At 39.7% G+C, this 121,896-nt stretch overlaps 13 protein-coding genes and 1 long non-coding RNA gene across 27 annotated transcripts; 7 read left to right on the top strand and 7 right to left on the bottom strand.

The window, feature by feature from the left end:
* Positions 1-2,967: 2,967 nt before the first annotated feature.
* Positions 2,968-13,353, top strand: ine (solute carrier family 6 member inebriated). Of its 2 annotated transcripts, XM_002052101.4 has the most exons (9): positions 2,968-3,742; positions 3,802-4,090; positions 7,098-7,276; positions 7,867-8,001; positions 10,394-10,523; positions 10,580-10,672; positions 10,732-11,683; positions 11,745-11,921; positions 11,987-13,353. In XM_002052101.4, the coding sequence occupies exons 1-9, from the start codon at positions 2,968-2,970 to the stop codon at positions 12,266-12,268; spliced, it is 3,012 nt and encodes a 1,003-aa protein (XP_002052137.2). In that variant the 3' UTR covers positions 12,269-13,353. The 2 variants fall into 2 exon arrangements, with proteins under 2 accessions (XP_002052137.2, XP_015028361.1); XM_015172875.3 differs by lacking the exons at positions 2,968-3,742; positions 3,802-4,090 and adding an exon at positions 4,906-5,046.
* Positions 12,746-16,151, bottom strand: FIG4 (polyphosphoinositide phosphatase FIG4). The gene is made up of 4 exons (XM_002052102.4): positions 15,986-16,151; positions 15,163-15,930; positions 14,247-15,105; positions 12,746-14,191 (listed from the first exon to the last, which is right to left on the bottom strand). Exons 1-4 carry the CDS (start codon positions 16,064-16,066, stop codon positions 13,239-13,241), a joined length of 2,661 nt encoding a protein of 886 aa, XP_002052138.1. The 5' UTR covers positions 16,067-16,151; the 3' UTR covers positions 12,746-13,238.
* Positions 16,152-16,406: 255 nt separating this feature from the next.
* LOC6627309 (uncharacterized) lies at positions 16,407-18,485 on the top strand. The gene is made up of 3 exons (XM_002052103.4): positions 16,407-16,638; positions 16,710-17,081; positions 17,134-18,485. The coding sequence occupies exons 1-3, from the start codon at positions 16,483-16,485 to the stop codon at positions 18,190-18,192; spliced, it is 1,587 nt and encodes a 528-aa protein (XP_002052139.1). The 5' UTR covers positions 16,407-16,482; the 3' UTR covers positions 18,193-18,485.
* Positions 18,236-22,599, bottom strand: LOC6627310 (uncharacterized). Of its 2 annotated transcripts, none has more exons than XM_002052104.4 (4): positions 22,380-22,599; positions 19,605-20,059; positions 18,784-19,548; positions 18,236-18,728 (listed from the first exon to the last, which is right to left on the bottom strand). In XM_002052104.4, the coding sequence occupies exons 2-3, from the start codon at positions 19,945-19,947 to the stop codon at positions 18,788-18,790; spliced, it is 1,104 nt and encodes a 367-aa protein (XP_002052140.1). In that variant the 5' UTR covers positions 19,948-20,059; positions 22,380-22,599; the 3' UTR covers positions 18,236-18,728; positions 18,784-18,787. The 2 variants fall into 2 exon arrangements, with proteins under 2 accessions (XP_002052140.1, XP_070065189.1); XM_070209088.1 differs by having other exon boundaries at positions 18,236-18,692.
* Positions 20,115-20,788, top strand: mRpL27 (mitochondrial ribosomal protein L27). Its single transcript, XM_002052105.4, has 3 exons — positions 20,115-20,263; positions 20,324-20,487; positions 20,542-20,788. The coding sequence occupies exons 1-3, from the start codon at positions 20,200-20,202 to the stop codon at positions 20,743-20,745; spliced, it is 432 nt and encodes a 143-aa protein (XP_002052141.1). The 5' UTR covers positions 20,115-20,199; the 3' UTR covers positions 20,746-20,788.
* Positions 22,600-22,817: 218 nt separating the features above from the next.
* Positions 22,818-24,462, top strand: La (La autoantigen-like). The gene is made up of 2 exons (XM_002052107.4): positions 22,818-23,907; positions 23,986-24,462. The coding sequence occupies exons 1-2, from the start codon at positions 22,927-22,929 to the stop codon at positions 24,181-24,183; spliced, it is 1,179 nt and encodes a 392-aa protein (XP_002052143.1). The 5' UTR covers positions 22,818-22,926; the 3' UTR covers positions 24,184-24,462.
* A 1,235-nt stretch (positions 24,463-25,697) lies between these two features.
* On the bottom strand, positions 25,698-88,302 carry spir (spire type actin nucleation factor). 4 transcript variants are annotated; one of them, XM_070209084.1, is made up of 16 exons: positions 86,735-88,302; positions 72,913-72,962; positions 48,611-48,728; positions 47,861-47,970; positions 45,821-45,938; positions 45,663-45,742; positions 41,544-41,674; positions 40,998-41,109; positions 34,189-34,321; positions 30,300-30,376; positions 30,031-30,223; positions 28,287-28,358; positions 27,159-27,313; positions 26,472-27,080; positions 26,091-26,404; positions 25,698-26,016 (listed from the first exon to the last, which is right to left on the bottom strand). In XM_070209084.1, exons 1-16 carry the CDS (start codon positions 87,447-87,449, stop codon positions 25,794-25,796), a joined length of 3,210 nt encoding a protein of 1,069 aa, XP_070065185.1. In that variant the 5' UTR covers positions 87,450-88,302; the 3' UTR covers positions 25,698-25,793. The 4 variants fall into 4 exon arrangements, with proteins under 4 accessions (XP_070065185.1, XP_002052144.2, XP_070065186.1 ...); XM_002052108.4 differs by lacking the exon at positions 28,287-28,358 and having other exon boundaries at positions 86,735-88,301; XM_015173269.3 differs by lacking the exons at positions 25,698-26,016; positions 26,091-26,404; positions 26,472-27,080; positions 27,159-27,313; positions 28,287-28,358 and adding an exon at positions 28,556-28,997 and having other exon boundaries at positions 86,735-88,301.
* On the top strand, positions 30,372-34,079 carry LOC116651591 (uncharacterized). 2 transcript variants are annotated; one of them, XR_004304604.2, is made up of 3 exons: positions 30,372-30,562; positions 31,444-31,555; positions 33,687-34,079. It is a non-coding gene; the product is annotated as an uncharacterized lncRNA (long non-coding RNA). The 2 variants fall into 2 exon arrangements; XR_004304603.2 differs by having other exon boundaries at positions 33,684-34,079.
* On the top strand, positions 61,438-62,960 carry LOC116651590 (odorant receptor 42b-like). Its single transcript, XM_032438297.2, has 3 exons — positions 61,438-62,272; positions 62,326-62,683; positions 62,744-62,960. Exons 1-3 carry the CDS (start codon positions 61,503-61,505, stop codon positions 62,816-62,818), a joined length of 1,203 nt encoding a protein of 400 aa, XP_032294188.1. The 5' UTR covers positions 61,438-61,502; the 3' UTR covers positions 62,819-62,960.
* A 7,236-nt stretch (positions 88,303-95,538) lies between the features above and the next one.
* On the bottom strand, positions 95,539-96,220 carry LOC6627394 (uncharacterized). Its single transcript, XM_002052110.4, has 2 exons — positions 96,089-96,220; positions 95,539-96,023 (listed from the first exon to the last, which is right to left on the bottom strand). The coding sequence occupies exon 2, from the start codon at positions 96,013-96,015 to the stop codon at positions 95,686-95,688; it is 330 nt and encodes a 109-aa protein (XP_002052146.1). The 5' UTR covers positions 96,016-96,023; positions 96,089-96,220; the 3' UTR covers positions 95,539-95,685.
* A 780-nt stretch (positions 96,221-97,000) lies between these two features.
* Positions 97,001-99,306, top strand: Uxt (Uxt prefoldin-like subunit). Its single transcript, XM_002052111.4, has 2 exons — positions 97,001-97,498; positions 97,690-99,306. The coding sequence occupies exon 1, from the start codon at positions 97,034-97,036 to the stop codon at positions 97,481-97,483; it is 450 nt and encodes a 149-aa protein (XP_002052147.1). The 5' UTR covers positions 97,001-97,033; the 3' UTR covers positions 97,484-97,498; positions 97,690-99,306.
* Positions 97,617-106,173, bottom strand: yuri (yuri gagarin). 5 transcript variants are annotated; one of them, XM_002052112.4, is made up of 12 exons: positions 105,297-106,172; positions 104,893-105,228; positions 104,448-104,606; positions 103,699-103,965; positions 103,400-103,631; positions 103,238-103,338; positions 103,020-103,157; positions 99,015-99,171; positions 98,754-98,959; positions 98,426-98,694; positions 98,043-98,346; positions 97,617-97,987 (listed from the first exon to the last, which is right to left on the bottom strand). In XM_002052112.4, exons 1-12 carry the CDS (start codon positions 105,792-105,794, stop codon positions 97,793-97,795), a joined length of 2,862 nt encoding a protein of 953 aa, XP_002052148.2. In that variant the 5' UTR covers positions 105,795-106,172; the 3' UTR covers positions 97,617-97,792. The 5 variants fall into 5 exon arrangements, with proteins under 5 accessions (XP_002052148.2, XP_032294187.1, XP_015028752.1 ...); XM_015173266.3 differs by lacking the exon at positions 97,617-97,987 and having other exon boundaries at positions 98,209-98,346; positions 98,415-98,694; positions 105,297-106,171; XM_032438295.2 differs by lacking the exon at positions 97,617-97,987 and having other exon boundaries at positions 98,231-98,371; positions 105,297-106,173.
* Positions 106,174-108,092: 1,919 nt separating this feature from the next.
* Positions 108,093-114,749, bottom strand: Cul3 (cullin 3). 4 transcript variants are annotated; one of them, XM_032438298.2, is made up of 11 exons: positions 114,565-114,749; positions 113,539-113,862; positions 111,895-112,278; positions 110,910-111,671; positions 110,647-110,817; positions 110,404-110,574; positions 110,223-110,337; positions 110,012-110,154; positions 109,715-109,938; positions 109,505-109,643; positions 108,093-109,434 (listed from the first exon to the last, which is right to left on the bottom strand). In XM_032438298.2, the coding sequence occupies exons 2-11, from the start codon at positions 113,596-113,598 to the stop codon at positions 109,282-109,284; spliced, it is 2,322 nt and encodes a 773-aa protein (XP_032294189.1). In that variant the 5' UTR covers positions 113,599-113,862; positions 114,565-114,749; the 3' UTR covers positions 108,093-109,281. The 4 variants fall into 4 exon arrangements, with proteins under 4 accessions (XP_032294189.1, XP_070065187.1, XP_002052149.2 ...); XM_070209086.1 differs by lacking the exon at positions 114,565-114,749 and adding an exon at positions 114,231-114,398; XM_002052113.4 differs by lacking the exons at positions 113,539-113,862; positions 114,565-114,749 and adding an exon at positions 112,371-113,269.
* Positions 114,750-116,838: 2,089 nt separating this feature from the next.
* On the bottom strand, positions 116,839-117,646 carry UK114 (reactive intermediate imine deaminase A homolog UK114). The gene is made up of 3 exons (XM_002052114.4): positions 117,494-117,646; positions 117,169-117,398; positions 116,839-117,051 (listed from the first exon to the last, which is right to left on the bottom strand). Exons 1-3 carry the CDS (start codon positions 117,556-117,558, stop codon positions 116,930-116,932), a joined length of 417 nt encoding a protein of 138 aa, XP_002052150.1. The 5' UTR covers positions 117,559-117,646; the 3' UTR covers positions 116,839-116,929.
* Positions 117,647-121,896: the final 4,250 nt, after the last annotated feature.

The raw sequence follows: 121,896 nt of genomic DNA, 5'->3' as shown, positions 1-121,896 counted from the left end.
TTTTTTGTTTGTGAAGATATCTTGGTCAAAATGTTCTTGAATGAAAAACGGCCTGGTCAAAATATATTAATATACGATCCGTACACACATGAGCTATATCTTATCAACTTCTATTTACTATATCATATATCATATATGTGTTCACGACATATTCACAAGACTGAGCAATTTTTTCTGAAAAGCAGCCAAAGGGTAGAAAGCAGTCTATCAGCATGTAAAATACGCGGCTGCGGTTATAATGATTGCCGCAAACTGCTATCAGATGCCGCGCCGGAAAGCCCAAGCGAGCGCACAAAATAACTAAAACCCGCAAATGCTCACTCGAAACGAACGACTAAACGCGGGATTGAGCAAACGAGAGACAGAGAGATAGAGAGCCAGCGGACCAGCGGACGAGCAAGCCGTGAGTCGCAGGCGTCCAAGCTCTAAAGCCCCATACCGACGTCAAGTGTAAACGATATTCGCAAACGTGGATCAGTTGACATTTGACAGCGCGCGTGCTTGCACGTTCCTCAGGGGCTAAACGGCCTACAGCTCTGGCGGCATTAAAGTTCGACAGCTTTACGTTTGGAGAAACGTGGAGAAACGCTGGCAAACATAAATCGTGGTTTTGGTGCGCTCATTAAAAACATGTTTGACATAGAAATGCGTGTTTTTGAAAAACTGCAAAAAATTTAAATAATTCAATTTGGCGAAAGGCCCCTTTGGCCCACGCATTGCGTATACGTAGCATTATCTGATCATCCGGGTAATTGATATAGCATTTGCGTGCCAAGTGTTGATTATGTTATTATGATTATTAATTATGATTAAAATTGAAATAGAGCTTGGGCCATTGTTAGGAATATTCAGTGCAATGAGCTAAACTGAATTAAGCCAATTGCAAATAAAGTTCAATTTAAAGTGTCACAAAATCAATGCAAATTGTTGATTATATTAATAAAATATTACAAAGCGAACAAAATGATTTAAATAACCACTGTCATTATTACACTGACAATTATTGGTTGTTTTTGTGTACGTGAAACTTTTTTCGGCTGTTCGCGCGGATAATCAATGTCAGAAAGTGCAACAAAAAGTTCAACAAATTTAATTTTTTATTTCATTGTTATTGTTTGTGTTTGCTGCTGATAAACAACAACTGAGAAAACACACAAAACGCGTACATGAAAACACGTTACGTTGTATAATGGCAAATTTTATATTTTTTTGTTTTTTCGCTTCCCTTGAATATTTGCTAAGTCCATACTGGTTTCATTAACGCGAAAGTCGTTTGCTTAAAATGAACCATTAAATATTTCATTTAATTATAATCCTTTTATGTAGAATTAAATTACCGCAAAAAGTGTTCAGTAGATGAATTTTGTATGTCTTAAAAAAAATAATTTGTGAGCTTTCAATTCAATACGTTATATGAAATGTATTTGCCAGCTTATAAAGTGTCTAATCTAATCAGAACTTTATGGTAATATGGAGCTGAAGACATGGGAATGCATTTCATACCCACGCAATTTTTATTGTTTTTCTCCAGCATTGTTGTCTCTTTAAGATGATCGTTAAAAATGAAATTTAAAATCGGTATACAATTTTCTCTGTAAGTCGCGCTCATTAAAAGCGTATAAAAATTTACATATCACATGGTCGGGAAATGGGGCTGTTCTATTACAATGAAGCCCCATAAAATGACATGTGCAATGCATACAAGTTACTTGTTGTCTGTAGTCGATAGTAGTATGTCGTTATAAGATGCGTAATTAATCATTTTGAACCCATTTCAATGACCTTTGCGCCCGCTGAAAGAGTCACTAGAGCATAGCGCCATCGGCATTGATCATCGCCAAGATTATGACGTACTGCCGGAATTTATATATACTTTCTGAGCGGTGCGAGGGGACTTTTAGCCGAAAATAAGCAAGACACTCACAGCCATAAAAAATGAAAGCTAACAATGAAATGTGGAGGGGGCTAACCTTTAAAGTGTAGCACAACCCGATAAGATACAGTTTTGTAAGTGAATTGCGAGTGACTTTGATGGGGTCTGAAGTGTGACTCGGTCAGATATGAGTGTTTATCTCTCTGTCACAATGATAAAATAAAAAGAAAACGAAGCACGGTACATGGAACATGTGCTCGTTTGTTTATATTAAAAATTCAAAAGTAAATAGCATGAGAAAAGTTGATTAATTGTTGAGATGAGATACAAAGCAAAGCGTAAAATTAATTATGAGCGATAATTTGTGCAGGTGTTTATCAAAAATTAGAGACCCAAAAAAAGACGATATTTTATATTCAAATACATTTTAAAAACATACTTAAGAATAATAATGCACAGATGGCAATATAGCCGAATTTCTCAGCTCTTCAGGAATCTAAAAACAGCTCATTCTAGAATTATCGAGATAGAAACTGAAGTCTCTAAGTTTTATAGTCTTCAGAATCATCGCGTCTATGCAGGTGAGATCGAAAGTTCTTCCAACATTTTTGATTGTGATCGTCCCGATCAAAAAATTTTTGGGGAACGGAGACAACTCCCTTTGCCAGTTAGATAAAATTGCACAACATCCAAAAGTGTGATAAAATTTAAAATTAGATAGAGCATATAAAATACAGTGATAATAAACAAAAAGAAATATTATCTCTTGGTTTTCTCTTAATTTCATTTTATTATGATTTAAAAGCTTCAACGCGCACACAGCCACAACAACAACCATAATAATAATAATAATGACATTGTGATGTTCAAGGCTTTAATGTGATTTAAAAATATGACAACCGCAGCATCAGCAGTAGCGGCAGCAACAACAACAACAACGTTCTGTATCAACAACAAGTTTCGCGGCACCGGCTACAAATTATGAGCATTAAAATGATAAATACGCATATGAAAGCAGCATCAACCACAACAACAACAATAGCAGCCATAACAAACAAGTGCACACAACAACCACATAAGGCAAACATGATTTTATGATTGAGCCAACAATAGCAACAACAAAAATAAGACGAATTTCAGCTGCAGAGCAAGCAACACAGCAAAAGGAGCAACAGTCTAAAGCCAAAATGGCAGATAAAATTGCCCAAGATGCATGCGTCAAAGCCCCAAAAGGCCAAGACCAACCATTGGCCAAAAGAGCCTCCTCGCCCACTGCCCTTCATCTGGTACCGAAGCGCACCACGGCAACAACTTTATCGCCGCTGCGGCTTAGTCAGTTGTCAGACAGCGGCGCCGAGAGCTGCGGCGATGGGGACGAGCAGACGCGACTTATTCGCGGCCCTTCCGTGCGGCCACACAAATACATCATTATACCAGCCACGCCCGGCGCGCCGGTGACCTCGACGGCTGGAGCCCCACAGCTGCCATTTCGCCAGACAAGCTCCAGCACATCGCTGGTGGCAATGGCAGCGGCAATGCACAAGCAGCCGCCACGCCAGCCCTCGTTCAAGTCGCGTCCCAACTCGGATGTTATACAGCCGGCACAGTTACAGCAGCAATTGCAACTGCAGCCACTCCAACAGCCAACGGCGTCCACATCAACGGTCACCTTTACCATTGACGATTACGATACAGCGGGTGGGAGTGCAGCTGCGCCTGCTCCAGCAATCCACCACACACCCGCAACGCTGACCAGCACCACTACCACCACAATGGCTGGTCTTGATGCATTGGCCGCCTCCCCACTCAGCTATGATCTGCGCTCGCGCTTGGGCAGCCATCACAGCAGCATGCGCTCGGTGGTGTCAGGTGAGTTGAATTGTTGCTCCTATTATTAGGTGGCTTTATTCTGTATGCCACGCCTACAGCATACCTGCCCGGCCTGAGCGATAGCAGTTACAATCTCGCCGGCAACACGGCCACAACTACTGGACTGCAGCCACCCAATCCGCTCTACATGCAGCCGCAGGCCTCGCTCAGCGGCAGTTCCTCTCACTTTCACGACCTGGCCAGCAATCAGATCTACTCGGATGTGACATCGGTGCGTTCGCTGGCTTCAATTGGCATTGGGTCCACCGACGGACGAAAGCTGGTCATACGACGCGTACCAACCACAGCTAATGAACTATTCGACATGGTCAATCCACAAACGCCACCGTAAGTTCAACAATATTGTCTATATAGATAACAGGTTGGTCGGATTAAAAACCCAAACCACCTTAAAAACATTTTCAAAAATTTCGAAACGATCAAATATTTAATTAATCCTATGGTTCAAGTTGAACGCTGGGTCTGTTTTTCCTGCATTCTGAAATTAATGAGTTTGGCTTTCTGTTCGGCTGTTTGTTAGACATCTGGCTTAAAAGATAAAAGACCTTCCAGTTTCTAGTCTGCTTAAACCATTTAAGCTTCGACATCGATCGGGGTATCTTTCACACAATTTATATTCCTCTCTCCATTAGCATTTCAAAAACGCGCCCCTTGACAAACCATTTGACACCCACATAAAACGCTTAAATATTCATCGCAAATTTTGGCACCATTTGACGCCGGAGCATAAAAGGCAAATGTTATCAGACCCAACCACACACACTCATACACACGCACACATATTTACGTGTTGGTAAACATACAATTTTAACACCATCTGTGCGTGGGGCACATGATGCCTTTGACATGAAACGTGAATAAGTTGAGACGGTTCGCTGCTATTTTTAAGCAATGTTCCTTAACGAGATCAATAGATCTACATAAGTAGCCAAGTATAACTATTGACTCTTACAATTTACGCCTATCGCAGTGCTCAAACAGTTCGATTCGCAAGATTAGTCCCAAGCTCCAAGCGACCGACAGTAGTCAGTTAAGCAGCGACCTACGATCGCTGCAGTTGTTCGATAGATCCGACTCAAAACGAATTATTACCAAAGTGCAAATTATCAATGGACGCATGGATAACGTGTAACAACGTTAAATTATTAGCTCGCATATAGTCGCCTATATCCTGAGAGTACAGTATTATAATTCAGCGAGATGCCCTATCGCAACGATCCGGATGCGCAGTCCTCCAAGCACTCGGAGCAGTCCTTTTTTCACTTCAAACGTGTAGCCAAAGTGTAAGCCCAGCGCCCTCGTCGTTATGTAACCAATAAATCGTGCCATTTCATTTTGACCAAGTGCCAACCTAATAGCTTTCAATTCAAATTTTGATAGCCCATTATGATTGTCGTGTTTGTTTAGGTCATTAGCGAAATGCCGCTGATTGAATATTAACGTTTATTTAATGGATAAGTGGCCTGTTCAAACTTTTGCTGACCATATAATTTATACAATTTATTTATGTTCACTGTATATCATGCAAATGCGGCACGTGTAAAAGACATTTTTTGCACCCTTAACCCATTGAAAATGAGCAAAAGGGCATTTTGGTTTTGTGCAAATCGATGTAACAATTATATATATTTTCGATAAGAACGCTAAGCTAATCGGATCTAGCTATATCCGTCTGTCTGTCCGTTCGTCCTGCGCAAAAAGAATCTGTTTTTCACGATATCGCTCAGAATCGATATTGACATCCGGTTTTCAACAACAAGAAACGTGTAATTTGATGTGTTGATCTTCGTATTATCTGCACAGGGTCCAAATATTTTAATTTTTGACGGCTATTTTTGAAATGTTGCCATATGCCATATATATGCATAGAAAAAACCAAATGGCAGTGTAGGCTAAGATAAAGAAGCACAGACGCAGCGAAAGCTGGAAGATTTGTAATGGGTTAAGGGAATCTACGGGTCGGACACTCCCGACTAGAGTAGAATCGTTTTAATGAGTTCAAGATTAAAGTGTAATATATTAAATAATTATTACAAAACTCATAAGAAAAGATTTTGCAATATGCGTAATTCCAACTTGATGCAAATATCATGAATAATAAAACTTCTGCCGTTTACCAAAAATGTGTGTGACAGAAAGTGTTCCGATCTGAAGAACTTCAACAAAAAATGTACTGCAAAAAGGCAATTCTATTTATATTTTCTTAAAGATAGCTTTAAAATGAAGAGATAAGTTTGCATAGAAACAGAAAAGCGGCCGAACAGATATGGCTATATGGGCACGGTTGTTTTGATGAATATATTTCTAGGATTACTTATACAATTTTATCTCTGTATATGTCTTCATTTTTATACCCAGGAAAAGACATACTATATATATATATGTTCAGTAACAACAGCTGAGTCGATAAAGCTATGCCCGTCTGTCACTTTTACCGAATCCCTTTCTATCTATCCCGAAATATCCCAAGTAAAAATCAGAGTCTACAATGTTATTATTTTATTGGGGATGCTAAAAATGGTCTTTCGTGTTTCATTTTCCTTTGAATTTTGGTCAAGCCAATTACTATTGTGAATAGTAACAAAATGTTTAAATTGATTGGTTATTTTACCATAAATACGTATACTTCGTAGAAAAACTTATTGAAATTATAATTTTATAAACGTGCGACAGTTTGAATCGCCCCAAAGCATCAACACAGAATAAACATTCACAGACGAATTAGCAACGAATTAGTTAGACTTCATAAACCTGTTATTTAGCACTACCATCTTGCTTACATGTTTACTTATTTTTACAGTTTGCATAATGCATTAAATTCAAGGAACTGTTATTATTTTCGTCTATGCTAAGCAATGTTACAATAAATGTTTAACTGCGGTCAACTAAGTATCTTTAGCACTTTTATTATTCTTTGCAGTTTACATAATTCATAAAACTCAATTTGCACAACCGTACACCTCATCAAACCAGTCGTCCCCCAACATAAGCAAACACCCCCATAATCTCTAATCATACCTCTCACAATGAACTGGCATTTGGCACCTCGGACAAAGCTATTGTTGCATTTGGCATGTGATTACTACAATTAAACTATTTGACGCACCAGAAATGTTGGATGGGGTCGTGTCGTGGCGTTGGTCATGTAATCTGTGCAACTATACTGTCTGGGGTTCCGTTTGGTGCCGGGCCAGACAATGCCATCTCGTGCATTGGGCGAGTGTTGACAGCAATTAGATGCGGCTCGCTGACTAAAATGCAAATGACTATGAAAAGCGAAAAGCACCTCTTGATATGCCTATGTATAAACTATGTGTATGCTTTGTATTTGCAGGCCGCTGGGCATCGATGACGATGACAGCTTCATGGACATGTCCGACGAGGCGGCCCATTTGAAGCCGCGCCAACAGCATTGGGCCAACAAAATGCAGTTTGTCTTGGCTTGCATTGGCTATTCGGTGGGCCTGGGCAATGTCTGGCGTTTTCCCTACATGTGCTACAAAAGCGGCGGCGGTAAGTGAAATTCCCCTGAAAGGCCCAATATAAATCTTAACGGAAGTCACAAGGGCGTGTGGAGCATTACGTCAAATACTTTAATTCCATGCGACAACTTTCAACGCGACGTTCGACGTGTGGCTTTGTTCTAGAAAGGAATTTTTATTTTTTTAAATTTTGTGCTTTATGCGACATTTCCGCTGTAAGCGCTACAAAGTCATAATTTAAAATTTGTTCAAGCTCAGCGCAAAAGTATGAAAACCCGACGTAAATAAAGCGGTCACTGTCATCTGTACAGTATCTCGACTGTCCCACAATCCCCCACAACCCCCCTGCAGTACAAAACACGCAAGGCACTTGGCGGCCTACGTCCATCTTCATTTACACGCTCTCACTCTCAGAAGCCAGAGGCCCCATTTACATTACACATAAGTATAATGAGCAACCCAACTGGCAACTGGAGAATATGTGACTGTTTGTCTTATACAATTTGCAATTGTTGATCTCAAATATTTATAATTAATTTAATTTGTTTATTTAGGTGTTCCATTTAGAGTCTCTTGAGTCTAATTTTTTCTTTTCCTTGATTATTATATCGACATTTGCAGGTGTCTTTTTAGTACCTTATTGCATAATACTCTTCATATGCAGCATACCCCTGCTGTTTATGGAGTTATCTGTGGGCCAATACACGGGCCGGGGTCCCATCGGAGCACTGGGCCAGCTATGCCCCTTATTTAAGGGTAAGTTCTAAACATAGTATAAGACAAAGCCAGAAGAACTTTGCAGTTTCCGTCTGATGTTGAAATTTCACCTCCGTTTTAAGCCTACGTTTAGATAGTAGCACCATAAACTATCCTGTCAAACTATAATAATATAGTCGACTGATGCTTATAAAATTTTGCACATAAATTTATATGTAAGGGTCATAATGAAACTAGTCATGATATCGTGAAAAATAAAGAATTTGTTTTGAACTTAATTCTTAATCGACCGATCGTTACTAAAGTAGCTATATGTATTGCCTACAACAGAACGACGTCAGCTTTAAAACAGAGAAACATAGAAAGAGATGGGAAAACTTGGTTGGATCGACTTGTCTGCTTCTATTGTTCAATAATATGTATGGAGTTGGATATATCTCCTTCAGTTATGGTTAGAGCTTAGTAAGAGCCTAGGTGATAATACATATTTATTAAAAAAGTATTTAAAGGAAATGTAGTCAGCCGAAAAAACGTTGTTTAAAATTAATGATACTGATTTTGTAGACACCAATATTTTCTTATAATTTTGAAGCCCTAAATGCAGCACAAAAGGCAACTGTCTTCAAGAGAATTTAATCTTCTCATCTTCTCAATTTGCCGAAAAGTGTATTAAAAACAAAATTATTAGATTAGGGGCCCGAAATGACAAAAACTTTGATTCTGCTGCGTAAAGCCTATTTGTTTTGATTGCAAAATCTTACGTATGAGAAATTTTTTGTCACAGACGTCGACTGACTGTTCCTTTTGTGGAGATATCTCAAAGTTTTGAGAAGACAAATACACACACACACACACACAAGCGACGAGTGTGTGCTCATTTAATAATTTACAAATCCATAATTTAGATCGTAGTCTTATTGCGTCATTTTGTTGAGATATTTACACGCTTTATAGTTAAGTGCGAATACGTCACAGTGACACGCTTAGAGTAACTAAATTTAGAAATGTTCTTTCCGCCCAGTGAATTAGAAATTAAACAAAAATAAATGTATATGATATATGAATATAATGAGAACAATACATAACTCCAAATGAAGGTTGGCTATGGATCCATGACAAGCAAACATGGGCGCTGCTTGCCAAAGTTCATTGCCAATGTCTGAATACACATAATTAGTATACCGGGTAAATAGTTTGTTAGCAGCGCGTTGTAGTTTCAGTTTACAAAAAGACACAAAGCAGCCGAAAACTAAACCAGTCAGTAGGTACTTGACTTGGCAGTGATCGGCCAAAAGATACCCTCTTTCCACGTTATTAGAGAACGTTTCACCCACCACTACTACTATTTTCTTATATAAAATTCACCTGTATTATCTTAACGAACCGGATATGAAAATCTTTTTCAAAGGTGTCAAACGAACTTATAAATAGTATCGGACTTTCTGGCCTACTTTTAGGCGGTATAATCAAAATAAATAGTTAATCAAGATCCACAAATAACCTCGCTATTTTATGATACCCTTTTGATAAATTTTAACGGATGCTGGGTATACGAAAACCTTGCACTTGTCTTAAAAAAAATTGGATCAAGTTACAGCGAAAAAGCTCAAATACACATTCATACGAACAGCGGCGGGACTTGCTAATTAGTTAGTATCATTTTTCTGGGGATGGCGTGAAAACGCAAAATGCAACTGAAAACTGAAACGGAAATGTTTTGAGCGATTTACGTACGCGTCTCACGAGTGATTGTGAGACCCAGAACGCGTTCTCTCTTGCCCACCCGCACCGCAGCCTACATAGTAAAGCAGTCAAAGGCCGCAGTCATAAATCTTAAAAAAATACAAAAACAACATTACTTTGACATATTTGCAAAGCGTTTAAGTGTTCACAATATTTTGCCAATAGAACAGCCTTGGCACGCCCACGCCCAAAACGTTAATGCTGCAACCAGAGGCGAACTAATAAATATTAATAGACAATTTTAAGCCAAGATCCAAGCAAATGCCTTTAATTGGCCTCAACGGCACGCGGCCAATTAAAATTATGCAGATGAGTACAAGTCTAGACAAGTGATTCAAACGAACCAGTCTAAATTACAACCGACCTGATAAACTCTACCCCCATTTATGCGACAGATCCTTAAATGGAATATAATTGCATACCCTATTATAATTGCACGCCTTACTAAAAATAAATGATACCGACATTAATCATTGTATTATTATAATGCGTAGCTAACTAATTAACTATAGAATAACCCAACATATGGCTATTAAAGAACAATATAATCTATAATCAATAAAGCTTTAAGTCAGTCATATAAGTGTGAGACAGATTGATTAGATTCGTTCTTAAAACCATCCTTAGGACATATTTAAGAACGCATACTAAATAAATAATTAAATTTTGTGGTTATTTCTCTTTGCAGGGGCTGGACTGGCGAGTGTAGTTGTCTCGTTTCTCATGTCCACCTACTATAGCGTCATAATAGGTTATTCAATTTACTACTTTTTCACATCGTTCAAAACAGAAATGCCGTGGATTGACTGCAGCAACAGGTGAATATGCCAAACAGCATTCGAGGTTATAAGATAAACGTATTATTTTATGATAGATGGAACACTCCCGACTGTTGGGTGCCACAGCGCAAGGAGGTTAACTATACGGCGCCCGATACATCTCGCACACCCTCCGAGGAGTTCTTTGAGTATGCTCTAAATGAATTCGACCAAGTGCTTAAATATCATATTTGTATCCTCGTTTTAGAAATAAAGTGCTGCAGATTAGCGCCGGCTTGGAGTATCCAGGTATGATGCGCTGGGAGCTCTTTGCCTGCCTCGTGTGTGCCTGGCTGATGGTGTACTTTGCCACCTGGAAGTCCATAAAGTCGTCGGCTAAGGTGCGCTACTTTACGGCCACGTTTCCCTTTGTCCTCATCATTATCCTCATGTTTCGGGCGGTCACGCTCGAGGGCGCTGACGAGGGTTTGCGCTTCTTCTTCCGCCCCAATTGGTCCGAGTTGAAGAATGCGAACGTTTGGATCAATGCTGCCTCACAGAACTTCAATTCACTGGGAATTACGTTTGGATCAATGATCTCGTTCGCCAGCTACAACAAGTACAACAATAACATACTGCGAGATACAATTTCAGTGAGTCTAGTGAATATGGTGACCAGTTTACTGGTGGGCATATTTGCCTTCTCCACGCTGGGCAACCTTGCACTGGAGCAGAATACCAACGTGCGCGATGTCATAGGCGATGGGCCGGGCATGATATTTGTGGTGTATCCGCAGGCTATGGCAAAAATGCCGTATGCCCAGCTGTGGGCAGTGATGTTCTTCTTCATGTTGCTGTGTCTGGGCCTCAATTCACAGTTTGCCATAGTCGAGGTGGTGGTCACATCCATTCAGGATGGCTTTCCTCGGTGGATCAAACGGCATCTGGGCTACCATGAGATTGTGGTACTCTTTGTCTGCGTTATTTCGTGCCTCTTTGGATTGCCAAACATCATACAGGGCGGCATCTACTATTTCCAGCTAATGGATCATTATGCTGCCTCTGTGACAATTATGTTTCTGGCTTTCTGCCAGATGATTGCCATAGCCTGGTTCTACGGCACCGGGCGACTCTCAAAGAATGTTAAACAAATGACTGGCAAGGCGCCGTCGTTCTACTTAAAGTCCTGCTGGCTAGTACTGGGACCCTGTTTGCTCTTTGTAAGTGTTAAATGAGGTATGTCGAAATATGAAGTAATGTGTATTGGTCTGTGTATTCCAGGCTATTTGGGTATTAAGTTTAATAAACTACAAGGAACCCACGTATCACAATGGGCGCTACACCTATCCGGACTGGGCTTACGGCATTGGTTGGATGTTTGCCTCATTGTCACTGATCTGCATACCAGGCTATGCACTCATCAACTTTATGCGTGCCAGCGGAGACAACTTTTGGGAGGTGAGCGCCTCCATATATTAAACCTTAATCCCTTATCGATTAAATAACTTTTTTCACGTTTACAGCGCATAAAAGTTACACTGCGTCCCAATATTTACGAGTGTAAGATTTGTGGCGAGCATCACTGCGAACACGACTATCCCGAGCAGGAGCAATATATGTTGGCTCAGGAATTGGGCAACATCTACAAACCAGCAACAAAGCCCGGCTTGCATCAAAGCCAGCCGGGTTATAATGCAATGCATGCATCCAATACAGCGCCCCATGGCGTTCACACTGAATACACGTACCAATCTAAGGAGGAGCAAGCAACGCTTCCAACGACAGACCAGCACAGTGTCAAGTAGTCGTGTCAAGCGTGGAGGTATTCTTTCCTGTTCAATTGTTAGCAATTTCTCTGAGTATTTTTAATACATAATTTGTTTTAATTTTCAATAAATGCTTTAACTTTATATTGAATACATAAGCGAGTGAAATAGGTTTGCTCATAATTTGTGTTTGTGTCTTCAGAGCTTATCGAATGTATCATCGTACTATACACGTTCTATACATTTATTTCTGCGCAGCTCGTATGTATTGTTTATCTCAATAAAGCTACTTAAAGCTTTAAGTGATAACTTAGACGAAACATTGAATACCTGTTTGAGTACTTTACACAATAATTTATTGAAATTTTGTTGTTTTACTAGATATTTCAATATGTAATGGTTTTTGCCTTAGGCCAGACAACAATATGGGGAAGAAATTTCACGACTACACAATACTCTGTTCAATGCAAGAACTAAAACGCAGACAAACAAACTGTTTTGAAATTGTTATCGACCGTTGAGGGAGTTTGATTATAGTCCTCTGTCTAAATATCCGTAAAACTGTGAAAGATACTGCCGTTTACCACGCCCCATATAATATAAATACTTTCAAGTCTAACTTCAAAAAGGGGATATTGCACAAAATCAATATACTAATTTTATGCACTATGTGAATATACTCTATAATACTAGAGTATAATATAAATAGCCAAAATGATATATTTTAAATTTAAAATCCTTTTTAAATTTCAGGCATTGCCCAAAATAAATATACCTCTGTTTGCACTCTGTGTACGAGTATAAAAACAGAAAGGCAAAATAATATTTAAGTTAGAAAATAATTTCCATTCACTCTGTGAAGGAGTATAAACACAGAAAGACATAGTAATATACTCTTGTTTCTTTGGTGACAGAGTATATGGTATATGGTAAACAGCCAATGATTTTTTTGTACTCACCCCAATTCCCATGATGAATTTGAACAGCTTTAACGGCACATAAAATATTTTTATACGACTGCTATTGCCCTGTCAACGATTTTAGACTTCATCAATATTGAAGCATCACCTGTTAAGTTGACCTGGGTACTTTCCAGCTTTTGAAAATAACCATATAATAAATCACTTTCTTCAAATTTAGGCACCGCATTAAAGTTTCGTGGCGTTTTGCAGTATTCCGCATAAACGAGAAGACTCTTTGCAGGTACTGTTGGCGGCCACACACTGAGATAAGAATCTGTGCCGTAGTCACCTAGTGGACGTAGTGTGATGCCACGCATCATCTGGGCCAGCTCTTGTTCGCGTTGAGCTACGGCCGTTTGGCCTGGCTGTGTGCCACCGCTAGATAGTTTGCCCATTTGAACATACTTTTTGTAAATAGCCATGCTCTGTTTGGATGGGGAACTGATGGTGCAGCCATATACCTCTTCCATGGGTGGTAGCATGGAAGCCAGCCTAAATGGGGTTGGTTCGGCTGTTTCCGTTTGTTTCGACTCTTTTTCTGCAAAGCTGGCACTAAGTTCTTCATCGCTGGAGCTGTCTTCGCCCTCGCTGGAACTAGAGGAGTTGCTGTTGGTGGAACCGGTAGAACTTTGGCCAGTCATCGATGGATTTTGTCGACCCTTTCGCGATGGCTGTATCTGACGCTGGAAGGGACTGTAGTTAGTGCGGAATGTGGGCATGTATCGCGTGGCGAGTTGGCTGATCTCAAATTCAATGTGCTCGCTCAAATCCGTCCACTTAAAGGACTGGTGGTAATTCGAGAAGGCATCAATCATCTCTAAGCCATTGCTATGCACACGAAACAACTCCTTGACCAGCTTGTTGGTGTCGGCGCAGGGAAAGGGTAAGCACTCGCGCACCTTATGCCGCACCCAATCCGTGATAGGAGCTATCGAAGTGCTCGGCACAAAGGCATTGTGCATATCGTAATCCGTTTGAAGCTCCCAAATTGGTTGGTTTACTGTAAAAATAAAGCTTGTAAGTAAAATATTAGACTCAGGCGGTCTATTTCTTACGCTTGTTAAAACTCGGCTTGTAGAGGCCCAGAAACAAATTAATGCTCTGCTGCTTCTCCGTGTCGCTAAATGTATTACTGTAGTAGCGGCTTAGAGTCTGCATAACGTCATTGCCCTGAGAGGCCCAGGCGGCCGTTTTACGATAGGTCTTAATGCGATGCACTAGCTGTGATCCGCCATACTGCAGAGCCAAAGTATCACCGTGCTCTTCGTACAGATGCTCCAGCATAGTCACACAATCCGAATCAAACTCCAGTTTGGCTGATTTAACAAAACCCAGCCGCTCTAACTGATGCCCCAGAGCGCATTTTCCAATAGCAAACTGCGCCGAGTTGGTGCGATCCAAGCAATCTACGCAATTTGTACGCACAATGCCCGTCTGGAAACTGAGCTCACTGCCCCGATGAGCCTTATAAAACATGCCTGTCATCTGTATCATACTCGCCGCGTGCACGGCCAGTTGTTCCATGACATTGCCCCCGCTGATCCGGCTCTGACGTGCCATATCAAAGTGAATGTGCTTCATGCGATGCTGCGGCGGCAAGAACTGATTAAGATACTTAATGCTGTTTTGCAGTTCCTTGGAAATTATGGACTCGTGTTTCCGTCGCTCACGCTTCTTTACCAAATTCAGCATAATCAGCGGAGCACCATAGTGAAACAGAAGGCGTTCGAAATGCCGTGACGGAGTTTGAGCATAGGGATCACATATGTCTAGCTGTATGGGCGGCTTTGGCACCATCTTGCTAATGTCCTGGGACCAGTGCGACGGTATCGAACCGCGCATTTGCGTGAAAGCGCATAGTCGCTGCCCGTCGCTTACAATCTGTTCCGTTTCGACTTCATTAGCTACGTCGCCCTACAAGATAGGAATAGTTAGTTATACAGTGTATCTATATTTAATCTGAAAACATACACGAAAATTAGCGCCTCGTTTGAGAAACCGCGTGCCAGCAAAGCGTGTGCTGCGACGCGCTATTAGACAAACATTCACATGTCTGCCAAAGATGCTGATGCACGACTGGCTTACATAGCCATGTGTGACCTCCAACAGCCAGTCCTTAAGCATAATGACCTCCATAGGCTTCAGTAGATAAGCGTTCCACACAAAACGCTTGCGTGAATCGCTGCGAAAGGCATAGTCGACACGCTCGTGCGCCTGCGCGACATTGTTGGTAAGCGTATTCCAATCGGGCAGCGGCTCATCCCGCTCTAGATTCACCTTGGCACCCACATATCGTGGCGCCGACTCGTTGTACTGCAGCGTGCGAGTCAAGTCGTACGAGTAGGAAAAGTAAAAGTTGCTGCGTAAATCAATATTTTGGAACATCCTCTTGTAGCGCTCCTCATGCGGATGTGGAGGTCGCTGTGAGGTCACCTCATTGACGCGCACCATCACGGTATCTTTGATGGTATACACCAGATGCATGCCAATATGGGCGCAGCATTTTCGCTTGGTAACCAGTATAAGGTAATACCCCTCCAGGAAACGCACGAAACCCAACACACCGTAGGCGGAGGTTATTTTTGGCGATCCCGTTAATGAGGACACAAACCTGCGAATCTCCAAACTGTTCAACTCGTTCGCATTCTCCTCGATGATCAAGCGATTCAGCGCCAGCCGATCGATGGTGAGCAAGCGAAATCTTGTCTCGCGATTGTTGCTGCCCACCAAGTACAGGCGCTAAAGGGACGAAAACAATAGAATTAATGTGCTTTGTTGAGTGCGAACAACTTACCGATCGTGTTTCATAAAGTACCACTTTTTGTATGGAACTAATTAGTGGATTAAATATTATATTTGGATTATCATTATTCATTTTAACGCAAAGTCATCGCAGCCTCTAATAAAATGATAAGTTATCGAAACATCAAGATATCGATAGCGAAAATAAATTATAGCACTACTAGCAAGCCACAGCAACTAATTTATGCACTAATTATATAAAATAATAATGAAAAAACGAATTTCTAGCTTTAATTTCCCGAATTTTTCACAATGGCGCCAAAAAATGGCAGTCAATCAATGTACCGATACCTTACATTGGTTGTGCGTGTCGGTATTTAAATACCGCCCATTGCACTCTGAAGCCAGAGTTGCCACACACTGTATAGTGCATCACACAGCTGACAAGAGTTTTTCCTTTTTTCCAATAGAGTAACACTTGCCCTTTTTGTATACTGTTGTTTTGTTTAGTCTAGTCGATATTTTCAATATTTATAAATATCAAAGACTATGACGACGTGGGGAAATATTTGCCGCATATGTAGCAGTCCCGCAGACTACAATATCTTTGCCAAAATACCCACATATTTGCACGGCTCGACTAACGAGTTTCTGAATTATCAGAAGCCAATTAACGTATTGCTTGAAGAGACATCCGGACTGAAAGTAAATATCTCTTGCTAATTTTTGTGTCAGCTTAGAAGTTTATTTGTTTTTTTTTTCATTTGACTCTATAGAACTCTCCAGATGATGGACTGCCATCGTTTATATGTGCACTCTGCATATCGTATTTAAAACACGCTGTAACATTCCGCGAACAGTGCATTAAAAACGCACTTAGCCTTAAGCTGATCGAGCTATATCAACAGAAGTCTGTCAAAAATAAGGGTGACAAGGAGAGTGCACTCTTTACTGCAGAGCAGCTGAGCTATGTGGAGCAACGACCGGTGCACAATCTCCTGCTTAACAACAACAGCGCCAAGCTGGAAAGAACGGACAAGGTGCACAAACAACTGCTTAATCAGACTGTGCCCCAACAATGCGGCAACAACGAACGACGCATACGCTACTTGAACGATTTATTCGACAAGCATCGAAATGCTACACAGGTAGGCAGGTCAACCTTATTGTTTAAGCAACAAAGTAACATGTCATCGACAGGCAACAGTGGAGCTGCCATCGACCAGCGCTGGCAGCGGCAGCGGAAATGGCGAGGAAGAAGACTATGCAGCCATCACCTCTAGCGATGACAATGAGGAGAATGCGCTGTCACGGAAGCACAAGAATTGCTATAATTACAGCGAAACGAATTTCGAGGAGGATGATCCCATGGAGCAGGCTCAGCTGAGGGACATCAAAGTCAATATACCCGAACCTATGTGGAAGGAGCGCAAGTGCCCGGCCTGCTCTAAGCGCTATATGCACGAAGACTCACACCAATTGCATCTTGACAATTGCGTGGAATTTCAGTTCATCAGCTTCGTTTCGGAGGTCAACAAACTGCTCGAGATAAAGCGTCAAAAGATGGTCTCACCACACGAGTTCATTAGACGCATGATATTTGCTCTACACAAAACCTGCACCTGGTTGCAGGAGCACTCGATCGACACCGATCTGGCCGATAAACTAAATCAGAGTAAAATAACTAATGGCAGCAGTGAGAAAATTGAGAAAAGTGAGCCAGCTCAAGAGGCCGCACCGAAGTGTTCGACCGGCTGGGATAGTTTTCCATCACCATCAAATGATGATGCACTCTTTAGCAACTCCTTGCTGAAATTTAAGAGCGGCACCAACACCCCAATAACGGCTGAGAACAATGTACTGTATGCTATTGAGCGCTCCGAGAGTCGCAACTCACAAAATACGCCCAATCTAGTGGTAAAGAAGCCCATACCTATTAGATGCAAAGGCCCGGCATCTGTTGCTGCAGCGACTGCACCCATGCATGAGGAGCGTGCACGTGCCACATTTCTAGAGAAACTGCAGCGAGCCACTGTCACGCCACAGCAGCAGTCGCCAGTGCCAGCAACGCCCACAAGTGCAACGTTGATGCCTTTCTCGGCAGCGCGCTGCAGCCAATGCAACTTGGTATTCGAATCCGTTAGCGAACTGGAGATTCATAATGTCATGCATCATAATGGACAGTGCAATGTTGGCAATGCTAAGGACGAAGACGCACAAAGGCGTCGCATAATTGCTCTATTCGAAGATGATATTTAATTTATTTTAGCTTAGTTTCATTTTATTCTGTAACATATTTAAGTCTGAATCATTTCCTTACAATTTATTGTATTCATCTTGTGCATTGTTTTCTTTTATACATTTTTAGTTTTTATTTTTATACTGTGGCAACTGACTGTCCCTTTGTATGTACATCAACATTGAATGTTTTCACCTGCATCCCTAAGGAAACTTAAAAGTATTTATAAAACATTTCTATATTTATAAAAACCATAAGATGCCGAATAAACAAGCCATTTCAGGGCTATATATCCTTCTAAAGACTAAACAAATTCACCCTCTGCTTATTTCTCAATATTTTTAAAACTTTGTTTTCTCGTAAATTAATCTAAGCACTTTGTGCAGCGCCTATAAAAAGTTTCAAGACGATAGCTTTATCGGGTCGGAGATGTCTCCATAGTTTACTCAAAGGGTATTAAAACAATCGGATATAACTTTTGACTCATTCCATCTTGCTTCTATAATAACATAGAGATAATCTTCAAAGGTGTTTATGGTTAATATGTAACAGGAAACTTCAAAAAATATGTTTTAATGCTTAACCGAAATGTGAAAATATTTGAACTATACCTGGCTAAGCATAGACTCGGAGGTGTTCCAACACGAGCTCGTTGTCCAGCAGCTGCGCATCCATTAGATTCTTCAACAGCTGCATCAAATCCATAGTTAGACTTGTATCACGTAGGGCAAATAGTTGATTTAAAACGTTCACAAGCTGCTCCAGCTGCAATTCCAATTGGCCAACGGATGGGCGAGCAGCAAACATGTTGGCTAGCACGCGCACTCCGTAGACGGTGCGTAGCTTGTCGGCGGAAGTGTTAAAACCAATATTCAGATTGGCCATAAAAAAGTCGTACAAATGCTGAAAATGTTGCGCACATAAATCCCGCTCTTTGCTAACAATTTCCAATTGAAATACAATGTACATGTAATATTCGGCAGCCGGTTCCGCTGGCTGCTTCTTGTGCAGATTCTCGGCAATGTGCCGGCGATCATCGACGCTTATGGAGGAAGCTGCATGAGTTGCTATCAAATACAAGCAAATGCCAGCATCTTCCTGGTAGCCCCGTAGATCGTCTGACGGTAACGTATAAATTTTCCACAATTTGGTCGCCAATTGCATCTGCAGCAACATGTTAGCGGACTTGCGGCATGTGGCCAAAATGTTGCCCAATGTCCAAAGGCAACTGCGCTTCAGTCGCGGCTCCTGACTATTCAAAAGCGTAACTAGGTAGCTGCCAGCCAGCGCTGTTATTTTCTCACAAACATGCGCTTCTCCCAGTGAAAAGTTGCACAAGCATTCGGCAGCCTCAATCTGACGCTGCATATGGGTACCTGTCCAGGACACAAAATTGAGAAATGTGCAAATTAATTGGGTTCCGTTTAGCTACCTGTCAGTTCCTTGACAATCACTTGAGTTGCGCCCTGAACTTCAGCAAAGGCGTTGATGTTTGCGTTGCCCTGCAAAAAGGCGTGGCTCAGGCGGTACATGTCCTCCTCGGTTGCGTGTTTGCGTCGCTTAATACGACTGGCCATGCCCTGCACATCTTTGATGCCCAGATTTTCCAATTCGCTTATTTTATCCTTGATTTGGCCCAAACCGAAGCGCAGTGCATCCGTTGTATCCATACGTAAGTCTTTGCGTTGTTGTCGAGCATACTCCCGTGTCCTAAGTCGCAGGGCAGTGTCATTCACCTGTCCAGGTGGCTCAGAAGTTGTTGCAGTTAGCTCCATTATTTAAAATAAACTAAGCCGGCAAATTCACATTTATTTATACCGCCAGCTGTTGCTGGACAATTATTCCATGCGCGTGAATAGAGAAACACTGGCAACTGTTTCTGTTGTTCTGTGGTATTTACATATGTTATTTACGATAACATTGTAAAAATGGTATTTTTCAATTAACAAATATTTTTGTGATTGTCGTATGCGGTCACACTGCTACTCAGTTGCATAAACAGTCGAACAAAACGCCAAACAAATAAAATGTCGTTCAATATAATGCAAAAGCTCTCCTTACAATGCCTTAAGGCTGATCAGCCGCTCATGAGTAAGTAGCTGTCAATCCCATGCAAAATAAATTCCTTAACACCTGTTCATACTCGTGCAGCAACAATACGAAACGCCAGCAAGAAAACCGGCGGCAGCACACGCAACAAGAAGGGCCATCCGCGCCCAAAACATCGTGGATGGCGAGTGCTTGATGGGCACTATGTTTCCCAAGGAACCATATTGGCAACACAGTTAACGACGCGCTTCCATCCCGGCCTGAATGTGAGTTAATGCCGAGTATGTTGAAAATGTTTTATGCCCGAAATCGTTCTATAGGTTGGCTTCGGTCGCAACGGCACATTGTTCGCCATGGAACACGGCAGGGTTATTGTTAGCTGCGAGCCCATCGAACCAAACTGGGACCACACCTGGGTCCAACGCAACTATGCCGGTCGACAAGATCAAACTATCTATAAGAAATTTTTCAATGTTATTCCCGAGAAGCAGCACCAGAGGTTTCGCCTCGTTGAGGAAATTTGAATTGTTTTAGATAAAAAAATAAAAACAAAAACAAAAGCTGTTATCGTATGCATATTTTACTAACAATAATACTAACTTATTAAAATCCCACAGGCTATCGAACTTTTTTGAATCACAATCCATCCATCCACATTGCGGTATTTGCGTCACGCAGTGCTGCAAAAGACGCAACCACTTTTCGATAGCAAATATTCATATCTATCGGTATTACAAATGTCCTCTATTTACCGAACGCTTTTTTCTGTGGTTCAACTCTAATGAATTTGCTAAACGCATTTTTGTCGCTTAAGTGATTATATTTTTGGCTTGCAAACTGCAAACGCTTTTACAATTTATTACAAAATCCATTAACAAATGCGACGGGCTTTGTTGTAAGCGCAGAGAAGCCCTAGACAACGCTGACCAAGAATTGACGCTGGCCAAAAAGACGCACCAGAGATTTCGAAATCGTTTATCGTATCATTGAAAGGACTTGAGGGGCAAGTATAAAATCAGTCGAGGCGCAATTGTGGGCGCTGCCTGAAAATGACGAAACGACTTTCAAGGGATGATGTGAAAAGAAATAAAAGATGGAGCGCTGAAGAGGTGGATAAGATTTTTCAATTCATTCGCAAGAATCCGTTCGAATTACCCACAGGCACAATGTATTATAAGAAGATGACACAAGATCTTAAACTCAATTCCAATCATACTGTGGTGCGCTGCAAAGTTAACAACCTGATCGCATCGTACAAGAGAGCGAAAGCTTTGATAGCCACCAATAAACAGTTTCCCATGGCGGAAGTCTTGAAAGCCTGCCCCTACTACAGGCAGCTGCATGAACTGTTCAAGAAATCCCTGCCGGGCCGGAGGAACACAATATGTGCAGGGGGCCGAATATCTGCACTACATCCAAAGCTGGATGGCGACGGAGCGGCAACGGACGTTGACGAAAGCATCGCGGACTGTTGGACAAGTTCCCCAAGATTTATGGTGCAACTGCCCGCCCCAGCAAATGCTGATGCTGCTCTCGGCAATCTGGTTGGACCGGCTTGTGTCAAAAAGGAACATGTCCCCAGCTCGCCGGCGCTTTCTAAGCCAACGGAAATTGCATTGAGCAGCAATCAAGCACAGAGCGAGCAAATTGCTCCACCACAGATAGACGAACCAATGCTAACTGAGTCCACGATCTTGCCACAAGAAGCAACAACAAGCGAGCATTCCGCCGAACAAGAGAACACACAAGCTCGACTCGATATAAGTAACACGTGTGCCGACTGCATCATTAGAGAGATTACAGAGATTGATGTTTCCTCAACTGCTGCCCTATCAACCGAGACTGAATCCCAGGATGAGCCCATGGTGCTCGCAAATCCCAGCATAACTGTTCAGCAAGGAACCGTTCCCACCGAGACTGACTTCAGACTGATGGAGCTTCGTTTGCGGGAAAAGGAGCTGGACATTAAAATGTTGGACATAAAGGCAAACGAGCGATTGGAGCGTCTTAAACTGGAATCGAAGGAACGCATTGTCATGCGAAAACTTGATCTAAAATATGCCAAGAAATAGAAAACTTATTCCAGCGATTCTTTTTGTTTTTTGTGTTTAATAACTTATACCTAATATTATTTAGTCCCGCGTTATAAGTTACTTACTATGATTAACAAATATTTTTGTTTACTCAATTTTAAATTTAAGTTATTCGAATAGTTCCAAAACGAAATCATTTCAACATGTTTTCCGATTTAATACTTTTTGACTGATTTGTAGAACAATTATGTTCAATCAAAATATAATTTTTTTTTTTATTTAGCATTACACACAATACAGCAATTTGTACAATAAACGAGCATTCGGGCACCAAAATTCTTGTAATTTTGTTTTTTTTTTTTTTGGCTACATTGTCGCACAAATATTTGTCATATCGCAAAAATAAATGGTTTGACAAAACATTTAATTAAACAGTTTAAAGATTACAGAAGAATAACAGTGTCGTTACAGTGTTGTTTAACATTATCTGAGTTATTTCAATCAGAATGTGTCGATAAGTTTTTACATTTTGGTCTAGCCCAATATATCGATAGTGCCATCGGCTTGACAGTTCTATTGCCGCCTGCCGCACACGTGTTTTGCATCGCAGCACATTGCTCGTTTTATTTTCTTTGAGAAAATATTTAAATAGTTCAACGAAAAGAAAATAGAATGGCCGCAGTTGCAGAAACACCAAACGCTGAGGTGAGCGCTGAAGTGAAGGAGGCTGAAAAGGTTGAAGATGTAGTTGAGTCGGAAGCCGACAAAAACGGAGATGTAAAGAAAGAGGAACCGGCGGCTGCCGCTGCTGAAGAATACAGTAAGCAAGAGCGCGCAATCATTCGGCAAGTTGAATACTACTTTGGCGATGCTAATCTGCATCGAGACAAATTCCTCAGCGAGCAGATATCGAAGAACGAGGGCGGCTGGGTGCCGCTTTCAGTGCTGGTCACATTCAAACGTTTGGCATCGCTTACCACAGACTTCGATGAGATTGTTAATGCGCTGAACAAATCTGACGAGGGCCTGGTGGAGATCAGCGAGGATAAACAGAGCTTGCGCCGTCATCCCGAGCGACCCGTGCCGGAACACAATGAAGAGCGGCGCAAGGAGATTCAGGAACGCACCGTTTACGCTAAGGGCTTCCCATTGGACTCCCAAATGACTGAAATACTTGATTTTGTCAGCGCCTACGAAAAGGTGGTAAATGTGACAATGCGCAAACATTACGACAAGCCCACAAAGTCGTACAAGTTCAAGGGCAGTATCTTTGTCACCTTCGAAAAGAAGGAGCAAGCCAAAGAGTTTTTCGATAAGGAGAAGATCGTTTACAAGGAGCGTGAGCTGCTGCGCAAGTGGCAGATTGAATATTTAAAGGAGAAGCAGGAGGAATATCAAAAAAAGAACGAGAAACGCAAGAACAAGAAGGAGGCCAAGCCTGAACCCGAAATTGAACTGCCCAAAAACGCGATCGTTGTCTTTGAGGGTGCCCCAGACACTGTCACACGCGAGGAGATACGCGAAGCCTTTGAGAAAGTCAAGGACTTTGATATTGCCTACATTGAGTTCAACAAGGGCGATACCAAGGGCTCCGTACGTCTCACAGAGGCGGATGCGGCCGAGAAATACATTGCCAAAGTGGACGATGCCAAGGTGACATCTCCATATGACACTAGTTCTCGTTTCTAAAACTAAAATATTGTTTTTTTTTTTGTTGTGTCCACCTTACAGCTCAAGTTTAACGATGAAGTCTCCCTCACACTGCGCAAGGCTACCGAGGATGAGGAAAAAGAGTTCTTGGACAAGGCTATCGAATTCATGAAGAAGCGTCGCGACTTCACACGTGGCAAGAACAACAAGCGCTTCGGCCGCAAGCGTCACGGCGGCAACGACAACAGGAACAACAACAAGAAGCAGCGCTCAGAGTAGCGACACACTCAAGTGCTGTGCTAGACTCCAGATGCAGATGAAAATGTTAGTTCTAGTTGTTAGCTTTAAGCAACCATTTTGTGACATCCAATTGCTACTATTACTAGTTTTCCAATAACATTAGGCATATGTAAGTCTGAGATCCGAATATCTGAGAAATATGTACAGTTTACATAATATGAGAGGAACTCTAATTTATTTTTATTACTGAACATGTTTTGTTTTTTTCTTTGCTCAAAAAAACATTAAAATAAATATCAGTTTGTAATCTATCTTGTATATACTTGTTGTTGTCTGTTGCTTGGCTTAAAACAAAATTAGCAGAGACTCAAGGAAGTGACTGCGGGGATAAATGCTGATCGAATCAGTTGATTGCTTTTACTTTGCTTTAAGCTTTTCAAATGACGTCGATTTAATTGAATGAAAGAGAATTCATTTATTTTTTAGTAGTTTTTATTTTTATTGCTGGTTTGTGTATTTTCGTTCTTTTCTTGTGTATGTGTATGTGTGTGTGTGTGTGTTTGTTAAATGATAGCAATATCAATATACATAAATATGATTCAACTTAAAAACAATAAAAAATTAATATAAACTTCATAAATTACAATTATTAAATGCATTTACAAATTACGATACGCAAAAAAAAAGAAACATAAAATTTTCAAAATTTGTTTTTCTTTCTCTTGTAGTTAAACTATTATCTAATTGCAATTAGGTGTAAAATTATATTTAGCTTTAAACAACTAGTCACAATTTAAATTTATTAATAGGTTTATATATAGAATATGAGAATAGCGAAAGTCAGCTTGAAAGGAGGTTGTGGGTACTTAAATGAAAAACAAAACGAATATTTTCTTCTTTTCCAACAGGGAAATCAAACAAAATGGATCTGTGCAAGCAGATAATTTACAACAATAGTTCCTTAACTTTGTCTATAATCAACTTAAGGATTCAATCGTTAAGGCTCATGCGCAATCGAAGGCATAAGCTATAGAGTGCTTTGGATTTGATAATAATGATAACCTATATATACTTGAATGTGGTTTAGTAAATTGTTATATATATATATATCGTATTGTTCGGCTGTTTTGTTAGGGTCTGTGCATTTGTCATATGTAGATACGAGTTATACGAGACTTAATCAACATTTATACATAAATTAAACAATTACAAACAACGTCATCGTATCGCATATCGCACGTTTTCCATTTTCTTTATCTATATGTGTATATATATATATATATGTATGTATGTATATGTTTATGTAGTATCTGTAGAGTATCTACGAGTATGTGTGTGTGTGTGTGTGTGTGTGTGTATGGTGGGGTGCGCGCTCAAGCTATTTCCTAGTCGGAAGAAGAAATATACAGCGTTGCCTTCCGTTTTTGCTAGGGATTCTTGTTTACTTATTACTAGGCTAACACGATCTAACGATTTACAACGATATCCAGGCGCTGGCTTCAACTCAAACTCTCTGCTTGTCTTCCTCTCCATCTTATGTATACAACAGTCCATCCAAAATATGCATGTGTATATTTATATAGCTATATATAATATGTGTTATGTAGTTAATAGTGCGCTGTAGGCTGCCTTAATCTGGTTAACGAGTTTTATTTCCAGACAGGCGTCAGATCCAGCGTGAGATTCTGTATCGTCCGATTGCGCGCCGAGCTGCGCTTTTGCTTAACGGAGCTGGTGATCTCATTGACCAGGCCCTGGCAATCGTTGCAAACGGTCACCTGCTCGCCGCGCAGATTCTCCTTCTGGTCCTGTTGCGTCTGCGCCAAATGGCTGCCCGAGGAGAAGAGCGCAAAGCCGCGCGAGAAGCGGGATCTGTTGGGAGAGCGAAAGAGAGAAAAGCATAAGCTACTGTCCTGGTTGTATTGGTACGCAGCAGCAATACTTACTTGCGCTCCAGTGTGCTGCTGTTGGACAGCGGCCGATGGGCCGGACTGTGCACGGGCAGACTGCGCGGTCCCTCCATGCTGCGGGACATGGCGTTGTTGTAGTGCTGCTGCTTTTGCTGGTACTGATGCACGCCCGACGGCCGCATGGCCCCGGAATAGGAGGCGGACATGGATGCCTGATCGTGCAACGCCTCTACGGCCTGGCCAGTGGCAGCGGCTGCGGCAGAGCCTGGGCCAACACTAATGCCCGGCGTGCTCATGTTTGATCTTTGGTGCTTGGGCGATGAGGGTGCACTTCCCACCGTGCTGCGAGTCTGCGAATGGTCAATGAAATAGCTAATTATGAATGTTCAGTTCCTTTTGAAGTGCTCCTGGACTCACCTTGCGATCTGACTCGGAACGCAGGAGGCGCTCGATCAGCGATTTGGGAAACTGATCGTCCATGATGTTGCCCGTCGATGAGGAGTGCGCGTGGTGGGCAGCGTGATGCGATGGCGATGGCGTGCTCGAGCTGGCCGGGCTGGACAGCAGCGAGGGTGAGATCAGCACCAGCGGCACATTACGAAAATGCTCCGAGGGTATGCGCATCTTGGTATAGCACTTGGCGCAGACGGTGCGCTGGCACAGCTTGCACTGGATGCCCCATGGCCCGAAGAAGGAGAAGCGCGTGCGCAGGCAGAGAAAGCAGACACGACGCTTTTCAACATCCTCCTTGACGCGCACATCCATGGGCAGGCCCTCCAGCTCAGCTTTGGTCATGACGGAACGTATGTGAACGATCTCAGCCAGCGTGACAGACAGCCGATCATCACCACGTTCCATCCAGGTCTGTTTGTCCATAAAGGACTTGTTCCATGGGCCAAGCGAGGATGTTGAACGCGACGCAGTCTCATCAGCTCCAGTTCCAGACGTTCCACGTGCCTGCTGCTGCTGCTGCTGTTGCTGCTGTTGCTCCAGCGACTGTGGCGCTTCAGGTGTCTTCTTCAAAGGCTGTGCAAGCAGAGAAGGTCAAATAAGTTTAATGGATGCGTCATAAGATTAATTACAACTAGGTCCTACTCAACTCACCTCTTTCGAGGAGCTGCTGACGTCATCCGACTGACGCGACTCGGGACGCGTGGGCGGCATCGAGTGCGTCTCGTCCAGGTTGCTTTGGCAGCCAACGATGGTGTGACGGCGGGCGGAGGCGCGTCGCGACTCGCTCTGCGTAGCCAGGTCATAGGCTGTGGAAAGCAGAGAGAAAGAGAAGAAGGCGGCGGTTGGCCATTAGTTGGGATGCGCCATTCCATGGAAGGTCGGTCAACATTGCGTATGCGTTATATAGTATGTGTGTCTCGATGTGTATAATAATAGTGGAGCAAACGATAGCGAAAACAAGAACAAGGCATTCATAAAGTCGTACAGCAAGCAGCGGGCAGTGTGGACAGGTGACAGGTGACAGGTGCGAAGGGGAGCGTCACATGTGTGTGAAGTGTATGTATATGTGTATGTATTTGATGTTTGTGTGGAGACAAAAGACAAAAGAAACTAATTGAAATTCAATTGAAAATCAACTCAAGCTACCTGAGAAATGGAAGAATGGAACCAATTAAAATCATCAACAACAACAAATAACCTTAGTTACACGTTCGCTTAATTGAATTTTAAATAGTTTCTTAAAAGTTGAAGTTCGAATAAAATGTTATTGTTGATTCAGAGGATACTAAATACTTCAGCAATCTATGAAAAATAGGTTGAATATCTTTCAACTGCAATATGGAGCTTCACAATGAAATTTAATTTATATTATAAAGTTATCGATATCGATAACAATTAAACTCTGCTTAACACCTAAATTCAGTCGCTTTGCTGCCCCCCCGGGCTGATGCATGAATGTTTCAACGAAGACGAGATGTCTACATCGATTTCGATTGCATTAATTTAATTAGTTATGCAGTTTGATGGTGTGGAATTTGATGTGTTATCGATTATGAAGCTGATGTTTGTTGTTATCGAGAGAAGAGAACTTAGCTTGATACAGTTAATAATGCAATTTCTGGATCTAACTATTTGTGTGATAAAATTAATGTTTTAACAATGAGCGATAAATGCAGTTTTGTTATCGTTTCAATTTTGAATGTATCGAATACGTGAGCGATTGCAAGCAGACAAGAAGCTAAGAACGAATCATATCTTCGAGTATTCTCGCATATTTACATTCCAAGGCATTGTTATTGTAGAATCTGCGATATTCGTCCTGCGGCTGCTGCTGTTGCGGCGCCTGATCCTCTGCCCAGCGCAAAAAAGTGTTGCATAGTTTAAGGCAGCGTGTGCAAAATTTTCATTTTGTTCGTAATTTTTTTTTTATATTTAAGCGTATTTTTTTTTTTAATTTTTCAAATTGAAAATTAAATATATATTAATGAAAAAATTTCATTTGAAAGCACATCAACCAAAATGTTAGTTTGCATATATAAAAATAATAAGTTTGTCATGCAACATTGTTTTTATAATATTTCCGTTTTTATTATGTTTTATACTTGTTTAAAGTTATCTTCTTTAAATTTGTTGTGTATTTGTTGTTATTACAAATATTTCGAGATTATTTCTTCCAGTTGTGTGTGTTCGTTTTTGTGTCTGTGTGTGTGTGTGTGTGCGTGTGTGTGTGCATATCCTTAACCGGCATCAATTGTCTTCAGCCTGCGCCCACACCAACTGCTCTCCAACCAACTATATATATTTCATCTTTATATATATATATATATATATATATATTATCAAGTCGGTTCCCATTTGTTCTTAGTGCGTTTGGCAAAATATAATACATTTGATTTTGTTAACAAAATCATAAAACATAATTCATAATTCATTAGCGGTAGTTGTTCGCATATCATAAAATAGGCCAGGTTTAAACAAACGATCAAATACCTTCGCAAAAGTAAAGTTTTTTTGTGTTTTGTTTCGTGGCAAGTGTGGAAAAAGTAAGAAATAAAATAAAAATAAAATTTTAAATAAAAACAAAACCGCGTCAATATATCAAAGCATAAATATCGTATGCAAGTAAACTGTCACACAAAGTACGAAGGAGCAGGATTAAATAAATTGAATTGGAATCAATTTATCGAAGAATAAACAAAAAATCTTGCTATCAAAAATAATATATCTCTATTTATTATTAATATAAAAAGAATTTTCATGCTAGTTCCAAATTTATTCAAATAAGAGATTCTCTATAAAAACGGACAAAGACAGAGTTCAACTATTTCCAATTCCAATAATTATTTGATTTTAAAGATACAATATATATATTTGTATATATATCATTGGTTTCATTTAATTAACTGTCGCCTTCAATCATCCATGGACAAATTGAAAAATGTCAGGTCTTAAAATGTTTAAAGCCCTTGTCAAGGCAATTCATTATGAACCATGAAAATGCGAATTACTTGCAATATTTATTTTAACATGCCTTCATCGTAATAATAATAAAATATGGTATTTAAAAATAGCTCATTGTGTAAAGTTTGCAGCCCGTTTTTGTGCTATTTATTCGCATGTCCAAATAGTGAGTTATTTATAAGAAGTATTTATTCCTATTTCAGTTAAGTCGCTTTCCTTCATTTTACCTATGACCAATTTTTGATCTGTAGTTAATCTGTTGTGGAAATAAGATTATCTGATGCTATAAACTTTCTATTTCTGAACTAGCTGAAACCTTTCATATAGCTTCTCATATAACAAAGCGGAGGGTTTTCTAGACTAAATCAAACTAGTTGATTTTTTAACTTGTTTCATCTGAAGCTGATTGTAACCCAAGTAAGCCAAGTATTTCCAGTTGAAATCCGATTGGGTTACAGAGAACTTGTTCCTTTATACTTTGTGCACATTTCGTAACAGCTGTTGTATATTCTATATAGATATATATATATATATATAGATATCGCTTGACATCGATACTCACTTGTGCGTCTCGGTCGCATCAGCAAGGCCGGCGACTCGTGCCTCATCTGACCGCCCAATATGTAGCCGCCAATGGGATATGGCGGCATTTTGGGCTGGGAATAACGATGCAGCTCGGCGAGATGTGCGGCGGCGGCTGCTGTGGAGGCATTGCCGCTGCTGATGCTGGAATCATCGAAGATTTGCTCGTCGTCCTGGCCAGATGAATATTTGTTGCATATTGAATAATCGAATGGTGTGGCATGTGGCACGGCCTGTCAACTAACTTACCTGCAACTTTGAGAAATCCACTTTGATGAGCCGCTGCCGGGAGCGTGACAGCGTCGCGTTTGTCGAATTTGGAAGCACTGCAAAAAAAAACAAAAGACGAAACGTAACTCTTAGATACAGAGCGAAAATGAAGTAGACTAAATTAATGCTATGGGAAAATGGATCTGTATGCTGCCTTCTCAATGTGTGTGTCTGTGTGTGTGTGTGTGTGTGTGTGTGTGACTGAGTGCACTCACAGCTGCTTTGATTAGATTACATGCTCGGTAAGTTGCACAAGCAGCGACTAACCTTCCCCCTCTTTGCCCCCAAAGGGGTCTAGAGCGTAACCAGCTCCATGGAATCGCCCCTCGCCCGGTAATTAGACAACGTCTTGAGCTTTGCTCTTTTACTTTGTCATCTTATTGTCGGTTTGTTTCTTTAGTTTTTTTTTTTTTTTTTCATTTATTTTTTAGTGTCTCGTCTGGGCATTCAACTAACCGTTAAGTCAACGCATTTAATGGTTCTACCCGTCAAGTTTTTTCTTCCGCTTGTGCAATGCTCGTAAAAGTGCTTGGGAAATTAACCCGAAGAGCATGTTTCAGCTTCATGTGTTATTTATTTAATTTACCACAAATTTCAAAGGCAAATATATTTCGTTTGTTTTTAGTTAAGTCCGTTTTTTAGCCATGCACAAATTTAGTTTCTAAACAGATTCCGCATAGTTTTCATTAGTTTCAGAAAAGTTGAAAGTGATTAAACATTTGCTATTAGACAATTAAAAATAAGTAAGAAGAAAATATGGTGCATTATTTTGAATCAAATTTAATGTATTATCAATGTTTATAGAAGTCAATTCTCAGTTTCAAAGTTCCTTTGATAAGGTTATAAAATGGACTTCGAAGCAATGCATGGGCCAAGGGTCATTCCTAGAAGAGTTTTAAAAGTAAATTAGCTTTGGCCTGCTTTCCATCTATTCCTTGATTAAATTTGCATTTTTGCTTAGTTTACCAAGCGCATTGAACGTAGCCTATTATTTTGGCCGCAACTGTATGTGCTTACAGAAATAGAGGGTAAATAGGGACTGTCATAATTTGAATACTGTAAAACAAATCTACCTTATTTTGAAGCTAACTAATTTGTATTTTCTTCTTCTCTTCCACTCTAGGCTCTTTCATTATACTCTGCTGTCCAGATTTCAGTTGGAATAAAGCCTGCGGCTTTGTTTTTGCGATATACTTGAGCAGAATGCTGCATGCAAAGTTCTTGCTCGAAGGACGGTACTGTTACTGCCCGCTACCCCCACCTCACACCCAACCCCACACCCAACCCAACCGAACCAACTGGCTCGAAATTGAAACCAGGTCAAAGCAAAAAAGTGGCATCGATAACGACTTGGCTGCTACCTTTTGATGTCCTGACAGCCTGACGGGGCTTTGGTGTTGGCGGATTGACAGCGGTTGCAGTGGCAACAGCACGCGGTGCAGCACGTGGCGTTGGCTGTGGTTGCGACTGCAACGGCGACTGCAACTGCAACGGCGACTGCAAGTGTGTGGCAGCAACTGTCTCGGTTTCCGTTTCGGGGCCGCAATAGAGCGACGCATCGCTGGCAACATCAACGACATCCGCGTTGCGTACGACGTGATGCGATCTGAACACTGCAGCGGCTGTTGAGCGCTTGGCACTGGGCGTCGTTTGTTGTTTGGCAGCCATTTGTGCGCAGCGAGCGATTTCGGTTGTTGGTTTTGGTTTTTGTTTTTGGCTAAGAAAGTTGGCTTAAACTTTGCATTGCATGTGAAGGAAATTGGCGCCCCGCCTGTCAGAGCTGTTGCTCTACTTTCAGGGCACTTCACTTCGCACAGCACGTTTGTTGTTTTCTCCTGATTTGTGTTTTCTTTATTTTTGTTTTTTTTTTTTTTTTTCACTCTTGCACGGTTGCATTCGGGCTATCGATCCGACAGGCAACCAACCAACCCCACTACCGTAGGGCTAACAGTTGTTGTCCCATTTTTTGGGGTGTGTGCGTGTGCGTGTTTTTGTGCTTGTGCTTGTCTAGTTAATTGACTGAGTGGCTGACTGTCTGACTGATAGTCGTTTGGCAGCGCGACGCGCGTAGTTAATACTTTTTGTTACAAGTAGTTTTCAATTAAACTGCTTAATCAGGTCGTTTTCATTTTCACCCGCGCCACGCGTCGCCTGCGGCCAGCCACAACAACACGTAGCGACACCGCCGAAGCTTAACACAAAACTGTCGACTCTGTCTCTCAGCAACGCATTTGCTTGAGCTCGAAAAGCTTTATACGTCAAGCGCATGCGTCGCGCAAAGAGAGTGGGCGACAGATTAAGAGACAGCGAGAGAGAGAGAGCGCGTACACTTTGTTTTGTTTTGACATTTAACATTTAACGCTGTTTGTCTTTGTTACGTCATTAATTTGGTGACGTCGCTTAAGGGAGCACGCAGAAAGAGAACACATTAAGGCTGAATGCGTAAAGCTGTGCGTTTGATTATTGCAAAAGTTTGAAGCTAACTAATGAAAGTGAATGGGCGGCGCTAGGGCACGTTACAGCTATTTTTAAACCGTTTTTAACGGTAATTGAAATTTGTATGAGCGATTTTAAGCTTTATTAACAGTGTTAGTAAGTGGCTCAAGTTTACTGTGGTTCAATGTTAATTGTTTTGTACACAGTCATAAAAAGGATACAGCTGTACAAAACAAGGTACTCAGCCACATAGTATGTCCTGATATGTAGGTGGATAAAGCACAGTGGTCATAATAATGAAGATCTAATATATTAGCCAGGCGGCAACAGAAAATAACCAAAAAAACGCTGCATGCTTTTAGGCTGATTCATAAACAGCGCCATTTTCTAGCCAGCTCAAAGGGGTATGCAACACTGGTTTTCAAAAATCTGACCAAACGCGCAACCGTCTTTCACTCGGCCTCTGTTGCACGATTGCAGCGATTGCAGCAGAGCCAAACAAACAAAAGTTCACTGCAGACAAACAAACATAGCGCCGGTGCCGCAGCCACAGGCGGAGTTGTTGTCATCATCATCTTCATCGTTGCCGTCGTTGTCGTCGTCTTTGAGGTTGTGTCGTGTTGCTGCTGCTGTTGTTGTTGCTGCAAGCGCTGCAACGTTGTCGCTATCTTTGTGTGTCACAATTTTGCACGCTTCCTTCAGCAGAGGCGATTGGAAAATGTTGCCGTTTTTGATCTATGCTGGCATGCGCATGCCAGCAACGGCAATTGGCCAAGCAAACACAAACATAGACAGACAGACAGACAGACAGACAGACAGACATAGTTACGAGTTAGACAGGGGCGGACAATGGGGCACCGACAAGTGCAGTGAAAACTTTTCGTGGCTAACAAGTTTTTCTCTTTTTTTTTCTTTTCTTTTGCCCAGAAGACAGGGACTGCAGCAGAGGAGCTGACAGGCGGCAGCATGTGTATGACAACAATTTATGAACGGTTTGGCGTTGAAAATTTTTGGAAAAGGTTGATGACAACACAAGTAGAAGGGGATTGACTCTGCCACACACCAAATATGCATAAGAGGCGGGTTTTTATCAAAAGACTCTTCTCTTTTTTGCTGTGCAAAGTTTGCTGGCACAAAAAAAAAGAAGTGTTTTGTGGCTAAGCAAATACTTGCTGACAGTCAAATATTTAATTTTCGATATCTTATCATTATCTTTGTAATTCAACAGTCCTCTTTTCTTCCGGATATTGAGTTATTTATATGTATACACTTTCATGCTGCATACCAATTGCAAATAAACGCCAACTGACTTAATTTTTGTCAAGAAAATTTAAGTTAATCAAATAATTGACTGTGAAGAGTATGTGCCACAGTGAACTCTGTTACAGGCTTTATTTATAATTGTTTTATTTCAATGGGAGTTTTCACTTACATTTTTCCTTAAGCGGTGGAGTCTCGGGCGGCGTTATTTGCTTAAGCTCCTTGCCCTGGCGTATGGACTCCATCAGCTGCTCCCGGGGCGAGGGCGTGCATTTCAATGGTGGGCCCAGTTGGCGTTCCGAGGCCTTTAAAGAAAACAATGAGGAGCATTTGTTGTAAACATTAATGAAAATCCATATGCCATTAATTGAATTGAGTAAACGAATGGGTTTATTTTAGCAAAATATATATATATATAGTGACATATCCATAGTCGCACCCACCCTTTAACATATCTTAGCACATAAGCATAAGCACAATTATAAACATTTCTAATATTGTAAACAAAGAGCCTGGTGATAACATCGACATTGGTCAAGATCAAACTGTCCCCCTTTGGTAGACATAAACAATTCACCCTAAATATCACGCCACTGTCAATGTTCCCATCAGAGTACTATCCCACGCATAATTGCTGACGCAGCTCAAACTTCACTCAATTTTGACTCAAACTCTCTCAAAGCGAAGTTTGCTAAGCGACCGCAACAGTTAGATAAATCAGTTCATATTCGGGAAGCAAATCTGAATGTACTCAACAAAAGTAGCCGTTAAGTGAAAATAATAAATTGAAATATATTTTTTTATAGTAACCTAACGTGTAAAACTTAATTGGCGCAGCCGGTAGGATACGTCGGGAAAAATTAAAGATCGCTAAAGGATAATTAATTCCCAGATCTAACGCACAATCGCGACCGAAAGTGTTGTCGGAGTGTAATAAAAATTTTCTCGAATACGTATCCGCACAAGAACCTTCGGGTCATTAGTAGCTTAATAATATTGACCCTTTGGGCAATAAAGCTACTACAGTTAATAACGACTGGCTTTGCATATCGTTTGATCCCTGCAATACGTTATTACTGAGTCTTTTTAAGACACACACACAAAAAAAAAAAAACATTTACACAATAATCCATCACAAACTTTAACTTAAAATAAAAGTGCAAAATCAAAGAACAATAAAGTTCAAACCTACAAACTCAAAACTATTCAAAAAAAAGTGTATTACACCAAGATGACAATGGAATTATCAGAACAACACCTCAACCAGGCCCTTTCACAACTTAGACAGGTGCCAAGCTTTGACGGATCAACGGATCAACTAAACGCCTTCATTAAAAGGATAGATTACATCCTACACCTGTATCCAACCCGAGATGTTAGACAACATAGCATCTTATACGGAGCCATCGAATTGCAAGTCACAGGAGATGCTCAGAGAATATCACAAAGGACAGCAGCCAACACTTGGCAGGAGCTGAGAAACGCATTGATTGAAGAATACAAAGTGCAGACACCATTTGAAGAACTCCTTCGACGCTTATACAACACGAATTACCAAGGAAACGTCCGTAAGTTCATCGAGGAGCTCGAGAATAAATCTTTTGTTATATTAAATAAGTTAGCACTAGAAAATATACCTAGCAATACAACCCTTTATACAAATGCTATGAATAACACAATCAAAGATGTTATTACAAAAAAATTACCAGATAGGCTTTTCATGATGTTAGCCAGACACGACATTACGTCGACACAAAAACTAAAGCAAGTAGCTCAAAGAGAGGGATTATATGAAAATAGTGTTACTGAAAAACCTAAAAATAATAATGTTCAGGGAAATCCAAATAACAATCGTAGGAACATGGGAAATTATCAGCAAAATGCTAACCCAACCACCATTTCAAGTGGCTATTCCAACACGAATCAGAGTTATCACGCACAAAATAAACAGCATAATAAGTCCGAAGACAATCAGAAAGCTCACCACGAGTTCCAACAGAAATTAAGTCAAGGTAGATACCAAAATCCCTTAAACTACCAAAATCAGTCCCATTCACGCTTGAATGCACCAAACCCTCCGACTAAACGTCAAAGAGATAGTAACAGTGGGCAGATGAAAATGGATACATCCGAAAATTTTCATCAGCAAGCCTCGGAACAAACAGAAGAAATCCATTCATAAAATTGATTATGAATGACGAAGTTCTAAAATGTGTCATCGACACAGGTTCAACCATAAATCTAATGAAAACAAACCGCTTAAATTTTCCAGTTTACAACGAAACATTAAAGGTTCACACCATAAATGGTGTTATTGAATTAAAACAAAGTATACGATTAGGAGCAAGCAAAATTTGTCCGAGCAAACAAAAATTCTATATTCACGACTTCTCAGAGCATTATGATGTTCTGATTGGGAGAGAATACCTTGAGGCATGTCAAGCAAAAATAGACTATGCACAAGGATCCGTAACCTTAGGAGAATTTAACTTTTGTTTTAGATATAACGACGAAGAGGTCGAAGAGGACATGACCGCACAAGAGTGCCTTGATCCACCCTCAACAGAGGACAGACCATTTAACTTCGCTATTAATAATGAATTAATAGAAAACAATGAGTTTAGGCTAGAGCACCTAAACTCAGAAGAAAAAGAAAAAATAAAAAAAGTTTTACATGAATTTCGTGATATCCAGTACCATGAAGGTGACAATTTGACTTTCACTAGTACAATTAAACACAAAATTCTAACAAAACATGAGGACCCAATTTACAAGCGTCCATACAAATATCCTCAAATATACGATGAGGAAGTAAATAAACAAATAAGCGATATGATAAAACAAAATATCATACGTAAATCCAAATCCCCTTACTGCTCACCAGTAATAATCGTTCCAAAGAAAAACGATGCATCTGGAAAGCAAAAGTTCCGGTTAGTCATAGATTACCGCAATCTCAATGAACTAACTATTAATGATAAATACCCTATCCCGATCATGGATGAAATATTAGACAAACTTGGAAAATGTCAATATTTCACAACCATTGATCTAGCCAAAGGCTTCCACCAAATCCAAATGGATCCTGGTTCAATACCCAAGACCGCATTTTCGACTAAACATGGCCATTACGAGTACACTCGCATGCCATTTGGTCTTAAGAATGCACCTGCAACGTTCCAACGTTGTATGAACAATCTCTTAGAAGATTTAATTTTTAAGGATTGTCTGGTCTACTTAGACGACATTATTATTTTTTCCACTTCATTGGAGGAACACATTTTGTCGCTACAAAAGGTATTTAAGAAGCTTAGAGAAGCTAACTTAAAACTACAGTTGGATAAATGCGAGTTTATGAGAAAAGAAACTGAATTTCTCGGTCACATAATCACAACTGAGGGTATAAAACCAAATCCCAACAAGATACAAGCAATTGTCAAATTCCCAATTCCAAAAACCCCAAAAGAAATTAAATCATTTCTAGGATTATGTGGTTTCTATAGGAAATTTATACCAAATTTCGCTAATATAGTAAAACCATTAACACTTAAATTAAAAAAGGGAGCAAAAATCAATATAAAAGACAGAGACTACGAGCTAGCGTTTGAAAAGCTAAAAGTACTCATAACATCCGACCCAATTTTAATATACCCTAACTTCGAAAAACCATTTTCATTAACTACAGACGCGAGTAATATGGCAATAGGGGCCGTCCTTTCGCAAGAGCATAAGCCTATATGCTATGCAAGTAGAACTCTCAACGAGCATGAGTTAAATTATTCAACGATTGAAAAAGAATTATTAGCAATCGTTTGGGCCACTAAATACTTTAGGTCCTATCTCTTTGGTCGACAATTTCAAATCCTTAGTGATCACAGACCACTCGTCTGGTTAAATAATATGAAAGAACCTAACATGAAATTACAAAGGTGGAAGATCAAGCTAAATGAGTTTGATTTCCAAATTAAATACGTCCCAGGAAAAGAAAATTATGTGGCAGATGCTCTGTCCAGAATTCAATTAAACGAAAACTTCTTAGGCGAAGATACAATTAGCACAAGAGCAACAATACATAGTGCTCAAGAAGACAACAGTAACCATTTACAAATCACAGAAAGACCACTTAATTATTATAATCGACAAATAGAATTTGAAAAAGGAACCGAGAACGAAACAAAAGTTACGAATTACTTTCACAAAACCAACATAAAAATTACGTACAAAGACATGACTAATACGCATGCCAAAGAATTAATAAAAGAATACTTATGCACAAAGAAAAGTGTGCTATACTTCCACAACGAAGCAGATTTTCCAATTTTTCAAGAAGCCTACTTAGAAATAATAAGTCCGAATAATTCAACAAAGGCAATGAAAACTAGTACAAAATTAATAGACCTTCAAACATACGCAGAATTCAAAGAATTAATATTAAAAAAGCACAAAGAATTATTACATCCAGGAATTGAAAAAACTATCAATTGGTTCAAAGAAACCCACTATTTCCCAGATTATCAAAATCTAATTCAAAATCTAATAAATGAATGTGAGATTTGCAACATCGCAAAAACAGAACACAGAGATACAAAATTAACTTTCGAAATAACTCCGGAAATCGCTAATATCCGAGAAAAATATGTAATGGATTTTTACATAGTAGGAGATAAACAATTTTTATCTTGCATTGATATCTATTCAAAATTTGCATCATTAATAGAAATAAAAAGTAGAGACTGGCTAGAAACCAAACGAGCTATATTACAAGTGTTCAACCAAATGGGTAAACCCATCGAAATAAAGGCAGACAAAGACTCAGCTTTTATGTGCACAGCTTTACAATTATGGCTAAAATCAGAAGCAGTAAATATTAATATAACCACTAGTAAAAACGGTATATCCGACGTAGAACGATTTCATAAGACAGTTAACGAAAAACTAAGAATCATTAACAGCGACTCAGACGTCGAAAATAAACTTACAAAATTTGAAACTATACTCTACACGTACAATCATAAAACAAAGCACAAAACGACTAACAGAACACCAGCGGACATATTCATATATGCAGGTACACCAGAGTATGACACTCAAGCTAATAAAGAAAAACTAATAAATAACCTCAACAAAAACCGAAGAAACTTTTAACAATTTAATTGAACAAAGTAAAGAATTCAATAACCTTATACAAATCGAATACCTAGTAGAAAAATTAAACAGAGAAATAAACGGCTTAAAAATAGCCAAACGTAGCAAAAGAGGTTTAGTTAACATAGTAGGAACAGCATATAAATACTTATTTGGAACATTAAATCAAGAAGACAAAGCAGAAATTGAACAAAAAATAAGCAACTTAGCAGAAAACAGCGTTCAGGTTAACGAATTAAATTACATAATAGAAGCTATAAACAAAGGAATAGAAATCATGAACGAACTAGATCAAGAGAAACAAAAAGGAAAGAAATTAGATATCCTTATATTTAACTTACAACACTTTACAGAATATATAGAAGACATTGAGATGGGAATGCAGCTCACAAGATTAGGAATTTTTAACCCAAAATTACTAAAACATGACTATTTGTTGCATGTTAATTCTGAGAAATTGTTGAATACAAAAACTTCCACTTGGTTTAAATCAGATACAAACGAAATACTGATAATATCCCATATTCCTCGAGAAATAATAAAAAGCCCGGTATTCGAAATAATTCCATACCCGGATGAAAATAATAATATTTTGACAGAAATAGCTCATGAAAAATATTTTACCCAAGATAAAAAAGTTTATAGCAGAGAAACAAAAAAATTAATTAATAATGAATGTTTAACAGGAATTTTAAACCAAATAACATCAGAATGTAGTTATACTAAAATTTTGCAAAATTTTCAAATCAACTACATAGAACCAAATATAATTTTAACTTGGAATTTACCAAAAACTATATTAAACCATAATTGTATAAATAACGAAATAACAATAGAAGGAAACAATATAATAAAAATCTTTAATTGTTCATTGCAAATTAATGAAATTTCAATTTCAAACAATATGTTAGATTATACTCAAAGCATTTACGTAAGCAATGATGTTATAAAATTAGAACCACTTTCGTTTGTACAAACGAAACAAATTATAAATGCACATACAAAATTTAACAATGTATTCCAGATAATTACAATAACCATATTTGTAATCATATTAATAAGTTTAACACTGTATTTGACATATAAGTTCAAAAGCATACCTAAGAAATTAATTATAAAATATAAAAAACCCAAAGTAGAAGAAACACCTACAATAATAGGAGATATACCAATTGTAAAAGAAGAAAATGTTACACTATATCCAAACTTAAACACCTGAGGACAGGCACTTTTCTAATGGTTGGGGGAGTGACATATCCATAGTCGCACCCACCCTTTAACATATCTTAGCACATAAGCATAAGCACAATTATAAACATTTCTAATATTGTAAACAAAGAGCCTGGTGATAACATCGACATTGGTCAAGATCAAACTGTCCCCCTTTGGTAGACATAAACAATTCACCCTAAATATCACGCCACTGTCAATGTTCCCATCAGAGTACTATCCCACGCATAATTGCTGACGCAGCTCAAACTTCACTCAATTTTGACTCAAACTCTCTCAAAGCGAAGTTTGCTAAGCGACCGCAACAGTTAGATAAATCAGTTCATATTCGGGAAGCAAATCTGAATGTACTCAACAAAAGTAGCCGTTAAGTGAAAATAATAAATTGAAATATATTTTTTTATAGTAACCTAACGTGTAAAACTTAATTATATGTATATATACATATAGTATATGCATAATAACACAAAAATTCACAAATTGAAAGCGAAAGAGCGCGATAGGAGACAGTGCATATATGTAACTAGTTGAACATTGGAACATTGGACAGTCATATTAAGCATTTGTTTGGCTATTCGAAATGGGCATAGGGAACGCAACACACACCTTCTTTAATGGCGGCCGTGACCTAATGAACTCCAAGATCATCGCGTGGGCATCCTTCTTCACGCGCGGCGGTATATCACCATTGACCATCACCTTGCGCAATTGATACTTTCTGTGGTAAGAAGAAAAAAGAGAAATTTCAAATTTATATTTGTGGCTTGATACTCTTTTTGTAGAGTATATAAACGAGTATATAAATGTGTTCTTTAAGTAGGGAAGCGTACCCAAATGTAGTACATATTTTCGTCTCCGACGATGTCTGAATTGGTAATGTTATGCATCTAATGTATTGAGAATTAAGAATAATTCTAGGAATTTGGAATATCTAGGAATTGGAATATTGAATAATATTGAAAAACATTGATTTTTCGTAATATCGAAAAATATCGCTTTTTCGTAATATCGAAAACTATCGATAATTATAAAAATTTCCTATTGACGGAAACTATGAGAGCAAGAGACCCTCAGTTTTGTTGTATGTTTTGTCAAACACACAAGTATATGCTAAATTTCAGATACAGGGTATCTACATAGGTGTTTACTTACTTGGCGCGTATATCGCCCATAAGTATCTCATAGGGCGTCAGCTCGTATTCGATGGGCGTGCGCTCATAGTTGCGCTTCTTCAGGCGAACGCCGCGTCGCAGCTCGTCGATAACCTGCACCCAGAAGCGTGCCTATGGCAAGAGAAAGAGATTAATAAGAGCATTAGTAGTCGGCTATAGTTGTTTGTATAAACAGTTATTTATATTTATTGACAGACATGCACTAAGCTTTGGACTCAGGCATATTGAAAGCAATTGCTGCTTGCTTATTGGACGTACTTGCAACGTTCTCCAGAGTTCCAGCTCGTGCTGCATAGGCAGCAGGTAAGACAGAGACAAGAAGTGGGGAGGGGGGGCTTAGGCTTAGAAATTGCAATCGCCACTCACTTTAATCAGTGGCGCACAGCGGGTTGCAGCTACTTAGCTTGGTTGGCTTTTCACTTTTTCCGCCGTTGTGAATATATTTTAATTAATTTAGCCATAATTTAGACCCGCTGTGATCAAGTCAAGCGCTTCAATACCAATCAGCGCACATTACACACAAACACACACACACACACACACACACAAATACACACTTGACACTTCAGATGTAAGTTGTGGCAGTTGCACCTGGCAGTTGGCGGGTTAACAGTGCGTATGAGTAATGTGTTCGATGTGTGCGCGATGGCAGGAAGCGTATTTAGCACACAATGGCAAATGAGGGAGGGGATGGGGGGGAGCAGAGTTTCGGGTGCAACTGATTAAACTAGATGTAACAGTGATTCGCATTTTCACTTTTCATGGTGGCGGCGTCGCTTTTCCTGTTCCTGTCAGCGGCTGCGTCAATTTGCGGCAATAAATTTTGTGGCAGCTCATTAAACATGCAAAATAGTCGCGGCGACAGGGGGGGTGGGTGGTATTGGGCTGCTAATTTACACCCACAAAGCTGAGAGGCTGCGGCACATGTTTTCTCGTCTTTTTTTTTTTTGGACACAATCGCATAATCGACACAAGGCAACAAAAAAGTCGACAAATGTTGCATTCAGCGCTAGGCTGTAGTTGTTGCGCTTCAATAAATGCAACAACAATAGCCATGGCATAAACAACAACAGCGCATCATGGGCAACGTGTGGCAGCTTCCGGAAGCGCTTGCAACAGTTTGTTGTTTGTTGTTAAGCTGCCATGTTGCATGAAATATTGCACATGTGCGTAGCGCTTGTAAAATTCATTTTTTTTTTTTTTTTTTGGTTTTCGGGTAGGTGGAGTTTTCAGCATCATCATCACGAATATTAGCATAAAAACAGCAGCACCACAATGCTCATCATCATCATCATCATTAGCATGCTAAGCAGCAAAGCGAAACACATGTAGGGCTGTGTCTAGGAAAATGCAGTTTATGTTGATATGCTCGATAGCATCGGCTAAAAGGTGAAAGAGATTCCCGCAATCTAACAAACTATACGCACCAGAAAGAGGGGCAAAAGTTGAATGTTGTATCAGCGAACTGTCCAATTGTTGCCAGTGATAGCTGAGAGGGGGTCTAGAAACATTTTTTTACCAAGAAGTTAAAGAAGAGTACCCCTATCCGGCATTAAGCTCCAATTCTATTCTACACTCAATCCAACAAAGAGTTGTCATATCGGGATCCTATCGGGAAACAATTTCCAAGAAGGACGGGCTCAAATACAATGTATTTGATTTGATTTTCAAGCCATGTTAATTGAAATTTAGTTAGCACATTGTACTACTGAGTTTCATGGGACTTTTAAGCCAAGCTAATACGATATTTCTGGAAAGAATTTAAGGTAAAAATCTTCCATTAGAGTTTACCGTCTGCTGCATTCCATCTAATTGCTTTCAAGTAATTACCTCACTCATATTCCAGTCCAATCCCAAATAGCTAGACAACAGGGAGTTACCCGCTCCAAAGCAACTGTTTCGGCTAAAAGTCCAACAAAGCATGAAGCACAAAGAAATATATAATAATGCAACAAACAAAAGAATTTCAGCAATTCCAGCGTAAAGCTCTATCCAAAAACGGGGCAACAATCAAAAAAGAGCCAAGCAGATCTGAAAACCGTTTCTTATAGTCTGCATATCGCGTGGGCTTGTCGTTCCGGTCTTAACTAAGAGACGGGCTGTAGGGAGTGGGGCGACAAGGGGCATCAGCTACTTATTGTGTGACATTCTGAAGGCTGTTTGGCTTCCGAGAAACTGATAAAGCGCTGACTATATAAAGTTTGTTGCGTTTGAATTCTACCAAAAATACAAAACAAAACAATAGTTATGTAGTTTGGAGAGTACGACTAGTAAATACTCTATATCCAGCATTCAGGGATCATCACACTTCGCACTTCCTTTATACATATTCACATTTACAGAAAGCAGAGATTCACTCGATACTTATCGATATCGTGGAGTAATCGAGAGGGGCCCGTTACATAAAACCGTAAAGCCAAAATACCCGTTTAACCATATGGTATGGCTACAGGGTATACGAGTAGAAGAAAACCCAAGTTAAAGAGTTGACATATAAACAATAGACAGGTGAGGAGACACACAGAGAGTCTAGAGAGGAGGTGAAATCTTATCAATTTCAATGGGTACAAACCGTCAGTCAGTCATTCGCTTTGCTTGATAAGAACAGGCACAGTTTCTAATCAAACTCTACAATTGTTAAGAATTACACAAATATCATCAGAGGCACTCGCTGTAAAATAAATACATATTTCGCCTGCAATTGGGAGCTTTACATTCTTTATGGGTGCCATGAATGGACTGTATACAGTCTTTGCGCAACAAGTCATGGGTATTAATTGCCCAATTGAACTGCGCCTCATTTTATTTTTATAATATTTCTTTTTCTGATTTTTAATCAACGCCTTTTAACGAAATGCAAATTTTTGTTGATTTAATTACGAATATGGCGCTGATACGGGCCTGAGAGTTAGGATGGGTTGGCTGTATTTATGATATATGATACCGACTCGTATGTAGTCTAGCGCACGCGAACCTATTTTTTGCGGTTTTTCTTTCCTGTTTTATCAGCATGCCAAATGATGTGTGGGGCGTGTGCCCAAGGTAATATTGTTGGCTCGGGCATAGCAGGATATTGGATACGCTTTAATGAAAAAACACAAATCATGATCGTTTACTGATGTAACTTAGCCTAGGTTGGTTTTAGAACTGACATTGTGGTAGTCAATGATCAGATAAAATAAGATAATTTTCCATTTACTTTGTGGCAGCGATTTTTCTTAGCGAGTTTCATGTCTAATGAGCCATTTTTTTAGTGGACGCTTTAACTATTTGCGAATTATAAGTAAAAATTTTCATAGATGCTTAAGATTATCGAAGGAAAATGTTGTCAAGAGTTCTGTTTTGCTTGAACATTGCCTTTCTTTAAAAATAGCACAATATGAAATGCAAGCAAACTGCCTCAAAAAACCCACAGACCTTGAATTGTAAACTGACAAAACACACAGAAGATTGTCCATGTTTTTCATCTTCTTTTTTGCCACAAACCTATTTGGCTTGCGTGCTTGGCCAATTTGCGTGTTGGTCTCAATGGATTTGGAGGTCCAATAGCAACCACAAGCGAATTCCTGAGCTGGCCTCGACATTTTTTTTTTATATTTAAAGGTCACACAAAAAACTCGATTACAAATATGTATATAGATATATTTGAATCCAAATATTTGGCGCTAATGTGTCGCACATTAAATGTATCTCGCATAGTCGAACTCATTAGGATAATGGGAGCTGTCAAACCGCTGCGAGTCGATTATTAAAATTAAAAGTGAATTTTGTGAAATGGTTCACTTTTTTCATTGTCTTTTTCACCTGGCCCCGTTGAGGTTAAAACGGAAGACGCTCCTCCCACCCCCTACCATCATCTAACTATAAAAGCTGAAACATTGCGCGTGATCTCTATGATAATGGTAATGATAATGATGATGGTTGCCTGCCGGTGGATTCGAAGAGGTGCGCCAAAATAGCAGCCAAAGAGTCGGTCGTGATTCGCTGTGTAGCCCACTTTAAAGACCATTAGTGGTTTTTCCTCAAATATTGCATAACATATCGAATCGAATGTAAGATATACACCGTGTGCTTAAGATGGGGAGGGAAGGGGACTTACCCAGTCGTTGAAGCCCAGCTTCGCCAGCTCATACTGCGTGCTTTGCGATGTTTCTGATGCCTTTATTAGTTTTTCGGTATCTACAGAAAAAGATATTGGCAAAAGTTTATGGATATGCATAAGTTGGGATAGATGAATGTATTTTTCTTGTAACTTACCATTGTTTAGGATTTGTTGCAAAAATATTCGCAGCTCAATTGTTTCCGTTACCAAGGCGCGACAAACGGCTTTGTAATGGTTCTCTGGTAATGCGGGCTTTATATGGTTTGTACAGGTCTGTAATCAAAATTAGTCAATGTTAAGTAATCAGGGAAACACCTTTTAAAAACAATGTAAATATAGTATGTATATGTAAGAGAGAGAGGGGCTAAGAACACTTTCTGATCTATGCCATACAATAAAAATTTAACTGTTTTTGAGAATTTTTAGCGAAGTTGTGCATGTTATCAAATATTTTTGCATCCGGGTCAGCGCACTTGGCAAGAGTTAGTTAGAATTCTGAAGCAAATTTGAGGTTTGATATTGAGCTTCAACCTTTTTAGGCAATATAAAGAGCTGATCCCATGAAAAAATAATACATCTATCTTATTATTTATCTATCGATATACCTTCCGTATTTTTTGCTTACTCATCTAATTAACAATAATCCATTGCAAACTTTCAACAGCTGCAGGTTCTTTTCTAATTAGCTTGCCAGCTGGGCTAACAACGCGCCTAACTGGGCCATAACCCATGCTAAGCCCTGCTGGCAGTCAAAAGAATCGCATAGGCCAGACTTATTGCAGATGGTTCAAACTTTACATTTGGCGCAAATGTGTCAGAAAAGTCAAGCAAGTGGAAAATATTGCATGCCACCGAGTGGCTGGCTCGGTGGAACGACTCGAGACCCATTGCTCAATGTTGCCTGACAGTAATGTGTCAATTCTATAAAGTGGCTCATTAGAGAGGGTAGAACGCGCCGACAGGTGGCGCTGCACTTGCTATTGCTGCTGCAATCGATGCATGTGATGAGCAAATGCGCATTGAGCTGGAACACAGTGGAGCGGCGGGTCGGGGGTCTCTGCGCTATTATGCTAGCCGGGGGGGGCTCAATCAGCAATGCAATGCTGTTTATCACACGCCTGAATGCCAAATTACCAAATGATCGTGATCTTTTGGTTATGGATTGGCATGGCATGGATGCGGATGCAGTGCAACGTGAATTCCTACAACGCATTTAGCTGTGAAATCAAGTGCAGAGCGATTTCCTATTACGAAATGGCCGCAACTTGATGGCTATTTGGTTATTTAATATCTGCCATACTGCCGCAATATGAAATTGCCTGGCAGAGATCTGGTCTGGTTTGGTCTGGTCTGGTCTGGACTGGGTAATCTAGAACCCGGGCAATTGAGCTGGCCAACTGAGCGCTTGTTGTTTTGCGGTTAGCCGCGATATAGATACAGCTACAGCTACAGATACAAACCCATAGATACAGGTAACAAGTATCTGAGAGTGTGCGCCTCACTTGGCTAACTGTAAGTGCAACTGCTGTTGCGTCTATGCAACGTGCGCCAAACTAGTTTTCCCACACTGCCACCAACTGGATATCCATATCTCTCAGATATGTATGTCTATGTATATAAGCCAAATGGAGCAGTCAAAGCCTGGTCAAAAGGTTACCCAAATGACGGCGCACCTCCAATGGCTGTAGAAACGTTCATGTGTGAACGACTGAAAAACACCCTGTACGAGATTGCGAACTTCATCCATTTTTCATCCTAAAGAAGAAGCTATACAACTGCAAAATATATGTACATTAACTTAATTATTAACGAGCCCGAGTTTTGACAATTATAACTGACTATGTTGAAATGTGTTCTCATTTTATTACGATATTAATTATTGGACAGATCAATGTGTAAGGATTGTATCTCTGATGAGGAGATAAATGAGGATTTCTTTAAAATGACATTAAATATTCTATAATTCTTCCTCCTGCCCACCTATAACTAAACACTTCAGAATTGAATAACACGATTTTACAGGGTATACACGTAATGGGAACTGACTCACGGCGCTAAAAGTTCAATTCAACTGGCAAAACTTTGATTTGATTCAATTTGCATTCGTGTATTTTTTTCGCTTTTTTTTTTTTTTTTGGCAATTTATCAACTGCTGCCTGCCAAAATGTCGAAATGTCAAGAGTTGTTTTTCTTACCTCGATTATATGCTCCAGATCTTTGGTATTGTTGCGCTCCTCCTCGGACTCGTCGTCCCAGCGCTTATCCCCCTCCTCAATGCCCTCATCAATGCAGTCATCGTCGTTTTCTGCAATAAGAAATCAAATTGGGATGAATGCAGGAATATCGTCTATCGAGTTATTCATGCTGTGACGAATTTGGTTATCTAAACCTTGGCCTTGACTTTTGCAATATTATTTTAATTTTCCCAAGTAAATAACATTGCAATATACAATATTCAAAGTACGACTCATGATATGGGGGTTCCTAAGTGATTCATTTGGCGATTGTCGCATTTCAAAGCACTTGGTTGAGAGAGGTTTTATTTATGGAAGCTGAGCGATTGACGACATTATTTGTACTTTTTTTATGTGAGTAAATGTTATTATTGTAGTAGCTCTACAAGTACAGATGATGAATCAAGCATTAAGGTCGGCTGAACTCAAAGTATTTGTGCATTCTTAAATGGGTCATAGACATGTGTTTCTTGATTACAAGCTGTTTATTTTTTGAATGATGAAACTAATTTATTTATATTTCCAATATACAAAGATGGTTGCAAAAGAGTTTACAAGGATTTCCCTATATCTATCTATGTATCTAACTTTCATCCCTCGAATCAATTGTCTTTAATCTTTGCTCTTTTATTTTTCCTATATTTTTTCCATAAGCTACATTAACAAATTGAACTGGAGGGCCTTTTATTTAAAATATATGACAAAACTTACCATCTGCTGTCATAAAGTGGAACAGATTTTCAAGTTCCTGCGACATTTGGCATTCTTCGTCCTCTGGAAAATTGTAGTCTAAAGCGGCATAAACAACTTCTGCCAATTCGCTGATAATCTGCAATGAAACAGAAAAAAAGCGAATATTAATATTTATATAGTTCATATAATTTATTACAGACTTTAATTAACACTTGGGTGTGAACTCAAAATAGTTTTTACCAAGTTCAAAGGTTAAGGACGCAGCACACTGCTCAAGAGATCATAAAACTGGATACGCTTTACGCGGTGCGAATGTTATCTACGCTCTGGACCTTTCTATTGCTAGGGTTACTCTGATCAGCAATTTGTCTCTGCCTGTGGGTCTGCCCCAAGGGGGGGTTTCGCTGTCAGTTCATTAAACTGACACTCTAATTGGAGCTGAAGTTGACACTTCGCAGAAACTGAAACAACAACGCGCAAATAAACACTAATTGTTTGTTGTTATTGTCGCTGCTTGGGCGCTACAGTTTTTGCCTGCTGAAGTTCGAGTTCAGGTGCAACAGCAGCAGCAGGCGGCAGCTTCAACTTCAGCTTCAACTTCAACTTCAACTTCAACTTGATGGCAACAAGACACAACAAAGATGACAACATCAAACGCCCAAGTGCAGTGGCAACACGTTGCTATTGTTGTTGCTTGTTTGTTTTAGTTGCTATTGTTCACTTTCACTTTGGTGTTGGGCACTTGCCAAAAGTGTTAAAACACTAAAACTGAAGAAGCCGTTAAATAATAATTTGCAGCTGCCGCCAGATTGCGTTCGTGAACCTCAAAGTTTTAAATTCCCCGCTCCCCACAAAAAAAAAAACAGAAAAATAAAAACTCGATCACCAAAGCTGATCGCCCACGCGAATTGTCTCTTCTCGTTGGCCAAACCTTTCTTTGGATGGAGGGGATTATAAAACACAATCTTGGGTCTCCGGCCTAGGTCTACGTCAGTTGGCATTGTTCCACTTGATTTCGTTATTATTATGAAAATTAAATGATAAAACATTGTGACAGCTGCGCATTCGATGCTACCACCATCAGCTGCCCACAGGGGGACTGACTGGCATTTTCAAAGCTTGACACATGTGGCATGTGGTAACTAATGGCAGCTAAACAGCGGGTAGGGGGCAGCTGGGCGCTTACATCATTCACAAGAAGTGCAGCAGCGACAGCGCATAATTAATGTGAAAAAAATAAACTGATATATTTACAAAGAGCTGCTAAAAGTGTGCATACCCTATTAAACAACGACTTGACATAGTTCGATTTGTTTGCGCGAAAATCAAAATCATTTTCCAAGAACTTTCTTTATGCTCTTGACAAGCGGTTATTTAGCCTAATGAGATTTCCTTTCTTTTGCTTACAGAAATATTTAGAGTGCAATAAAATTTGTAAGTATATTTATAAATAAACATTTTGTATAACACAAAGATACATTGAATTAAAAAATATGTTATTAATAGCAAAATTAATCTATGACGACTGTCGAAAAATACACCAGCTGGTTTATCTATAGTTCCATTGCAACTTTCAAATGATCTACATATAAGTAGATTATTAATATGCGCTGGAATGGATTAGTACATTCTGATCTTTACCCAGGGAAGAACTGGTATTAGGCTATAATGAGTTTGGGTCTTTGTGTCTTTCTCTGGATAATATCGATTAATTTGCACGCATTGAGATAGCCTAGCAAAAGCTTATGGAATGCTTAAGTTGCTCAGATTTGCAAGTGCAAGCTACCTGCTAGCGCCCATTTAAAGCTATTCAAACACAAGCTGCAAGTACCTGCCAGCGGGTTATTCAAACATTGTGACAAACCCGTAATGCCTTTTAGCAAGGCTATAATTATGTGAGGTGCGGACAAAGGAAAGGAAATAAAAAAAAATATATATAACGACCCCGAATCACTTCTAAGGAGGGGCCGTCCATCAGCTGGGCCTGTGAAGTTTCTCATGCAATTAGCAAAGAGGAGAACAACAAACTGGAAGACTGGGAACATGTGCATTGTGCCAGAGATCTTTTTCTAGCTAAAATACCAAAGGGGCTTTTTTTCGTACCTTTTTGCAGCTAGTTTGCATATCTATTAAATAAGTATGTGGAGCGGGTGTATGCTATAGACGCAAACACACCCTCAAGCGACGCGACCCAAAACTACAAATTCGCGTTCTCACCACACTTTAAGTAGTGCTCCGTTCCAATAATATCAAAGTTGAAATCCAAAGCGCAAACATGCAACGCGGCAATTATCAGACCAAGTTTCCAGTTGCCTCAGCACCAACATTTGTTTGGCCAACAACGCGGCCAAAAAGGTTCCCAACACGCCCCAAAATCCAAAATCCAGAGGAGGAGGTATGGGCAGTTACCTTAAAGTGCACAGCGCTGAGGGGTCTGCTCTTTTTGGAGGCCCTCCCGTTCATGTTGTCGTCACCGCCATTTGGCGTGCCGCATGTCAATCTTGTCAGTTTAACCTTTTGAGTGACCTCTATGTTCACTTTTTAGTTCGGCTTGTTGCTATTGTTTTTGTATTTTCTTGTTGCTATTTCGACGATTCTTTGGCTTTGACTGTGCTTTACTTTGTCTTATTTAAGTTTCTTTTATAAACCAACAAAAAAAAAATCAAACCAAGTAGCAAAACCATTTCTGCTGATTCAGTGCCCACAACTAAGGTGGCAAAGGTGACAGGAAGCAAGTGGGCGTGTCTACTATATAGATTACTTTCATGTTTTTACTTTACATTTAGAGTGGGGTAAATGTGTGTAATTAAGGGCTATTAGAAGGGCTTAGAAGGGGTCTGGTATATTAATTGGGGTAGGTTAGTTTCGCTAAAATGTAATAACTCAACAATAAAGCGAGAAACCATGTTCCCAACCATGAATAACGCTCGAAGCTATAAATATACGATATGAGATTAAAATTCCCAACCGGTTAAAGCATACGCGCTCTGATATGCCCTTCGGGTTCTTTATAAGAGCCAAAGAAATAAATGATTTACTTTCCAAAAAGTATTAATATATAAAATAAAACATATTTTTCTAGATTATCAAGATGAAAATCAGTAAAATAAAAGCAAAGCTTAAAATTTAAAATTCCCAAAGGGTTTTCGCGCGCTTATAAGATTCCCAGAATATTCCGATGACGAAAGTTCGACTTCTAGAAAGCTATCCACGCTGTCAACTACTTTTAGATTTATTAACATTATAAATCTGACTTATTTAGTTTTAAGTGTAAGCTCTCAGCGTGTTATCGCGCAGATTGTTATCGCTATTTGCACTGTTGCCAGGTTGGCAGATGTTTTGAGCAGAAGACGCTCTGAAGACGAACAAGTAAAATCTCTGCTTGCCTCAAATGGCTCCGCTCTCGGACTTATCTCAACAGTAGCTGCTCATAAGCTGTCTCAGTGTTTTCCCATTATCAGAGATTGGTGTCTATCTGAAAGCCAGCCGTGGCTCATTCAAAACTCAGTTCATTCATAAGGAAAAAATGTGAAATTATAATTGTTATACACATTTCGTGGTCGTTGTCGTTGTCTCTTTGGCAAGCGCGTCGCAAATCGTGCGAATCTTTTGTTTTATGTATGTACAAACAATAATTTTAGACTTGTAATACCTAAGTAGTTGTACATACCTGAGTACATATAGATATGTGTATATAGAAAATTAACCCAGTTCGCACGTCGATGCCAAAATAAACACACAAAAGCAAACGCAGAAGAAAACAAACTATAAAAAAGGCAAAACCCGCACAGTAAGGTGCATAGCATAGCCATAGATAAGTACCTATAGGCAGACAGACAGCGAGACAGAAAGGCCTAAAGTGCCTAGAGGCGGAGGCAGGGGGTTGGAGTGGAAGTGGGCGTGGGTGCGGTATTGTAAGAGGGCTAATTGCGGGCGTATGCGGCAGAATGTGCAAATAATATTATTTGAAATGCCGCAGTTACAGCTACAGATAGTCAGACAAAAAGGCCACGCACTCATTCACACTCAGATTCACATTCACAAGCACTCACTCACATTCACTTTCACCTGCGGCTGATAAGCTGAGAACCTGTGCATGTTATGGATACGACATGCGGTCCAAAACTCGTACTTCTAGCATGCATCTAAAATTCATAATTTTTGCAACTACATCTATTCCCATACTCGTCCCTCTTATCTGCCGCCCTCTCGCCCTGCGATCTAGCGTCGCGTATTTGGGTCAAACATGCAAACTCATTGAGTCTGAGACTCGCAGACTCGTCGCTGCCAAACTGGAAAAGCGCAAATCTAAAATTGTATAACCTGCTTCGGCAACTGGCGGCATCAACCGCTGCAGCCGTTAGAGATGGGCGCGTGATCGTTATGTGGCAAGTTAACACGTTAAAATATCGATTTCAATTGTGCTAAGAATCCCAATTACTCAATATCTTATTTACCAGTGCGATTTAAACCCCAATTATTTAATTTATTTATATTTTTTCAAACCAATTTCTATAAAAGAAAGTATTTAACTTAACATTAGAGATGAGCGCAGCATAGATATTTCGATAATAATCGGAAAGATATTATTGCAAATATACAAATTCAGATCGTTATAGTAATCGTATAACACAGCTTCTTTTTAAAGAATTCTTTGCTTTCTCATACTTTATTCTATACAAAAGTAATAGTGATCGATTTGAATCGATAATTATCGATTGGAGCACTGAAAATATAACTTACAATTTATCCTAAACGTCAATATGCAAAAAACTCTGACAAGCAGAATATTTAATACAACTTTCATAACAACAAACCAGTCTTAAGCATATGTAAATATTTAGAGAGGCCTCACATTATGCAATTGCTGTAAAGCTTTCAGTAATTTTAACAGTTCTTTCAATTTTAAAATCCAGGCTTAAAATAAAAGTTGAAACTATTTATAAATTACAAAATTTGCATAATTTATGTATGTGCATTAAGTATTCTTAAACAAACGCATCTCTACGAAAAAAGAAAAACCTTGGTTAGCCCCGCCTCGTCCCCCATCGAAGCCTAGTTCTGTTGCGTATCTTTGTATCTGCGGCCATAAATTGCGCCCACTTTGATCTTGCCACATTGAATGTAAAGTGCTTAATGGCCAAGTGGTAGGAACCTTTGTGTGGCATTAAATTGCATTGCAATTTACAAAAACAAAACCCAGACGATGGCAAATAATGAAAAAAAAAAACATATATATAATTAAGTTTTACACGTTAGGTTACTATAAAAAAATATATTTCAATTTATTATTTTCACTTAACGGCTACTTTTGTTGAGTACATTCAGATTTGCTTCCCGAATATGAACTGATTTATCTAACTGTTGCGGTCGCTTAGCAAACTTCGCTTTGAGAGAGTTTGAGTCAAAATTGAGTGAAGTTTGAGCTGCGTCAGCAATTATGCGTGGGATAGTACTCTGATGGGAACATTGACAGTGGCGTGATATTTAGGGTGAATTGTTTATGTCTACCAAAGGGGGACAGTTTGATCTTGACCAATGTCGATGTTATCACCAGGCTCTTTGTTTACAATATTAGAAATGTTTATAATTGTGCTTATGCTTATGTGCTAAGTTATGTTAAAGGGTGGGTGCGACTATGGATATGTCACTCCCCCAACCATTAGAAAAGTGCCTGTCCTCAGGTGTTTAAGTTTGGATATAGTGTAACATTTTCTTCTTTTAGAATTGGTATATCTCCTATTATTGTAGGTGTTTCTTCTACTTTGGGTTTTTTATATTTTATAATTAATTTCTTAGGTATGCTTTTGAACTTATATGTCAAATACAGTGTTAAACTTATTAATATGATTACAAATATGGTTATTGTAATTATCTGGAATACATTGTTAAATTTTGTATGTGCATTTATAATTTGTTTCGTTTGTACAAACGAAAGTGGTTCTAATTTTATAACATCATTGCTTACGTAAATGCTTTGAGTATAATCTAACATATTGTTTGAAATTGAAATTTCATTAATTTGCAATGAACAATTAAAGATTTTTATTATATTGTTTCCTTCTATTGTTATTTCGTTATTTATACAATTATGGTTTAATATAGTTTTTGGTAAATTCCAAGTTAAAATTATATTTGGTTCTATGTAGTTGATTTGAAAATTTTGCAAAATTTTAGTATAACTACATTCTGATGTTATTTGGTTTAAAATTCCTGTTAAACATTCATTATTAATTAATTTTTTTGTTTCTCTGCTATAAACTTTTTTATCTTGGGTAAAATATTTTTCATGAGCTATTTCTGTCAAAATATTATTATTTTCATCCGGGTATGGAATTATTTCGAATACCGGGCTTTTTATTATTTCTCGAGGAATATGGGATATTATCAGTATTTCGTTTGTATCTGATTTAAACCAAGTGGAAGTTTTTGTATTCAACAATTTCTCAGAATTAACATGCAACAAATAGTCATGTTTTAGTAATTTTGGGTTAAAAATTCCTAATCTTGTGAGCTGCATTCCCATCTCAATGTCTTCTATATATTCTGTAAAGTGTTGTAAGTTAAATATAAGGATATCTAATTTCTTTCCTTTTTGTTTCTCTTGATCTAGTTCGTTCATGATTTCTATTCCTTTGTTTATAGCTTCTATTATGTAATTTAATTCGTTAACCTGAACGCTGTTTTCTGCTAAGTTGCTTATTTTTTGTTCAATTTCTGCTTTGTCTTCTTGATTTAATGTTCCAAATAAGTATTTATATGCTGTTCCTACTATGTTAACTAAACCTCTTTTGCTACGTTTGGCTATTTTTAAGCCGTTTATTTCTCTGTTTAATTTTTCTACTAGGTATTCGATTTGTATAAGGTTATTGAATTCTTTACTTTGTTCAATTAAATTGTTAAAAGTTTCTTCGGTTTTTGTTGAGGTTATTTATTAGTTTTTCTTTATTAGCTTGAGTGTCATACTCTGGTGTACCTGCATATATGAATATGTCCGCTGGTGTTCTGTTAGTCGTTTTGTGCTTTGTTTTATGATTGTACGTGTAGAGTATAGTTTCAAATTTTGTAAGTTTATTTTCGACGTCTGAGTCGCTGTTAATGATTCTTAGTTTTTCGTTAACTGTCTTATGAAATCGTTCTACGTCGGATATACCGTTTTTACTAGTGGTTATATTAATATTTACTGCTTCTGATTTTAGCCATAATTGTAAAGCTGTGCACATAAAAGCTGAGTCTTTGTCTGCCTTTATTTCGATGGGTTTACCCATTTGGTTGAACACTTGTAATATAGCTCGTTTGGTTTCTAGCCAGTCTCTACTTTTTATTTCTATTAATGATGCAAATTTTGAATAGATATCAATGCAAGATAAAAATTGTTTATCTCCTACTATGTAAAAATCCATTACATATTTTTCTCGGATATTAGCGATTTCCGGAGTTATTTCGAAAGTTAATTTTGTATCTCTGTGTTCTGTTTTTGCGATGTTGCAAATCTCACATTCATTTATTAGATTTTGAATTAGATTTTGATAATCTGGGAAATAGTGGGTTTCTTTGAACCAATTGATAGTTTTTTCAATTCCTGGATGTAATAATTCTTTGTGCTTTTTTAATATTAATTCTTTGAATTCTGCGTATGTTTGAAGGTCTATTAATTTTGTACTAGTTTTCATTGCCTTTGTTGAATTATTCGGACTTATTATTTCTAAGTAGGCTTCTTGAAAAATTGGAAAATCTGCTTCGTTGTGGAAGTATAGCACACTTTTCTTTGTGCATAAGTATTCTTTTATTAATTCTTTGGCATGCGTATTAGTCATGTCTTTGTACGTAATTTTTATGTTGGTTTTGTGAAAGTAATTCGTAACTTTTGTTTCGTTCTCGGTTCCTTTTTCAAATTCTATTTGTCGATTATAATAATTAAGTGGTCTTTCTGTGATTTGTAAATGGTTACTGTTGTCTTCTTGAGCACTATGTATTGTTGCTCTTGTGCTAATTGTATCTTCGCCTAAGAAGTTTTCGTTTAATTGAATTCTGGACAGAGCATCTGCCACATAATTTTCTTTTCCTGGGACGTATTTAATTTGGAAATCAAACTCATTTAGCTTGATCTTCCACCTTTGTAATTTCATGTTAGGTTCTTTCATATTATTTAACCAGACGAGTGGTCTGTGATCACTAAGGATTTGAAATTGTCGACCAAAGAGATAGGACCTAAAGTATTTAGTGGCCCAAACGATTGCTAATAATTCTTTTTCAATCGTTGAATAATTTAACTCATGCTCGTTGAGAGTTCTACTTGCATAGCATATAGGCTTATGCTCTTGCGAAAGGACGGCCCCTATTGCCATATTACTCGCGTCTGTAGTTAATGAAAATGGTTTTTCGAAGTTAGGGTATATTAAAATTGGGTCGGATGTTATGAGTACTTTTAGCTTTTCAAACGCTAGCTCGTAGTCTCTGTCTTTTATATTGATTTTTGCTCCCTTTTTTAATTTAAGTGTTAATGGTTTTACTATATTAGCGAAATTTGGTATAAATTTCCTATAGAAACCACATAATCCTAGAAATGATTTAATTTCTTTTGGGGTTTTTGGAATTGGGAATTTGACAATTGCTTGTATCTTGTTGGGATTTGGTTTTATACCCTCAGTTGTGATGATGTGACCGAGAAATTCAGTTTCTTTTCTCATAAACTCGCATTTATCCAACTGTAGTTTTAAGTTAGCTTCTCTAAGCTTCTTAAATACCTTTTGTAGCGACAAAATGTGTTCCTCCAATGAAGTGGAAAAAATAATAATGTCGTCTAAGTAGACCAGACAATCTTTAAAAATTAAATCTTCTAAGAGATTGTTCATACAACGTTGGAACGTTGCAGGTGCATTCTTAAGACCAAATGGCATGCGAGTGTACTCGTAATGGCCATGTTTAGTCGAAAATGCGGTCTTGGGTATTGAACCAGGATCCATTTGGATTTGGTGGAAGCCTTTGGCTAGATCAATGGTTGTGAAATATTGACATTTTCCAAGTTTGTCTAATATTTCATCCATGATCGGGATAGGGTATTTATCATTAATAGTTAGTTCATTGAGATTGCGGTAATCTATGACTAACCGGAATTTTTGCTTTCCAGATGCATCGTTTTTCTTTGGAACGATTATTACTGGTGAGCAGTAAGGGGATTTGGATTTACGTATGATATTTTGTTTTATCATATCGCTTATTTGTTTATTTACTTCCTCATCGTATATTTGAGGATATTTGTATGGACGCTTGTAAATTGGGTCCTCATGTTTCGTTAGAATTTTGTGTTTAATTGTACTAGTGAAAGTCAAATTGTCACCTTCATGGTACTGGATATCACGAAATTCATGTAAAACTTTTTTTATTTTTTCTTTTTCTTCTGAGTTTAGGTGCTCTAGCCTAAACTCATTGTTTTCTATTAATTCATTATTAATAGCGAAGTTAAATGGTCTGTCCTCTGTTGAGGGTGGATCAAGGCACTCTTGTGCGGTCATGTCCTCTTCGACCTCTTCGTCATTATATCTAAAACAAAAGTTAAATTCTCCTAAGGTTACGGATCCTTGTGCATAGTCTATTTTTGCTTGACATGCCTCAAGGTATTCTCTCCCAATCAGAACATCATAATGCTCTGAGAAGTCGTGAATATAGAATTTTTGTTTGCTCGGACAAATTTTGCTTGCTCCTAATCGTATACTTTGTTTTAATTCAATAACACCATTTATGGTGTGAACCTTTAATGTTTCGTTGTAAACTGGAAAATTTAAGCGGTTTGTTTTCATTAGATTTATGGTTGAACCTGTGTCGATGACACATTTTAGAACTTCGTCATTCATAATCAATTTTATGAATGGATTTCTTCTGTTTGTTCCGAGGCTTGCTGATGAAAATTTTCGGATGTATCCATTTTCATCTGCCCACTGTTACTATCTCTTTGACGTTTAGTCGGAGGGTTTGGTGCATTCAAGCGTGAATGGGACTGATTTTGGTAGTTTAAGGGATTTTGGTATCTACCTTGACTTAATTTCTGTTGGAACTCGTGGTGAGCTTTCTGATTGTCTTCGGACTTATTATGCTGTTTATTTTGTGCGTGATAACTCTGATTCGTGTTGGAATAGCCACTTGAAATGGTGGTTGGGTTAGCATTTTGCTGATAATTTCCCATGTTCCTACGATTGTTATTTGGATTTCCCTGAACATTATTATTTTTAGGTTTTTCAGTAACGCTATTTTCATATAATCCCTCTCTTTGAGCTACTTGCTTTAGTTTTTGTGTCGACGTAATGTCGTGTCTGGCTAACATCATGAAAAGCCTATCTGGTAATTTTTTTGTAATAACATCTTTGATTGTGTTATTCATAGCATTTGTATAAAGGGTTGTATTGCTAGGTATATTTTCTAGTGCTAACTTATTTAAAATAACAAAAGATTTATTCTCGAGCTCCTCGATGAACTTACGGACGTTTCCTTGGTAATTCGTGTTGTATAAGCGTCGAAGGAGTTCTTCAAATGGTGTCTGCACTTTGTATTCTTCAATCAATGCGTTTCTCAGCTCCTGCCAAGTGTTGGCTGCTGTCCTTTGTGATATTCTCTGAGCATCTCCTGTGACTTGCAATTCGATGGCTCCGTATAAGATGCTATGTTGTCTAACATCTCGGGTTGGATACAGGTGTAGGATGTAATCTATCCTTTTAATGAAGGCGTTTAGTTGATCCGTTGATCCGTCAAAGCTTGGCACCTGTCTAAGTTGTGAAAGGGCCTGGTTGAGGTGTTGTTCTGATAATTCCATTGTCATCTTGGTGTAATACACTTTTTTTTGAATAGTTTTGAGTTTGTAGGTTTGAACTTTATTGTTCTTTGATTTTGCACTTTTATTTTAAGTTAAAGTTTGTGATGGATTATTGTGCAAATGTTTTTTTTTTTTTTGTGTGTGTGTCTTAAAAAGACTCAGTAATAACGTATTGCAGGGATCAAACGATATGCAAAGCCAGTCGTTATTAACTGTAGTAGCTTTATTGCCCAAAGGGTCAATATTATTAAGCTACTAATGACCCGAAGGTTCTTGTGCGGATACGTATTCGAGAAAATTTTTATTACACTCCGACAACACTTTCGGTCGCGATTGTGCGTTAGATCTGGGAATTAATTATCCTTTAGCGATCTTTAATTTTTCCCGACGTATCCTACCGGCTGCGCCAATTAAGTTTTACACGTTAGGTTACTATAAAAAAATATATTTCAATTTATTATTTTCACTTAACGGCTACTTTTGTTGAGTACATTCAGATTTGCTTCCCGAATATGAACTGATTTATCTAACTGTTGCGGTCGCTTAGCAAACTTCGCTTTGAGAGAGTTTGAGTCAAAATTGAGTGAAGTTTGAGCTGCGTCAGCAATTATGCGTGGGATAGTACTCTGATGGGAACATTGACAGTGGCGTGATATTTAGGGTGAATTGTTTATGTCTACCAAAGGGGGACAGTTTGATCTTGACCAATGTCGATGTTATCACCAGGCTCTTTGTTTACAATATTAGAAATGTTTATAATTGTGCTTATGCTTATGTGCTAAGTTATGTTAAAGGGTGGGTGCGACTATGGATATGTCACTATATATATATATATTTTTTTTTTCCAGTTGCAGTGCAAATGCGAATAGAGCATGTTTCTGTTTTTCCTACATCTACCTGTGAGACTCCGGAGTATCTCGCTCTGCTCGTTCTTCACGTTCTTTTGGGCTCCCCAGAGATTTTAATCGTTGTCGCCGAGCGCCTTGTCAACATTTCAACGTTTTGCTGCTGCTTTACATTGGCGTCGCATTTCTATACCCTGGAAACTGGGCAAAACGGGCGGGCATAATATTTGCAAATGCATGCAAGGGCTAGAAGAAGGCAGTTTCAATGCCTTTAATGAGTGCTTGTTGAAGCTCTTGATTTACTTAAAAATGTCACTCGATCTGTTCTCAGTTCTCTAGAGATTTCAGGAGCTGCATTCTACAAGTTGGGTGTGCAAAGAACATTTTAAATAGGAAGTTTTAAGCTTATGTTAAAATATCAAAATCGCATAACCATAATTAAGTTTTCATTAGCTGTGAATGATTGACATATGTTTAAGAAATTGGTTTCGTAATTTAAACAACATTTTAAAATGTAACCTCTGAATTCAAATCAAATATTCCATGCATCAATATTGGACTTTGAGAACTTTGCATGTGCTGAATATGTTTTTTGTTTTGTTGACAATTAAATCTTACTAATTATTAAACACTTATTTGTTATTTAATAACACTTCTCCTTAAGCCAAACATTTCATAGCCATTCTGTCAGGCTTAAGCAAAAATAACACCGCCCTCAGCCCAATCGCAAGTTACGCCTATTTGGCAGTTAGTATTTAATTAACAGGGACCTTGGATTTTTTTATACCCTGCACTAATAAGATATAATTGAAAAGGGTATAATAATATGCTGCCAATGCCAATTGTTGAGGATACATAAAGGATATCCCATTTGGTCAATTGATTACAAAATAGTTGAAATTGCATATAACCGAATGTAGGAAAAGGTTGTTCACAAATCGCAAAACCTCCTTTCCTATCTCGAAAAAATGAAAATTCACGGGCTCGAGGCAATGGCTGGATTTTTTTAATTTATAAGCAAAACAAATGTCAGCAAAAAATGCCCTTATGTAAAGTGCAATTTTTTCTTCATTTTTTTATAAGCATGTTGAGAATTGAAGCATCTGGAAGATGATTATAGCTTATACCTACTCAAAGCGCACTCAATAAGCAGAATGCACTCCTTGGAATTATATAAAAGGTTGAACATTTAACGCGAATTAGCAGTTTTAGTTCACGTTTCAAGAGGTCAACAAGCGTTGGTTACAAGTGTCACATAATGATATTCAAATATTTGAGAGAGCCATCTATGGGAGATTTGTTTCCCGGTCGAGATGCGTTCAAGTATTTGGAAAGGGGCATGAAATGCGTAGGTTGGATGCCACCTGAAAGGAGCAATCGTTTTTACTGCATCTACATTATCTGGGCGCTATATGTACATACGACTGCAGAGATCTACCTGCCAATTGTGTTTATATCGGGCTATTTTATCGATTTAAATCGATATACACCAGAGGAATTTCTATCCTCAGTGCAGGCCTTTTTTAATGTACTCAGCCTCATCTTTAAGGTTGCAATTATTTTTCCCAACATGTGGCGTTTTCAAAGAGCTAAGGAACTACTGGATAATCTGGATGAAGGATGTATTATATATGAGCATCGTGTCGAAATACATCGCTGTGTTGTCCGCTGCAATTTTGTCTTTATGATGTATCAAACGGCCTACACGGTATATGCTACAATGAACTTTTTGCTATCCGCACTCACGGGAACAACACCGTGGGTATCCTACAATCCGTTTGTGGATTTTCGAGAAAGTAAGAAAAGTCTCTGGATAGCGGCCACATACGAGTATGTTGTAGGCTCGAGTGCCGTCTATGCAGATCAAATGGCCGACGTCTATCCGGTTATATTTGGCTTGATTTTGCGAACCCATATAGAATTGTTGACGCGGCGCGTCCAAAGACTACGCACAGATCCCGCTAAAACGGAGAGGCAGAGCTATGAGGAACTGGTTAACTGCATTAAGGATCACAAACTTGTGCTACAGTAAGTCAGAATCATTAAAGGTTATTAAAAGAACTAAGAACTTAAGTTTTCAGATGTTGTGAGCTTTTTCGACCTGTCATATCTCGCACCCTATTCGCCCAGTTGTTGGTAATTGGCCTGGGTCTGGGCCTGTCGCTAATGCATCTATTATTTTTTTCATCCCTGTTGACGGGCCTGTCCACAGGTCTATTTATTATTGTCTTACTGATTCAGACATTTCCCTTTTGTTATGTCTGCGAGTTAATCAATGACGATTGCTACAATTTGAACTTGGCCATATTTTATTCAGAATGGATCGGTGCAAGTCGACGCTATAAATCGACGTTGTTCTTCTTCTTGCAAGCAGCTCAGAAGTCGATTAGCTTTATTGCCGGCGGCATGTTTCCTATCAACATGAAAACCAATATAACGGTAATTCAATGATAATGCTGTAAGATCTAAAAATCATACTATTTTTATTTTATTCTACAGTTTGCCAAGTTTGCATTTTCGGTTGTCGCTGTCGTCAAGCAAATGAATCTTGTGGAAAAATTTAAGTTAAACTAAAAAGTTTTCGATTCGAACTAGTTAAAAACACAACATAAAGTATGCATTACTTTTTCACATATCTAGTCACTGTTTACAAATTGTTTAAACAATTTTAATTATATAATAAAAGTCGCTTTGCACTGATACAGGGTATTGCCTAGCTAATCAATTGCAAGTTAAATATTGCTAGTTTGTTTTGCTCTAGTGTGCTCTGCATGGGCCAACATTGATCACGACTGACCAGATAGACAGCACAGACCTGTGCACCGACCGTCTACAAGTTCGAGTCCAAGTCAAGTTGAGAGCTACTTGGCGCTGCTGGTCGGTGGCTGCTGCTGCGGCTGCGGCTGCTGCTGTGTGTTGTATGTATTTAGACATGGCATTCTTTCTATGGAAACAATTGCATAAAATGTGAATCCTGATAGCGACAAAAAACCACAAGACAAAACACTGGCTCAGCTTGGCCTGGCCTGGTCTTGTCGGGTCCAGTGGTCTAGACTGGTCCCATGTGGCGTTGATGCTGGCCTCCGTTTCTGCAAAACTTATGAGACAAGAAACTTAAAGAGCAGCAACTGCTTAGGAACAAATCACCATAAAGTCAAGTTCTATAGCTGCACAAAAAGATTGCTTTATGGCAGCAGAAATGCATTATGTCTGTTTTTTATACCCTGAACCCATTAAAAATGGGTATAAGGGTATATTGTATTTGTGCAAAATCCAAATGTATGTAACAGGCAGAAGGAAGCAATTTCGACCCCATAAAGTATATATATTCTTGATCAGCATCAATAGCCGAGTCGATCTAGCAATGTCCGTCCGTCCGTCCGTTTGTATGAACGCAAGGATCTCAGAACATATAAGAGATATAGACTTGCAATTTTAATGTAGGTGCTCCTAGTGCCTGCGCAGATAACTAACTCCGTTTACAAGCAATCGATAAAAATCGTTATCGATATCCTGTTTTTTGGGCAATTTTGATAAATAATAACAGCTAGAGTCACAAAACATGATATGTTGCTTCTAAAATAGAATATGTATATGCATTTGATGTTGGAAGAAGAGGCTTCAGGGTATCCCCTAGTCGGGAGCTCCCGACTAGAACCTCTTACTTGTTTTATTTAATTCAGCGCAAGAGAATACATTCAGGACTGAACTATTAACTATGCAGCACAAAATATACAATGAGAACTGCATAGAAAGGCGCAAGTGGTAGAAATTTAAAAATTGTATTTGCTAATTAGTCCATCCATTTAGTACAGCTTGTTTTGTGGCTTGTCAAAGCGATTTGTGAACATTATCAGCTAGTTTCTAAACACTATGCAATTCATTTGCCCAACCCAAACCGAATTATTGGGTTGTTGTGCGGGTTAAAGTCAAACAAAGTTCAAGTATGGGCCACCTGGAACAGCCCGCCCCGCACAACGCTTGGCACACACATTAAAGAAAGACGGAAAGAGGTGAAAGATAGCGAAAAAACAGACCAATCGATAATAATCGGCAAACAAGTTTCATAGTTTGACCGACGCGTCGCAACTCTCAAGACATAATCCCTGGGCGCATTGTGCATGGCCAGGCTATAACGGAACCGAACAAAACGCTAATTGTGCACGCCTCTAGAACATGACGCAAATCAAAAGAAATAGCCATGGGCCATGGCCCAAACAACAAACTGTACAAACTATACAGATATCAATATTTAGGCATCTACGACTACGAGGCGATGGCGGCAATGAGATTGCACAAAACGCTGGCGTTTAATTGGGTAATTGGCTCAAGTACCGTACGTATTACCACCACCACCGAGCATCCAAATTGAAATACTCGCACATGGCTCAAAACAAAAACGGGGAGTGGGCCTCGGACTTGAACTGGCCCGCAAACGTAATACCAACCAAATTGCAAGTGTACATCAGTCGAGGAGGGGAGTGCGGGCGGCTTTTATATAGCGGGGTGTTAGCTGTGCTTATGAATTGACGGCTGTTTGGGTCAGGCTGGCATCAAGAAATAGAATAGAATGGGTAAGTCGGGAAGACTTTGACTGCGCGCAGCTCGTGACTGGCCAACCAGTTACGACAAAGACTCTTCCCAGTTCCCATGTTGGCAAAACTGGGCGGCAGCTCTAGGCTCGAACTGCACTCTGCCGTCTCTATAATGCAGCAGGCCCCCAAAACTATAAATGTATAGATATATATAGTATATATGTGTGTGTATAGAGAAAAGTAACTGTTACTCGCCAGTCAAGCAACTCGTTTGCGTCTTCTTTCTATTTTGCTGAATATATGCAACGCCAGAAAAGCCTTCAAGCCAAAATAAACTAGGAGAGAGGTAAGAAAAGTCACCTGGAAGTGTGCATACTCTACAAGTTACTTGGACAATTAAATGGCCGATATAATAATATATAAAAAAAAACAGCCCCAAATATAATTATAACTTTTTACAATCAATATATAGAATAATCAATAATAATACATATCTCTATAAAACTATTTCTGTTGACTGACAGAATTATATTGGAGACTTTTGTTCTTTTTGCTGTATGATAATAAAATATAGAAATCCTAAGTTGTATATAGATTAAAATTATGTATTATATATGTTGGAATTATTGTTGTACATATGATTTTTACCCTATTAACTGTTGCCAAAACCATTAGAAAGTGAAGAGATGCCACAATAAAAAAAGAGTATTAAAAGACTGGTTCGCTCTTGAGTGTTGTGAGGCCTTAAAGTGGCAAAGCAATTGAGCAAGTGAACTTGTGTGCGTGTGTGTGTGTGTGTGTGTGTTTGAGTGCATAGACAACTTGGCTATGCCTGAGTTTGACTTGGAATAGGAATTGGAGGCTGCTAGACCAGCCCATTCAGGTGATGCTTTAATGAGTCCTTTATCACGTCGACTCGCATGTACCATGTACGCGAGAGACTGTGGCATGGCAATGGCATAGCTATAAGAATTATGGCTTCATTGTGAGCGCACTCGGTTCCCACCATTCAAACTGAAAGGGGCGGGGTGGCAAGTGTGCGCGCGGAGTAGAGATTCAAATGCATTTTTATTCTAATTTCAAGTGCAGCCACACTTGAACCTTACAATGAATTCAAGCTTGGATTGTGTGTGGCTAACGGTCAGCAGGCGAGTGGTCAGTGGCTAACAGCAGCTGTCAATTACTGACATCTATTCATATGATACGAACAGTGTTTGCTTAGGCAACCAAAATTTAATAGAAGCAACGGTCATTGGTCTTACGCCGCACACAGCGTCTGTATTGGGCTATGGGTTGTGTGAAGTGGGGGCCAGGGGACGGGTGCTTGGAGTCGGGGTGTAAGTCACGACGCATGCAATTACATGCAGCCATAAATACAATTGCTTCAAGAATCGGCACCATATGCCAGAGAGCCAGAAAGACAATCGCAGACGCCGCTTCAGCGAGCCATGAACTTGCCTCTTGGCTGGCCATGCCAAAGCCAGGCTTATAATAGCTCTTCCAATGCCTTTCCCTGGCTGTTCTACACACACACACACACACACACACAGGGGGCAGGCAGGCTGGCAGCGCCGACAGCGTTTAGTTGATCGACACTTTTATGTTGACGTCGTGCGCGTTGTCATCGTCATCGTTGGACGCCGTCGCCGTCGTTGTCGTCATTCGTGGCAGTTCTGGTGCTGCGCCTGCCAAACCAATTGATTGATTCCATAGAACAATGCGCAATGGTCGCCGATGCGCCGCCAGCAACAGCTGCAGACTACACACACAAACTCACACACATACCCACTCATCAGATGCGCACAGTGGGGCAAGTTGCAGGAGCACAAGCTAGTGCTTATATTTCTAGAGACTTCTTTAACATTTTAAACTCTTATTAAAATGGAAATTTTGCCTTCCTTAGAGGAAAGTATTATGGGCGAACATATTTATTTTATATCAAAATATGTACAGATTTTTCACTATGCATCTTCAATTTTTTTTCTCTTCTCAATTTATATATTTCCTGATACCATTTATTAAGCTATAGAAAAAACCTTAAACGTAGAAACCTTCATATGAGCATGTAAATTTCTAATTATTTCATATAATTTATTCCCCATTTTTATCTCATTATTTCCAGCTGCTATCTATTTTTTTCCTATATATATATTAGGATTCCGCTAAAAGCCGTTTGTTAAAAAAAGGAAGTTCTGCTGGGTAAACGACTTGGGAGTAGGTTGGTTTCGTTTTGCTTTCCTGTTGCGTATGACAGGAAGTCGCCCACTGTGCCATGTTCCGCTTATTATAAATGCGTAGCAATAACACAGAGCGTGGTCACAGCCAACGAGACAGAGCCAGAGCTGGAGCTGGAGCTGGAGCTGCAGCTAGACCTAGAGCTAGATCCAAAGCCAGGCGGAGCATAAAATAAACGGCGAAGGCACTCAACCAAGTCGCAGTCAGAGTCAGAGCCAAAGTCGCTTTGCTATTGTTGTTGTTGTTGTTGTTGGCCAAGTGGAGCCATTGTTTTCAGGCAACAGGCAACAGGCAGCAGCCGTTACCACTTGCAACATTTGTTGGCGCTGCCAAGGTACCGACAAACCCATAAAAGTACGGGCGGGCCACTAAATGGAACAGGTACGACTTAGCCAGATGTTCACGCTCCAAAAAAAGCGCTATGACTTTTTTTTTTCGCCAGAACAATACCAGTAAGAGACAGATAGAATGAGGGACAGTGAAAGACAGAGAAAGAGGTAAAACAGGAGCTGGCAAGTTAGATAGCAGCATTCACTGAGTCACCGCCAGGCACAACCCACACAAAACACCATCAGCACACCTGATCGTTAGTATTTCAATTCATGGCACAATAATATTTACAGCAAATAATTGTACACACATTATTTGAACTGGGCTCATATATTTGTGCTGTGACTTTGTCGTTCCACAGTTGGTGGACCTTGCAACTCTCTGTGATCTGGGTGTCTGGTAAATAATTGCAAAGCTTAATTGACCAGCAAAGAAACGCTTCATTATATTGAAACAATTTGGTGCCAACTGGACGCCATTTATTTGGCCTGACAAAGTACACAGATGTTGTAATACCCTGTAGTCGACACGAAATGTTGTCAAGAGAAGTTGGATAATCATGGAATACTATAAAGGACTTGATGTATTCGAACTATTTTATCGCTTTCTATGTCAAAAGATTTTTCCATCTCTTGCTGGGAGTTTCTTTGAGTTTGCAACTTTGTAGAGAAAGACACATTCGTGAAATTAAGTTCAAACAAGAATGATCTTAGGTTGGATTTCAAATTGAAGTTGTTAAAATTCATGGCCTGCAGCTATTCATAAGCTACACTGTCCTACAGTTTTTCTGATAACTAAATAGCTTGAAGACAATTTGGGCCATGGCTTCTAGTGCTTAAGTCCTTATCTATGTAATAGATATGAAAGCCAAACACGAGACCTGCACACACATGACACTTCAAATTGTTAGCATATATGTTTTGTCGAAATATTTGGATAACGTGTACTTGAGATTAGATCTGGAATCTTTCGGAATATAAAGTAGAACTTGTAAGGTTCACTTTAACTAGTATGTAATTAGTTTTATTTTAAATAGAGTAGTGTCTATTTAATTTATTGTATAAGTAGACAAGTAACATGGGTAATCAAAGGCAATTAAATAATTTACAAATTCCTACCAATTGAGAGTAGTCTATAACAAATGTTTAGATCGGTTTAGCAATAATATATTTGACGTATGATACTGCATGCCTGGTTTCGTTTCTAATAGGTAAAACGTCGCAATATATAGAATAAATTCAGGAACCACTCTAAAGCGATCTAAGCTATCTTTGGCAACTTCCTGGTTAACTAATTGCGCCAGACCCATTTATCTATCAGCTTATATTCATTTAAGAGTAAATCTTATAGATATGGTCATAGCCCTATGACCATTTTAATTACTTAATTTCGAGTTTTGTTTGATTTCGTGTGCCCAGCCCCATTTTGGGAATCTTTAGCGTTTCGCCAACACATGCCTAACCCAATTTAAAAGAGCTGTCAAATGTGTAGAAAAGTAATCCTATTTTGTTGCTTGAATCCCTCTCAAATGTCGAATTGTCGCCGCTGCGGGTCATAAGTTTACCAAAAGGGGCCGCGCCCAAAAATCAACTGAAAACCCATAAACCAATTACAAAACTCCCCGCACAATGTCTATATGTCTGTCAGTCAGTCAATGCAATGCTTTATTGGTTTATTGTAAATTGAACTACAAATAGCACAAACTACGAGCGCTACAAATGCCATTTAAGGCAATGGACCCAGAGACAAGCCCTTTTTCAACCGGGTGCTTCGTGTCTGAAGGTTTACGCATGCACTCGAGTGCGGTGAGGCGCATCTGAAGGGGGCCTGTTTTAATTTATGCCCTTGCAGGGGCACTTAACATTTTGCCATTAAGCGTGGCATTAAAAAAAGGAACTTGGCCAATAACAAAATGGTAATATAGTTTAGTTCAAAATGATAAATTGTTCGTCTGCTTGATAATTGTCTTTATTGTTAAAAGTTTAAATCGATCAAATCTGCATATTTGTCAATATATTAATTAGTTTGACCTCGATTCAGCAACTTTTTCTATTTAAGAGTATTTAAGATGGTTTTCACAATTCCACATATTGTGGAAAATAAATGGAAGTCTCTGAAATTATGGAAAGTCTAAATCGCTGCCAAAGGTCCAGTTTATTTCATTCGCATCTTCTTTGTTTTTATGCCCACGTTTTAAGTTTGCTTTATCTAATTTTTGACGTATCTTTAGAAAATATAGTTAGTAGTTAGTGTATGCGATATTCGACACCCGTAAGCAATCCGTTCTGTATAATTCTCTATCATTTTAGCTGTCTTTTAGCGACACCCACCCAATGAATACGGCATCGGGCTACGACATTTGGGCGACCTTAGCTGCTGACTGCTGATGGTGGCTGGTTGGCAACCGCAAAGGCAACTTCCTGGTAACAGCTTCCACATATCAAGCTGCCAGGCAGACAGTTAGTCAGTCAGTCAGTTAGTTAGTCAGCCAGGCAGGCAGGCAGGCAGGCAGGCAGGCAGTCTAGCAGTTAGGCAGGCAGTTAGTCTGATCACGAGCCAATCCGGAAAAGCAGGAGACGCGACTCGAAGGCAGCTTTTAAAGCGGTTTGCTGATGAAGACTTCTGCGGTTAGTAGACTGCCAGTAATTTGTTAGGCTAGTAAGTATTATAAACATGCATAAGTGCATATCTCTTTTCTATATGTCTGTCTGTGATGCCGTCAACCACATTACCACTGGCTGATCATCAATATTTTGCATCATAATGTGCAAATCTAGTCACATGATATGTATGTAGATGCCATAAGTTCCGCATTAGGCGCGCTCTCGTCTCGATTTTGTCATTTTCGTCGTTATGCGATTGCATAAGCTGCCCCAAGTAACGAGTACTTAAGTCATGTATTTGACAGCGCTTTGGCCCAAAACCTAAAGGCAAAGGTCAAACTTGTTTAAGTGCACTTTAGCGGAAAATGTCACTGCACACGCTGGCACTCAAAAAACTTGCGAGTTCCATGAGTTAGCTTAGTCCCCCCTCCAAATGATTTTTCCACTCAATTTCAATTGTTGTTGCTAAAATAAACGCTAAGTGAATCGCACCCAACAAAGTCGGGCCGTTCCGAAAATGAAATGAAAATTTGCGCATTGCGGTCGTTTTTTTTTTTGCATTTCACTTCTGGGTGGGGGAAAGCAACCCCACAAAATAGTCAAAACAAAAATAACAACTAAATTTATGATAATTGCAGAAATATTTATCAATTTAAGCTTGTGGTGGACACAGTTCTAAACCCTCGCACTGCAATTGTTGCTGTCGGGGTTGAAATGTGTGGAATAAGAAACAACATACAAATTCCTACAAGTCTTAAAGTTTAACTGTCAAATAAAGAGTTTGGCAAATACGAAAATGTTTCTAAGCAAATTGCGAAAGTAGCGTTTAAGGTCGAGGTATTTAAGAAACAATTTTCCAGCAATATAATTGCAAATGAGTTTCCTGAATGTAAAATAAATCATTAGCATTAAGCTCATATTACCTTAAAAGTAATAAAAATCTCTTAGCTAACTTATAATAATACACTACACATATAAAGTGGACGCTATATATCGTGTATCCGTATTGTATTAAATGAATTTATGTCCAGCTCATCATATCTGTATATAAAATTCCCAAAGAGTTCTAGTGCTCCTCTCCAAGTCTGACTGCAGCCTATTTGAGGGTATTCCCCAAAATGGCCAACAAAATGGATCTCTTACTGCATTTTGTGACTCCCATGAAATAATAACAATTTACAACTGTGAACAACTTATGTTATCAAATGCATTTAGGTATGCTTATGCACTTAGCCCATAGGTTAAAGGCGGCGCATTTATAATTCCCAAATGGTTCTAGTGCCGCTTGCCATATGAGACTACAGACTACTTAAAGCTTTACCAAATAGCGTGACAAAATGCTAGAAAATTAAAAAAAAAAAAAACTCAAAATTTTAGCAGGCCATAAAACAAAATGGGCAACTACAGCTGCCAAGGCATAATGTGTGAAAGTGTTGTTGTTGTGGGCATTGTTGATAGTTGTTGGCGATGCAAGCCAACAATTTTACGGTAATTTACACAGACGCTACGGCCGGACCCGTTCCGTTCCATGCGTTCCCTTTGGCCAGGCCGAAGTGCGAAAGTGTTTTGGAGAGCCCACAAAGAATGCATTTGGGCTGATGTTTCCCACCGTCGCCCAAAAGGCACTCAGAGGAAATGCGCAGGCGCAGAGAATTCACATGATGATCGTTAGTAGATGTTGTTGTAGCTGTTGCTGTTGTTGTTGCTAGTTTTTGGGGGCAGGCATGAATTGGTAGGTAATTAAAACTACTCGCAACTGCAACAGCTAAGGCAACACCGCGGCTGCATTTACCACAAACAAAAGCAGCCGCTGCTGCTGCCTCCGGACGCTGAAGTTCGTAACATGGAAGCGCGAGTTTCTCTACGCCTTCATTTTAATGTATCTTTTAGTTAGCTTCAGTTGTTGTTGTTGTTGTTGCTGGTTTTCAATTAAGTATTGCTGTTGTTGTAATGGGTGTGTGTTGTTGTTTCTGTATGCATGTGAGAAATATGCAGCCTACTCAATGGAGGTCGTTCGTTATTCTCCCTGCTTAGCATAAGGCAATTCCATTGTTTTGTAACATGTGAGAAAACCTCGGCATTCTTGGAGTACCTTCCAATTCTTGTAATTATAAGAATTAAATGAGCTTATGTGCGTGTGTATGTGTGTGTGTGTGTGTCAGGGGCCTATTAGAAGTGGGTAAGAAAATTGTAACAAACGTAGGTCATTTTCCGTATAAGGGTTCCTATAATAAGTATGTGGGTAGCAGAGAAAAAGGCCAATCATAATATTATTTCTAGCGAACAATAGTATGATGTGTAATTAGAGCTCGTGCATTGTATTGAAATACATGTACTTGGGTTAATTTAAAAAAGCCAAATCTTAAACTAGAATTGAATTATTATCCGGCCTTTTATTTTGCAAGCTGTATGCAACATTAACAACAAATTGAGAAAAATAAATCTATCAAAACTTGTAAATGTAAAAAATAAAAAACTCTAGATAAAGGGTATGCATATATAGTATTTATATCTATGACTATTTAAAAATGAAGAAACTAGTATGTATATCAAAATAACAATATTATTGTTACTACAACTTCTTGACTAATCAGTTAATTTGATTGATTTGTTTAAAATTAAAAAAAAAAAACAGGCACATTTATTTATCAGATCTATTGCCCCACATGTCTCAGCTATTTAAATAACTATCTGATATTACCATAAATCATTAAAACTTAATTAAAACTCGAAGCGGAACCTTAAAAGAAAAAAAACCAACGTACTGCCCACCAAGACCAAAGTGAGCTCATTTATGGAGATTTAACGAGCCATAATTCTAATCTGTAATCGGTAAGCACTTGGAAAGTCGAATTGTCTGTGGTTTTAGTGGTTTGGTGGTGACACACGTGAAAGATTTCAAACTCTTAACGGGCCATAAAAACGAGCGAAATAAAAATAAAGGTAAAAATGCTTTGAGACTCACCTTTCTGTGCGAGGAGACGAGCGGCGTGTGCGGATTGTTATTGTCAAAGGCTGTAAACAAAAACGAAAATGGCATTATTAAAAATCGGTTAAGGCTGATCAAATTGACAGCCATAAAAAGGCGCCCATATGAATATCATAACATCAACTTAGGTACAGTTATAGCGCATTTAACAATTAATTAATAAATATATAAATCGATAAATGTCGTTTACGATCAAATTGCAATTAAGCTCTAAATTGTTTACCTTTCCAATTGCAGTTTTTTCTTCTCCTTTGCTTAAATATGCAAACTGTTTGAATTCCGTCTGCCTGTCTGTCGATCTGTCCCGCCGTCTTTCTCTCTGTTTCACTGTCTGTTTCTCTGTGCTTTACACTTCCGCACTTGATTGGCCAAACCCAAGCAGGCAAAAATTGTAACAAAAATAACTACATAAAACTCGAAACGGGTTCAGCAATCATAAACATGTTGTGCAAACAGACGGACATGCCCGCTGCTGAGTTGTGGTGTGCGCTTTAACAGGGTGGGGTGGGGCGTGGTGGGGCTGGCGTGGGGTGGGGCACCTGACATGACCAACAGCACCTCAACGGAAACATACAAGAATGCTCCAAGCACACATGCATAACTTCTAGATACTCTTTTACCCAGCCTCAAGAGGTTTAATCAAAGCAATAATCAATCGATAGTTCGAAATATCGATTGCAAACAGTTTCGATAGCCTTATCGACATTCTTTTACATCGAACAATTTTCATTTAAAGTAGGACTCGAATCCCTGACTTGTATAAGCGTAAACAACAAGAATCCGGGCTTGAGACCCAGTCTAATCTATAAGTTACATACAATGCCTTAGCCGTAATAGTCGCAGGTCATAATAGCCAGAACTCTAAAGTTCAATCTGAAAGATTCAAAGAATTGCGTTTTTCTTTCTATTATATACCCATTTATGATTTGATAGAAACAGGGTATGCATATTGTCAATGAGCCGGCGTCAGTTGTATCATATGTAAGTTATACATAATATTGCAGACACATGTATAAGTATCTCTGCTATAACTCAATCCACAACGTGGTTTGGCATTTTGCTTAACAATTAAATGCAATTTTTTTATTAAAACCTGCACAAATTAAGTTGACTCAGCGATTGAATGTCCAAGTTGATCCGGTTGGTTGGGTTCGATTCGGTGCGGTACGGTTCGGTTCGCTTGGGGCTAGAGGGTGCCCATGGTGTTGCTGACCGGCCGGCTTTTGATTACAGAGCAAGATAAACCTCAGACTGACCACAGACCGGACGAACTCCATGGCTCGGCAATTTCGTTTAAAGTTTATTAAGCGTGACTGACATTTGTGAATTGCATTTGTAATTGCTACGCCCAAAACATGCAATAAATAAGTCACAAAATCAAAAACAAGTCCACAACAAAAACTTCCGATATTTGACGCTTGAATACGCTTGCACATCTAATAAATGTAGATTCGAGCTTTGTATACAATACACGTTGATGATTACATCTGAGAATTTTACTCAAATAGTGTACCCAAATATATATCTTAAGTGTTCAATATAGAACAAATAAATAAATATATAAAGAATCTAAGCATCAACTTTAACTTCAACTGCAATTTTAATAGGTTAATTCCAGCTCAATTGTTCTATAGAAGATAGAAGATCATTTTATTTCTTAAGCCAACATTTATCGATTTCGAAAAGAGTAGGAGTTATAATAAAATGTAGATAATTTGGTGTTTATGCTCCTATGATGATCTCCTAATATGTGCTTTGTCGCAAAATTATTTAGAATAAATTATGCCACAGCTGTGATAAGGCTGAAGTTGATTTAATATATTTACCCAAGAAGATGTTACTTGTTACATGCCGACTTGATAATATAACCTTTAGCCTATTTTGAATGAATGCAGTGTATACAAAGAACGTACTATCGTATCTAAACTGCCCAAGCCCTATGTAAAGCTAATATGAACCGTTTTTCATTATTCGTACGTTTCCGACTAAGAAACTGATCTCTTAATGAAAAAACTAGTTTGCTCCCCGGAAAAGTGTGTAAAATAAAGTAATGCTTGTTTGGATCTGGTGATTTAACGCCATTAAATTTAGCAGTGTGTGTGATCTAAGCCCTTTTTTTGTGTTCCGTTGCGGATACAACTTTGAACTTACAGGTCTGGCTGGGGTTGGGGTTGGGATCAGGCGGCAGGGAGAACACTTTGCAGTTTTTTGGGTACAAAAGATGAGCTCAGCATGATATCATAATGCCGTCCGTTGTCCATCACTTTCGCAGGAAATGAGTTAACACAATAGTATATAAAGGTAGGCAGGGTCAAAAAAAAAATAATAAAGATAAAAGAAGAGCAGCAGCCGCAGCTGACTCCCGAGTTGGGGCACATAAAAATTCCGTGGATGCATGGAACATGCCGCGACTTTATAATTAAATGAAAAAAAATGGTGTTTTTTTTTTTTTTTTTTTGATGTCTGTTGGTTCCACTTAATAATTAATTGACATTTAGCAAAGAATTTCAAATGAATGAAAGATGTTTGGCCATTTGCCGATTCTCAGCTGTCGAAATTTGCGTACATTGAAATTTATTAGTGGGTGATTTATGAGGCAGCCGTTACGCCTGGGTCTCAGGCCTGGGAACATGTGCTCAACGCATTGTTTTGAGGAATTTTGGACGTTAGGATTTGAAAGTTCATAACGCTGAACGGATTAGTCAGGCACATGTGTGAAAAATTATGGCAAGCTGCCGAAATTATTTGAGATATGCGCGCAATTATCGTAGATTTCGCTTGGTTGAATTTGCTGATGGATCAGCGCGCCGAAAGAGTTCAGTTCGTTTGTCTGGGGATTATCATAGCTTCTGGCATGGATTAAATGGATTAGCCTTGAAGTGAGCCACAAATTGAGACTTTAAAGAGTTGTCTGGCACGCATCCTACTATACAAACGTTGTTCCCAAGTTTTAAGATAAAAGATATTATAATTTTAGAAAACATTTCTTGTTGGCAAATAGATAATCTTCTAATTGCACTTTGCTTCCTTTTCTTAGCGGAAAGAGAGCAAATTGTTGTTATAGATTAGATCAACAAATTTGTGATTTCCTGAGATGTTCTTCTGATTTTTTTAAAACTTTTTTAGGTTTTTTGCGCATACGTTAGGCATAAAATTCTTATCGATTATGACTCATAAATGCGTCAATTGTTTAATTTCTAATTGGTGATCAACATTGGCGCACTCACCTACATATACATACAGTACTTAGGAATCGGTCAGACATTATCTTTACTTTTTATTTACACAAAATATATTGTCATTGTAAAGGTTCCCTGTATATAATAACAGAATGTAAAGTTAATGTGTATTTCTATTACAGCAACAGAAACTTTTCGCAGCAATATAAAACGTAAAGCTGGCATTGTCTGTGTTTTACCTTGAACTCGAGACTTGTTAGATTTGTAAACAATAAGCTTAGAATGTATCTATCAATCTTTCAAAAAAAAACGTTCTTCTTTCCTAATAGGTATCTGTTCAATATATAAATATAGAGTGAAAGTGCCTTTCCTATACTAAAAAGTATCTCAAGTTACGCTTACAGGGTGTCTAAAAGTCATGGATATTAACATTTCATATTTCTAATTGTTTTTTTTTGCCAGAGTTTTGGCCTTTGAACACTTGGTGAAATACCGGCACACATTAGCGAGCTGAGTGATAAGATTAGCTCGCCAAAGTGGCTGCGTGGACAAGGCGAAAGACACTTTGGTGAGTGGGTTGCATAAATGGGCAATGGGAAAATGCAGCACAGAGTGAATTGTGAGACTGAATCGGCGAGACGGGCAATACTTTCCTCGCGCCACCTGCCACCTGCCAAATCCAATTAATAATTATTATAATAATAAGTTGTTAATAAAAAGCATTTGCGTCTGCTGTTGACTTTCAATTGTGGCCCCTTTGGCGCCCGACCTCGCCCCCGCATCAGAGTTCAATAGAAAAGTATAAAACATTTTCATGCTTATCTGACGCTTTTTCTTGTTGTTTTTGTTTATATTTTTTTTTTGCCTTTTGCTCATTTTCGTAATAAAGTTTTGTGCACGTTGTTGGCTTTTTGTCTGATGTTTTTGTTTTAGTTGCTGCTGTTTGACCAAGTGGCCTCATGGCAATTTACTTTCTAATGTCATGAAAGTCATGTGCAAGTCAACTTCATTTCTTCGCTATTTATTTATATATATATATATATTTCTTGTATATATATTATTTTCTTAAGCACAGCAAAAAGTTAATTTTATTTAATGACTAAACTTTTTACCCACGCTGCCGGCCAGCAATTGATAAATAATCCTCGCGCACAATACGCGTAATCTATGCATATTTTGGTCATATATTTTTTACAGTTTTTTTCTTTCTTTAAATTGGTGACGGCTTTTGAAAGATAATAATCTTTTGTTTTTTTTTTTTTTTGTTGTTTTTATATAGCCCCAAGGGTAATAAACAAAAGCAAGAAATAAACACTGGAGGCTCTGATAATAACAATTATCCTAACTCAGTTGAGCGTTGAGTGTTGCAATTGCTAGGCTAGTTTTAATGGTAACTAATTAACTGCAATTTGCATTACAACAGCGCCAAAATAAAGGCTTATTAATCAAATGCGTTGAGAGGGTTGCCCCTCGAAAACCATATGGGAGTGACCTTTAGGCGCTGCTTTATTTACAATTAGCCGCCTGCCGGCGTTTACTTTCAATTATAAATTAATTAATAATCTTTAATGATTCGCTGCAGTTGTTTAGCTTCATTGTTAATCATGAGGAAATGATAGATAGTCTGGTGATTAACTTAATTGCGCGCGGGGTATTTGGAATGATCATTAAACTAATTTCAGATAATTAGTCGAACAGTTGTGTAAATTTAATAGAATTACAAAAGTTAAGGAAAATTGTTGAAAAACTGAAATTGAATTAATTGCAATATAATGATTTTTCATGCTTAAGTAATAAAACAGTGTAAATATATTTTAACCTAACTAAGCGTAACTTAACAGTAAGCATGTTAATAACACTCGTTTTGCTAACATTCTGCTATATTCCTTAATTACTGTTAATATAACTGCTAACTGTGGTGCTGTTAAGTGGCTCTCAAAAAAAGCACTACAGGATTAATGAAACTATTATATAGAACTTGCTGGTACTGTGTTAAAGGACGTGCACGATTTACTTTCTTTCGTTGGATTAATTACCAGACAGTCATTCTCTTGAATTTGTAAGCATTTTGATTAAAGGCTTGCAAGATTTACTGTCTTTAGTTCACTTTGAAGCATTTTCAATAATCCGTTAAATTAGTTAAGCGGCAAAGAAAACAATGTGAATCTACTTCTAACTTCAATAACTGTCATGGGAATTCTCTTAAACAGCTTTCATCAACACGCAACTACTTGATTTACACTTAACAGAGACATTCGGATGCACTGTTAAGTGACAGTAAGACATAACATAACAGCATTAGATAGCGGAACAATCTTAATGCAAGTCACACTTAACATTATTCTAGTTGCTTGGCGCATTTGAACTTCGTGGCGAACAATTTAGCATGACTTTATGATTTTGACACAATTACAAGGCTAGTGGGGCGTGGCAGGTGCAGCCGCAAATCGTTTAGCTGCGCAGGCGCCATGCAAAAATTATTGTAACTGAAACTCTCGCTTTCTTTCCACGGCAACGACAACGCCTCGTTGCCTTGATGACTGTGAAATTAGACAGCGGCCGTGTCGGGGGCGGCGACGGGTGCTATTCATATTGTATCTGTTATCAGAGGTGGCTGACTTACTGACTAAACGACCAACTGAACGACTGGCTGACTGAATGACTGCGGCTGCTGCTGCCTCTTTCACTTTGCGCTGAAATTACAATATAAATTTATATGCACAATATACGAGTTATATCTCGATGTGTGTGTGTGTGTGTGTGTGTATATGCATATTTATATACAGAAACAATCTTTAATCAGCATTTACGCTTTCATCTTTCACATTTTTCAAAGACAGCGACGCGCGCGTCTTGAGTGAAAAACAACACCAACAACAACACGGACGAACCTGTTGTTGTTGTTGTTGTCGTGGTTGTGCGCATGCGCAGCTGCTGTTTGTGGATGAAATATTTTAATTTCTTTAGCAAATTTACATAGTTGGCATATTTAACAAATTCACAAATTTACGAATTTGTATTGTCCATTTGTCTAATTCAATTTGGGAATTGGCCGCCCATCAATATTTATGTCTTTTGATTTTTTACAAAAGACGAAAGCAAAAGTGACACTTCAAGCATTTAACTCGGGCAGGAGACGCCCTTTGTTGGTTTCTCGAAAAATAAAAAACGAAAAACATTATTATGCAATCCACAATAGAGCCTAAGGCTGAAGAATGGCAGCGGTTTTGTGGTTTGGAATGTTATTCACATTGATTACAAGTTGATTGGCTTAGGCTTTGGGGTTAGCAGGGAATTGTCTGCGCCACAGTGTGGTCACACTGAAAATGGGCCACACAATTTAGTGAATGGCATGTGTGTGTGTGTGTGTGTGTGTGTGTGTGCGTGTGAGCGTGTGTGGGGATTGTGTGGGATTTGTTGGGAAACTTCGAAATAATGTGCAGGCATATGCTAAATATGGTTATTATTATAATAACAAGCCAAGATATATGTACAAATAGAGCAACAAACTAGGCAATCTCTAGAAAAAAGAGATATAACAGTTTAACAGATAATCTTGCTGAAGAAATTAGATCAACGAAGATTGAAGATTGCTTCGGGATCGAATATGGATTGGAAATTGAAAATTTAGCTGAAAACTTAAACTGGAGTTAAGAGTTTATATTATATTGCGTATATCATAAGCTGATTAAGCCAATATTTTTTTCTATTACTTATAGTATCGTTTATTATTAAAGGCATATTAATAAAAATCCTAGTCAGAATACTAACAAAAATATTAATGGGTAAGTCCCATGTAGTTTAAAATGTATTATACACCTATAAAACGGACCACGTACTGCTTATGTACAATACAAAACTCTCAAGTGCATAAACGTTCCTATTGTTGATGTAGTCGACACACTTACCGAGTGCTTCTATATAAAAAGTATATATTCCCATAGCCTATAGACTTTCGAGACGATAAGATAGGGTACGGCTGGAAAGAAAGGCGCATTTCTTGGCATGGCCTTTGCCATTTTTCGATTGTGTATAATTTCATCAAAATTTATTTATAAATTAAAGCGTATTTTGTAGTAAAAATGCGCAGCCTTGACTGTGAATGAGGCATCTTAAGAAATAGGTGCTTTCAGGGTCGCTTCAGCCGCCTCTCGAGAGCAATTCGTGGAGACTCAACACACGCACACACACTCGCATGCAACAAGTGTCATCGAATAATAGAGCTCAGAAATACCGTTGTGAACAATATTTAGATTATCTTATGATTTATGTGGTAGACGCACTTTCAAAATCACATAACAAACTGCACACACATTTTCCAGCAAAATATTTTGTTTGTTACCAAAGCAAAAGAAAAAAAAAAACAAATAAAATGAATAAAATGTTAAAAAATTTCAAAATGCAGTTTGGGTGCTTTTACAGACTCTGCACAGGTGGACAAGTTTGGCGACGCCAGAAATAAATTAACAAAAAAAAACTTTATATATAAATAGAGTGCTCTAGTCGACGGGAGATACCCTGGACGGTTTAAGGAGTTGACTTAAGATTTCTGGCCGCCTACCTGATAGGTATTATCAATATTGTTATTATCATGATTATTATTATTATTATTATTGTTATTATAATTATCATTATTTTTATCATTTGTAATATAAGTTTTTTTTTTTAATATTATTATTATAGCTATCATTACCATTACCATTATCATAATAATTATTATTATTATCATTATTAATAACATTATTTGGTGTAATAATCTTTGTCGATATCAACATCTATTGAGTTCGTAGAAACGGAGCAAGTTATCGATAATTTCAAAGAAATTTAATATATTAGGGCCATATGGGGCTGACTTTAAAATTAAAATCTCTAGGTCTTCCAGTTCACAAGATCGAAGAGCCCGTAACCACCCTGTTGTATAATTTTAATGGGTATAAAAAGACCTGCTCTGTCTGTGGCTTGCGGTCTTTTTCACATAAGTGGAGCATATGGAACGTAAAATTTGGTTCAGGTTCAGTGGTCGTCATGCGTTGCGCTTATGTCATTATGACGACAAAGCCGAAAAAAATAACACCAAATTATTATATTAATTTTTTGACCGTTTTCCAACTAGAGCAGCAACCACAAAGAAGACAACAATTTGTTTTGTGGTGCCTCTTTTTCTTTTTTTTTTTTTTGTTTTATTTTTAGGTCTATGGAAAATCACGTGGCAAATGCTTCAGGTGAGGTCCACGGCGACAAGTCACGACGACAATATAAATTATTACAGCAAGTTCATAATAAATGCATATAATGTGGGTTTTGTTGTGCTGCCAAATGACCTGCCTTTGATCGCATGGCCAACTAATCTGATCTGTGGCTCATATATTTTCGGTTTACATGTGTCCAAGTTCCCGGAAAACGTAAGCAGCGCACAGATTACAACAGTTGCGAAATATGACACATAAGGTTGGGAAATGTTTCCGATTGGGAATGGGCATAGAAATTCGAAAACTATTCAGAAACCTGATCAAATATGAACACGTATTTCATATATATAATATAGTACTGCATGAATTCGAGAGCAGAAAACTAATTTATTTCATACTCACATAAAGTGAAACAAGAATCAAACGAACTGAAACACAAGAACCGCAGATAACTTCCAAAATAGTATGGCGTGAGATACGAAATTCTTTTTTAAAATATGTACGACATTCCATCATAAGCTTACAATATACGGTTTAAAGCTAAGACATTAGAGATCTCAAGGCAGGGTGCTGGTTTGTACCTTAAGCTGAGTCAAAGATAAAGCTAAAAAGCTAACAGCTCTGCTATATTTCATTTTTACTATCGCAAATCGTTAAGTTTTTAAATTTTCAATATTTTTTTTTGATATTATGTACAGTTAGATTAAAAATGCAGCACTTTTTATTCACATTGAAATGTTCTCCATGTTGACTTTCGTAGAATTCAACTTGGTTTTCTCTTTTGGCTCTCGACCAAAAACAAGATATTCACATTTCCTCAATTAGCACATCCACAATGATTTAGGGTCTTCTCGTAGAAAAACCAAGTTTGGAATAATCTAAGCCTATTAAACTTCAAATGAATGGGATTTTCAATGCATGTTTGAGCACATTTTAGCTCCAGTTTGTGCTTTTTGAACTTAACAACTAGCTAAATTAGTCGCAATGCTGTAAGCAAGCCTATGAAAAAAAACTACAACAATTTGTGGCATAGTTTCGTTATAATTATTGTTGATGTCTTCTAGTTGATGTTTGTTGTAATTTTTAGTGTAATTATTTAAACATTAAACCAGTTAAGCGACCAGCTGGCAATGCAACATATTTCTGTTTTTGTTTGATGTTTTTTTTTTTTTTTTTTGTTTTTAGAGAAAACAAGAAAGTCATAGACATGAAAATAAAATATCATCACCCATTAGACCCATCGTCTGGACCCCATCCAATACAGTGTGTTCGAGCAGTCGATGTACGTAATTTTCCATCTTATTTCTTTTTCTTCACACAATTTACAGATCTGTTGACGGCTGTAATTTTTCTAGCTTAAAGGCTACAAGCCCAAAATAATGAGTAAGGGGTTTTTTTATTGGACCAAAGCAGAAGGCCAAAAGTAACCTGCTTTCTTCTGCTATTGTCAATACTTTTTTCATTGTTGGGTGAAACTCTGTCTAATGGCTACAAATTGTTAGAATGCTGAATTTTTGGTTTTCCTTTATTTCTAAATATTTATGCCCTGCTACTATAAGAAATAAGCATGAAGGCATAAGGTAAAGAAGAAATCGTTGAGTGCCATGAGATATAGCCATGAGAATTTCGTGCTAAGAATTTATGAAATCGTAAGACCTTATAAGCATAGCCATAGTTTGTACGGAGTCAGTAGATTGTAGGAATACGAAGCATGAAATATAAAAAGGTATACATCAATAATAAGTTCCCCAGTTCCCGTCCGAATATAGGGTATCTGCCAAGTAGAGCACTCTCAACTAAAGCACTCTTGATTTAAAGTACGTTTTCTCGTGCTGTAAACGGAAGAGCTGCATTAAAAATGATGCCTTGGCGGAAACTGAACGAAAGCAATCAACAGCTGATGAGAAGAGAGCGAGAGCGAGGGAGAGCGAGAGAGGGAGGCAGGGAACCTACGACAACAATTTAACAGGGGGTTGCACATAAGAGCGCATGTGCCGTGACCTTCAGACAAATTGTAGGCGGCTGTTGGGGCTGGAATTGGGTGGGTTTGGGGAATCGCCCTTTAATAAACTTTCACTAGGCAAGGCTGGAGCGCATTGCTGAATTTGCTGAGCGCCTGGCGAAAAACGTAATGGCGAGTTTGTGTGTTGACAGAATCGAGCGCCAAAATGATTGCCGCCTGTTGCCATTTGCCAGTCAGTTGGCTAGCAAATGCTGCGCGCCTAATCGAGGCGCCAGCGAGCGCGGCGACTTGACGGCGCCGTCGACGTCGTTTGCATTGACTTGGCTTGACTGCACTTGGACACAGGTGAGTGCTTGATTGTTATTATATGCAGACGACGACAGGTTCTGGCTGGGGTGGGAGTTCAACAAGCACAATCAATGATTCGCGGTGCCCGGCGACGCGGTTGTCAGCATTTGATAGAAGCAACGTTCGATTTGCCACAAACCACAACTAAAAACATTTTTCACACATTTTTACACCCATTTCTGACCGTCAGGGCGGCAAGTTCAAAGGGGGCGCTCAACCTGCTCAGCCCGGTTTTAAATGTTGATTTTCACATTCCATACGAAAAACATAACGAAACATTAGAGGGTGCTGAGCATAGTTGCCAGCTAATTGACGGATCCGACATGGATCAAGATCAAGTCAAACCTGAGGCAACACTTTTCGTATCTATCTATCTACCTTCTCTCTGCCGTCGTCTTCTGTTCGTTGGTGCTGTCCGCTAAATTAGCGGCAATTAAAGTGTTACAAGGTGTTTGCTGTTTGCCCCGAAGAAAGCTAAGACAAGGCTAAGACAACAAAAAACTCAAGCGCTGATAAGTAGATGAATGAACCGAAGAACAACTAAATTAGCGATAAACTGTCTGTTCTTTGGAATCAGACAGCAGCTTAATCTGCTGAAAGTTAACTGAATTTTAAGTGTAATCGCAATGAATAGCATGTGGAAGTGCTTCTTACCTAATTTTAGAGAAGTTATAAAATTAAACAAAACTAATCGGTTTGGTGCGTTCTTTGGTAAATTCAAGAACTTATCAGAACAAACAATTAAAACATTTGTTTTTTTTTCCGTAGTTTCAACTACTAGATGTTAGAGGTAAACGAAGAAGAACCGCTGTAGATCCAAGTTTTGGACTATGAAAATGAGTTGTTTAGCTTGTGAGCCGGCTGGCTAGTTGCTAGTTTTTAGCTGTTTTTAAGGGGCCGGAAAACCGGTTGAGTTCGGTCGAGAGGGTCTCTTGTCGAGTGGTTTTTCGGCAAACGCTTTCATTTTCACTTAATAAGCGACAGTTAACTTCTTTCTTTCTCGGACAGTTCCCGATGATGTGCGTTTCCGTGTGCCACAGCCAACCCAAACCCAAGCCAAGCCAAGCAATTCATCTTGGCATTGGCCATCGCCATCGTCCACTTTCCAAACAAACAACCCACACAACAACTCTGATGACCTGCGCTTTAAATTATGCACCAAAGCAGCTTTGATTGAGGTTTTTCTCTGATTGCGTGTGTCTTGTTGTCTCGTGTCTTGGGAAAGTGTAAACTGCGACTCCCATAAGAGAGGCAGACCCCTTGGCATACCATATACCATCTGCCATATGCACACAGAAAGAAAAATTTTAAAAAAAGTAAAAACTACAATTTTGTAGAAATTTAGAAAAATTAATCTTGATTTGAGCAATATTTATATTCAATGAATATATGTTTTATATATATTATTTAATTTGAATTGATTGAAGAAAAATGTAAAAAAAGTAAAAACTACAATTTTGTAGAAATTTTAAAAAATTAATCTTGATTTGAGCAATATTTAAATTCAATTAATATATGTTTTATATATATTATTTAATTTGAATTGATTGAAGGGAATTTTTTCATTTAATTTGTTTATATTGTAATAGTTTTTTTTTTAAGAATCTTAATGCTGGATTTTAAAAAGAATATTGTACTTAAATCAAGTATTCTCGAAAGAAATTGAATTTAATTTTTTTCAGTGTACTAGCGTATAACCCATCTAGTTGCCTATCAACTCTATTTTTCACTTTCTTTCATCTGTGTGTTTCTTCTGTTGCTTTTGTAATTGATGAGGGTCGCTCAATAGCCAAGATGTTGAGATATTTTTTGTTGGTTTTGTGGCTTTATTTTGTTGCTTGGCTCAGAACGTGTCTGGCTCTGCGATTGTCTCGATGTGGCATCCACAACTGCTAATTGTTTAATCATTGGCTGTGCTGTCAAAATACAGGTTGCCGTAATCTATGGGCTTTTAGATAAGCAGCGTTAATTGGAAAGTGTGTGTGTGTGTGTCTAGAGGTAAAGATCTTCCCGTTCGATCTGACATTCTTTTCGGTATGTTCTCCTCTTGGGTGGCATCTGCAGCGAGTTATCGCTTGTTGCAACCAGAAGTGGCAGCTTCATATTTGGTATTAACTGCATTCGACTAGCCTGAGTTTCCTCACAGACCAAAAACAGCTGCACATTACTTTATACGGCCAATATCCAAAGCCAGTTTACAGGGCTAATTGGAGCCCTGACTGCAAAATCAATTAACTTGACTTTGGGCCACAACAAAAGGAAGTTGTGAACTTAATATGAGCTGATTTTTATTGAAATTATGTTGTAATTGTGCTCTTAAATGTTTCCGCATTACAAAAAAAAAAAAAAAACAATAAATGGTCGGACAAACTTTTGCTAATCAAAGAATTTGGAGTTTGAATAAATTAAAATATTAATTGCAAATTATTTTGCTTCATTTTTCTTTATTTCTAATTGTTAATAAATACTTGTAAATATTCGATTTCCTTCTATATTTGATTTATTTATTATTATTTATTTATTTAATATTTTATTTTTTAGTTAATTAAATTACTCGCATAGCTGTATCTATTTTTAAGACAATCTTAAGCGAAGTCTTACTAGTTCCGGTTCTGGAATTTCAGTATATGTCCAAAATGTGATTTGCTAACAAAATTATTAATTTTGTTTCACGATTCTCTGAACGCGTTAACAAATCAATTTCGAACAGAGGCAAATGCATATGTAACATACTAGAGGGCATTACCCAGCTTTGCCCGGGCTACGTTATCTGCAAATTTTAGCCAAGGGGAAGGAAGAAGGGCGAATATTCAAAACAAAAGGTTTTCCGTGAATTTTCCACACTGGCGGGTGGAACTTATTTTACCAATCAGTCAAGAAGAACAGTTATATCTATTCTATTCTATATAAAAATCTACAATTTTTAAATTTAATTGAATTAACTATAAAGAAAAGCCCAACTATAATCGATGTGCCGAAGATTAAATACCCTTTGCAAACAAATCAAAACAAATGCTGATATTCAGCGAGACTCAAGTGGATCCAGATTACTCATACATATATATATATATATATATATATATTCAAATGTACTATATGATAATTATTCTTGAACTCACCTCGGCCAATGACAACGCTGCTGTCGCCGCTGCTGCTGGCGCTGTCGTCGTGCGGCAGCGATGCCGGCGACATCGGCTGCTGCTGATCCGTATTTAGTTGTAGCTGCGGCTGCCGCTCCTTGCCGGAGAAATGGACGCTGCCGTCGCGATGCAGATGCAGCTCGAAGCGTGTGGGCAGCTGCGCCTCGTAGTCGTCGCTGCTGCAGTGCAGCGCCTGGGCGGCCACCTTAAGGTAGAGCGATGTGAACTGATAGATAAGCGCCCAGGCCTGATCCTCGGACACGGGCGCCTTGAAGCAGTCCAGTATGTTGTTCAGGGAGACGCACTGTTCCGCGCAATTGCACTGATGGAACGCCTGCAGCAGCAGCTGGCGGGCAGCAAGCGGCTCGGCGTTGACGTTGCCGCCGCTGCACTGCTGCAGCTCCCGTGGCTGCGTGTGTGTGTGTGAGTGGTGCGTGCGCGTGTGTGCGTGTGCGTGCGCATCCCCATTTGCGCTGTCCGGCGATGTGGAGAGAAAACCATCCTCGGCCTCCCCTTCGACAAACTGTCGACGCTTGACCGTGGCCTTCGGCGTTGTTGTTGCTGCTGTGGTTGTGGTTGTTGTTGTAGTTGTTGTTTTTGTTGTAGCTGTTGCTGTTGTTATGGCCTTGACGACAGTGGCGTCAGCGTCTGCGACGTCGCCTGTCAGGCTGTTGTCCAATTGGAGTTCCGTCATTGTTGCTGCTGGTGGTGGTTGTTGTTGTTGTTGTTGTTGTTGTTAATGTATTTGTTGGTATTGTTTTAGGCAACAAACCAAAAAACTGCAGCCGTGCGTCTCAACATATAAAATAATTGATAATTTATTGTAATTCAACTTGAAATTTTAACGATTTGTTGTTGCTGTTGTTACTGGTACTTTTGTTGTTATTGTTGTAGTCGGTTATTTATTGAAGCATACACACACATTTACACATTTATTTGCTCTTAATTCTAACATGAAACACAAAACATCTAGCACAAAATAATTGTAGAACAAACAGAACACACAAAAGAGCGAATATTTATTTGCGTTGCTTCTTTTTTGTAATTTTTTTTTTTTTGCTTTTCTTTTTTGTATTTTTCGGTCGTCACGTTTTGTGCACTTGTCGCTTTTGCCGTTATTTGCTACTGGATTGCGCGCTCTTCCTCTTCCTTTTTTTCTTTTTTTATTCTTCTTCTATCCTCGGCTGAGCGCCTTTGCCGCTGCATTTAACACTAGCTGTGCGGTCGGTTCTAGGCGAAGCGGGCAGAACGCGAGGGGAGAGTTTCGTTTTACTCTTTGCCCTGTGCTAAACAAAATCACGCGCGCGCTTTGATTAGAACACAAATCAAATTAATTTATTCTTTTTTGTTTTTATTTTGATATAGTTGTTATTGCTCCGTTCAGCTTGCCTTGATGTCAAAATGTTAACTGCATTTACGCTTAGATAGCTAAACACACTTTATCATACGCTTTTATTCAATTCTGCTGTTACGAATTTTTCAGTTTCGTGTTTTTGCGAAAAGCGCGCACACACGTCCGATCGTCACGAAAGCTAAACACAAAATAACAGCTGTTAGCTGTGCAACAAACTGACTTCTGCAAACATAACATGAGTCGGCTTAACGCTAGTGCTGACAGTTATGTTATTTTCCCGCCGAGTCTAGCTGTTTTCTGTTAGTTATCAGTGTATGTAAGTGAATATTAACAGTAAGTTAGTAAATTTAGAGCTCACATTGCTAATAATAGCAATTATTAAAACTAACTTTGGCCAAGAGCCTTGTCAAATGAATTTAAAGCGGGCATAGCTGTTTTAGCTATTTGGCGTGCAGCAAGCCCTGTTAAGTTAACAGCCGAACTCTTGCGGTCTTTTAACATAACAGTGAGAGAGCAACTTATCTGTTCTGCTAAGCGGCCACTCTACGCTGCTCTCTCATTCACATTTTGCACTCTTTGCGTTTTTATTTTGATTCCGGTTTTTCGTTGTGTTTGCAGCGGCTGATAAGCGTATGTATGAGTCTTCTTATTGGAATATGTGTCTTATTTTTCCTTTTTGCAAAGCCAAGCAACATATAAACACAAATTTCACATGCCTACCAGGTGAACTTCAGGTGCGCTTTATGGCAATTTGAAGCAATTATGTTAAGGTCAAGTCGTGTTGAATTGCGCCAACACCTCTAAACGCGGGGATCATAAACTTGGTCAACATTAAATGTTGGACGCTGTCCGGAAATTGTCTAATGAGCTAATTACAGCTGTACTAATTGGGTTCTGCGATTCTTAAAGTTTAAAACCTAATCCCAATAAAAACGTACTTAAAGTATTATTTGCAATTTGTTTTATGCTCACATACAACGCGCCTCTAATTAGAATAATCTTCGTATTAGACCCATTGCATAAGTCTATTGTTGTTGTAGACTTCAATTAAATTTCACCTGGCTTTGGCCCAAGGTCCTCCCGCCAGCTGCATGCAGAGGATCTGAAGATCTGACACTTTGCAGTTTTACGATTTAATAAGCCATAAGTACTACACCCGCCCGCTGACCAAGTTATGATATATGAGCCGTAAATTGAAATTTTATATGCTGTCGTTGCGGTAGCCGAAAGATTTGCATACAATATTATTACAGCATCTCTCGGCTCGGCAACTTTTAACGACTGTTTTCTTCATTAATTTTTGGCATTAATAAAATTGTAGCCATACGCATTTTTGTTTATTAATTGGCCACAACTGCAGCTTGCAGTTGCCAGTGCCAGTCCGTCCGTCCGGTCCAGCTGCCTGCCCACGTAATCAGCCGGCGGATTGGCCATAAAAAGTGTGTGTCCTCAACTAGACATGACATCAGCTGCGGCTCTGCGACATCTGGTAATTGTTACATCTCGATAAGTCGCCCGCTTTATTGCGCCAACTGCTAATGAATTAATTAACGATTATTGCCAAATCGAACCAAAAATAGTTAGCTATCAATTAAAGGCGAGTTCAACTGCCGCCGACTTCAACTTCAACCCACAATCGTGGCAAATAGACGGCTTTGTTCTTGGCTAACTGTGAGTCGAACTGGGAACTTGACTTGGATGAATCATGTTGCACATACTCGTAAACTTCAACCAGCCATAGTAAAAAAAAAAAAAACAAACCAAATAAATGAGCCGAACTATGAATGGGTGTGTAGGGCAACTGCAGCCAGGCAGGGTATATGCGAACGATGATCAAGTTGGTCAACAGCTCAATACAATTGATTTAAGCCGTGTTAATAATATATCAGATATTTAAACTATGCTGAGAATATATTTAAACTTAACTATGAAACTATCTGCTAGTCACAGCTTAGCTCGGTTTGTCAAAGTATTTTCATATTTCAAAGTTAGTTCTTAATTTTTTTTAAAGCAACTCTTTTAGTTTAGAAAATAAAAAGATCAAGTCTGATTGATTTGATAGGTATTTCTGCCAGTGTGAACCCATGAAATTTGCGCATTTGTAAGGGTATTCAAAAGTCGTCTATTTGATGAAGTCAACTCTTTAACTCTTCTGGAATTGCCATTTGTTGTGTTCTAGAGCTCAGCCAAGCGTTGCATTTTTGGTCAATTACATTTGTCGCGCGGGTGGCGGCAGTTGGCCCGGTCGCCGTTTCGCTGTTGGCCTTTTCGATTTTGCTCGGTCAATTGGAGGCGTGGTCTGTGTGTGTGTGTCTGTGTGTGTGTGTGTGTGTGTATCTGTATGCATATGCATGTATTGTTGTCATGCAACGTCGACGCACCGGAAGTGTGCATCCGTTTTTGGACTGCAGCTAAATGCAAGCATTTTGTTTTGTTCTACAACAAAATGAGCTCCAATTGGAGTTGGCAAATCTTTGGGCCGTTACTGTGTCAAATGTAAGCCGAGCCATGCATTGGCCAAATTTGGTCGGAGACAGCGAATTGCGTACAGCATGGCTGGCGAAGATGCAACGCTTCGTTGCGCCTGACACTTGCAACGAAAATTGCACAAAAGCCGCAAACGTCTGTCTGCCAGCAGACAGACAAAGTTGCACATAAACTAATAGATGCGGCATACAAATTATTGTCGTCCTCTGCTGAGCTCAACAGTGCCTTCGCTTTCGTTAAGTTCAGCTGTAATTAACAGTTGGGCAACCATATTGATATATGGCTCTAACTATTAAAAATCAAAGTTTCGTTAAGTTTTATTATGCCTTTTCGGCAAGCAGCTCAGGAAGAGCATGTCAACTTCTCTACACTGCTTCTCTTTGCTGTTATTGTTGTTGCGCTCCCAGCAGACATTCCGTCGTTCAGTGAGTCGGTTGCTCAGCTCACGTGTGGAAATCATTGCAGCCAATGTGCATTATTTCTTTTACAGCTCTTCCTTTGTTGCTTATTGTACCCTGCGACCAATGCGTATGATTAAGAGAGGGTATATGCATATGCATATAGAGGATCATCTCGAAACTGAGTACAGGGTAGCTCCCAGTCGAGAGCGTTGTTGTTGCGTGTGTGTCTTTCAGATCTTCGCGCATTGTTGCATACAAATACAATTGTGTAATAATTCTGCGGGCATGTTGTAGGCCCAACTTGGTCTAAAAACGTGATGCTATTAAGAGTTTAAGATCTCGGCACTTTAAATGGATGCGTGTGTGTCAGTGTGTGTGTGTGTGCAGCAGAGAGGTGTGAAAAAAAGGGTTAGCAAAGTTATGATTATTGTACGTGTTCTTGTACTTAATCTGGTAATCAATTTTTTCCTATCTTCATTTCGTATTATTATTATTTTGATTGTGAGAATCATTTTTTTTTTATTTTACACACACAGACTTAATGAACGTTTGGCGTAGCATGAGAAAGTTTAAAATAATTCTTAATTATGGAACAAATATGTAACTAATTTGCCTAGCCGAGACTCCTGACAGACCAACAGCCAGCTGGCAGATGACAAAAATTTAATTCATCACTCTAATCAGAGCTTACTCCACTTTTGTGGAATAGTAGGTGTCCCAGGTCCAATTGAGACCACCCTCAAAGACCTAAAGTCATAGTCAGCCCACTTGGCGCACATTGAACCCAGACGCCAAAACGCATTCACAAAACAAAAATAGACGAACAGCAAAAAGAATGTCATATCTGAATTTGATTGTAATTTTTTTTCTATTTTCATTACGGAAACTCCAACAACAATTACAATACGCACATTCTTGAGCGGCTTAAATATATCGTGTCATTCGTTCATCAAGGAGGAGGCTTGCTCAACTGAACGTGACAGCGACACAGATAGAGACAGCAAGAGACAGAGAGACAGAGAGAGAGAGAGAGAGAGAGACACTTGACATAGACATAGATACGGGCATGGAGAAGGAACTCCAAGTGGTCTTTTGTGCAGACGATCTCTTTCGACGATTTGCCATGACCAGTGAAAGCAGAACGTAATCAGAAAGACTCGGCGCTTCAGATAGCAGAGAATGGCAACAAAAATAGGTAGTTCAAGTGCTCTATAGCTGCAGCACACCGATAACTAAATACTCTTTCCATACACTCTTTTCAATAAGCCAACTGGGGCTAGCCTCGTCAGCAACCTAGAATTAAATCCTTCTCTGTTCATAGAATATTTTCAGATTTTATTCCTGGTATATATATATCTTATATCTTTCTTTGATATATTACCAAATAAAATAGAATATTTGGAAGTCTTATACAGAGTTTCTAATTTCTAATCTCTTTTAACTGATAAAGCTTTTATTCAAATATGCCCTTCACGCTGCATGACCTAGCCTAAATACCCACTTTTAGGGTATCGAAATGCAGAATGATTCCTGCTGCATGACACGGCGCTCTAATTTGTGTGCATGTAATTATTTCAGGTAACTCGGCAGCGATTTGTTTTGTACAATCGCCCCCCCTTTCCACCTTCGCGACGCTCGGCTATCTCGAGAGTTGGACGTAGCTGAGACCCATTTTGGGCGGAGGGCAATGGCAACATATTAAAAGTAAGTGCCACTTAGGTTTTTGCCTAAAACTTTGAGAACTTGCGCAAAAAAAAAAAAAAACGAACTAACTTAAACTAAGTACCGAGCGAGTCAGTCACAGTCTGGCAGTGAAGTGACTCTACTTGACTCCATGCCACACCAATCCACTCGAGTTGGGCACATTTGTGGTTATGGGTCGACGACGCGGATCATTCGATGCTGGGCTGAGCAAAGGGTGTCGTTGGCGGAAGGGGCATGCTATGTGCAATGCAATTTCTAAAACGTGATTCGTGCAAAGACAAAATGCCAAGCACAGTGGAGCACAACAAAAGACCATTAATATAATTTGTGTCTGGATATCTGTGCCACTCTCCAAATTGCCAGTTTGCCCCAAAGACGCGCGCTCCAGAGTTCCCGCAGTTCGTCCTAAACGATTATGAGGCGACGCAACTCGGAGGCGATTCCGCTGCCCGTTCCAAAGCTCAACTCGCTGCAAATCAAGAACCTACCGCCCTCTCCCCTCCCCCTGCCCTGGGCTTGATGTTAAGCCAACATGCCACAATTTTCATATTGCATTGTTTTCACTGGGCTTCCCAGTTCCCTGTGCCCCACTACCCAGTTCCCTTGCAGCTCGCAATTTCAGATCAAATGGGCCGCTGACACGATCTTGTCGTCGCCCTCGGAATTATATTGTTGGCGTGTGTGGGTTTTGTTTATTGTCGTTTCATTTTTATTGCCAAACATCCGAATTGCGCATAATATGATCAGATAAATCAATATAGACCAATTAATTGGGAATAATAACGGTCGAGGAGAACTTAATGAAAGGCTCGGGCAGGTTCGGTTTCTCTGTACCCATTCCAATAATCAATCCCCTTACCAAAACTCTGTCCATAGCCAAGCTAATTCTTTGGTAATATGCAAGCCTTTAAATAGTCCATTATATGCGCTTATCTGTTTGGCAAAGTCTTCCTCGTCCTCCTCCAGCTCGAGGAACCTTTCGAATGAGGCAACAAATCAGCGAGAAGAACAAAAACAACTGCGGTTGCCAGCGAATTTAGTCATAAACTAAGTGTGGTTAGGGGAACAGCTCGGTTCTGGCCAGATCTGGTCGGGTTGTTGGTAATATCATAAAGAAATGTCTTTATGAGACGCCTAGAGAGGACTGCGCTGTGGCTTGGTTGGACGGCGATCGCGTTTGATGATAATGAAGACTTTTGCGACAATGGGTTCGCACTTGGCGTTCCAGTGAGGATCCGGAGTAGCTAATGATGGGAACAAGACAATCAGGCGAAGGCAAGTGTTCGCGCAAGAACTTCGTATTGAATGCGGTGGCAGATTTGTGTGGCATGTTGCATGGGGGTTTGATTGTTTGTGTTTTTTTTTTTTGGAAATTTCAGTGCAGCGCACTTTCATTTTCAGTGCGCAGCGTCGCATAATTAATTGCGACCGAAAGTGGACAACAATTTGAGCAGCCGTCGCAGAAAGTAAAATGCGCGCCAAAGGAACAACGAACCTGTCCAACAGAAAATAAACCGGATCATCAATTGCGGGCTAAGACCCGAGAGCTGGGTGCTGCGAGTTGGGACATGAAGCTGGGCAACTTTCTTCTTGCTGCCTGCTTCTGACACACTAAACTGACGCAACGTGCGGCAACAAGTGCAGAGCATTCGCCACATTTCTGACTGCCACATGGGACGCCCACGAGCAGCGGCTTGCGGCTTCCTGCCGAGAAAAAGTGGCAAAGACTGTGGCATAAATGAAAATTGTGCATGTTTATGGCCAAGTCAGGCATTGATCGGCGGGCCAGGGGCAGGGTCTGCTGCCTTTATGCCTCATTCACACGCTGCAACCGAGACGCACTCAAGGAGTGCTGCAACGAGAGGGGCACGGTCGCAGGGGCAGGGGCAGGGGCAGGGGCAGGGGCAGCCAGACAGAACCAGTTTAATGGCGCATGAAATTTCACCGAAAAATCGGCGTATCTGCGTCTAGCTGAGGTGGCAACCGTTGCAACATTTGCTGCCAACGTTGCGGGCGTTGGGGGCGTGCGGCAGGCGGCAGGCGGGAGGCGTGGCACAGCAAGTTGATTTGCTTAAAAGAAATTCACTTTCCTTTGGTTTTTACGTTTTCAAACAAACGTGTGTTGCAAACAGCCAAAGGCAAAGAAGGTCACGTTGTTGTAGATCATGAGGATTCGACAAGACGCCACGCGGCTTTCGGCTTTCAGCTTGGAGCTGGGATCTGGTCAAAGTCAGCTGGCTCTAAGGCTAACAAACCCCAAAAAGCAAACACAATTGAATTCAACTCGCATTGGCAATGAGCGAAAAATACTTTTAATGAAAGTTGGCACTTTGCTTTTGGATGCCTCTTTTTTATTATTTATATACATATATATATGTATTTTTTTTTTCTCGTTTTGGGGATATTTTATTTTTCTTTTCGTTTTTGATTTGTGGCAGGCGACATGGAAAATAACTAGGAAAGTGCTCGCTACACAATCGGCTCCGTTTGCTTCCAAGCAGTTGGCCCAAAGGTGTTTAAACCTTAACCAGGCTGCGACTTGATGTCCCGCTCTTGCATTGGCCTCATGCTCATCTACCTTATGTAGAAAGCACGGCCATATCCAAAAGAACTTCACATGAGAGCAAACATATATATATATATATATAAATACTATATGCATATAGAGATATAGATTTGGATACTATATGAAGCTTAGCCCGGTATATGAATTCATCAAGAGTTAGATCTGAAGTCGGGAATTCCCTGAGGTCCTGGCAAACAAATTTCATGCAACCGCTTTCCGCCAATGTTTCACAATTGCGGGCGGAATTTAGCACTAATATAGAGATTGAGGATTTTGATCTGTTGCACTGTATTTTTTATTTAACAATCGAACAAATATGCTGGCCTTGCAAGTTTGTAACTAGAATAAGAAGTCACCGTTTGCCGTGTATCAGCATGTTATAAGCGTGTTTTGTGTTCCGTGTGTAGGATAATTTTGGTTATTCTTCGGGTGGTTCTTCCTCCTCGTCGCCATAGGGACGATTGTTGTGCATGGCTGACCAGCGAGGAACCTGGGACAGCGCCCAATAAGGAAGTATCATCATTATCAGAATCGAGCCCCAGCCGAAGATCAGCTTCTGACCCGTGGACATGGGAAAGCGCGGCGGGCCACAGATAGGCGCATGACGGCGCACCTGTTGCAGCTGACCGGCATAGCCAACTCCAATTCCAGCTCCACCTCCGCCACCCTTACTAAATGTTTCGCCGTGGGTAGCACAGACCCGTTTAATGGGCACAGTTAAAAGATTGCTCAACAGTGTAAAACTCATCTTGAATGCTGCAAAAATCAAGAGAACTTTTTAAAAAAAAAAAAATGAACAATTTTAAGAAATAAATACTTACTGGAAAATCGAACAGCTGTGTTGAGTTAAACAAGACTATATGAACTGTTGACGAGTAAGTTAAGTGAAAACTGGGCGAGGCAAAGTCGGAGCCTACTGAGATTTGGATATGAAAAAAAATCAGGAAATGTGCACAGGGTTCAAATGGGCAATGCGCAAAGGTTAAATAAGCATTAAAAATGCTAATGAAAGAGTTTCGGCTGCCGTCTGGGTATGTGGCCCGCGGTGGCTTTCTTTATTCCGTTTTGATTTGCGCCCAACAATGTTGCAAATAATAAAACAAAGACAAAAGTTAAATATGAAAAGACGCTGTAAAATTATTACATTTGGCGTTGCGTGCGCAAACAATTGACTTTTTTTCGCCTCTCGCGACAGCTAACTGCGGCACGAGAAGTGATCCGATGATTACATAAAATTGCGAATTGGAATTCATAAGTGGCAGGGGGGTTGCCCCAATCCGTCGAAAGCCAGATTATACGCATGGAGGCTGAGCTGTCACTCAGCCGTAGTTTATAATATTCAATTCAATATATTTAAATATACAACGTGTGGTTGCTGTATGGGGTAAATCACACCGATCACATTTATCGATAACTTTGCATATATTTTGAATTCAGTGCGCGCGCCAAGCTGAGCTATCGCCGCACCACCACATTAAAGTAACAGCTGTTGTGTTATGTGTCTCTAACATGCCTCTGTTAACAAAGAAGATTTAGCAGCTGTTAAATCAAATATCCCGTGTCAGTAGTTCCATTTCTTTTAAATTTAATTAACATGATCGCAATTATTTTCGTACACAAGTGCTTTAGCCAATATCACTTAGTAACAAGAAACGATTATCTTATATAGAATTACAAATTAGTGCGCGCTGTTAACATAACATTTTTGGGTGCCCACAGCTGTGCTGTTAAGCTACAGCGGTGCACAGGCAAAACAAAACTAAAAAATGCAGGAAGCAGACGCACATAAAGCGCGCATAACGCAAATCGAGGAGTTCATCAACGATGTGCTTAAAGAGGATCTCAAGCAGCTGGAGCACCATCTCAATCTGTTCAACGAGGAGATCATGGAGTATGTACAGTTAAAGAATACACTGCAAACCTTTGGCGACCATATGCCGGCTGGCTACAAAACGCAGGTGAACATTGGCAGCAACATTTTCATGCAGGCGCGCGTCAAACAAATGGACAAAATCCTGGTTAACGTAGGCAAGGAGGTGTATCTGGAAATGAGCATGGACGAGGCGATACGCTTCAGTGATGTGCGCATCAAAATTCTAACCAAACAGGCGGATGTGGTGCGCGAGGAGAGCGTCAAGAAGCGCTCTCAAATCAAGATGGCTCTCATAGCGATCAGCGAGCGGGAAAAGCTGCTGCAGCAACAGGATGACAGATAACGGGCGTTGGCTTAGGTTAGTGTTAGAAAATGCTCTACAAAATTCCCTAGTTGAATTATTAATATATTGAGCTCTGCAAGCCCGATTAAGGATTCTCACTAAAATACAGCGCACATTGAATTGAATTTTGAAGTCAAGTCAAAAAGCTTTACACAAGCATATACTCTAGTTATTTTGTCTTATAAATTACAACTTTGAATTTACAGCTGTTGTCCTAATGTGATAAAAGGAAAAAAAACGATTACGTGAAATGAACCGATTTGAATGAGTAAAATTGAACCGCAAGTAGAAGGAATGAATAAATATATCCTACAGCAAGCTGGACGTTGACTTGGACCCACTCAACTGCCAGGGCTTGGTCTGTTTGACAGATGATGGCTGCTCGCCGCCTGCAACACATCGTTGATTGATGGAAAGATCGGGCAGGGTGCCGGCATTAAGAGTTTTGCACTGTTCGGATAGGCGCTCCGCGGTGTTGCACATGAACCGCATACGGTTGGTCATCTGCGGGTGAAGGTGGCAAATCAATTGAATTGGACGTGTTTAGGTGGACACTCACATTATCGTGCACCTCCTGCCCGCTGAGAACAACACCATCCGGCTGCTCGTAACCACCGGCTACAAAGCGACTGTTGACCGCGACCTTGAAACGTCGCAACTCCACCTCGAGCAGACAGTAGTCGTTATATAGACGCCTGTATTCCTCGCACAGACGCTGGTTCTCCTCCAGCAATAGGCTGATATGCTCCTCGGCACGCTTGATGCACTGTCGCATTGCTTCATCCGATCTGATCTGCGCATCCTTCCACTTGCGAAACGATTCTATAATCTGTTGCTGCTGCTCGTTCACGTTCGTCTGCTGTCTGCAGTTGAGGATGTGGGATCAAACTGGTTTAGACGGGTGATGGACACGCTATCGGATCAACCGTACCGAATACATACTTCAGCTTGAGCTGCATCTGTTTGCATTCACAGGCAACGGCGCGCATTTGCTGTCGGATATCCTCGTTGGCTTGGCAAAGACGGTCCAGGGTTTCCTTGTGTTGCCGCTCCTCCTGCTTCAGATGGTTTTGCATGTCGCGGACGAGGCAACGTGATTTATCAAGCTCCGCCTGACGGCTTCTCAGCTGATCGCCCAGTGCCCGTTCTCGGCCACAGTTCTTGGCATCCTTCTCCTTAAGGGCGGTTACCTCCTCACGCAACAGATTTCGCTATATCAAGGTATTATTTTATATTAACTCTTTTTTTTTTTTTTGGTTTTCCTCCTCACCTCCGTTTTTAGCTCATCCTGTCGCTTCTCCAGCTGCTCCATGCAGTCTTGCAGGTTCTGTACTTCGCGTTCCGCTCGCCGCAGCTTCTTGGCCTGCTCCTCATAGTTATTCATGAGCTCTTCATTGTTTTGGCATATCTTCTGCCGCTCTTCCTCCTGCGCTTTCAGTAAACTGGCAATTTCCAAAACTTTTTGAGATTGTTCAGCTGAAAGAATCTATTAGATCTGCCCAGTTGCTTGGAATATATGATTAAAACTCACTATTCTTTTGTTTCAGTGCCGAGATTTCATCCTTGAGTCTGTTCGTCTCATTGAGATCGATGTAACCATTAAGCGTTGAGCGCAGCTGCTCGATTTGCTGTTCACGATCCAACAATGCGTTCTGCAGTCTTTGTATTTGACAAACTAGTCTTTCGTTCTGCAAAAGGAAACGTGGCAGAATTCAAACAACAAAGAATTAATCTGTGGATGCTAGAATGCTAAAGGATTTTAAGGCGAAAGTGTTAATAAAGGATTAAAGGAATTTAATAAAGGAGCTCATTATAAAACAAAAGTTAAAGGATCTGCAGCTAGCCTAACCATACTCAGTCTTAGATTCAGCTTTCTTCGATGTATCCGTGCGGATTAAGTCTGCTTTTGTACAAAAGCTATCCTACCACCGATTCATCCCATAGAGCTATATTATGCATTATTCAGACGATTCAGTTCATAAGTCAGGAATATGGTAAGTGGGCTCGAATGATTTAATTCCTTTCTAACCTTAGAAACTCTTTTATACTACCGACTATTCCTATGGGGTTTTACAGATATGTTTCAAACAAGATCTTTTTTATTTTGCAACGGAGATACATTCCTGAATCCTGATTATGAACTTGCAATTGTTGATTGGTTGGTCAAGATTTCTTCAAAACCAAAAGGTTGTCAAACTAGAAATTTATTTTTCTCCGATCGTTAGAAGGGTCTTCGCAAAGAGAAATCCACTTTGCATAGAAACAGACGGACAGTAGAACGTGACTATATTGACACGGTTATGGCATAAATATATACAACGAAAGCAAGCAACAAAAAGTTTCTATTCTTATAAATGATTCTTTATAAATCCCAACTTGTAGCTCGAGTTCATTTGCGCCGATTCGCGTCGGTTCCTCGTGATAGCTCGGCTCCAATTCCCTGGACGTAAGCTCATTTTGCTGTTGCTGCTGCTGCTGCTGCTGTTGTTGTTGTTGTTGTTGTTGTTGTTGTTGTTGTTGTTGCACTTGTTCCGTGAGCTCTTCCAGATCGCGCTGAAACTCCTCAATAATGCTCAGGTAGTTGTCGCGGGTGGCCTGAAGTATCTGCGATTGCGTCTGGCAGTGGAGCAGCGTGTGCTCCAGTTGCTGTCGATGCGGACAGTCCGCGCCAATGTCAGTCTGCAGTCGGATAGCATTTCTTATAACAATCATATAGCTCGAGAGCTTGAACCTTACCATCTTGCAAATGCCAGATATCAGACGGGCCCCAGACACAGTCGCTTTGTGCGTTTGTTTATGTTATTCTTTGAATTGTTTCGGGTGTCGAATGTTGGTCGGGCTTTCGTGTCGATATCAAATTGCCGCTTGCTCAAAATATTTATAAACGCCACGTATTTTGCCTTCATTACCATTTCATTTCATTCCAATAATATTGCTATTAAAACTTTCGTCACGGAAATGAAGGCAAATCCAATTTCGAGCTTGTGGGTGGCACCCCAAAAAGGTGGCAAAGTTTCAGGTTTCAAAGTTTCTATTCTTTAGCACTTTCATTCGCGTCTCCCAGCCCCACAATTATTTTATAGATATGTTTTATTATATTTGACATGGATTTCCAAATAAACTACTTGCATTCGGTATTAAATTATATCGTGAGCTCCAACTTGGTCGAGCTCTTAAGTTGGCTGAAAGCGAATGCATGGCAGCGCGCACTTAAAAACACTTTTAAATGTCGATTATGTGGACCGACATTTATGATTCTTAATTCCATGTGAAAATCGATTTCAGAAGTTTTTATAGCGCTTAAGCTTCCATTTAAAGTTGACGAAAAGTCGTTCACGACTTGCCTTTAAAAATATTGTCTATATCCAGATTCAATTGTGGTCCGGTTTTTTACTATTTTAAAATATTGCAACTATTTTTGTGCGTCTTGCGCCTAATTATATTCAATTTGTGAATCGGCTTAGTTGCGGAATTTATATATTATATTTTCGATGAACCGAACCTCAAGCCTGAATGCAGATAAATAAAGAAGTCTCGAGCCTAAGCCTTCAATTGAAGATTTCGTATTTTTGTAAATATTATTTGCCTGAACTCAAGATCATGAGTTCTTCTATAAATATCTGGAGCAGGTTGACGGCCTCGAGCCGAAGCGCCTAACAATTACAAGATATTGCTGAACAAATTTATAGATAAATTTGGGACATTTGATATTTTTGTAAACTTTCATTTTGCTTTTGTGTTGTCCAACCCATCCGCAAACAAATTGTACGCTTCACTTTTTTCGAGCACTTTTCATTTGCAGCTTTGCTTGTGGCTGCTTGGGGAAAACAATTTGCACTTTTGGCCAACTTTTCAACAGTTTTGTTGGCTCGCAGGATAAACTTTGTTAATTGCACACGTATCCGTTTGCCATCAGCGACGCGTCCTGTTCGTAGTCTTGCCACCTGGTAAATATTATCGCCTCGCCCAGACACTTTACGGCGGGCGTCAACTTCGTGGCCGCAGGAGACGTAGACGACGATAGACGAGAAGTCGTCGTCCTGGCCTACAAACGGGGCGCGCTTGTATGTGGGTGCAGCGCGACGAGGAGAAGCATTGCCAGCACCGCGGCTGATTATTATATTTGCCGTTTTCATATTTCCAACTGTGTTTCCGTTTCGATATTCAGTTCCACGACAGGTTTGATTTGTTTCACGCGAATAAACAGCAACGTTGACGTTGGACGCGGACTACTCCGGCGACCATTCGGCTGTCTATCTGCCCGGGGCTACACCCCTCTCAGGAGCTCATCGATATGCATATCAGGGCTCGCAGCTCGCGTGTCGATTGTGGGCAAATAAATAACACGAAACCTATTTCAGCTCCTAGTAGCTGGTCGCCCCAACCGCCCGAATTGCAGTTGAGCTCGGCAGAGTTTCAAGCGATTTGTATTTGTCCAATGTAAACAAAGAGTAAGTCTTCGTTTCGACAGTTTCGAGCCTTTTTTTCACAACAGTTTGAGTACATAAATCAAACGACTTAAATGGTAATATAGTTCAACTACTGTCGGGAACTGCAGCATATTATGTACATGGTATTATATGTATATATAACAATGGGGAATGCAATTTTATTGCATATATATACCATTTATAGGGCACACCCGAGGGTCCTTTAATAAATTAAACGATTCATTGTTTAGATGGGGTCATTTTGCGAGAAATGGGGAACTACGCTATCTTCGGCACGGGTATCCATAAACTAATATAATCCCTTTTGCAGATACGTGTGGATTGTATGGTTAATGTAATGAGAATATCTTGCAAGAGCACTCGTAAATCAAATATAATATAGCTACTGAAGTCATATAGTTAATGAGTCACAGCTGTATCGATAGGGAGGAACCGGCAAAAATCCTCCCATTTGCGTGTCAGAAACATGTTCCTCATACCAAACCTATTCCGTTGATCGCGATGAGTTCCCATTTGGCCAAACTCCAAAGTATTCCACAGTTTGTAATCATGAGGACATTAATTCCTAATGAACTATGTTTATTGCTTGCATTGCTTAAATACTATAAAATAGTAGAAGTCGATTTTTCACTTTTTTCTCTCCAACACGAACATCAATCGAACTCTAATGACAGCCCTCGGCAAAAATGTATATTTATATATAACAATTTATATACAATAGATGTAAGTGTAGTTTGTTGTAACTATTGCCTTTGAAATTTTTTGGCGGGAACTTGCTGCATTATTAAAGCTAATAAATAGTCGTACATTATAGAACAAAACTTATGGCTAAAGTTTACTTTTAGGTAACGTTTTTTGTTTAGAAACTTATGATAAATTAAACTAATTTAAACTATGCTTAAGCGGCGGCTGCTCGGAGGTGGTTAACAAGTCGCAAGTTGTTTTTGTTGTTGTTGTTGTTGTTGTAGTTGTTGTCGTTATCAGCTATGTGCTGTGGGCAGGTGTTTGGGGCTCACTTTTGTTGGTCTGAATTTGATAAGAACTCTCTCGAATACGATAAATTGAATATATATGCAATTACTTACGGTTAAAAGCTGTTTCTCCTGCTCCCCACTATTCTCTAGCTCGTTTAGTTTCTGATACATTTCCATGATGGCCACGCAAAATGGATTATTTGTCGATTTTTCTGTATAGATCTCCTCATAAGAGAGATCGGAGCAACGCTAGAGTAACAGGTGCAATCGATTGGTAATTGAAATTTATTAATTATAATTAATCATTGTCTAACTACAGCTGGACTTACCAATTTGGAGAGTAGATCAGCTATCTGCTTCAATGCCTCACAATTTTTGACATTTATAGAACGTTCAGCTTCGTATAGGCAACGGATTTCCATCAGTTCAACTTAAGAATCAGACATAATATATATAATATACTAGTAGTTGCAATGCTATAGAATACGTACCTCGGTGCTGGACTTCCAGACGCTGGCATCTGGTATTGAGCTCCTTGTTGCATTCATTGATGTTCCATAAGCGGCGACGCAGTGCATCGATGAGCTGTATATCAAAGTCGTCCTCAGTCACCTGGGTGCTGCAGGCAATCGGTGCATCCAGCTGATCTAAATTGCAATCCAACGCCCGCAGCTGTGTACGCAAGTTCTCCAATTTGCGTAGTGTATCGGCGCGATCGCAGTTCTGAGAAAGCGATTTTGAGAAATATAGTGAAAGCTCTCAATTAGCACACAGTTTGGGCGTGACCTACAATTCTCTCGAAGAAGCAGGAGAGCAGCTTTCGACGGCACTCCATGGCCTGAAAGTCTTTCTTGCTGATCAGATCTATGAATTCGGTCAGTTCCTTATTGAGCATGCGCAGCAGCTCGCTGGCCTGTTGATCCTTCTCGTTGAGGCCCTCGAACAAACAGCTGGTGAAATCCTCATGATTGAAGTCGACATCGTAATCCTCAGTTAAACTTGCCTTCGTGTTTGATCCTTGCGTCATGCTTGACAAACAATCTTGCAGTTCCATTAACTAAACAAAAAATTAAGATAAATATCGTTTTTAACATGAAATTTTATTTATAAACGTGAGCAATGTTGTGCTTATAAATTATAAATTGAAACCCAAAACAATATCAATACCCCCCCTCAGTTTATATATGTGCCAAAAAGCAGGCCATGATGTGAGCAATTCTAATAGCCCAACAAATTTGAATGATAAAATAATCATATTTAAACGAAGCAGAAAAAAATCGATTATAAAATTTGGCTCTTGGTATACATAGTATACACGGATTATGAATCTTTCTTTTCATGGTTAGCTCCCTCCATTGTATGAAGAGCCTTACGCCTAAACGTTTCATAAGGCAGCAGATTTTTTTTGTAAGAGTATCTGCTAGTCGGCTAGAGACTAGCTTTAGTTGGTCTACGACTAGATACATTAGCTTGCCATACATTTACCGATTATTGCATTTTTTAAGAATCAATCGATCAATCTTACGATTGGCATCTCACCTGCTGATTGAGCTGCGCTATGCACTTGTCCTTAAGGATGATCTTCTGTCGCGCGGTCTGGACAACTTCGTCCAGCGCACACATCTGGTCCTGCAGATGGCAGACCTCATCATGCTTGGCGGCCACCTCGTTGGCCAGAGATCTCATGCATTTGGTAACCTGCAATCAAATAATGCTCAGATAAGAATTCCTCTCTCTCTCTCTCTCGCTCGTTGCATATAAAGCTAATTTATTTCAAATAGTTCAACACGACAAAAAATATATATAAAACGTAAAATAGAATTGAAAACTTGAATGCACTTATGAGGGGTGGTAGGTGGAATCGAATTGAACAAATAAATTTCTGGTCTGCTCGTTTCTATTTGAATCTTCGTACTTCTAGAAGAAGACAAGTTTCGATGAGTGAACGATGCCCCTAGCCCCTTATGCTAATTAGCCGACCTACCTTCTCCGCTTCGCTCTCCGGTCGGGTCTGATCGGCCTGTAGGCCGAGCAGCTGATTGACCGTCAGTGTTTCCAGGCACATGTCATCCGTGTTCCAGATGTTGTGATGGAAAGCCTCCTGCACCAGCTTTATAATGGCACAAATGTCCTTGCGCAGCTTGCGATTCTCGTCCAGAGCCTGCTGCTGTTCGCCGCGCACCGATTGGAAACAGTTCATGATCTTCTCGTAGGCCTCCACCTCCATGGCGGACATGTTGCCAAAGATAATGTAGTTGACATGCAGCAGCAAATCGACCCAATCCTGGAATGTTACCAGACGCAACTGTGGCGTCACATTCTGGAATGCAAATCAACAATCAAAGTAAAGCGATTTTTAGCAACAATTTGTTATCAAATATTACTCACCGAATCACCGCCGCTTTGTTGATCCATGCAATCGATCTCCTCGAGTCGCTTAAGAAAAATGCTATTCAGCTCAAAGTTCATCATGGCCGCGTCTCCGCATATGCCGCGCAGTTTCTTGAGCTGATTGCGGTAGTGCTCCGTGGATGTGGCCTCTGAACTGGCATTGAACTGGGCCTGCTCCTCACTCGCAGTGCTACCGGCAGCAGACGCATCTGCTCCACCTCTCAGGCTTGGCGTGGCAAAGAGCGTTTCAATGCTCGGTGGTTCCGTGTCCGGTTGCTCCTGTTCGTTCTCAGCTGTTTCCAGTTGTTCACGCCTTAGCTCTTCCGCCTTCTCGTCTTCTCCTGGGTTCCCAAGCATCTTTCTGCCCTGTTCCAATTGCTGTTCACCTTCTACCGGCTGCTGGTTGGTGGCGACACGCGGCGATGATGACTGCGACAGAGACGTCGACAGGCCCAGTGTCGCGGCATTTATGCAAAACGCACGTCGTTGGCTCATTACAAGAAATTATTGTGGGTTATCAGAATACAAAAAAAAAAAAAAAAAAAAAATGAAGATAAAACTAAACAAAATATAAAATGGAAATTTGTTTTTGTTTTGACTTTTCTTTTCAATTCAAGAAAACAGAAATTCCAAATTTTGCCAATTTTTTTGTCAAGCTTTAGTCTAGAATCGCTTGTGTAATCAGGCCAAGTGTTCTAGTCTGGTTTGGATCAAAAAGTGAATGTTTGACAATTCCCAAGGCATTACTAATGCCGTCTGGCTTTCTGAGAGCCAGGCACACTTCGCCTGCTTTGATTCAAACGATCCGAATTCGCTCCGTAACTCAAATGCAGTTTTCCTCACTGTAAATCACGATTCACTAAGGTCACTAACTTTACACACGCAACCGTTAAACAACAAAATAAAAATTATAAAAAAAAAAAAAAAAAACAGAAAAAAATAAAATTTAAAAAGAAAAATGAAATACAAAAATCAACAAAAACAGAAAGCAACAAATGTTAATAAAATCGGAAACAAAAAAATTATATGTATTTCGATTCGCCTAACGTTCAAGCGAACCTTGGCAGCGACGCTGACTGCGACTGCGACTGAGACGGCGACTGAGACGGCGACGGAGACGGAGACGGCGGCGGCGTGTTCATATCTTTTGTTTGTAGTCTTCTGACGTACTTTTGTTTATTTTCATAAGTATTCCACATATATGTATGTATGTACATATATCAAATATTTTAACACATATATATTCTTGTTGTTTTTATTTTTTCACCGTTGTGTATAGAGCAAACGGTTTCGGTGTCGGTTTTCAGCTTTAGTTTTGGATACGGCTCCAACTTATTTCTGGCTCTTCGCCCCGCCAAGTGGTATTTCGCAATTCCAATTTCGCGACCGCGTGCTGCCCCGTTGCGCTTGGTGACCAGACGGCAACTGAGCGAGCGACACACACACCAGAAATATTGTGCGTCTGAAGTGCACGCAAGTAACGAGTATGGGCAATATCGCTTGTTTTATACCCTGTAATTGGCACGAGCGCTAAGCGTGGGTATGCAGGCAGATAGCATTTTGTTAAACAAGTCGATGATTTCTATTTCTGTCAAAATTTTTGCGCATTTGTCAATTTACACTGTGCAACATTTAAGATTTTCTGTCGGGATATTAGGCAAGCTTTAAATATCTCTCCTTACTGTCCCATACAATATTTAGCTAAAAGTTATGCTCCTCAGCCTGTTTTAGACGGAGTCTTATGATCTCATAGTTTTCCATAATACTGAAAGAAAAAAACTACTGAAACAGAGATCGTTACTTAATTGGACAATTTTTACGTATATATAAATATTTATGATTTTTATGACACAATAACAACAATCAAATTACTAGTTTAAAATATATTATAAGACTAAATAGAAGAAATTATAATATTTTAGTTCGGGCTGAAAAGTAACACAGAAATTCTTCAAAATTTTCAAATCAACCAGTTTTTGCCTCAAATATGGTGCATTTGAATTATGTACGATTTAGTATGCCGTAATGTATTTGTAGGGTATTTGTCAATCGAATACTTTTCACTACAGCTTTTTTTTTTACTTGTTTCTTCTGTTCAAAGGGGCTGCTCCATTTGAGCGCCGCAAGCTGTTGCGCTCTCTGACTCTTTGGCTTGGCCTTATCAGTGCGTCAGATCGAATCGAATCGAATCGAATCCGATCGAATCGGATCGGATCGGCGTCAGAATCTTAACTTGAATCGGCGCCTCTGTCTCTGTTCCCGTCGCGGTCTCAGTGTCTGTGTTTACCCAAGAATTTAGCATATTTATTTAGAAAATCTAAAAGCAAGTCATTTTTATTTGCGCAGCTTCGTTCGGCCCGGCCAGACGAAAAGTTGGTCAATTTAATTGATAAATAATTATAATTTGCCTGCCTATTTGCAGGTTAGATAAGTCTGTTTACAACAAACAAAATCGATTAGGCGCACGACTAGGAGATACCACGTGAACTATCCTAAGTCGGGGATTCTTATGAAAATGCCGAACTGAATTTCCAATATCCAGATGTTAACTTTGATATCGATATTTATTAGTTTCTGAAATTTGAGGAAATCTCCACATTTTGAAATGGAAATAAAAATATCAGATTTAAGGTACTTACCTTACTGTATATTGAATAACATTTAATTTGCGATAGAATCAAGATTGACTTTCTTACAAAATTTGAGATATTTGTAGTAAATCTGACAATAGAAATCCCCCTAGGCATACCGAAAAATTCAATAGAGTAAATTTGACAAATGACACGTACACTGTACATTTTAACGCTCATATACGTTTTATTTATATTTCATTTTTTTTTTTTCCATACATAAGAACAAAAATTTATGTACAATTCTATCTTCATACGCGTTCGTTTTGCTCTTTTGACTCCATGCATACGCTTATATTAGTTAATGGACTCTCTCACATAAAATTTGCAGTTAATTTTCAATACAAGAAAAAAGGACAACGAAAAAAAAAAATGTGCACAAAGAAACTGTATTGGGCTGGCATTGGCATGAATGTTGGTTATACCAACTAAATTAGTAGATAACTTTTATACACGCATATAGTTTTTATAAGCTGCTGACGAATATGTTTAAGTTATGTATATAAAAAATCGATTTTAAAATGTCTTTTAAAACTTTAAACTCTTTTCGACGATTTTAAATTTAAATTTTTAATTTTGGGATTTTTGTTTTTGTTTTTATTTTTTGGGAAAGGGGAGAGTTACGTAAAAATGTACATGAAACGCTCACTAAATTTATTATTCATTTAGAAATTTATTAGTTTAGCTATATTTATACTGCTGCTTAGAGTTAATTTTTGCATTATGCATTTATCCTTACGTTTGCTTCGCTTACGCTTCTCCATCCATGGTGCATGTGTATATATGTGTGGGTGTAATAATGTGTGTATTTGGGCTTATTGCTATACATTTTGTTGCTGTTGCTATATTGTAAATGTGTGTGTGTGGCGCATGTTTTGTGCCTCAAAACAGTGTGTTTGTGTGTGTGTGTGTGTGGTAATAAAAAATTGTTTTAAATAAATTGCGAAGAATTTAGAGAATAGTCGAAATTATATTATGGATAGCAATGGCATGAGAGAGAGAAAGAAGGAGAGCTGCATAACCATCTAAAGATTAGCAATAACTGTTCAATTTTGAATGTCAGGCTTACAAATTTCGCACTTGTCTATTGAGTTATATAATTCTATTTAACATCTTGGTCAAAATATATGATTCCAGTTTGGATGCTCGTAACTGCATTGGCGCTTAATTAAAGTTTTGGATGGTTGTGTTACCGATTAATTGCGAATTGATAAAAGTTGAAAATGAGGTGGGGAGGGATTTGAGGATATGAGATGGGGCAGTTGCTCGTGATTAGTAGCTTTCGATTGCAAAATGATGAGTATGTGCCAACGGATTGAATGAGTTGGATGCCTTTTGCGCGCGGACACTCCTTAAGCCAAGTAAATGTACACTTTACGATCCTCTGGCGTTCGCGCCAGATATTCACGCTCGATAAGGCCTTCGATGCGCTTCTTGATGAACACGGGCGAGGGCAAGAAACGTGACTTTAACTGCGACGTTACGTCCGAGACAAGCAGATTGTGCTGTAAAATTGTTGCAAAAGATTGTTAATTTGATTACTCGTTATCAGTAATAAACGATTTAAATATTTACCGCCATGCGTTTGCGCGCCTTCATAATGCGAACAATGGCCGCCTCGATTTCGTGCTTGCGATCTTCATCCACTTTGCCGCGCGTCTCCTTGCGTTCCGGCTCCGATTCGCCTTTGGCGGCGACCGTTTGAATCTTTACCCTGCACAATGGATAATAAATTGAACGTTTACGTTTTATGTTTAAATTGTGTACACAAACGAGAATACGCACCTGTGGAACTTTGAGACAAATGCATCGTTCACATAAAACTCGTCCGAGGGCTCAATGTCCTTTGTTTTCGTTTTTGAGTTGCGCACTAGCAACCGCTGTGCAGGCTTGCCCATTGACAAAGATTGCAGTGCACGCACCAGCTCACGCTCGGGTATATCCGTCTCTTGGTGTATGTCATCATAGGTCAGCACATCCCGATTGTTAAACAACAACAATACGCACATCTACGGTTGATATAGAACAAAGAGATTAGATTTTAATTGACTCGTATTAGAGAGGTCATTGATATTTGCTCACCTGATAGGTGGACACTTGTAATATATGCTTGCGCGTTGTGGTAGGCACAGCACAGCCACTTGAACTTGAGCTTGGCCCATCTTTGTCCTTGTCGCTGTCGTTTGCTTTGCGGCCATAAAAAACGGCGTTTATGTAGGCAGTGCCTGGGCAAAGCAGAAACTAACTGTTAGAACAAATTACAGGGGCTTTATTCAACTCAATGCTAACTCACCCATCTGCGGCTGTAACGTCAGCTGCCGACCCGAGTGCTTGTCCAGGTAGAATTTCTTAAACACCTCAAAGGCCTCGCGTGGTGCTGCGGGTATGTTGCAATTGGGCGTTGCCGTCTATGGATTTAAGCTTAAGGTTTAGAAAACACAAAAATGCTTGCTCAAATGATGTTGGAAAGTCACCTGTGTGGGCCAAAATCCGGTGGTCAATATGCGCACCGTCAGCTCCACGCCGCTCAATGAAAAACTGTTATTATTTACATAACTCTTAAATTCATCCATAATCGTATTGGACACGGACATATCCTTAAACATGCCCTCCAGCTTTGATGTAAATTGACAGCCACATTCAGTCTAAAGCAATTAGAACAAACAATTGATTAGTTTATATGTTTAAAATGAAGTGCTTCCTCTTTTGAAACTTGCCTTTAGTTTGGATATCATGTTCTTCTCAAAGTCATCGGAGACCGATTTGTTGAGCAGCAAACGTTTGGCCAAATGCGTCTTGTAATAGCGCTCGAAGACATCCTTTTCGAGTAGGAAACGGAAAAGAACCATCGTTTTGTCCAGAATGGTTTCAATTTCTTGCTCACTCATCTATAAAAATTTGTATAGAAAAATATTGTAAAAAATGTATAAACGAGTGTGAAGACTATATGATATTGAATATCCAAAATTGAGATACTTACGCCCTTGCCACCCTTTTTCAGTTTATCATCGATGAAGAGCGACAGATATTCGGGCGATTTGTTGTTCAGATTGAGAAAATGCTCAAAGTCAGCAGAGATGACATTCTTGAAGAGTCGATCATTGCTAAATGAGTGCAGCAGAAATTGATCGAATCGATCCTTGAGATCGAGCAAATTTTGCACAAATGTAATTGGATTTGTGTTGCCATTCTCCTCCTCTTTGACCAGCATGCTGCCCTGTTCGCGCAGATACGCAGACATTGTGTCGGCTATCACTTTGAGGCCCTCCTCCTTTAAACGTGAGAACAATTTATATGTGCATGCTAAGTCCTCGGTTTTTGAGTTCTTAATCATGTGCACCACGCCCGAATTTTCCATTTCGACAATGGTGCGCATGTGTTTCTTAATTAGCTCCTCCTCAACGACACGCACAATGCGCGGTTCCGTATCCTTGTCCAAATAAAGAGCCGCACGTGACGATTCCTCGGTGATGCGCGCCTCAACTTTCTTGATATAAACGCCAGCGTTGTTCTCCGCAAGAAAGTTCTGCGATTCGAATTTGTAAAAGGCCGCCGACTGTGACAGGAAAGGCTTCTCAAAGTCCTCCTCGTAAACGGTTCGCGAATTGATTCCCAATGTTATGAGCATCGTGCACGCATTCTTGATCGCCAAATGATTGATCGGCTCGCCGTGACGCTCTTCCATTACCATGCCCAGCAGCCTCTCTCGTAGCGCTTTCTGTATTTCCGGAAAGCGAACGACCTGAATACGAAAACAATGTGCACAAATTAGTAAGAATTTTCACAAATTATGGGTTGTGCAAAGAATTAGGAGCTGTCTCTAATGACATCTATGCACGGGGGATTATTTTATAACCCATTTTTAAGCTTGGGTGATTTTCGCAGAATTTTGCATATTGTTTTCTATGTATGAGGACGATTTCTTTAATGGAGAGCTGCCGTTTAGGGCGCAGCGTTAGACTTACCTGATCCCTGAATAAATTAAGACCCAAATTATAGACATTATCCAATCCACGCTGCTGCACATAGACACGATCCATGTACATGAGTATGTCGCGTATCATGACCATTGAGGTCTGATGATCGGTCCAGGCTTCATTCAGTTTTGGCAGAAAATTGCTGTGCAAACGCTCGAGAACCTCCTGCCGCACCTTTTGCTCCAGATGCTTCGAGACGACATCGCTCAGTCCATGATACAGGCGATTGCCATGTTTGTGCAGCACCATATTGTACGCATTGCGATACAGCTGCTCAAAGGAGAGGCCAGAATTGTTCTTCTTCTGTATCTCCTGTATGGCATTTTTCAGTGTGGCCCATATATCATCCACGTACTTCTCATCCATGGAGGCCTGCAATTAGGGAAAAGGCAATTTGGGTTAGTGAAAAATAATCAAAAATATGATTATTATTTAGAAGATTTGTGCAACTTTTGGGGGCTAACATTGAATGCGCGACGTTTATACTCGGGCAGCCACAATGGATACTTGCGTCCAATTTCACGCATTTGTATGACACCGGCACAGGCACCGGCTCCGACTGGCTGCACAGCTGAAGTTGCCCTTACGGAGTGTTCACTGTGTGGCGGCACATTGCCCGTTGGTGTCAATGTGGAATTGCCAGCCGCACTGCGTGTGGAGTTACGCAGCGGCTGCGATTGCGGCTGCTGTTGCTGATGCTGTGGCGCCACCACATTGAGGGGTACATTTGGGTGCTGAGTGCGTGGATGTTGCTGCTGCTGCTGCCCCAGGGCATTGCGTGTATTGCGGGAGCGATGATTGAAATTATTTGAGCCGGCTACAATGCGCGAATGCGGTGGTGATGCTGCTGGTGATGGGTAATAGTGAGATTGGGACGGGCTATTCAGATTATTTGGCTGATTGTTGGACGACGGCGGCGATGGCTGCGGCGCTGCGGCTCCAAAGAGACCGATCCTCGGATCGTGACTGTACATCGGAGGAGGCAAACGCGCGCCGCCGGCTCCACTTTGGGAACCAAGCGCGCGCTCCCAGCTATAGCGATGCTCCCCAATTATGTAGTAGGACTGAGACGTAGCCAGCAGCTGCTCCGGCTGTTGCTCCTGTTGACTTCGGGCAATTTGTTGGCGTTGGCCCGCTGGTGCCGTAAGCGAGCGGCTGCCGTTTGTAGGCCTTATTGACATCCGCCAGGTGGCGCTAGCGTCCCACAATTGTCCAAATGACGTCGTGTGCGCTCGTCATCAATGCGTTTCCGGTACTCTGGCGTCTCTGCTTCTGCGTATGTGTGTGTGTGTTGGAAAACAACAACAATTTGTCGAAACTAAGTTGAGATTGAAAGTAACTTAAAAACTAAAATGTGATGAAGCTTTTTCATCAATTTCAACCCTGACAGAACTTTGTCGAAACAGTGTTAGGCAGCGTTGAGCAGCCTGCTGAGCCAGCGCCCGGTGAGGGGGGAAGGACTGGAGTATCAAGAGGCACGCACAGATATTAAGTGAGACACAGACAGAGAGAGAGAGAGCGAGAGCGAGAGCGGGGATCGTGGGACACAGATCAGTGTTATCTATATCTTATCGCAGTCCAAGTTTATGCTGGCTCATGCTCCAACCGGCAGTTTTGCCTCTTCACACTTACCGGAAAGGCGCGTATGCGCATTTTGCCCTCCTTCTTTTGTGGATTACCACGTAGATTCATGTTTCCCAGGCGATGTCGACACTGCTCCTCCACTTTACCAGCACGCTGGTACGCTCTCCTGCTGCGGAGCGGCGACGGCAGCGGCAGCGGCACCGCTGATAATCACTATACCTAGCGCAGCAACAGCAGTAGCGGCAGTGGCAGCGGCAGCGGCGGCGGCAGCGGCGTTTCGTATCGTTCTTCTTCTTGTAAACAAACGGTTACGTTGTCGTCGTCGGCGTTGTAGTTGTTTTTTCGCTGATGTACTTTGTGGGTGGCGGGTGGCTGCAATGAAGTTCGACAGAAGAGAAAGTAATAGATCAGTTGAGTTTTAAGTGTTTGTTTATTTGTATTTTTTGTTTTTTTTTATTTTTATTTTCTCATTTTGCACTGGCTGCAATTGCAAGTCAGCAGCGTAGGCAGCGACCGCTACTGCGACTGCGGATTACGTCTCTTTGTCACAGAAATCGGCATCTCCTTCGTTCCCTCTTCTTACTCTCTCAGACTTTCTCATTGTCGCAGTGACGATCTTTTGGGCTGCTTTCCGAAACTCAAAGACTTTGTTACACACAAACACAAACGCGCACGAATAAAGCATTACACATAGCCAGGTATATAAAGAGAAATGTAAAAAAAAAAAAGGAAAAACTCACACGGGGGCGCTACAAAACGTCGTTGTGTAGTCGTGCAACTGCATGAAATAAATTACATTTGCCAAGTATTTGTAAAAAAAAAAAAATAAATAAAAATAAAAACAAAACGCCAGCGCGCGAGCTCAGGATCAAATACAAATCACTGGCGTAGCTTTAAATGCTAGCTTTTAATATTGTTGTTTCGTTAAAATTTTGATAGTTTCTTTTTTTTTTTTTTTGCTATTTCACTTTTTCGTGCATGGCAAAGAGACCAACTGCGTTTGTGTGTGTGTTTTTGCTGTCTGTTTTTGTGTGTGTGTGTGTGTGTGTGCTGCTTCTTGTTGTTTTGTTGTACCTTTTTGCCAGAGCGGCGTTCACTTTGTTTTTAACGAATTATCGCTGGCTTGCTGCTTATCACTTGGTTAGCGCTGTTCACGCAGTTTGTTGTCAATTATATTGCGGTTTGTTAGTTTATCATGCATTGCAATTTATATTGATTATAAGTTCATATGAGATATTCGGCTGTTGTGTTGTTATGCTCTAATTTTGCCATTCCGATAAATCGATAACGATAGTTGTTGACTACTTTTTTTTTACATTCGAACTGGTCATACTTACATTGCCTACAGAACGGCGTTGCATGCCTAATATCGATATTATTTTGGCGGCATATATGGAATTTTTTGAACATGTTAAAGGAGCTGTCATTGCAAGATTATAATAAATGTAATTTCTCCAAAGGGTGCCAAGAATAGATTGCTATAGGCTGAATAATGCTTTCAAGGAAATATTAGTTGAAAGTGTGAATCTGAATTAAAACAGCTGTTGTAAGACTGCTAACACAAAACTAAGCTGTTAATGACAACCGATTGTTAAATGTGAAGTTTATTTGGTATCGATGTTTAAGAAATATCGGTAATTGTTTATTAACACATGCGCCCAAAAGTATGCTAACGTTTGATTGCGCGCCAAGAAATCTAAATTTAAAAATACATATCCACTTAATTGAATTGAATTACAACCATTTGTTTTAAGGGACAAGTGAAAGCTCGCCTTGTGCGCTTTATTAATTATTTGCCGAGTGTTTCATACGACATATAATATTTTAATTATGACACTTTGCAACTGCCTGGCAAATAATGTAATTTGATACTTTGAACTTCTGCTACCGCATGCGGTTTGTTTAATTATCGATTGCTCGATCAAAGGCACTGTCCAATAAGTATGCTGATAAGCAAATTGCCAAAAATTTACAACAAAATTGTGAGCTTAATTTGTGTATAAATTTTCCACATTCAAGCTGCAATTGCCGTCTGGCCCGGCCCGGCCTGGCCTGTCGTTCCGTCTCCTTGGCTTGGCCCGTGCGTGTAAATTATGCGCACTTTCACCGCGTTGGTGTTGCGGCTGTTATGCTTGGCTGTTGATTTTGCTGTTGCTGTTGCAAGCCTGGCGTCCCTTTGGTACGGTTTGTCGCCAGTTGTTGGCTGTGAGTCGAAATTAATTAGCCGCACTTCATAGCAAGGCTGGCGAGTGCGTAGGTGTTTATGTCAAATGTCTGGGCCGATCGAGCACAGCGGGGCTTGGCGGAGGGTCATCACTTGTTGCAGTTTGTTGTCATCAATTTATGCGTATTTATTACAATATTTATGCATGTAAATTGTGATGTGCCTCGAATTAATTACACGCCAGGCATATCAACATGAATGTTGCCAGCACTGCGGGTGCTAAACATGTTGCCAGCCGCTCTCACAGAGACAACAACTGGAATCGAACAACAAAAAACCAGCACAAAAATACTGAGAAAAAAAAAAAAAAAGGAGAGATAAAAATAAATAAGCGCACAATAATCGTGCACCATCAGAGAAGCATTCATATTCACACCAGTGCATGCAAAACAGTTGCAACAAGGTTAATAAATCATGCTACAGCGTCGAGTGGCAGACAAATTCACTGAAATTTCAATGAAAAAAATCAAAACAAATGCTAAACAAAACGGCGCTGCGAAACCCAAAAATGGTATTGGTATTGGCCAAAAGGCAGCCGCATCAATATGGAGCATGCATAATCCGACTGCAACTGCAAATGCAATAGAAGCAGCAGCAACAGCAACAGCAAGTTGTCGGCATTATGAATAACTTTTCAATTTGAATGTGAAATAAACGCTTTGTCTAAGCGTCTGGCTAACCGGCTACCGTTAGCAACATTGCCAAAAGTTGTGCGCGAATGTTGCCAATGATTTATGCAGCAACATTTGATGAAATATAATACAAAAGGCGCACAGCAGCCGCAACAGCAACAGCAACAACTGGATAAAAAAAAAAAAAACAAAGATAAATTGCCGCTGCAGCAAATTGTAAACTATATAAGGTTTAAATGTAAAGTTGTGGGGGTTTTCATTTTTACATAAGACTCACATTAGCAACGCTTGCGACTGCCCAATGCGCGCACGCAGCAACATTTATGGCAACAATTGTTGCAAGTGGCGCTAACAACATGCACGTGACACATGTGTCTTTCTCGTCTCTTTCCGTTTTTCGTGCTTTCTGCTCAATTTCAAACCTCTCTTCGTGCTCGTGACACGCTGTTGGGGCACGCGCCCATCGCTAAGGCGCGAATAGCAACAAGTTGATTAGAAATTTTCGGTTTTATTAGCTTTTAATGGGCATTTCGTAATGCGTATTTAATTTGGTTCTGCCCTACAGTTTTGAAGGCTTTAATGGCTATTCCACGGTAACGGTGTGCACAGGCCCAGTCAGAGCGATGCACTCAATCTCGACGAGCGCATCCATTGGCAGCTTGGCCACCTGGAAGCAGCTGCGTGCCGGAAAGTCCTTATTGAACACTGAAAAAGAGCACAGATAAGTTGAATCGTAAATGTTGTGCTTAGTACGCCTGATAAGCCAGCAGATGCCGCTGCCTTATCGTTGGCACTTGTATAATAAGCTATTGGAATGCTCACCCCGCTTGTACACCTCGTTGACCGCACCAAAGTCGTTCAGATCTTTCAAGAAAACTGTGTTCTTGATCACCTTATCGATGCCAGAGTCGGCTGCTTTTAGCACCGCTTCCAGATTCTGCAGCGCCATCTCTGCTTGCGCAGTGGCGCCACCTGGCACCAATTGCATAGTTGACTTGTCCAGACCCAAACAGCCGGACACATAAACGGTGCGATCGGCCACCACAGCTTGACTACAACAGCAACAAACAACAACATGATATGATTGACAGTTGGCTTACGCTCTCTCGCACTCTCGCGCTCGCTCTATTCGCTCGCGTTTGCTTACTTGTATGGCGCCACCGGCTTGGCTGCATTTGCAGTGCTGATTAGTTTACGCACAATTGTTGCCATGGCTTTGTTTTTGAATTGTTGTAGCGCCTGTGCACCTGTTGCCGCTGCTTAAAGTTGACTGAGCGCTCAGTGTTTGCTATTTTTCACTTGTCGCATGTCAAACTTTTATCAGCGCGAGCTTTTCGCACGCTCTCCCATTTGCTCTCTCTCTCTCTCTCTTGGCACAAACACTTTTTGCAACACTAACATGAGCTTTAAAAACTCAAAAACTCAGGCACTTTCGCTCACTCTCATATAGGTTACAGGGAATTATAAAAAATCACAAAAAATATACGAAATTTGATTAAATTTCAATGGATTTCTATAGGCATGAGAATGCAATATGTAATTTAATAAAATCCATTTTTTTTAGTTTGACATATTTGCACTTTGCAATTAGACAAATAACATAAGTAGTTTACTCGTGAGCTTGATGCATTTTTTTTAAAACACAAAAAACTTACAAAATCGGAGACCAATAAGAACGTATAAGCCTTGGGCGACTGAAAGCTCGTGAGCAAAATTGCATCTGTATATTTTTCTAACTTATCTGAAACGTTTTGCAACACTAGCTGCGTAAGTTAGCTCAGTTATGGTTTGATTGCTTCCTTATCTCTGGCCAATTGGGTCGCAGACACTTTCTCTAGCGACCAATATTTGATTTAATGCATGCCACGTCACTTCCCGTGCGCCCCGGCTAATTATTTATTATATTTGGCAATTGCTGTCTGTCAGTCGCTGTCAGTGCGAAGGAAAGCACCGTTGCCAGAATTTGTACGCATGCCACAAGAGCACCGTAATTATTATTATGGGATCTCTCTTGCCAAAATGTGGTTAGGGTCTTAATCTTCTTGACTTGACTGCCTGGCAAAAGGTGCACGCAAACTGACTGGGCGCAGTCAGGCCAGGCTCCTTGGGTAGGCGTAGGTGCAACGCAGAGCACACAGAACACGCCCTGAAAACGCCTGCCCCAAAAAGATTGATTGCAGTCGCTTTGTTGTTGTTGTTGTTGTTGTTGCTGTTGTTTTCTTTTATTATGTATGCATTCTGCTTGGGCAACCCACGAAGATTCAACACTGGAGTAGAAATTTTGTGTTGCCCTGCAGCGTTTTAATGTCGCATTTTAGCGCATTAATTACTTTATGATCCACTTTATGCGCATAAAATATGCGCAACGTTAAATTTAACCAAGCAAAAATTAAACAAAGGCTCTGTAAGGGATCTGTAGTCGGCATTGCCCAACTAGCAGATGCCCTGCCAGCGGTTCCTCTTTGTAAACTAATAAAAATATCAATTTTAAATATCTAGATCGGCTCAATTCGTGATATATATATATACACATAGGAAGCCCACTTGATTCGTTTGCAAATATTACAGGGTATAACAGAAAAAGCAATTTGCCAGTTTTTGCAGTGGATCCTCTCGACTTCGTGGGTGTTGACTGAAACTTCATACTAAATAAACTTTGCACAGTTCAAAATTGAACATTCTACATTGATATTAATTAGTGGCAGAGAGCTTGTGGAATTGATTTATATGCATATATATAATTTCCTTATATCGCATGCCACATAATGATAGCCTGTGGCATTTACAAACAATTTACATTAAACGCTTCAATAAATAAAGCTTTAAATAAGCCACAGCCATTCCAGCCATGCCATATAATTAACATTCGGCCAGTCCAGCAAATAACAATAACAAATTGCCTCCGCAGAAGTTGAAGGTGTGCATTAAGCAAAGGGCCGAGTGCAGGCAGACAGAGAGAGCGAGAGCGAGAACTGCAAAGAACAAGTTGCAGAGGAGGCAGCAAGACTGGAAGCAGGTCAATATTTATGGCACTTGTTTGACAGAGTCTCAAAGCTTTGCTTTTATTACCAATTTTTCCGTGGGTTCTGCGCAAAACTTTCCCTTTTTCATTTTCCCATTGACATGCCTCGAGTCGGATGCGCCTCATCATTGCTGGCTGCCATTTTTTATTGGCTCAAATAACTTCATCTGTTTAAGGCCTTATTGGGGGCTTTATAAAAGCGCCGCAAGCAGCGACGCTGCTGAAGTTGCAGCCGCTGCCAATGCTGCCGCTGCTGCTGCTGCTCCTGCTCCTGGTCTGGGCCATGGCGTAAATTGCAACAATTTCTCAGCCATGTCTGCCTACAGAGAGACTAGCGTCTCAGCCAGCTATATAATTTGCATGTGATTTTTATGGCTGGGCGATTTGGCTGGCTAAATTATTTGATTTTAATTTGCTGCGTAATTGTTGGGTTTATTGTAGCGCACGACCAGAAGCCGAGGCGTAGATATTGCCCGACTAGGATCCCGGTTTGTGGCCAATTAGCACTCGGATTTATGTTTATGGCTTTATATTGAGGCTGCCCAAAGGCTCAGACAAGTTGCCAGAAATAGATTGGCAGTAGCTGCTGCTATACAGTGAATTTCAAGGACTCCTTTAATTAAAGCTGTGCTAATTTGTCGCTTGTTAAGAACAAAACAAAACAAGATTGCAGTTTCTAATTGTATCGAAATACGCATTGATATTATATCGGCTTCCGTCTATCGACTATCGGCTTTGGTATATTTTCTTAACAGCTTCGCATACTCGATTAAACGATCAATCGCATTCCGCCACATTGCATTCTGCTCTTATGTTGTTGTTGTTTTACAGTATCCCAATAAGCTAAACGCTGCTCCCGCTCTTTTGCACACAGTTTACAGTTGCTTTAATCAGCTGATCTTTTTACGCGTGCTTATAAGAATTATAAAAATCGTAATTTGTGAAAAATGTACTTAAACGGGTCCGGATCGCGTATAAATGAAATGAAATTAGTGCGTAATTAATTGGTGTATACGTATATCCGGTGTGCGTTTGATCTTGTTTGTTAATCGATTGAATAAAGACATACTTAACTCTCTTCTAATTAGATATTAAATTTATAACACTCTGTGCCTTAGTGAAAATCGCGTAAACCTACACGAATTGAAAAGATTGTGCAATGTTCGCATTTCCCTTTATAAGCTAGCTCGCAAGAAGGTTATGATAAATTGTCCATCCGATTACCAGATTCATATATTCGTCGTATATCAGCCTTTGCTTTCTATGCAAAAATCATGTAAGTTTCTTTTGCTGCCGTAAGCCGCACTTTAATGCATCCACGCCCACATGGCCAGCAGTGCACACACATACGTACATATGTATGTATGTACATATATGAATGCGTGTCTGTTAGAAATTCCCCCCTGCAAATTATTCATGGGCGAAGAAACCTACAACATTCGAGCCAAGACGGTGAACAGGGCGCCGTAAGCTGTAGCTGTGCAATTTTGTCACCCAAGATTGCAGTTTCTAATTGTATCGATATACTCATTTATATCGGCTAATGCCTATCGACTATCGGCTTAGGTACATTTTCTTAACAGCTTCACGTAATCGATTAGGCGATGAATCGCATTTCTCCACATTGCATTCTGCTCTTATGTTGTTGTTGTTTTACAGTATCCCAATAAGCTAAACGCTGCTCCCGCTCTTTTGCACACAGTTTACAGTTGCTTTAATCAGCTGATCTTTTTACGCGTGCTTATAAGAATTATAAAAATCGTAATTTGTGAAAAATGTACTTAAACGGGTCCGGATCGCGTATAAGTGTAATGAAATTAGTGCATAATTAATTGGTGTATATATATATCCTGTGTGTGTTTGATCTTTTTTGATAATCGATTGAAAGAACGCGACATACTCATATTCTAATTGGATATTAAGTGTGTAATAATCTGTGCGTTAGTGAAAATCGCGTAAACCTACGAAACATATACATAAATCTACTTTCTCCGCTTCATTTACAAATTGAAAAGATTATATTGAGATTATGCAATGTCCGCCCGTCCATCTGTACCCAATTAATTCGAGATAAGGTAAGTCGCAAATAAACTAAATTAAACTTTGACTAAGTAAATACAAATAGCAAGGAAATGGGCTTAAGTTCGTGAAGTAAAGTTATATAAATATAATTATAATGAATTAAACTACTTCGTGGGCCGATCAATCTCTGAACCGAACCTTGAGGCATTGGCCACCGAAAATGTGGTTTTTAATAAGCATGCTAGCTCTTAGAAAGGTGTTTGACATATTGCCCATCCGAGTCGGCTCGGGCTTGGCTTATCAGATTCCTATATTCGTTGCATATCAGCTTTTGCTTTCAATGCAACTTGCATGTGCCCAGTTCCTGTGGCTGCCGCAGCCAATGCAGAGCCGCAGAGCCGGCGCCTGTGAGCAAACAACAATCAATAAGCCGCACTTTTGTGCAGCCACGCCCACTTGGCGAGCAGCGCACATATGTGCATATATGAATGTGTGTCTGCCACAAA

The sequence above is a fragment of the Drosophila virilis genome, chromosome 4, assembly GCF_030788295.1.
Source record: "Drosophila virilis strain 15010-1051.87 chromosome 4, Dvir_AGI_RSII-ME, whole genome shotgun sequence".
Taxonomy (NCBI): domain Eukaryota; kingdom Metazoa; phylum Arthropoda; class Insecta; order Diptera; family Drosophilidae; genus Drosophila; species Drosophila virilis.
This window is presented reverse-complemented; position numbering and strand designations above follow the sequence as displayed.

Bases quoted from the DNA above. Each gene is read 5' to 3' on its own strand.
- mRpL27 (XM_002052105.4), top strand. From the start codon at position 20,200: ATGTCGTTCAATATAATGCAAAAGCTCTCCTTACAATGCCTTAAGGCT. The intron at 20,264-20,323 runs GTAAGTAGCTGT...ATACTCGTGCAG, and splicing joins GGCTGATCAGCCGCTCATGA to CAACAATACGAAACGCCAGC. The intron at 20,488-20,541 runs GTGAGTTAATGC...ATCGTTCTATAG, and splicing joins GCTTCCATCCCGGCCTGAAT to GTTGGCTTCGGTCGCAACGG.
- spir (XM_070209084.1), bottom strand. From the start codon at position 87,449: ATGACGGAACTCCAATTGGACAACAGCCTGACAGGCGACGTCGCAGAC. The intron at 72,963-86,734 runs GTGAGTTCAAGA...TTTTGTTTACAG, and splicing joins CAGCGTTGTCATTGGCCGAG to CCTTTGACAATAACAATCCG. The intron at 34,322-40,997 runs GTGTGTGTTGCG...TTTTCTTTAAAG, and splicing joins CACGGCCGCCATTAAAGAAG to GCCTCGGAACGCCAACTGGG.
- Uxt (XM_002052111.4), top strand. From the start codon at position 97,034: ATGCAGGAAGCAGACGCACATAAAGCGCGCATAACGCAAATCGAGGAG.
- LOC6627310 (XM_002052104.4), bottom strand. From the start codon at position 19,947: ATGGAGCTAACTGCAACAACTTCTGAGCCACCTGGACAGGTGAATGAC. The intron at 19,549-19,604 runs GTAGCTAAACGG...TGTCCTGGACAG, and splicing joins GATTGTCAAGGAACTGACAG to GTACCCATATGCAGCGTCAG.
- La (XM_002052107.4), top strand. From the start codon at position 22,927: ATGGCCGCAGTTGCAGAAACACCAAACGCTGAGGTGAGCGCTGAAGTG. The intron at 23,908-23,985 runs GTGACATCTCCA...TCCACCTTACAG, and splicing joins CCAAAGTGGACGATGCCAAG to CTCAAGTTTAACGATGAAGT.
- Cul3 (XM_002052113.4), bottom strand. From the start codon at position 113,087: ATGTCAATAAGGCCTACAAACGGCAGCCGCTCGCTTACGGCACCAGCG. The intron at 110,575-110,646 runs GCAAGTTTCAAA...TAATTGCTTTAG, and splicing joins ACATGATATCCAAACTAAAG to ACTGAATGTGGCTGTCAATT. The intron at 109,939-110,011 runs GTGAGCAAATAT...TATCAACCGTAG, and splicing joins TACAAGTGTCCACCTATCAG to ATGTGCGTATTGTTGTTGTT.
- ine (XM_002052101.4), top strand. From the start codon at position 2,968: ATGATTGAGCCAACAATAGCAACAACAAAAATAAGACGAATTTCAGCT. The intron at 4,091-7,097 runs GTAAGTTCAACA...TTGTATTTGCAG, and splicing joins GTCAATCCACAAACGCCACC to GCCGCTGGGCATCGATGACG. The intron at 10,524-10,579 runs GTGAATATGCCA...ATTTTATGATAG, and splicing joins TGGATTGACTGCAGCAACAG to ATGGAACACTCCCGACTGTT.
- UK114 (XM_002052114.4), bottom strand. From the start codon at position 117,558: ATGGCAACAATTGTGCGTAAACTAATCAGCACTGCAAATGCAGCCAAG. The intron at 117,399-117,493 runs GTAAGCAAACGC...TTGCTGTTGTAG, and splicing joins AAGCCGGTGGCGCCATACAA to TCAAGCTGTGGTGGCCGATC. The intron at 117,052-117,168 runs GTGAGCATTCCA...GCTCTTTTTCAG, and splicing joins CAACGAGGTGTACAAGCGGG to TGTTCAATAAGGACTTTCCG.
- LOC6627394 (XM_002052110.4), bottom strand. From the start codon at position 96,015: ATGAGTTTTACACTGTTGAGCAATCTTTTAACTGTGCCCATTAAACGG.
- yuri (XM_002052112.4), bottom strand. From the start codon at position 105,794: ATGAGCCAACGACGTGCGTTTTGCATAAATGCCGCGACACTGGGCCTG. The intron at 105,229-105,296 runs GTGAGTAATATT...TTTGCATTCCAG, and splicing joins AACAAAGCGGCGGTGATTCG to AATGTGACGCCACAGTTGCG. The intron at 103,966-104,447 runs GTGAGATGCCAA...TTTTTTGTTTAG, and splicing joins TAGCGCAGCTCAATCAGCAG to TTAATGGAACTGCAAGATTG.
- FIG4 (XM_002052102.4), bottom strand. From the start codon at position 16,066: ATGAATAATGATAATCCAAATATAATATTTAATCCACTAATTAGTTCC. The intron at 15,931-15,985 runs GTAAGTTGTTCG...TCGTCCCTTTAG, and splicing joins TACTTTATGAAACACGATCG to CGCCTGTACTTGGTGGGCAG. The intron at 15,106-15,162 runs GTATGTTTTCAG...CCTATCTTGTAG, and splicing joins AACGAGGCGCTAATTTTCGT to GGCGACGTAGCTAATGAAGT.
- LOC116651590 (XM_032438297.2), top strand. From the start codon at position 61,503: ATGATATTCAAATATTTGAGAGAGCCATCTATGGGAGATTTGTTTCCC. The intron at 62,273-62,325 runs GTAAGTCAGAAT...TTAAGTTTTCAG, and splicing joins GATCACAAACTTGTGCTACA to ATGTTGTGAGCTTTTTCGAC. The intron at 62,684-62,743 runs GTAATTCAATGA...TTTATTCTACAG, and splicing joins ACATGAAAACCAATATAACG to TTTGCCAAGTTTGCATTTTC.
- LOC6627309 (XM_002052103.4), top strand. From the start codon at position 16,483: ATGACGACGTGGGGAAATATTTGCCGCATATGTAGCAGTCCCGCAGAC. The intron at 16,639-16,709 runs GTAAATATCTCT...TTGACTCTATAG, and splicing joins AAGAGACATCCGGACTGAAA to AACTCTCCAGATGATGGACT. The intron at 17,082-17,133 runs GTAGGCAGGTCA...TGTCATCGACAG, and splicing joins AGCATCGAAATGCTACACAG to GCAACAGTGGAGCTGCCATC.